The sequence below is a fragment of the Haemorhous mexicanus genome, chromosome 4 (genome assembly GCF_027477595.1).
Source record: "Haemorhous mexicanus isolate bHaeMex1 chromosome 4, bHaeMex1.pri, whole genome shotgun sequence".
In the NCBI taxonomy this organism is placed as follows: domain Eukaryota; kingdom Metazoa; phylum Chordata; class Aves; order Passeriformes; family Fringillidae; genus Haemorhous; species Haemorhous mexicanus.
In genome coordinates, this window is record NC_082344.1 from 59,018,777 (window position 1) to 59,162,955 (window position 144,179).

Sequence of the window (144,179 nt, forward strand, 5' to 3'; positions counted from 1 at the left end):
AGCAAGGATCTCCTCCTGAGTGTGTTTTTTTCTTTTGATTAAGATATAATGACAAAGTTGATTACTCCTTTCTCTTCTCTCTCTTTTTTTTTTTTTTTTAACATGAAGGATTATTCCATTGTTTCATTTCTTTGTTTGATAAATTTTCAAATAGAAGAATTAAAAGTGAAAAATAAACCAAAAGGAACTAGAAGCTCTTGAAAGGTTTTTGTAATGGTTGTGGTTCACCAGCTACTGTAACTGTTCAAAAAAACAATCTAGTTTCGGTCAGGGAGATTTTTACTTCCATTACAAGGATTTTTCACTTATCCTTTTCCTTGATTTCCCCTTCCTTAACTTGATGTCTGCTCTGTTGGAAAGACAGCTGGAAGTGTAGCAAAAAGGAAATGCTGAATGAGCAGAAGATAGCAAGCAAACCATCAGTTTCTCATAGTTTTTTTCTCCAGTGATGATGCTTTCCTTTCCCTGCATGGACAAACAAATGCTGTGTATCATCGACAGGGAGCACCGGGCACTGATTAAATATCATCACCAACTATGGAAAAGAATCTTCTCTGACACATCCCGGGCCATAGTGGGGGCCTAAAGAATCCTATGGTGAAACAGTTGCAGTTGTCCTGTATTAGTTCAAAGGAGATTAAGTCAAAATGTAAAACTGAGCCCTAATTTCTAAATTTCTACTGTTTCTCTGTTTATATGTAGGAATGCATTATTGCAGAAAATTGTCTGCAACATTGATTACTAATACTGCCTGTTACAAGGAATTGTTGTGCATATATGAAGCACAACTAGATGATTAAACTTTTACTGTGGAAATAAGTTCATTATAACAACATGCTCAAAAATTCACCCAAAAAAAATGGAACAGTGGGATGGAAGAGCACACATATGTGAAACACAGCTCTGAAGGCTGGATTCAGAGCCACTGAGTGGCAGACTACCCTGCTTTCATTAACCCAAAACATACAAATTAAAATACGGATCTGCTTAAAGGAAAAATGACACCAAAATATTATACACAGCTCTAGGGAGCACAAACAAACCCCAATGATTTGATTTCAGATGAAGCTCTGCACATTGAAACCAAAAATTTTAAATATAAAAATGCAGTTAGGTTTTCTGTTTTGCATCACTGTTTAGAGGTCTGTAAAGAAATCTTTCAAATGCACAACAAATTTGCTAAATCAAAAAAAGGACAGAGGTAGTACCTAAAAAATTGTATTATTTTGTTAATTACAGGATACAGGCTTGAATCTTACAGTCTATATTGCACCATGTTTCCAGAAAGAGCAGGAAGGAAAATTAGAAAACATTCACAGAAGTGAATGTGATAAAGGGCTCAGGAAGGGTTGAAATAAATTGCATTTATTGCAAAAAAAAAAAAAAAAAAAAAAAAAAAGAGAGAAAAAAGGAGACAAGGTATGAAACTGATAAACAAAAACCTGTACAGCCTATCTGAGACTATCAGTCACTAATATGAGTAAGCAGTCATATAGCAATGCAATTTATCATTGATCACTTTTGTTCTTCATAGGAAGGATCCCTGTACCCAACATTCCTATCCACTGTTAAGCAAAGGACACATTTTCCAGAGTAGATGGGATAAAATGTGCTCTGAGCTTAAATAAATACGCATATTTCCTGGTGTTTGTCTGAAACTGAATTGAGGCTTGCACTCATAGAGAGAGTAGAGCTGAGTGGATTCCTGCTGGACAATGTATAGCATCAACCTAAAATATGGAATTAAAATTCCTTATTGGTGTTGTTCAACAGCAGAAGGGCTTTTCATTTTGGCAAAATTAGGCTAATAACGAAAGCAGTATAATAAAATTTTAGATCAAAGGTGTGATATGTAAGCTCAGCCCCCACATATATATTGGCATACAGGGACATAACAGCATGAGATCATCACAGAAGCATAGAATATCCTGAGTTGGAAAGGACCTCAGGGTCATCAGCTCCAGCTCCACACCCTGCACAGCACAATCCCCAAGAGTCACACCATGTGCCTGGGACTGTTGTCCAAACACTTCCTTGAACTCTGCCAGGCTGGTGCTGTGACCACTTTCCTGGGGACCCTGTTCCAGTGCACAACCTCCCTCTGGGTGAAAAACTGTTTCCTGATATCCAGATTAAAGCTTCTCTGACACAACTTCATGACACTGACTCTTTTAAGGAAGCTACTTCTAAAATATAGGGTTGTTTTTCTGTTTCCAGATATATCTGTGAGGTTTGCAGCAAGAATATGGATGGGACAAATATATAAAATAGATACTACTAGCTTTCATAATCTTATCCAAGAGGCACAAGTCTTTGAGACTTAAGCATTTATTTCCTCCTTAGAACTGGAAATAACACCAGTTGGAGCTACTGAACCCAGCTCAGTTGGGTTGTCTAAGGGATGAAGACTCCAGACTTAAGGTGCCATGTTCAAATTCACAGTTTTGCTTAAGTTGGCCTAAAGCAGAGGAAAACTATGCACAAATAGGATGAGCAATAAGTAAAGAACCACTCATGAGGATGCACTGAAGAAGGAACAGAAGTTATCATGTCACTAACTAAATGAGCCACGATGTCAGGGTGATGGGAAAGGTGTAAGCAAGGAAAAATCCTGGGTTTTTTTTCTCATTCCCCTATACTATTAAGGGGAATGAAATTTATTGCCTTCTTGATAATTAAGCTGGATTTCATCAAAACCTAGCAATTTGTACTGCCAGTTTCTTCTCAAACAGTGTTAAATCTGTAAGACCTTGGCTGTTTAGTAACACTTCAGACTACAGGAATAAAAGTTTCCTATTATTTTAGGTTGGATAATATTGTATGTGACCTACCATCTACTCCTCTTAAAACAGAAGATGAAAACTTATTCACCAATTTATATAATGATCTGAGTTTTTAGAATTTATTTGAATATTTCTCACAGAATCCAATTTTAAATTTTTAGCCTTCTCTTTATAAGGTCTTGTGAAAAAGATATTCTAGTATGAAATGGCTCAGTTTAACAGATAATGAAATAGTGATTTTTTTTTTTTTTTTTTTTTTTTTTTTTTTTTTTTTTTTTTTTTTTTTTTGCCAGAGCATTCCCATTTGAGTCCTAATGACTTTCATGAGTAGTCATTGAGGATTAAGTGAAGACTTTCGGGATGTCTGTCTCTACAAATTATTAAATCCCAGCTGACAATTCTAACTTTCTAACAGAAATGTAAATTAAAATTAGAGAGATAAGATCGCTGTTAGATTATGGTTTGAGCAGGATTATACTTTAAGTGCCACCGTGTTTAAAACCAGAGTGGGTAACAGTGTAAACTGGGATTATTTAACTAGCATGTTGCTTAGAATATTTTAAAAACTTGCTCCAGGAACTTGAGTGAGCAAAGCTTGTAAAAACAAAACACAAAATGTTATTGATCTTTTGTCATTATCTCATCAGAAATACCTTTTTTACTTCAATTTATTCATTTTTCCCACATTGTAGGATTGCAAAATGAATGCATTAGAATGAAAGGAGAACGCTGTGAAGAGGTAAGGTATTCAAGAAGAGACTCAGTGACCGGAATGTGAGTGTGATCTGTGACTGTTTTGCACTGCTTTTTCTGTACAGAGCACACATAGCACCAGTGCAGTTGGCTCTGGAAAGGGCCAAACCAGAATGGCATGAAATTGCAAATATGAGATAATGACTTCAGGCACACACACAAAAGTATTAGGAAAAAAATCACCTGGTTAATTGCAGTCAATATACTGCAAATTTTCAAATGTTTGTTAAAAAAAACCAAGAGTGTGGCACGTAACTTTTCTATATCCAAGGATTACATCCAAGAGATCCAACTTCTGATATGCCTAATTTATAAACCCTGGATATTTGGGCACACTACAGCAGCCTGACTGAATCCGACTGTCAAAAAGTGAGTGTGGAGAATTCAGAGCTGAGTTTGTCCTTGGAGTTTTGTTTCTCCCTTCTTTTGAGAGTTGAGACTTCTTGGCAGATTTAAAACAGTTTTGTAATGTAAGCAAAGTCTAAACAATGAAAATTAATTTAAAACTTACATACTTTCAGTCACATTAACTCCCTGCACTATGTAATACCGTATAAACATGAGCAAATAGTCCAAACTAACTACAGCAATTGTTCCTCAGAGTATATTTTCTTAAGGATTATATAGACAAAAGCCTGGCAAGTAAGGCCAACATTACCATAATTTAACAGCTCATCTGTGCTGAAACTCTGGAAAGTATTATTTTCAGTGTTTCAGTATTTTAATCGTGTTTTGAAATTGCTATCAAATATTCCAGGACTGCTTAGCACAATAATTGAAACAAATTAGAGTATTTTTTGTCACTGTGGACTTGACCTGCCTCCCCCAGTTTCTCAGAAATTTACAACTGACAACTTTCTACATACAGTTATTGGATGGTATTATATCAATCAAAGAAGTCCAAAATGCAAAGAGCATTTGGGTATTTTACAAATAAGGCTTGACATCCCAGAAATTAAGACCTGGAAAAAACTTTAGCTGGGGTAAATTGTCTTTGTTCCTGAAGGTCTCCCTGTACCTCCTCTTATTCTGTTCAATAATTAGTCCAAAGTGCCAGCTAGCAGAGTTCCATTGAACTGAAAAAACTGGCCTGGAGATTATCACAGTAAGAGAACAAGAGTCAAACAATAAAATGCTTAATTGTGTACAACAGAACACAGGCCATGAGCTTAATTTAAAATCTTACTTTCATTATATAAGCCCATAATTTGAAGGGGACAACCTGTCATCTTGCTGTCTGTCGACCCTTCTGTGCAAAATCATGACAATGGGAAACCAGAAAAATTCTAGACATCCTACAGTCTTTTGCTTTTCTATTTATTAGGTCAAAATCCTGCTTTGGTTACATACTTTGAAGGAGTGCTGTTTCCTTGTGGGCTTTGCTGATGGAGTTTTATAGAGTACAGTAGCTGTCTATGTTGTACCAGTAGTAATGTTAGATAGGTCTTCTAGTGGAGAGACATTTTGCAATATCTTCTAAAATTTTTTTTCTTTACCCTCACTTCATGATTTGAATTGTTTCAAATTACTAAAATTCATACTCATCAGTTGTTGAGAAGAGGTTTAGCCAGTTAGTTACTCTTTAAAATCCGAGGCTATGTGCCCCTCTTTGGTACTGAATAACAGAGAATTCATCAAAATATAATAAATTGCACGTTCTCTTTCTTGTGCAGACTTGTGCAAATTTATGTCAAATCAGATGACTGCTCATAGGAAGTTTATGTGTCCTGTAAAAAACTGAAACTTTAAAGAATTATTATTGCTGATTAAATTTATTCATTTTATGTAAGTGTAATTTTCAGTGTTTGTCTAATAGAGACAATGCCTCTCTTTATTCCCATATCTTGGGTTCCCTTAAAACAAGGATTAGATGACTCTTGGGAACTCAGATGTCAGTGAACAAAGCTCAGTAGTTTTACCTTAAGGGAATTTATTATCAACAGACACTGATACTCCTCTAAAAATGTTGATGTTAGATGAAATGCTATGGAACACAAAGTAATTTCTCTCTGTACATAGTAAAACACACAAACTGAAGCCCTGGCTTCAGACATGCTGGTACCAATTCACCCAATAATACATCAGCTGACCTTCTCCATTTCCTTCCTGCTAATTGCACAGCCACTCTCTAAATTACTTAGTTGGTGTTGTGAAACTAACATCTCTTTATCTAATTCTGTGGAAATGTGGAAATCCATTTGATCTTAACGTCATGAGGATAGAGTGGCTTCTTTTGAGAGCAAAGTATCAGACAGCAGCAGTCTGAAAAGACTTCCTTGCTTTTCCCAATTCTTCCACTCTCCCACGGAGTAGCCTGTGCCAAATACTTGCTTTGTTTTTTCATCTTTAAATTGAAACTCATAGCAGCTGCAGTTAACATAACTAATCTCATTAATATACCTCTGTGAGATATGCTAATGAAAATCGCCTGTGGTAAAAGAGTTGTGACTCTTTGTTATGTGCCTAACTGAAATCTTAAAATCAAAGACTACGGTTCTCAGTTGTTACAGGTGGGGCTTTATTTAGCAGCCTGTTACTGTTTTGAGCTTTAGTAGGGAGTTGAGTACTGTCAAGAACAGTTGTACCATTTTGTTGCTGATGTTATAACCCTTTGCGATTGTTTCTGGTGGCAGTCCCTGATCTTTTATCTGTTTTTTAAAAAACCATGTCATGACTGTACCTCAGAAAGGTCTCAGATGAGAGTACCTTAGAACATGTGATGGATTTTGACTTTGACTGAGGTTGGTCTAATATGCAAAAGTTTGCTCAAAGGCAAACATTTGACCAACATTTGATGGTGTTAATATAATCCAGAAAAAGTGATCTCCTGGGCCATGGGTTGATGCAGTTTACTTGGTGTGGAGCTCTAGTACATAATATACCCACAGCATAAGGGTATGCAAGGCTATTTGCTTGCATGTCTAGCTTAAATCCTGAACTGTGTTTTTCTAGCAAATTAATATTCACAGGGAGAAGGGACAAAAAGGATTGTACAACATACCATGTATAGCCTTCAAAAGAAAAAAACACCTTTTAAAAATATCTATGTTCTTCTTTCATGAGTGTGTATTCATTCCTCATAGCACTTATGAATTCATTATGATAAGACATGAAAAGAATTAGCTTCAGTTGTTCAGAGAGTACTGATGTAACTTCTGCCCTCAGTTTTTAATGGTTAGAGGGCCAGATGTGAAGGGAGAGGAGATGCAGCTTAGCTCAGCGATGGTCTGAGAAGTGCCAATATGAGTAGCAGCATGTACAGTGAACCATTTGGGCAGAATAAGTGGACCATGACTCATGCCAGACTTCAGTAATATCACAGGGCATCAGAAGGATTGTTATGAGAACTTATGTTACACTGGACAAATGATTTCCATGTATTTCTATGAAGCAGTTTCCCTAAATTGTATACAGAACTTGCATAGAAATATCCGGAGCAGAAATCCCTTTTGCTCCCTGGAAGCCCATAGAAACTTTACCATGATTATGAACTTGGACCTGAGGATTTACAGAGACAATATGCTTTATTCATCCCCTTCATCTGAGAGCCTTGAACACTGTACAGAACTCACAGCCATCACCTGGGAGTTTTCCTTTCTCTCTTCTGAGGAAGGCAGTAGGACAGAGGTTAATTAAGCAACATGCCATGTAATATGTGACCTTTGCAGAAGCACTGCAGGGGCAGCAGGAGCACCTTCTTTGCCTTTGATCCCATCTATGTAGGTGAATGGTATCTCAGAAATCCCTGATAGTACAACAAGGTGCTCGGAAGTAAATTTCATCCTTATTTAGTTCAAATCAGTATGATCTGAACAGAACTAGACCATGACTTTTCATATATGTTTTTTCTAATTGTTTTATTTAATTCCACTTGTCAGGACAAAAAAGACCTGGTAGGGTCTAACCTAAGATAAATCTAAACCTATTTGTAAATTTGACACCAGATACAGATATGCTTTTTCAAATTCATAATTTTACAAGTGGATTTTCTATTTAAGTTAAGATCTTTGTCAAGTTAATGAAAGAACAGAACAGAGTATTCTTCAGGAAAAAAGAATGAGGTAATTTAAAATTGATGTGGTTTAGTTTTGGATGAGAAAAAATACATCTAGATAGCAGGAAATGGCAGAGTACACCAACTGTTTTGGCTGCAAGGGCAGTGTGTTCAGCATATGACATTACAGGGGAGAAAAGGATTAAGACTAGAATTAGAAGAGGCAGATTCTTTTATTAGCACAGATTAGCAAGCCTCCTTCAAATACAGGTAAAAATATTTTGGTATACTTTTGTCCAAACTATCAACGCAGTCATATTAAGAAACCAAAATTATTTCTAAATTAAAAAACAATTTTATTAATAAATCAGTGTTGCTAACAAAACAGCCAGCTCCAGAGAAGTTCTTGCCTAAAACTTTCAACATCCCAAGTAATGCATGATTAAGAACAAGTGGACAGACACTCAGGTTTTTGTTTCTCCTAAATGATAAAATTACATCTGCAATGAGCAAGCATTTTGCTAAAGCCTGCTTTTTTGTCTCTCCTGAAACTTGCAGGGAGACAGTGAGATGATACTGCATGGAGAGTGATCTATCAAGCAGTTAGCTAAATGTAGTGGAGAGAAATGATATTATAAAGGCAACTCAGAACTGTTCAAACATGAGGAGTAGTGGCTGTACATTTGAGTAAATCTATGCAAAATAAAAGCCTAGAAAAACAAAACTCTTTGATCTCAATATGTTTCATGCAGAAATCCACTCCAAAATGGGAGTCAAGAGTTCATAGCAAATTCTTCCTTTTTTACTCTGGCGATTTAACTAGCAGATGCTGAATCGAGCTCAGCCCAGGACCAGATGGTATTCATCCAGAACTTCTAAAGGAAATAGTAAAATTATTAACTATGATGTGCAATCTATTGTTTAGATCTATGTTGTTGCCAGGGAAAAAAAATTGTGTAAATGTGATGCCAGTGTTTAAAAAGGACTCCAGGGGAACTAAACCCTTGGAATTGTGAGCCGGTCTGTAAGCCTGGCGTTCAGAGAAAGAAAACTGATGAGGACTCTAATAACAGATAAAAATCTCTGGACAAATTTGTAAAAGAAAGCTGCAGCTTATAGATTCAGAGTCCTGAGTATGTGAACAAGGTGATCCAGTTTGTTTTAAACACTAACTCCACAGTTGCTGGGATTTGCACAGAATGTCATTCCCTCACACATTCTGCTCTTGCTTTTGGTTGAAATTAGTACCTTCTGGAGTTAGTCATGGCTCAGTACTTATCCCTCAGCTCTTCAAGCCTGTGCTGCACCTGCTGTCTCCTACCACTGTGATCCAGCCCCTTTGGGTCACACACAAGGCGAGCTGTGACCAGTGCAGCCTGGTCCAGTTTGCCTTTTTGCCAACTCTGTGAAGCCTCCAGCCATGGCTGCTGGCCTTATTGGCTTCATCCATCTTGCATGTGCTTAGCAAGCATGTCTTGACACTGAAGTGGGCCCATGCCTCGGGCTGGGGCTCAGTGAGGGGCTCCTGCTGTCCTGGGGAAGCTGTCCTTCACCCTGTCCCACATATCTTTGAGACTGATACGAGAGACCTGCACTGGCTTCCCAGTGTTAATCACAGCCCTGGCCAGCCTCTCACCCCCTGAGAGCGAGGTGGTAGTGGGACCATGCAGTGGTCTGGGCCACTGATGGCCAGCTGCATCCAGGACTCCCAGAGGTACAAAGGATAATTGAAAATTAGAACTTTCCATCTAACTTTTCAATCTACTTTCCTGCATACCTATTCCTATTATTTGTACTATAAAGCAAAGCTGGCAAGGCTGGAAGAGAAAGCCAGGCTTTCCAGTCTGTGTATATCAGCTTTGAGAGGTCAGGATTTGTTATAAAGAACCTGTTACTGCTCTGCTTTTCAGTAAAAGGGATTTAAAATGTGAAACTAGTTCTTCATTCAGTTATAGTAGAGATTAATTCCTAATATTAATTTGCATTTCTGGCCATAAACAAGCTATATACTGGAAAGTAAAAGCCTATGACTTTGTGAAAACACCAGTGAGGATGATGTTTATTAGAAAAGCAAAATTTCTAAGCCATAAAGGTCTTTGTGTTTTCCACTGGTGTGTAACTAATGTGGCATGATTTATCAGGTTTATTAAGTTTGTCAACTCATATGCAAATTCTTGCACAGAGAACTGTGTAGGCTTCTGCTTGTATTAACTGACAATTCTAATATACTTTCATAAGATTTGATCCACTAAGTGAAATGAGTGAGTTTTTCTATTGACATTCTGAGGTTTGGATCAGGCACATACAGCACTTTCAGATGAAACTAGCACTTTGCCAATTGAGATAAATGTAGCTGCTTTTATTTTTCTGAGTCTACCCTATCTTCAGTTTACTCTGAAAAATATGAAGACAAGAATCATTTCCATGTAAGGAATGCAAAATCTTCACTATTTTTTTTCTCTTCTATGCCCTTTTATTAAGCAACACTTACCATTTTAAATGTTAGTTGAGAGACAGATTTATCACTCTCCTCACTCACTGGGTCTCGTTTATAGGCTGTGACCTAACAGGCTGCCTCTGAGGAATAATGCAGAGACACGAGTAGAAGCAATCTTGCAAGGGGTTAATGCTGTAATCTTTTTCTAGCCTGTTTATAATCCCAACAGTAGTGCAGTAACAGAAGAGGGTGGATCTAAAAAGTGCCCGGGGGGATGTGTGTGAGTGTGTGTGTGCATATGTGTGAGTGTGTGTGTGCACACACGCTTTGCTTTTCTGCACGGCCATGTGTGCCTCTGGAATAAATCGTGTTCAGCCAGAACAGGACTCTGTGTGCTGGGTGCTCCTGCTGGAGAGTCAGAACAGCTTCCTTGCACAGCTGCCTCTCTTGTATTTCTTCTGAAGACTTCATTCAGAAACCACTTGTTTACTGAAAGCATGGGCAGATAGTTACAAACCCACCTTCTTCTTCGTCAAAGCTAACCTGTGGATACTGAAGAATGGAAATAGTTGATGCTAGTATCTTCCTTGGGAATGGTACCAACATTACTGATTTCCTCTGCGATATCATCTTGGAAAATGACACATTTTTCTGTGTGGCTGATGCACCTTATCCTTCTAAAGGTATGTATGGAAAATTGATTTTTTCCAGGCAGTTTTAGTTCTAGCTGGATGCAGAGATACTATAGAAAGAAAGAGCTAAGCAAGGCATTTTCTCTGAGAGAGTGCAAAATCAACTGCTTGCTTTTAAGTTAGTACGAGAAACAGGCAGCAAAAAATGTAGTATATGCTGGTTTTTCAAGTTCAAAATTGAACTAGGAAAAAATTTGTATATAATGGAACACTAAAACAGTAACACTTTGGAGCACAAAATGCAAACATCTCTGCTAAGAACTTGGAGAAGCATGATTTTTACTCAGTTCAGTAACAATGGAGTGATCAGATCTGATACCATGTATGAAAGTGATTTAATATGAAATCATAGCACTCTGAAGCTGAAAAAATCCATATATTAAAATGTCTTTTGATTGCTTGATCTTTTCTTACTTCTGCATAAAATAGGATCTCCCATGGTGAGTAAGTGGTGCACAGTCAGTAGCATGAGAAGCACATACTTTAAGAAGTTGTATTTGACTCTCCAAATGTACATTGTATTGCTTATATTGTAGATTAATGCTATGCAATTTAGGTAGATCAGAATACATTTAAGAATTTCAGCACTTTCACTGATTTTTTGTTGGTGTAAAGACATAAACCTTCATAAAATTGAATACAGAAAGGCCTTTACTTTCTGATTAAAGGCTGAAATATATAATATTAATCTGAGTTGAATACTGTGTAACTGATCTTTTCTTGTGACAATTTTCAGATTTGCATCAGATAATACGGATTCTGCTGTATTGCTTGATATTTCTGCTCAGCATTTTGGGGAACATTCTGGTGATTACGGTGCTGATAAGAAACAAGCGGATGAGAACAGTCACCAACACATTTCTGCTGTCACTAGCAGCCAGTGACCTGATGCTCTGCCTTTTCTGCATGCCTTTCACCCTCATTCCCAACCTGCTAAAAGATTTTATTTTTGGAAGTGCTGTTTGCAAAACTGCCACTTATTTCATGGGTAAGTCTGGGAAGTTTATACTTATTTTGAAGATTGACTAATGAGACAGGTGAGAAGGTATTTAAAGATCTGTAAGAGGCTGATTGTTTCCATCCACCATTGAAGTTACCAGTATTACAAAGAAACAACTTTGTAGTGCAAATCTTCATGGTTCTGGTGTCCTTGCTCTGATCCAACACAGAGGCACACACACTTAACTTTAATGACATACAGAAGTGTTTTGCTGGATGTGAAGATGTTGCATGATCAAACTTTAATGTGGAACCCAGCACATGCACTTGCTTAGCCATCACTGACAGGATTCTTGTCAGTGTTCAGATCACCCACCAGAAATGATGGGCTTGTACAAACTCAGTAAGGGCAGATTTTACCCACAGATTTTTGGCAGCAGTGATACATAAAAAAGAAAAGAGAAATAGGTGTGATTTGCAGAGCTGGAAGTTGGAGCAAGTACTCTTTGCGGACAGAACAGGTGTGATCAGAGCTCACCAGAAGACCATAAAACACAGATCTAGATTTTAGAGGCTGACTTTATTAAGCATCACTTTTTGTGCCTTGCCACACTCCTTTTGGTGTGGAGCTAGGATCTAGGATCTTTCAAAATGTCTGGGTTGTGTATGTGTGTGTAAGTGATTTTTTTGTCTCACTTTCATATTTCCTCTGCATTTGCTTGTTTCTTAACCAAAAAAAACCCCAAACAAACAAAACAAAACAAAACCAATCAAAGAAAAAGAAAAAGAAAAAGAAAAAGAAAAAGAAAAAGAAAAAGAAAAAGAAAAAGAAAAAGAAAAAGAAAAAGGAAAAAAAGAAAAAAAGGAGAACATTATGTAAAGTTTCTGCTGCTTTGGGAGACCCTTAGTTGATTACAGAAACTTCAGGTCCCTTTTCAACCCATGCCCTTGAGAACTTTGATGTAATGTGAAAGTACACATTTAAAGTGTGCGAATGGGAAATCAACATCTTTTTGTAGATAAAACCAATAAAACTAAAGGCCATGTTTAAACAATTACAATGAATTGCTGGCACAAATACCCTAAAACATTACTGAAGCATTGTCATCTTCCTCTTATTGCATGCAGTGTAAATTATTTTATAAAAAATCCAGTGAAATAGACCAACATAAATTTTCTCATTATGAAGCTGTTTATTTTACGAGCCAGAAAGAGAAGATTTCCCACTAAATGTCCAGGTAACAGAGGCATCACCTGACAGATACTGACAACCATTGCATCAACTATATTCAATTTTTCATTTTAAGATATAGAAAGACAAATTTTCAATTACAGATGATTTCTGTAAGGCAAATCATAACAATATTGGCATTTTATAGTCTGACACATGTTCACAAAGACAAATAAAAGCTCATTCACTGAAAGGAAAATTTATGGCAAAGTTAAGATGAAATACTGATAATTTTACAGTGGTGTACTTGGGCACCTCAGTGACAGAAACACAGACAACCACAATATATTTTATAAAATATGAACAGAAGAAATTAAGGGTACTCGAAGGACAGAGATTCTGCTTCATGACTTCGTTTTTTCTCCTTGTTTGTAACTTCATTAGCATCTAATTAAAAATTTGTAATAGATTTAACTCTCTTGAATGAGAAAATCAGATCACAAGTCAAGCAGGACGTCATAAAAATTAAAACAATAAAAAAGGGACTGTGAACATCTGTGTTAAGAGGGTAATTAACTGATTTCAAATGCTTTGTTTGAATTTCAGTGCAATTAGTGAACAAACCGCAGTAGCAAAGAGAATAATTAAGAGTAAAATTGTCTTCTTTCCCTGTTACCAGAATTTTATGATTTGACAGAGTGTGTATTTTTTCTTGGACTTTTGGAGCAAGAGAAGCACAGAGCAGGAATATCAGTCTGGAGCAGGCTGGAGAGCCAGACCCACTGCCCACACATTCTTCACTGACTTCACCAGACTGGCATTTATAAATACTTTTGCTTAGAAATAGTTTGCTATATTTTTAAATTTTTGTATGCATACAGCAAGCTAGCAGGACCATTTGAACATAACATAACCTTTGAAAGAAGAGGATAACCTTTTTCTTTATTTTATATGTATAGGTGTCTCTGTAAGTGTCTCTACCTTCAACCTGGTTGCCATATCTTTGGAGAGATACAGTGCCATTTGCAAACCACTGCAGTCCAGGGTCTGGCAGACAAAATCTCATGCCCTGAAAGTGATTGCTACGACCTGGTGTGTGTCCTTTATTATCATGTCACCATACCCAATCTACAGCAAACTGGTACCTTTCACCAAGTACAACAACACCACAGCAAATATGTGTCGGCTCCTTTGGCCAAGCGATGTCGTTCAACAGTCTTGGTAAGAATATCTGGCTGTCAGCAAATGTGTCATTATCTGCTGGAAAACAGGATTTCATGGTAGCAATAAGCCTATGAAAAATCAAGTATTAACCTTCAGCAAATGTTTATACTCTATTATTCTTATTTAAGATGTAAGAAAACCCCAACATTTTTAAGCTGCTTACATTTTGACATTTGAGTGACTTTCCCCTTGTCATAGGAAAGACTGCCCAAAAGGGCAATGATTCTCACACAGTGGTCTGCCAAGCCCCAGCTATCACTGTTGAAAGTGGGGTTTTCTTTCAGTAAAGAAATCATCTGTCACTTGTAGTAGGAATACTGCTTTCACTCATTTACATGTAAACTTCAACATTCTCCGAGAAATCCTTGATTAATTGTTGAGAAATAGAGACAAACCCCTCTGTGTGCTGCCTTGCCTGTTAATTTGTTTGAAGGTTCTCCGTAGCAGAGAAGTAGAATATGAAGCTGCAAATGTCTCATTTGAGAATCCTTTTGGTTCCTTATGGAGAATAGGGGCAGAGAGAAGTGGGGAGAGACAAGCTCCCAGTCCTGCACATCCAGGCAGGGTAAACAGCAGCACTATCAAACAGCAATAGTACTTAGACGTGATGTCCTTGCACGTTGACTAAACACTGACTGGCACTGAGAAAGCGTAAGATTTTTTTTTGACACTGAAGGTCAGTTGGAACTGGGAAAAAGATTAAAGTCTGCACCATTTTGGTATGGTATATCCACAAAGAGAGTAACTGTTACTCTAATGCTTTCAGTAGTAGTCTCAGGTATTTGGCAGCATGAGGAGGAAGTGTACAGGACAAATTCTCTTCTCTGTGGTCTCCTTACAGATTCCCAGGTGTGTTACTGAGTTTGCACCAAAGCGCAGGAGACACACAGGCTCATGGATGCATTTAAACATCATTATTTCCCCAGCTTGTCACCACATCAGAGAAGCTGACTAGGAGAGCAGCCTGTGTGAAACCACATAAAAGCTGCTTACCTTACCAGAGAGATTGCCAGTCCTGGAATCCCTCCTCAGGAGCTCTTCATGGCTCCAGGGGTGAAGACCCAGGTTGTGGCTGCTCTGGTTTTGCCCACATGTGCCAAGGCCCTTTGGAAGTCAGATCTCTCTGAAGCACAATAATAGAATAATTTGCATTGAAAAAGACTTCTAACATAATTGAGTCCAGCCATTAAAATATGAACCCCTTTAAGAATCAGCAGGTGCTCATTTAGCTTCTGCAAGGCAATTTTTACATTGACCCAAACTACAGGGCATCCGATGCTCATCTGGTTACAGCAGGGAGTCCCACTCATGGGCAGAGAGAACCTCTGCCCCCTTTAACTGCTGTGGGAGTGCCCATCTCCTCTGGGCTGCATAGGTGGGATGAAAGATGGTTTTTGGCCATTATAGCCTTTTTCCTGCTGTGCCTTTCTGAGGGAAGCAGGAGAAGTAGGAAGCTTCAAACTTCTGAGGTGTCAAAATGATATTTTGTATTGGCATGAAAAAAATTAAAAAAATCTTGAAATCCTGTCTTCTCTAATTCTCAGTTTATAAAAAGGACTTTTTCTGTTTTTTTGCCATTCCCTAGTCTCAGTGTGTCTTTTGATTCCTTAGGTACACTTTCCTGCTCCTCACGCTCTTTCTTATTCCTGGGATTATAATGATGGTTGCGTATGGTCTAATTTCTTTGGAACTCTACAGAGGAATAAAATTTGATGCCAGCCAGAGAAAATCTTCACGAGGTAACAGAACAATTTGGTTTGGGGTGGGCTTTTTTAAGTTATAGTTGAAGATGCGAGCAGTCATTTTAAGGCTAGTAAAAGGAAAGCTTTCTACTTGCAAAAGTGATCGTTATGGTCAGTTATGTCCTGAACTTGCCCGCTGCATTTCTTGATTACAGTTACACTGCTATTAGCAAATAAACCTTACTTACGGCTTGTTTGCAAAGATTCTGGGCAGAATACATAAAATTTCTAATTTATTTATTATAGAAATGCCAAGGTTTTTTTCTGGCCATGGATGAGGATCATTTTTTGTCAATAAATGTCACAATGAAAATTGTCAAATTAAAGTAGGAGCGTATAATCTTGAAAACTATCTTCTGTCCATACTGGACTAAGCAACATTCTTACACCTTTTGCATCAGTTTGTACAGAAGTAAGATGTGAGAATATTGGGAGACAGCGGATTCAGAGCAGCTGATAGCATGACTGACTCAGAAGCAGGCCAGTGCTTTCTTTGCAACAGTTGCTCAGCTATGAATTATGTTGTTTATTTAGACTTAGACTGCATTCTTCATTTTGTTATTTGGCCGACTGTTCAGAGCTATTTTGCCAACTATTTAAACAGCACTTTATATGTACAGAAAGAAGAATAAGTACCTGCAGCGCCAAATACGAGGATGGAGATGGATGTTACCTCAACAAAACCAAAAGAAAAAGGAAAATGCCGTTGCAACAGCTCTCTGCTATGAGCCACAACAAAATAGAGAGAGTGAGAAGCAACAGCTCTTCTGCCAACTTAATGGCCAAGAAACTTGTCATCCGTATGCTGATGGTGATAGTGGTTTTGTTTTTCATTTGCTGGACTCCCATCTTCAGTGTCAATGCCTGGCGCGCCTTTGACACGGCTTCCGCCGACCGGCGTCTCTCGGGGGCTCCCATCTCCTTCATCCACCTGCTGTCCTACACTTCTGCCTGCGTGAACCCCATCATTTACTGCTTCATGAACAAGCGTTTCCGCATGGCCTTCCTGGCCACGTTCACCTGCTGTGCCCGGCAAAAGCCCCCCGCCACACGGGGAGAGGCTGCCGATGAAGAGGAGGGGAAAACGACAAGGGCTTCCCTCTCCAAGTGTTCCTACACACACATGTCTGCATCTGCACCCCCCTGAGCTGCACCAGGGGAGGCAATGAGTGGTGAAAGGTCTGGTCTTGGAACGTGACTGTGGCATCAGCTGAACGTCGTTCAGCCCTGAGTTAATGAAACACTTCAGCTGACAGTAAACACAGCAAGAATTTTATGGGAAATTGATGCTATCACTGTATGAGTGTTAAATCACTTTCCCTTCAAAAGTACAAAGGAGGGAGCTCTGAAGATAAAGGACTTTATGAAAAGCCTTAGAAGTTGCTCTATTTGTAACAAATTCCACTGCAAAAATGGGTGTCCTCTACATCAATGGCTTTGCTCAGTTTTCAGATGCAGTTCTGAGTATCTCAAGATATTTCAAAGATGCAAATAGATTCTTCTCAAACATGAATATATGTAATGCAGTCTTCACTTCACTAGCTATGCCTCATAAGCAAAAATCTTTCTGTTATATTTGTAGTATCTTTTCACATTTTTTTAGCTGAGCTAATACATGTTCAGATAATCTTGGTGCCGCTCTCACGGGAATTCTGGAATGGTGAGAATGGGCTTGTCCGTGTGAAATTAATGCTCTTAAGTAGAATAATTTCTTTTTAAAAAATAAAATAAAAATAAATATCATTGGCTTTGTGGGTGGAATGCTTTCTTCACTCAGGCAATAGCATAAATTAACATAATTTAATGTATTTTTCACTGATATAAACCCCACAGAACAAGGACAAAGAAATGGCTTTCTTCTGTGCAGATGAAAGCAGCCACATATGCAAGTGGTGGGGTCTAAGATGAGCCACAAAGGCTCGTGTGGAAATCTCCACAGTGGGAAGCACATGGATGAATGCTTGGGATAAAGCAAAGAGGTGTGTTACAGAAGAGGCAGGACTGAAGACAAAGGCTGGTGCTCATGGCAGTCACATTTCACAAATTGGTTCACAGCCACTTCAGGCATGGCACTGCCAACATGGAAATAAAGGCATTGGGTGCAGAATGGCAGAAAGGGCAGATGCAATGAGCAAAGGCTGAAAGGCTTTGTCAGAAAACAGTTTTTCTAAACTTTGGAGCAGCTATTTTCTCCAACTGCATGTACTTGTAAACAGATTCAACATGGAGTAGAACAGCTTTGAATGATGTAATTATTGGTGCTTTGTTGAGCAAGAATCCAGTCTCTTTCCTGTGCAGCACACAGGTGAGTGTGGGTGTTCAGGTCTTGTCCTTTGCACTGTGGAACTCAGGTGGAGAAGTTACATCACTTATTTTGGTTTGTGAAAATATCCTGTTGGAGATGTTTCTATCTTCTAGCTGAATCAATATCATTATAAACCCTTGTTATTAGACAGAGATTAAATTTCAGCACAGCGTGGAATGTAGATGTGGATATTAAATATAAGCCCTCTCAAGGTTTTTAATCAGGAAAATCTGATCTCTTTACAGAATGACTTTAAATTAGAAATATACTCTGAGTTCCAGGACCCAGATCCATGTTCTACACTCAATTATTGCCTGAAATGGTTTACCCTAACAACTTAGGACACAACTTCAGCTATTATTTTTTTTTTCCATCCAGCTCGTCCACAGACAGGAAATTAAAAAAAAAATTCTAAACACTATTTATGCACAATCCATAGAAACAACGTTTTGCCTGCCTACTTAATAAAGTGGCACTGCTCCTGGAAGAGTGCTGAGACTCCTGACATCGATCTGACCTTTTGCAAATACTCAACAAATTAAATTTTGGGATTTAATTCACAGCAATAAAATGAAAATTTTACTTCATTTACAGGTACATGTTGAGACCCTCTACAAACATGCCCTGTGTGCTGAAACAGAAGGAACAAACTTAGCTGCTTTGGAATTTATGTGGAACAGTGACAGCAGAAAACATACTTGTGAAGTATTTTATACCATTTGAAAGCCTGGATCAATTATAGGCAATAGTTTAAAAATTGTTGTTTAAGTAAAAAAACCCTCCACATGTTAATAATATACTGGATGTGACTATTGCTGTCTATGTGATGTATTGCAGGACAGCCCATACCACAGCTCTGTGTGCTCTTTCAAAAGCAAATTCCTTTTCATAAATGCAGCTTCTCCAGCACCACTTATGTCACCTGAGTGACATAACAGGACATGCACTGCTCACCTGCTCTCACTGATTGGGTCTGAGGATAGTGGTTTCAGATGAAAGCCAAAAGCTATTTTCAACAATGCCTTAATCAGATCTCAGACCCCCATGGCCTCCAGCAGCTGCAGCTGAAAGGAGCAGAGTTTCTGATTGATTCCCTTCTCGTAACTGTCAGGGAGCACAATTTGGAGGTGATGAAATGAGGAAGGCAGGGGAAGATCCTGATGGAGTGGTGGCTGGGAGACAATCAGGGAAGGGTTGAAATGTGCCATTTCTCCAAGGCCCATCTGTGTGTGCGTCACTCGTCCCCTCCATTGCCCCCTCTACACCTATTTTCTTGTTATATCAACACAATATTTCTTTTGATCAGGCTCCCTACGCCACAAGCCTTATGTCAAATTCCAGCAAGAATTAGGAATTAAGCTTTTAAAATGCAATATAGCAATCCAGTCATTTTGTATTTTTCTGCCCTGGTCTCCTAGCACAGGAAATTTCAGCCCTTCTACATCTTAATGCCATTTTTCCTGATCTGTGCATTGCAGAAGTCATTCCTGGGTCCAAATGTTTCCTTTTCATTGTTAAAGAATCATGGCATCTTCCCAGTGGCTTTAATTGAGATGCTGATGTCATTGGAAAGGTATCTTCAGCAATAAATATGGGTGGAATAAACACACCAAAATAAAAACAGCCTAGGAAATTTTCTCATTTTAGCAGTAGTTTACAGGGGTTGTGGAGAAAAATCCTATCTACTACAAGCAGTATCCCGCTTAAAGCAAACTGTTTTCCAGATGTAGCAGACAAATGGCAAACCAATGAATTTCCAGGCGCATAATGTCCATAAATCTCAGAAGTTTTTATCTTCTTTCCCTTTCTCCCAAATCCCAGGGCTTCCCCCCTCCCCTTCTTTCTCTTATCTCTTTCAGCTGCATGACACCAACTGATTTTTCTTCAGCATGCTTCTCAGTCTCTAGGTTACTTTCCCAACACCACCAATTGCTAGATGATTTTTTTTCTCTTTGACAGGTTTATTTTCCTTCCCAGATTTACTTTCCCAGAAAGCACTCTCATCTTCATTTCCCCTATCATCTCTGGCTGACAGACTCCTGGAGCACATTTCTCCAAGCAATACATCCTGCCCACAACACAGCAGCTCTGCAATCCCTCCTACACTCCCACAGCTGAGCTTGCACAGAGGCTCTTGAACGCCGGCTCTCTAACAAGCAGGATGTGCCAGTTCAGGAAACAAAAGTGGAGCATTAATTACACCCTGATCCTCCTTTGATACTTCTGTCACTATTACTTGCAACCTCTATTATTAGGGCATGCTTTAATACTGATGCCTTACAATACTGCTAAATACAGGACTTGGTGAGAGGTCAAAGGAAAGGTATTTCAATATTGCCAGGGCAAAATACCTTAATGCCCTTAATGGAAAGCTGTATGTGGATTTGGAACTCCAGCCACTAAAGGTTTACACCCCTTTTATAAGTCATGGCCTCTTTTCCAATATCACCAAGCCCTTCTTGGCAAAGTGGAGATCTTGTCTGTGATCCCACCTGCTCCTGCAGCCCCTCCTGTTCCTCCTGCCTCTGAGCTCAAGAATGGTGCGACCCCAGAGCACCCACCATGGTTCCTCACAGCGCAGCCCCAGAGCACCCACCATGGTTCATCACAGTGCAGCCCCAGAGCACCCACCATGGTTCCTCACAGTGCAGCCCCAGAGCACCCACCATGGCTCATCACAGTGCAGCCCCAGAGCACCCACCATGGTTCATCACAGTGCTTTTCTGGCCTGGAATAGAGGACTTCAGGATCAATCAATACTGAAATGGCTGTTGAGCTAAAGTGAGGGTTTCTGGTGGTAAAAGATGCCTATTCTCAAAAGGAAAGTATAGAGATAAAATCTAATGGTTTTGAATTTGGTAAAGGTTTCTGTGAGAGCAGAGGCTGTAGCCTTTTTATTACAGCATCAGAGACAGAGCGGTAGAGAGTATAAAATGAAATTTTGGACTTTTGGTTGGGTTTTATTTGCCTGTAAAATGTTTTGCTCTTCACTTCAAATATAACACAGACCAACCAAATACCACTTCACTCAGATCTGCATGTAGGTCAGCAGTTTGTTCACCCTCTGGCCACAGTTTTCCAGTCAATTTTTCTATATGCATTATTAATTTCAGTTAAACAGCTTCAGCCTTTATGCACCATCCATCCAGCATGCACCCAGGTCTTCTCCCAGGGGTTATGTACAGCACAGTAATGTGTGCTTTTAACATGCCAGAATTTCTCTCTCAGTGTGAATAAAAACCTCAACTTCTAGAATTACCTGGTTTTATTTTTTCCTTCTGCAATGCTTGTTGGGCTGCCTTGGGTACCTCCTAAAGAAAAAAATGTAAAGGAAATCTTCATGAATTGTAAAACTCCTGTTTTGCTGCCTAATGGCAATTCATCCCTGCTAGGAGCTATTTGTCTGCATCTTCACAGATAACTATTTCATGAAGAGTTTTCTTGGCTTCCACTCCCAGTTGTGTCCAAAAAGCTGACTTTGAGCTAGCAAGATGTCAGTTGTTCCACTGTAAAGTGAGACAAGAACAAAGCAAATTCATTAGCATCAGCTGGTAGTAAACATCAAGTAGGAATCATCCCCTATGGGGTAAACACGAGTTAATTGATGTCCTGCAATTTTGACAGTTACTAAAATTTTAAAAAATATTTCCTGTTACAATAAAGAAATGCAACTTATATACAAAGTCTGATTTAATACAGTAGACAAAAATCACTGCATAGGTCCTTGAAAGTCATACAAACACCAGAATTATAAAACAGGCATGAAGAAAAGTCACATGCACAGAACCTAAATTCACAAGAAGGGAACTACTCACGTACTTTGCTTGCTGTCAGAGACAATTTTTTTATTATTATTGAATGGACATTGGCTCAGGGCCTTGTTATAAGAATATTTAGCAACTGCTAAGAGGCCTCATCCCTGACCAAGTGAAGAATGACACACAGAGGTGAAACCACAGGGGAAGCTTTGCTAAACAGATAACAATGCCCAAGAGAGAACTTTGCAGCCGGCTGGGAACATTGCATTGACTCCTACAAACCTGCTATGGTCCTTCTAACAACTGAGATGCTCAGGATCTCATAGCTAAACTGAAGGTAGGTGTGGAGCAACCAGAGATGCTCCTTGTTCTGCAACTGGCTCAAATCTCAGCCCATAGCCCTGTGGGGACATCTGGCAGTGTTGCTGTGGCTGGCTTACTGTTATTAAAAAGGAATATGAGGATGGCAATGTCATCTAAGATACTCTGTCTTTGGAGTTGTTTTTCCTGTTGGCATCCCAAAAGATGGTCCTGCCACATGCAAAAAGGAAAAAGAACACTACATGTATGGCACTGAAATTAATTCAGGAGTTGTTCCTCCCCTTCTTGTCCACCAGCCAACACAGAGCTCACCTCTGCTACCATTGCCATGGTGAGAGGCAGCCTCCAGGAGCATGATACTCCATCAGACAGAATAGCAGTGACAAAGGCTTCACAGAACTAAAAAAACAGTTGCAGTAAGAAGAAAAACAACTACCTAATGAAGCAAAGGATTATTTTAAAAGGAAACCAAAAAACCCCACAACCAAACCCCTCCCCAAACTGTGCTGTTTGCATTTAATAGTACCAGTAACTAACATTACACTAGAAAGAAGAGGTGCCTCTCTTGCCTCACCTCCAGCTCACTTTTCTAAAGCTCTTTTTCACCACAGAGCTTCTGTGTCCTCATTTTGAGGATGGCCAACAGCAGTCTGCTGTGCATCTTGGTGCTACCACCTGGCTTTGCTAGATAATAATTTTCAAACCCATGTGTCTGCTTAGGCTACAGTGCCTTGAGGGTTCAATTATTCTCCTAACTCTACCAAAAGTAACATTTCTAAATTAATATAAACTTACCAAAATGCAATTTTATAACTGATTCCTGTTGTGTCTGTGCTTCCTCCAAATGTAGTTTGAATAATGTTTTCTAATCTACTAACACATAAAAAAACTGAAGAACTTTGATATTATTTCCATGTGCTTGTGGGCTCAAATGCAGCCATCTGTGCAACTTCAGGCTCTCCTTGTGTGCCAAGAATTGTTATTTACTTACATTTGTCCTTGGTCCTCTCAGGAGGAACATTATTTGTGCAAGTGCTCTTGAGCACTGTGCTGTGTCTGTGAGAGCCTCCCCACCTGTGTGATCAGCTATCGTAGGTAGCAGGCGGGAGGGCTTTGAAGGAGGGACATTTGGGAACACCTGCTTTTTACTTACACCATCAAGTAAATTTACACCCACTCTTTTTTTTTTTTTTTTCAATTTTTAATACTGCAAAATTTCACATCTGGCTTGAGGTCCTTCTACTTTGCTTCATAGCTTTAACATCAATCTTCCTCTTTCACCTCCTATAACTGATGTCTAATTCCAACAATTCCCCTTTTCCTTGGGGAGTATCTCACACACAGGTCACCAACAAAACCACTGTTTTTTTGTATCCAGGAAACTAAAGCAATTTTTGCTTGCTTCTCCTGATGCATTGCAGTCAGCTTCATCAAATTTAAAAGGTTAATTTTATTAATATTTCAGGATTTCCATGTCTGCCTTGACAAATTACTGTTCACAATTGTTGGACCATCTTGCACTTTTTGGTTTCTTGCATTTGGGCCCTTCAGCTCTTTCTGTGGGGTGAAGTGAGATGTGATGACTAATTACCTGGTAGGAGCAGCCCACTGAAAATAAGGGGAGACAAATATATTTTCCAGATATCACTCTCTGCAATAAATTGCAAGGAAGGAGTGACAGCACATACTTATGCATCATTAAGGAGGGTGAAGGTTTGGGCAGCAAGGCAAGAGGAGATTAAAATTTTTAGCACCTGATGAAGCAGGAGGCCACTGAGTACATAGATGGCATCTGTGTTAGAGAGGAAATTAGCCTAAAATGCAGACATTTAAAGTCTTTTGGTGTGGGTGAGTGGATGAGGTAGTTTACACCTGCAGCAGAAATGTTCAGAAAGGAATAGCTCTATCTTGCAAGAAATGGTATAAATAAAGGTGCACAATACCTGAGGTGCTGATGATGATCTGGAAAACTTTTACACATTTATTAGCTACTTCTACTTCAAACTCAGACTAGGTCAGTGCCATGTAACCTGCTTGTTCCCAAACAGCAGCTCTGCAAACAATCTTGGGCTTACATTTGCAGATTCTATCACAAGTGTAAACTACTATATCCATAAAACACAACTCCCCCTTTACTCTCAGTGTCCAAGAAGAAATTGTGTATTTGTTTGCAAGTGTTTGTCTACACTAGTCACAAATACATCTGCCCAGAATCCTATTCTGGGCGTGTCCATCAGGATTTAATTATAGCCCAAAACACCCATCTGTGCTGAGGGTGGGGCTTGGAAGGCCACAGAAGCAGAGAGTCCATTGGACCAGTCAAGGTTCAGGCTTCGTCCGTTATTATTTTTCATGGCATTTTGAGCAGGCAGAACAGATTTAGTGCTGCAGCAAGGCAGTGGAGCATTTGTATCATTTACAAGGAAACAATTCTTTCACTTTTCTAATGAACTTTTAGCTCTGCCTCCAAGCTGAGACCCCTGCATATCTCCATTCAAAAGCTCAGCTGATGACCAGACCGACTTATTATTTAGGTGCCTTACCAAGTAGAGACCCAGCAGACCACTGGCTAATTCCTCATCCAACAATTGCCAGAGCAGGGGTTTTCCAGGCAGCAGCTGCAGCTTGAAGTTCAGTAGCCCCCATTTTCCCTTATACACAAATACACTTTTAGCCCTTGCATTTTTGCTTAAGGCCTGCCACATCCAGATCCTTACTGAGGACTTGCAAGTGCTAAAGGTAATGGTTCTTCAGCATCCTCAGTTAACATGAGTTTTCATTTGTGCACACAAAATAATTCGTATTTCTCCATCTCAGGAATATAATTCATTCCTTGAACAGTTCAACTCCAGCTGGGAAATTAAGAGAAGTGAGAGTTCTTCAGGAGCTTTCCTATTAAACTACCCAATAGAAAAATTTTTTATAAAGATAAGCCAGTCAGAGTTAATTTTTTTTTTTTTTTGGCAGGAAGAAAGCTCTTATTACCCAAGACAGAAATTCTGATTTAAGGTGAGAGAGAACCAGATTTTAGTCCTTTCTGCTTCAGAAAAGGGATTTGGCTCCATTCCAGGCAAGATGGACTCACTAAATGGTTAAGATGGAAGACAGACTTTACAGCCTCTGGTCTTATGCTTTATCAACATCTATAAACTATTCTTTATTAAAAAAACAAGGAAAGCATCTCTAGAGAAATATTATTTTAGTAAGATGCACCCCAACTTTGCATCTGAAGTCACTATCTTGACCAGAATTTTTTCTTTACCATTTTCCCCCTTTTTTTAAATTTTATTTTTAGACTGGCTCTCTCTGACCCTGGCAAAACACATCAAATTAGTTAAGATTAGATAAACTCAAGACAATTTCAACTTGGATGGGGCACATGCCTGAGTTTTTTTAGTAGGTATCTTGTATATGATTTGATATTTTATATTTGAGCCCTTGACAGTTTATCAAGAACAATGAACTGCTAGAGAATGATAATTTTTAACTCGGTTCTGGTACAGTCCAGCAGTACACTGAATTGTAATTATCATTAGTCTGTTATTTAATTTTTCCCATTTTACATCACCAGGATTTAGAACAAAATGATTCCTAAGTTCTGGTCACCAAGGCTACGTCTGGTACTCAACAGAGGGATTTCATGTGTGGATTTTTAACAGCCCATCCTCTTGTCCTACATGAATCACTCTCTCTCTATACATGTCTATACAATTGGAAGTTTTCAGTCACATATACAGAATAAACTGAAAAACAAGGTAAATATTGTTAGTGCCTATTCTAATACGACCAGCTGCAAAGAATTGGTTTAAACAAGTAAATGCAAGTACAGGTGAGAGAAAGAAGTTAGACTGTAGTATTTGTTAGATTGTAATGTGAATAATGTGCAACTGATTAATAAAGGTTTTTCAGATTCCAGCAGATGAATGGCAAAACTCTACCATATTTCATACCTGTATCCCTCAAGGTGGCTGAAGAGGGATATGCTGCAGAGATCTTTGTATCATTTTTAAAAGCTATGACATATTTCGATTTTCTCCTTGATGTGAAAACAACCCCATGTAGGTAGTAAGCCTAGTTTATTGTTGCACCATACTAAAATCCAGTGAGAGGAGATGAAATTCTTTGTTTTCTAATTTAACACATTTATCTTGGTAGCCAGCATCTATTTTCAACAAGTTTACCTGTAAGCTGACAGTAAAAAGATGTGCAAAAATAGAATTTTATAAAAACTTATTAATTCAAGCACTAGATCTGGAAGACATCCAGGGGATAAAGACACCCAGATCATAAGTTTTAGCATGAAACTCACTTGTTTCATGACAGCCAAGGTATCTGAAGGCAGAAATATAGACCAACAATAAAAATCAGATTAGGGTTTTTTTCTTTGAATAAATAGCACAAAATTATTATTAACCTGAAAAAGGAACCACTTGGTCAAAAGTGGAGCTGTATTTGAAAGTCTAAACACTCACCAATTGCATTTATCCTCCCAAAGTAAGGAATTGTCCTTATCAACATTATTTCTAAATTAAATGAAGAATAAACCATTTTTTTTCAGACCACAGTTTGATTTCCATATCTATTAAATCTCCAAGGTAAAACTGTTTACCAAAAAGTTGATTTAGAAGTGCAAAGCTTTCTGAATGTGTGAAACTGGGAAGATAACTCAACATCAGCCTCACGCCTGAGGTTACCACACCAAGCACAGTCCAAAAGGCAGATGGCTCCTTAAGCCCTGGAATGCTGTAAAAAGCAGTATGGAGCAGCAGCAGGACTCACAAGGAAGGTACAAAAGCCCAAAGAAAGATCAATCCATGTCAGATCCTTCAAGAATAGTTTAATTTTCTCAGATCTCTCTTCTGAAATTTGCAGTAACTGGTGAGTAATCGCCACAGCAGAGCCACAAGACATTTCCACTGGAACAAAATTAAACCAAACTCCTCCTTTGTTGAGAATGTTGTGCTAGCTGTCTATATGGTCAATGCACAAGATTTAACACCTTTTATGGCTTCATAAGGCATCCTGCTGTGCATTCCTGCAGACTGCCAGCCTGTGCCACCTTAGCAACCACACCTCACCACAATGCTGGAAATGACCAGGCTGCACCTCCTCTAAAAGCAGAGCCAGGGTAAAGGAACAACAGGACCACTCACTTCCTCTCCTAACAGCAGCAGGTGCTGTGCTACAAACTGCACTGACACCAAGATGCAACGCTGCAGCAGTTGTTTTGTCTGTACACCACTGAAGTGCTTGTTTTCTCATTCTGGCAAACTAAGAATTACCCAGAACTACACTAAACAGTGCAAAAAATTTAAAATTATTTCTTTCAAAGGCAAAGCATAGAAACACTTTGCCTTAGGACTAAGATGAGGACACTAAAAATCAGACATGCTACTTCCTAACCTAATGATTTCTTCCGTGTTAAAATCTAAGTCGCTCACATTTTTGGAAAAGTTGCAATTACATTTTTAAGGCAGTAAATTCAATCACTATGAATCCTCCACTGCCCTTCCCAATTTCCACAATGAAAAACTGTTGCCAATGAAAGAACTAAAACGGAATCTGAAGCACACCTAAGAGAGAACAAACAGCAACAAAGTAAAATAGGGCAAACAGGATACAAACCAACTATTTGCGTCTGGGTTTTTTGGTATGTGTATCTACACGGTGTTGCACAAGACATGCTTATGCAGATAAAGATGTATTTATAGCTAGCCCTGAACTAAACTCTGCAATTACACTGCACACACAGAACTATCATGCAGATACTTGGACACAGAGCAATGAAGTTGGAAGGCACTGCTGTCACATTTTATATGCATAATGACACTACCAACGTGGATCTCAGGATCACATCCCATTTCACAGCAGATACTTTGGCTGGATTTTAACAGATCATGTACAATTTTATTAAAATTATTAAAATCAAGAAGAAACATTAGAACAAACTGTCTCATAAAAAAAAAAAGAAAGGAAAAAAAACACCAAAACCAAAGTCCCCTAAACTCACTTGGAGATTTTAAGAACTATGTTTCTGTTTGTCACCAGCTAGTTATTAAAACAGGTAATTTTAAGACAGAAAACATAGTATGTATAGATCTGTGCTTCTATCTTTTATGTAACTATTGAGGTTATTCTCCAAACAGAACTATGAAGCTCTTGGAAGGATTCTGATGATATGGTCTGCAAGGCTGCAGCTTCTGTATCAAAATCCTTATTTTGATGGCCAACAGATGGCAATTTACTGAAATGTTGTAATGTACTGGTATAGCAATGAACAGATGAATGCAGTTGCTGTTAGGTGTAAATGCTGAAGGCTTCCAAGTCAAGTCACTCAGGAGAAGCTAAAGCAGAAAGATGAGATGGAGGTTGGGCACAGAAGTAGCTGCAATAGCACAAGGCCCCAGCTTGCCTGTGAACACACCCATTGGGATTCACAGAGGTGGAAATAGACAACTTTCACCAGTGAACAGATCAGCAAATAGAACGAGAAGACTGAAGGTTTAAATGAACATAGGTAAGGGAGCAACATGGCAGAAAATATAATTAAAATATAAATAAAAATCAAAGGGTTTCTAAAGTCAAAGAATTTACAACTTTAGACGGTTCTAAACTGTGCCCCCCTCAGCTAAAAACCTGTAGATCTTTAGGGCCAGGTCTGTAGATCCTTCCACTCCATGTATCTACAAGCAGGTCAAAGAACAAACATTTCTTTCTCCCCACCCCACAGTACAGCAATAGAAACAAAACCAAGAGATGGCAGTGTGTAGCCACAAAAGTTGGAGTTCACCTTACTTAAAACCAACTCCTCTCCTAAATTATGCAGCAAAATTTACACATTCTGAGAAAAACAAACATAATTAAGGATCTGGAAAAGTACACATGAAAAATAAGGGAACTCAAACCAGAACACAAAGGCAATAGCACACAGAACAGACAATATCCAACTTTTAACCATCCCTTTTCATGCTCAAAAGGAGATGCAGAACCTGAAAGATGTCAAGTTCAAAAGATTGATTAAATCTTTCTCAGACAGTAGTTAACTTGCAAGTTTGCTTCTACAAAGAATCAAGACTTTCTCAACTTCTCTCACTTTAGCATATGTCATTAAAGTCTATATTCAAAACAGAAGTATTTTTAAGTAATATGGGCTATAACACCTCATGCTTTTGATCTAACACTGAGCTTGTACTACTGGATATCAGAAATAAATATCCTTTACAGAAACACTCAGTTTTTTCCACCCTGCTCAGGACCATGCAACTCCATCCTAAACAGGGCCCTGTGAAAGGCCAACCGCTTGACTGAGTTCAGTAGATCTGAATGTTCTGAAATGGAACATGTTACATGCAAACACTAAATGAATAATTTCCTCTAGCCCAGGTATTTCATACTACTCTCCTTTTAATCTTCTTCTCTGAATCCGACTAGGATTTATTATTGAGACTACCTATATAGCTAATTGCCAAGGCTTAGCTAAAGAGATTTTTTTCCTATCCACAGTTGTTCATCTAAGACCAGCACCATCCCATGCAGTTTCTCCCAATGACACCAACATTAAAATTTAGCAAGTGACCATTCTCTTTGCAAAAACCTCAGATCTAATTTCTACTCTGTTCCAAAAGAATCAATTTATCATTTCAGAAAAAGACTGAAGGGTCTTGGAAACATTTTTGAGAATAATGTTCATAATATCTGTTTCAAAAAAACAGAAGTTCTGCAACTGTTGAGTTTCTGACTATTTTATACATCTTAATGGCAAACAACTTGCAGACATATCAATAAAAGTATCTGTAATCCTTCTTAAAGCCAGTGATTTTTTTTGTTGTTGTTCTTGGCTTTTCTACTAAAGAACCACTTTTAGCCCCTTCTCACTCTTACAGGTAAACTTGTAGTTCTTCAATCAGTTTAATACAAAACTAGTTAGTACTGGCAGGCTTCTGCTATTCTATATTCTCTCTCTGCCATGTCCACTTCCCATCTAAAAAATTTTCTTGAAGTGACTGTGTCACTCATGCTTGCAACTTGAGAGTGCATAATTTCTAGCTGCGCCTGACAGCCCTAATATTCTGTCAAAACAAGAAATAAGTTAATTTACTGAATTTCTGGCTCTAGCTATCAACAAACTGAATGAAATGTTAGACATTCTGCAACTAAGAATAAGATTAAAAGGAGTCAGGTGCACTAGTTGCAAATATGAAGTTGCTAAAGTTAAACAATTAAACACAGTTCATTTTTTCTTATTTAATAAATTATATAAAAAAGTGAAACTTTTTTTACACATTATTAAAAAACAGTTTCTTATCTAACTTCAGCAATAATACAAGCAAAAATGAAACCGATTTAGACTTTTGGGTGGACATTCCATATCCCATTTAAGTGGAGTCCAGTGCGCACAGCCTCACAAGTACTGATGAGTTCTCACTCCCAGGGTTGGTCTTCTTTTGTGCTGTTCTGGTTCCATAGATGACCTCACTGTTCATTTGGGGGGAAAAAAAACCCAAAACAAATGAAACAAACAAAAATCAAACCCATATTGCTTGGTCAACATTGAAAAAAAACCAACAAAATGTGACAAGTTTCAACACCTGTTCAAACCATAAGTACTTTTGTATCATCATACAGATGTTCAATTACGTCTGTCACAGCAACAGTAACATGGCATTTTATCTTTAGCCTTGTAGAAAAAATGAAACCCGACAGTTTATGCACATACACACACAGAGTACACTTGACAAGAACACTTTTATGTGGTTTACATTTCACTTTTATTTAATCCTCAAAACTGCCCATATTGCAGGGATTCTCTTGATGAAATATGGAACTGAGCAATTAATTCTACAAAATTATGGTAAAAACTTGCTTGTTTTTCTACCTTTATTGCTAAGAAACTTTACAGGTGCACAGTTTGTAAAAATAACCCTTTTAAGACTGAATGTATACACATGCTACAGGATTTTAAAAAATGACATTAGCATAGCACCTCCAGATGGGGCAAATGCAGTGCTGAACACAGACAGAATGTTTACGAAGTTAGAACTGCTTATTTATTTTACAGCTTCTAAAGGGAAGAAATTGTTCAGTCCTAAAAGGGTTAAGTAGAAACCCTAATATACTTCTTTTTCTAACAAAGCTGCCACTCAATCCCACAGTACAGTGCTTGAAAACAAAGTCAAAAGTCTGGCACAGGAAAGTATACACATTTGTTCAGTACTCATAAACACAGCTGCTTTTGAAAGAAAGTAAATAATATGGTTGATAATTGAAGAGCATCTTAGTTTCAAGATGGACATCTCTATGGAGTCATTTAATCCACAAGTGGGTAGCTTACTTCCAATAGATAATTTGATTCACTAGGCATTAATATTTTCTATATGGGGAATTCATCAATTTATGTCTTGAGTCAATGTCTTTTCAGGTAACCATTCTGATTTTTTAAGTCTGTGCAATGAAAACAAGGACAGAATACCATTATTAACATAGTTGTGGGATGCCCTTGGGGCAAATAATTAGGAAAAACATCAGCAGCAGATTATTAAAGACTACGCTAGTGTTGAATTCTGAAACGCAGTTCCAAGCAACAGAAAACAAGAAAAGGCATAGCTAAATTAGAGCACTCACTTTGCTTCTTCTTCCTATAGTTGGAACTATAACAACATTCTGAACACAGACTCAATTTCTATGTATATAGAATTAACAGCAGACTTAACAGCTAGACTTGAACAGTTATAAGAGTTTCATAGTGAAACATTTTATAAGTAGTTTTATCAAAATCTTGAGATATTGTTAATATCATGAAAATTGTTAACAGCTCACAAGGCCAATATATGTAACAATATCACCCCACAGAAAAAAAGTTCAGGAAGATAATATATCTGAACAACTGGACGTATTAACAACAGTAAGGACCTGGAAGACCATTTCTGTACTACAGAATAACTACTGGCAACAAGAGAGCCACAAGCCAAATGAAAAAACGGGGTTTAAAATGGTATTGTAAGCAGAATAGGCTCTTTTTTCACCCACTTGGCTGTAGTGTGTAGAACAGCAGATATTAAGATAAATCTTTACAAGTCAAGGGATATTATATCTATTGGGCAAAATTACCGCACTTAAAGAAACTGAATATAAAAAGTATTGCATTTATATGTAAAAAAATTTAAAATAATGAGTATAAAAGCACGTGTCAAGTTCTGAAAAGCTATTTTAAATAGTCTCTTGAAGGTTAAAAGGCTTGTTATGGTTTGCCTGCTGTGTGTCTATCATGGTTTCTTGAATACCCTCTAAATCTGATATATGTATCTTGCTTATTTTAATTCTCAGTCTAATGAGTGATGAAAATCTGTGGCTCTTGAACTAAGCTGTACTGTAAGATATTTATGTGCTTCTAACAAAAACACTGTGAAACAATTCCTGCCACAACACAATAACCCAAAATTTTACAGCACATACAAAGGTAAACAGATTTGCAAGTAAATGCCAGTAAACAGTTTAAAACAGAGATAAGGCCACAATGAATCCTGCCCTTGGTCACTGAAATGGAGATGAGGTGAGGCAGCATTCACTAGTGCTAGGAACCAGCATTGTGACTACGTCACGGGAACACGTTCTGCAATACAGAGTAACGAGTATGAAGGCCTGTGGTAGAATACAAGCACATTTCAGGAGGACAGTGGCATTGATTTTACTTGTTGCTAAATATGTTTTATAACCAATTTCTTCCTTTAAACACATTGTTTTCACACATACAACGGAGCACTAAAGCACACAGGTAGAATGGAGCGTCAGAGTACACAAATATGGTGCAGAGACGATGCTTTAAAATGGTGGTGGGTGTTGAAACTGGAATCAGTGGTCAGAAATAAAAAATGGTCAACAGCTAAGCTTGTAAGCAATGCACTGTAGGAAACCACAGGTTCACATTTACACAGCAGTTGTGACTTTTGCTTCAGGGTACAGAAAAGGCTGAACACACCATGAAATTTTGGCTTTTAAAGAGGAAGATCACACTGTCAGAACTTGTCCTACAAGTCTATGCCTAGCTCTGTGACTACAAATGAACTACTGGGGTATACGGTCAAATACAAATGAAGCAGGCAGGTCTACAAGGAGGGACAAAACATGGTAAAGTCAAAATGAAAAACAAATGCAACAACCAACAAAGTCAAAGTGCAAATGAGCCTTGAATTTATGCTGGAGAGAAGACTTGAATGTTGCACAAGCTGTTGGCAGGGAAAGGGAAACCCACAGGAAACAAGGATGGGAGGAGTTGACATCTTCATAGTGCTTTTATGATTTTCTATTTGCCCATTTCTAAGTAATAAAATTTACTTCTAGTTATTACTGTATGATCACTTCACAATGAAAGCACGTTCTCAATACAAGTGTTACACAAAAGTCTGGCCTAATTTACTGAACAGTATGAAGAAAAACATGCTTGTTGTGATTCTCAAGTGATGAAGGGCATCACCTACCAATCCCATTTGTAGCACATACTTCTCATGGTACTTTAGTTTCATGCCAACAAGACAGAAGACATGCTGCCAAATGAAGTTATTGGGAACATTCCACTTTTGAAATAAAACATTTAACTTACACTTAATACAAATTATGTACAAGATTAGAAAAACCTGAACAGATCCTGAAACATTTTCAGATGTAATATGACTGAGCAAGGAAGAGGGGGAGTAACCCAGTAACAACCCTTCAAAAACACCAACATATGCCTGTGACATGAACAATCATTAATATGACTGCTTGAGATGCCACTTTTAGGAAAAAAACTCATGTAATGTTAGAACCTCATGAATTATCACTATAAATACATATTTAAAAAGAAAAACAGAAATAACTATTAACAATGACTGAAAACAGAGCACTAAAGTTAACATACATTGCATGTATTGCAGGCAAGGCAGAGGCATTTTTTAAAGCTTTTGCACAGACTTCATATAATCTTAAAAAAAATATGCTGGCCTTTACAAGGTTCTACTTGCTGAAATAAAAACAATTTCAGTTCATAAAAAGTCACAAGACTTCAGTTTAAAAAAAGGAACAGTTCCAGCCACAGACCAAAAATATATATTTTTTTTTTAAACTGGAAGAGTATGGTAATTAGATTATACAAGCATGGTCAGGCTTGGAACCTGAATATACTTCAGAGCAAAAGCTCAGAGGAAAAAAAAATATAAACTATTTGGTAACAAAAGTGTACTATATGTTGTGATACAAAAAAGGTATGGTGAAAATGTACCTTTTATACTAAAGCTTATACAAGTTCCTTGGTCCATAAAAACTATGTTGTGTTCATGTTTTCTAGTTTGCTCAACATGTATCCCAGCCACATTTTTGTTTCTTGCCCACTAAAAAAACCACAGCTGAAAAATAGATTTTCAATAAAGTTCTTATGTTTCGGATGTTGGTTTTTTCTTTTTTTTTATTGTGGCTTCTGTTTTTAAGATCAGCACTTGCAGGTAACAAGGTTGAAATCATATCACCTAAAATGGAAAAGTGTTTTCCCATGAAACCACAAAAATTGTTCAGTTCTCTTGAATGTAGCACAAAAAGTCAATTAAAGTCCAGACAAACAACAGTAGTTAGGAAACTACAGTTGCCGTAGATGATGTGACATTGGTGGGGTTTGTGCTGACGCTTGTGTAACTTCCCTCACTGTTTGTGTTTGTTTCACTGGAGGCCATGAGGCTTGAGTTGGCTCTGAGGATTGCTCCAGCAGCACTGCAGTGTGGCCGTGGCCCTGGCTCCGGTGTGTATGTAAAGGTAAGGCTGGTGGAGTAAATTATGCCATCGTTACGGACCAAAGTTACTGGAACTTGGACTGGCTGTCGGACCCACCTCCAACCCTCTCGAAACGCAGAAATGTCTGGAACAACACAAAGCATGCTCTCTGCACATCTGAAAAACAGGAGAGTCAACTGAGTACAATGTACTTAAGTTTAAAAAAATTCAATAGAACAGCTCTGTCGGAAGGGGACCTACAATATTCAACTAGTGCACACACCAACCACTTCAGGGCTGACCAAAAGTTACAATCATATTGTTAAAGCCCCATTCCCTTTATTTGGTTAAACACAGAGAGGCTTGGGGCATCAACCGCCTTTCTAGGAAGCCTGTTCTAGTGTCTGACTACCCTGTCAGTAAAGAAATGCTGCCCAATGTCCAGTCTAAATCTTCCCTGGGGCAGCTTTAAACCATTCCCATGTCCTGGCACATGACAGAAGGAAGCAGAGCTCAGCAGCTCCCTCTCTATTTCTACCTCCTCAGGAAGCTGCACAGAGCAATGAGGTCACCTCTCAGCCTCCTTTTCTCTAAACCAGACAAGCCCAAAGTCCTCAGCTGCAACTCCCTGGGCTTTCCAGGGACAATCACCATCTTTGCCGCCCTTCTCTGGACATGTTCATGTACCTGAACATCCTTCTTAATGGGGAGCCCAGAACTGCACGCAGTGCTGTGGTGAGGCTGCACCAGTGCTGACTGCAGTGGGACAGACACATCTTTTGACCAGCTGGATGCAGTCTGGCCTCCCTGCTGCCAGAGCACATTGCTAACTCATCCTGAGCCTCTGGCAACCAACACTACCAGACCCCTTTCTGCAGTGCTGAAAAGTGTACACTTGAGTGTGTACACAAGTATACACTCTTCAAAGCACCCAGTAAAACACAAACACCATAGAGGTAATAGAAAATATTGTACCTGTACATGGTTTCAGCTTCCACATCCCCAAACCAGACACGTAAATTTGGAGTGAAGTTCTGTCCTGTAAGTTCCAACATTGCTACATCCCCGCCACCATTCAACTGGAAACGGAGCAAATAGAAAAAGAACAAGAAAATCCCCCCCCAAATATGTATTATTAACAATAAACACTCTCCCCTCAGAAAAAACAAGAAAACCCACCAACCAAAAAAATTCACAAACAAAACCTTCACATGAAGCTAAGAACTTTAACAGTGCTGTTTTTATCAGCTGGACAAAACCAAAACACAAACACAATCTACCCAACTGAAGAAGTAACACATCTAAAAGATACTGCCAATTAATTTGATACTATGAAGGAATTTTCAAGTTTTGATAAGGGTCATTTAGAATAGATGTCAATAAGGCTTTGAAAACAGAGAATAAAATCTTTCAGAGAAGGTGTCAGGGGAGCTTTAAGTTTTTTCTCTGACAAATGCTGGGTTTGTTTTTAGTAAGGTTCTCTTTGATCTATAATTGGCAAGAGCCAAAACCAATTTCTAAATAATCAAACAGAAGACCTAAGGATATCACTACCATGGTAGTTTCAGAAATAAAATTATACAATATTAAATTACAGTAATATAAATATTGTAATTAATTGTATTAATTGTATTAATACAATATTAAAATTCTAAAATACAATATTAGTATTATTTCTGTGATGGATAGGCTCATGTATTCTGAAATGTAAGAAAGAAAACTTATTACAACAAAGTAATTTTATTATTTATAAAGCTATTAAGACTGCTTTCTTACAGTATTTCACAAGGATACCATTAAGGTTAAATGAGCATGACAAAAATAATCTTACAAAAAAAACGGTTTACTAAAACAAACTACTAACTTACTTGAAGACTTTCCACAACAGGCACAGGTGTCACTGGAGCATGGACTGGACCCATCCCCTCATAAAATGTGTATTCTGCTTTGTCTGTGCTAATGATTGTCCAAGAAGCTCCATCATTAATCATTTCTTTATTTGGTTCTTTTGGGCATGGAGTGGCCTTAGAGAGAAAGGAAAGTTTCAAATTTGATCTGTAGAGATGTTTGTCAAGTCACAGACCTAAAAACCAACTCAAGCCAGTAACAATGCCTGTTATTTCAAAAATATGCTTCCTTATGTTTTCCTCTAAAAATGAGGAAACCCTCATTTAGAGGAAACCTGAGGGAAACCCTCTTCACATTTCAGAAAAACTACTAGAGAACACCATAACTCTCACCTAGAACACTGTCACCTCTTCAACCTTATGTTGGAGTTTTATTTTAGTTCAACTTTCAAAGTTGTAATGTTATTCAATAGGCATTAACAAAAATACTACAGCAACTGGAAGTAGCTGCTTTAAAACAGATCTCTTATTAAGGCAAAATGTTTCAAACAGCTACAGAGTGAAGGGGAATACTTTTCATTAGTTATAATTTTTATCTGCTCAAGTTTTTTTTTTCTTTTTAGAGTTCCTCACCCTCCACAAAATGATGGAAAACACAAGCTTGTATTGCAGCATTTGTGCAAAGACATAGGAGAGAAGCTGAAGCAACAGCCTTACAAATTAGAATAATGGAATCACAGAATGGCTTGCACTGGAAGGGACCTCAAAGGTCATCTAGTACCTCCCTCTAAATACTACTACGTTAGTATACACAGATAGGTAGATACGTAAAAAAAACACAGACAATTTTTTTTTTTTTATGGCAACAGAAGCCTCTCTGAACAATTTCACCACCTAGCAACCCATAAGAAAATTGTGTATAGGTTAAATACAGAAAAAATGGGACAAAAATTTCTAATACCTAGATTCTATTTCCCTCCATTAAACTTTAAGGATATATTGGTAGGTAATCATAACCTTCACTCTTCAAAGTGGCAGATAAACTTCAATTAGCATGAATTGTCCATATTAGGTGTTAAAAACCAAAGCTGCATTTTCATGTGGACTCCTCATTCTGGTATGATCATATAAAAAGCACTGAAAACAGCTGGCAAGGGAAGTGTGTGACATGAATAGTCAACTACAGATCTCTCCAAACTCAAGATGCCCAAATGAAACTTGCATCAGTAACATACACAGTAGCTTCTGAATTACTAGCCCAACTTCAAAAGAGGAGCCATTCTATAGGAACTGCTGTATACTATTTTGAAGCATGACACCATTCCTACAGGCTGATTGCAATTCTTGTTGGCATGGAATGATATACTTTGAATCATGACAAATAAATACATGGATGGGAAAGAATGAACAACCACGTAAAAGAACCTTGACTGACTTTTTTCACATTTCTTACATTTCTTAAGTCCATGATGTGGAAGGCAAATGCTACAGAATTTGTTCTCAAAATCCTGTTACATCAAGAATCATTTCAGTAACATGTTACTCTGTCTGTTACAGAAATCTTTAAAAGGTTTCAAAATCCTGTTTTAGAGAAGCATTCTTCCTTGTCACTTCCAAATCAGGCTCCAAGGACATTTCTCACCCTCTCTTTTATTTTTTAACTAACTTTTCTCAACAGGTGGTACTGGAAGATTAAAATGCCTTAACATCATGTTTAGTACTCATGTACAGGTCATGAACATTTGCTGAAATAGTAACAAAGCTTCTCATATTATCATTCCATTGTCCCCGTTCAGGACAGAATTGAAATGACTCTTTACCAAGCCTTCCTGTCCCTTCCCTTAAGTTAAGGGACATCTTCAATGTTAGCTTCTAATTTCCTACCTCTACTTTTCTTACCCAAGAAGGTACAGCTGTTCTAAGGAAGTCCTGAATCTCTGCCAAGCATGGCCATCTTCGTGGAACATAGCATTATCTCTCAACACCCTTTGTTATTTGAGCTGACCCCAAAATATTTATAGAAAATTGCAATACTTAGATAGTCCTGAACTCAGTCAAAGTTTTCAGAGTCACAGAATATTATGAGTTGGAAGTGACCCACAAGGGTCACCAAGTCCAACTCAAGTAAAGACTAAGTATGTTCAGGGACTGAACCCACCACCTTGCTGTTTTCAGCACCATGCTCTGACCAGCTGAGCTACTCTCAGGGTCCTTGGTCTGGCAGGAATTACCATGTGAAAGTGCTACAAGCACGCTAACACACAAGAGCCTAAAACCCAATGTTTTTCTCCACCTGCTGGAGGAAAAGTATTTCTGAGATAGTTCTATTCTTTGCAGGCAAATCAAATTTCTGTGGCTTTTCAAGTTACTGTGGGCAACTGCCACAGCTGTCTGTTTACAGTCTTAGCCAAGAGCAACGCATGGCAGGTCTGCTGAGTTCATCATGTAATAAGACTATTATCAACTGTATCACTTCCTATTTGCCATAACCTAGAAAGGGACACACAAATTAAGTGGCACAGCTCCACTGGCACATGGCAACATGTTAAGTATCATGACTACATGCACAAGTTTCTAATGTATTTCCTTTTTCTCCACTGGACAAATGAGAATTCATTTTCCAGACAGACATAGAAGAAGATTATGAGGAAAGAAAAACAGATTTGGAAAGGCACAGATAACAATTTGTTGTTTTCTGTCCTCTCTTTTCAAAACAAAGTATTAGACTCACATTCAAAACATACTGCAAAAATGGCATTCATTGATATTTTGGGGATACTTGAGAAAACTTTGCAACTACATTTGTCTATTGAAATAGTTTTGAACAACTTACTTGAAATTGGATTATTCTCTCCTGGGAAAGGCACAAATACATTCTCTCAGTGTCTTTAAGGTAAAATGCACATTTATGGAGCTGTGATACTGGATCATCTGCATCCAATAATGCCGTTTGTTTATCTACTTTTCGAATTATCTGTGAATGAAAATTGTACATACATACTTAGAACAATTTCTATACTTTATTACGTATATACAGTCAGTAAAGGAAAAGTAATTTTTGTAACATTTCTATGCCTCTCATTTTGATATCAAAACTAGATTAGTAATTCTTAATGCTTTTGAAACATGAACACAACATTGAAGTGACACTCAGTACTTCAATGTGCAGCAGGTACATATATTTTATCTATTTTTGCTGAAGGAGAGGGGAAAAAAATTGAAGCTTCAGCAAAACCTACTTTTGTTTCATTTGCTGGTGTAAAAGAGCAGTTATTGATTATATAGTTATCTTCAATTATTATTATTATTTTTAGTAATTAATATGTTTCTACAGAAGCTTTCACCACTGATAGGATCAACAACATTCTGTGGCAAACTGGTTGCTGAAGGAGAAGAATTAAAATAAGAATTAACTAAAGGTATTGAGATGTCCTTAAGTAGAGTTTTGGAAACAATAATCATAACATATCTTATCAGTAGTTGGTAATTAAATATTACTTAAAGACAGCTGCAAACAACTGTTCCTTACATTTGGTAGTGCAGTGAAAAAATATCCGCTGACTTAATTCAGATCTCTTTTGTCAATTAATTTCTAAAATCAAGAGCTATTCCCTTAGATAGTGAAAATCTGTAGCTCGTAATTTTAACTCAACTCCTAGAAAGAAGTTCAATGCTTTATGCAACACTACCAGATGCAGCAGCCAAAGTGCCTGAATATTTCTAGGCTGACAATCAGAAACCCAATTGTCCTTTGCAATATCTAATTATAACAGAGAATATTATTAGTAAAATAAATTTAAAGGTTAATTTTTTTCTTCTAAATTCTTTGCATTTGCTGATAAAATATCTGCAAGTTATCTTTTATTTTTATCACCTTCCATCAGTCCTGTAAGCAGGATGACACATGTTCCCCATGGCAAACAAAACAGGAACTTTTAGCCTAATTTGCTTTAATCTGTTTCTACTTACAAATAAGGTTTCTGGAATAATAAATGATGGCATCTCATTTCATCAATAAAAAAGTATTAACATGAAGCCCACAAAAAGGTGACATCCCCTTACTGAATTTCCTGTGCTTGAACCATATCTGTAGTGTAACCAGTGTAACTGCTTTTACTGTCAAACAAAATTTTCATTTTGTACCATTTACACTGAGCAGGCTATTATCCTTTAGCTAAGTATTGGGAGAGAAATTGACATGACAGTCCCAGCAAAATTAGTCTGGAAAGGGGAACAAAAGCCTGATTGCAGGAAGTCTGTTTTTATATTGGTGCATTCTAAAGATTGCTTCTACCTAAACTGGAATTAGCAGAGCCTTGTACAAAACTCGTAATGAGCTCACAAACCACAGTTTCACAGAAGATCCCCTATGAAGCACTATTGATTATTATCCACATGAAATTCCACTTAGGCTGGGATTAAATGCATAAAACAGGGAAAAAAAAAATCTATAATTATACTTAACTTTATTTACAAAACCCAGTACTGTGTATCCAGAAGCAATATTTTATTTGGTTCACAAACCTTAACTGGTTATTCCAAAGGCAATTCCCATGTCTCAGATTTAAAACAGATAGTATTAATAAATATGAAAAAATGGTTTTTGCGAGCTGTTACTGGTATAAAATATCCTCAGGAGTACACAGAGTGCTTTTAGATTCAAATCAGTCAAGCATTTTTAAAGCTGTGCTGGAACTCCACACATGGAAGAGTCCCACTGGCTGAAAATATTTTATTCATCTATTCAATATCAATATTTGAAGCATTTCAGAACAGAGAAAGCTACAATACTGTTTTTAAAATAGACAGATTAACCTATTTTGGCAGTCTTAAATTCTGAAAAATTCCCTATCTTATCTTACAAGTTGTTCTTTGTTTACAGAAATAATCTGCAGATACAAAAATATGCTTTAAATAAAATAAATGTGATTTTCCACAAAAAACATGTATTACCCAAAGGCAACACACAAGACCAAAACCTGTGAACACTGCAAACCCAACTATGGAATTACACTAAACTGCCATCTATAAATTAATTACAGCATTGCAGAAATGAAACTGTACCAGTCTTGGGAGTGCCATGCCAGTAACTGAGCATACAAGTTTGACAGTCTGCCCATAATGAATGTAGCCATCTCTCACTGTGAATTCTTCTCCTTCTGATTCGTCATCATCCACTGCATGAAACAGGAGTTTTCAGAATTACTTGTTTTAATCACGATTTTTCTTGATGCAACAAACATTTAATATCACATTATTACATCAAATATACACTCAGTAACAAAACAAGTAGGCATATGGGCAATTAATATGGAGGAAAAAATGCAGGATGGTTTTTTTTGTGAGGATGAAGGAAAGAAAGTGAAGAAAAATACAGAGATTTGCTTTTACTTACACAGGTGAATGTAAAATGCTCCCCACTGTTGTGAACTGGCATGGAAATTACCACCTTCTACGTGCAAATATCTGGTGCTAACTGTTTGGGATCGAAGTCTATTAAATAGTGCCACTTTTGTCCCTGATGCAATACATACTGCAAGGAACACATACAGACTTGAGATTATAAAATTACTTCATTATTACATAGAAAAATATCAAAAAGCCACAAATAACATAAAATAAACTGAAGAACACTTGAAATCAAGACATAATTATCAAATATTGGGAAATTTAGAAAACATTTCTATTTGTGACAGACCAAAAATAGACATAAAATTACGAGTGCAATAACATACACAGTGGCTGTTCTCCAAAGGCATGTTAGCTCACACAATTCTGTGCTTAGCCAAATGGGCTAGTGCTTGCCAGCTAAAAACTCCTTCTGCTCATGGTTCTCCAGCAACTGATTTAAGCAGAAGCTTTAGCTTGCCCTTGTGAAGTACTTAAGACAACTTTCAGCAATCATTTGAAGAATATTTGAAATATAAAGACACAGTATTCTTAAAAATCACAAGCAATTGAAAGGAAGACAGATGTGACTATGTCAAATTATAACCATGCAACTTGGAACATTCCCAGATCTGAACTTATTTATAATTCAAAAGATAGAAATGTAAAGTTTGCTCCGCTAAAAAAAAAACCCCAGCAACTAAAATTTTGCCATCAGAACTGGCATGTTGTTCTACTTGGTTCATATTGACTATTGAAGAATGCTTGGTTCATATTCACTGTCCATCAAAACTATCTGTCTGAACACAAATTCAACAGTGCATACTCTGAGCCCCCGGGCGTGAACTGCACAGCAACAGATTGCCTTTAGTCATGTGCCAAGCTAGCGGCCCCGAGATCCACATTCCATAGGTGAATGGGTTCCAGCCCAACACAGATGGAAGAGCCTTTTAAAGCACTAGTGAAGAGAGAGAGAAAAACAAACAAAAAAAAAAGGGTATCTCTTGAGGTGCTCCAGTGGTATGCAGACAAAAAAAAGGTGGAGGAAAAGCAAAAACATTCCCAATTATACATTAGCACCAGAGATACCGTTAGTTGAAAAACACAGTAAGCAAATAAATCTGGGTGAAGTATCACCACACAGATTTCTTAAATGACTACTTAAAAGGAACCATGCAAAACAAAAATAAGAACAACATGAAAATGGTATGGGACAGCAAGAAGGTGACTGTGATGTGACAAAGTGCAGCTTGGATAACATGATGCTACTCATCACAATCTGAAAACAATCTCTTTGATACTGATCAAAACATTCTAAGCACCAGATCATGGCAATTAAAGACATCCAAAAGCTTAGAAAGCTGAGGTAGAACACTTGTCTACCCAAATTCATTCCTCAGAAAACATGTGGGTTTGGGTGGGCCTTTTATATTTACTAAATAATTAATCAAGACTGCATAAAACTCAACAGGGTAACCTATCTATATTGGAATATTTTAAAATACACTAAAGTGTACAGTTCTGAAATGCAGCAAAAAACCTGGAGTTGAAAATTTCAATGTATTTCCCTTGTAGTCAGACCTTAGAATATATAACAAAAAAGTAGCATGAAACAAAATTAATTGCTAAATAAAGAAAAAACAGATAAATACTTACAGTCTGCATTTTTCAGTGACTGTTTCTTTTTAGAGGGTTTGGAGATGACTTTGATCCGTTTACTGAGGAACACACCGATGTCATCACTATTGCCATAGAACATTTTTACTGATAACATGAAGTGCTTTCTCTTGTCTGAGTCTGATATGTATAATGTTTTGGCAGTGCAATAATTCTGTAGGTGAAAACATACTGTGGTTTACTCTTTGAAGCCAACCTAGTTTAAGAAATTACGCATACTTAACTATGAATGAAATAGGAAAATTGATGCAATAGTTTCTAAAACAGATGAGAACCTGTTTTTTCCATCTCTTCCCTATGCATTTCTTTTATGACTACTGTTTAGCTTTGTGAAGTGTTGCACCCAACCTCATTAATCTATTATCATTCCAAAGACCCTTACCAGGACTAGAAGAGACGACTGGAGATCATAACTGCGTCAAAGCCACCTGTGAGGGGTCAAGAGCACTACTAAAAATTATTGTTTGATTAGGGCTGTACAGACCCTGCACTGGGCATGCACAAGGGACCATCTGTACAGAAAATGTATTGAGCTAAACTTTTCTTGAAAGGATGGGAAATGATTGGGTTTTGAAACACAAGGAAGTTACTTTTGGCTAAGTGTTTATGTGAGGTAACAACAGAATTGAAAAAAAAAATCTCATAAAGATTTTTTATGAAGAAGAATAATCTCAATTATTCTTTATTCTTTTCCTATTTTGAATATATTAAGCATTTCTGGTAAGACTGTGCTGGACATATCAGGTAGCTATAAAATGCTGCTTAATAAAACAACCAGGTAACAACCAGGAACACTTATGCTGCTAGTTCTACTCCAACTGTTTAAGTCATCACAGATACCTTAAAAAAAAATCTAGTAAGCAATTCACACCACTGTAAAAATAACTTACTAAATTTTTAAGATGCTACTTCAATTGTATTTTTAGGCAAAGGGACTTAAAGTCTACTTTAAGCAGATGTTTTGATATTTCCTTGACGAGATTATCCACTCATAAAAGCCAAGGAGCAGGACAGAGATTTTGGCCAAAAAACATGTTTTAGTTAGTCACTAATGCCTACCAAATAACCTAACAGTTTACTGAGTCTGCATCAACAACCTACAAATTAAATGTTAGTACCCTGCTATGACCCTAGGAGACAAAACCAACTATTCAATTGTCCTGAATACTTTGAGGGATTTTTTTTTTAAACCACTATGCAATACCTAGAAAGAAAACGATCCAAAAATAAGAAAGGGCATTCCTTGAAATATGCACCATATAGTTATAATATCCTTTGCAGTTAGTTATCTTAGTGGTTTATTGCAGTTTTTCTACCTTTCCTTCCAAGTTCAGCTGCTGCATTTCTTGGTCACTGTTTCCTATTCCAATAAAGGCGCAAGGTTGTGACTCCTGCTCAGTGCAACCATCCCGCTCCATTTGCTCTTTTTTTTTCTTCCATCCACTGCCCATGAGATACACACATGGAGGAGGACAAAAGAACCTGAAAACAAAGAACACATTATGGAATTACACACAGTTTTCCAGATAAACTGATGTGTACCCAATGCTTTCACATTCACACTTTGTACTTGAGTTTATACAGTTTATACCTTGTCTTGAAGGTTTTCTAAAATGGAAAAAAAAAAAAAAAAGGCGTAAGGAAAGTCAGCAGTAATGTAGTGATTACACTGAAAATCTTTTCAGTTCAATCAGTTCAATATATTTCACGTAACAGTCTGCATCTCTATAAAATACCTTACAAAGAGATTCTGAAAGAAAGGAAAAAAGGCCTCAGAAGTTATTATAGTCTTTTGCAGGTGCTTAACATGATGGAGCAATTAATACATAAAATACAGTTCCACAAACTAATTTAATGGACAACTGCTGACTACAATTCCTACATGTTGAGAGTTTTGTCATATGCAAGAAGGGAGTTCATTCTGTCCACACATAAATCTCTCCCCAGTTTTTAAATGGAATAGATAATTTTATATCTTCATCAGTAAGTATAAAAAACAAGGCCTAGTTTTCAGCAGCACTGACTCTAATCATATAGCACTATGTTCAAAATTACATTCAGCATTACAATACAATGCACATGTCCTGAAGTTTCTGCAAATTGTTAACGCCCAAATCCTGAAAAGTTTGGTTTTAGTCAGCAAACAAGCTGCTGTGTTTTTATCATCATTTCACTATGATCAAAGATAAAGTGGAATGAGTACATCCAGTTGTGAGGTAGCTAAGGAGGCATGTAAAGGAGGGAAACATGAAAAAGTTTCTAATTATTTTATTTACTTCAGTTCGGAGAGTACTGTTATAACTTGGCACTTCTGCAACCCAGCAATGACTTCTACCTTACAGGTGAGGGTTTTCTGGCCTTTTCTTTTCTTTATTTTTTTTTTCTTTTTTTTTAAATGGGACTTAGGACATCTGAATGCCAGGCAGGGGGAGCAGACTCCATGCTGGGGCAGCAGCCAGTTGTGCTGGTGGGCAGATGTCAGGGCAGGGGAGTAAACTGAACTGTGGGCCCCAAGTCATGGAAAATGACCAGGGGACAAAATTATTCAGTTGCTGAAGCATCTATGGGAGTCCTGGGCAAGAGAGGTCAGTGCCAGGTAACCAGCTGGACTTGATGATCTGAAAGGTCTTTTTAATCCTAAATGATTCTTATTTCTATTAAACACCATTAATGCTAGCTTTAGTATGAAAACCTAGTGTAAAATTCCTATTTATATCACCTATTCAGGATTCTTTTTTTCCAGCATGATCACATATATTTAACAGATATAAATTGGTTTTTTAAGTTACAGAATTCTTAACAGATGAAGCCAAAGCCCTGTTAATAATACCATAAAATTAAATACACATATTAAGAATACATATAAATAAATGCAAGTATTTGTAGTATTTTTGATTAATGGACACAAATAATGTATATTCTCTGTCAGAGAAACAAATCACCATATTTTAAGTCTTACTGCTATTTAAAAAGTCTTAGTGGTTATGAAAATGAATAAAAATTCACTGTCTGCAAAAAACTCCTCAAACTTTCTTTTTTGACTATAAATCTGCAGTCAAAATTTTTCATTTGCAATTGTTCTATTTACAACAGAGCAAAGCAGGTGTTATACCAACAAATATACAGATGAAAGATTTATGAACCTCTTTCAAAAGTATTGTTGTCATCATCTGTAAACTATTCCTGATGAAGAAGTTATGCATGGATTAAAAATTAGTGTCAACCTTTATTAACAGAGCAATGCTTTGGTAAAAAAAACCTCCACCAAACAAAACCAAACCAAAAATCCAACAAATCCCTTCTATTCCAAATAATAGTACACCATAAATAACATGACACATTTACCTTCTTTCCTTATGTACTCTTTTGTATTTATCTTACAGGTTAGAACACAAGAAAGTCCCTACTTTTTTCATACCCTTTCTCATTTCAGCTTTATTCTAAACCAAGTCCTTCGGATAAGTACAGCCACTAGATGGCAATAAAGACCTGTAAGAAACAAGGTGTAACCCACTGATGAAGAGAAAACAAACCACAACAAAAAGCACTCTTAAAATTAGAATGCAGAGGAACATCTTTGAAAACTTACTCAACAAAGAAACTTTTAAAGCTGATAAAATTTTAAGTTTGGTTAAAACTACGAACATGAAGAAAGAGTCTGGACACTCAATTTGAATGGGCTTTCCTATGTATCTACCTCTTACTCAGCTTTCAAGCATAGACAGCTACAGGCTTGGGTCTTTTAACTTCATATTTACTATTCCGCAAACTCATGCACAGAAGAAATTAGCTATGACTATGCTATGAATATCCAATACAGAAAACATGAACCAGGTTTGAACTTCGAAAACATTGCATTAAATCAGATAAACATCAAAAGAGAGAACAGTATTCCTTCAGTCAATTCAAGTCAATCAATACGGAGAAAATGTGGTACTTCAAGTAGAGAAGCCACTCCAACTGAACTTGCTAGGAAGCAAGGGCTTAAAGAGAAATAAGATCTGCTTGTGTAATTTCTACCTAGTTCTGATGCACTCAATGCTCTCCTCAAACCACAGGCTCTGTCACAAAGGTTTGCTTTTTCAAATCATCCAAGTCATCTCTGTGTTCATCTTACAGAAGTCCTTGCCTTCAGGAGAATTCAGATGCTTCTACTAGCTAGTTATTTTATATCCAGAGTGACTTTAGAAGGGAAGTTGCTCCTTTTTGTTGGTAAAGTATTTGTTGGTAAATTCCAAGTGTTTGTCAATTACCCATATTGTTCTACGTATGAAACTGCTCAGCAATCTTTCTTCATAGGAGATTAAAGAACTAACAACATCCAGTAAAGAACTCAATGTGACAACAAACAATGAAAAATCATTAGGTACTACAGTGCTAAGGACATAGTGGAGCTATGGGGTAAGCCTATGAAAAAGCTATGCTCTCAATAACAAATTTTATCCAGAGGATAGGCACACTCAGTTCAGAGAAAGGAAGTACTTGATTAGAAATTACAGGCGCTCCTTCACTAACAGCTGTAAAACAAGATGCAGCTACAGCGTTCTCATGCTAATCAGCAGCGATCATGTTTAACTCCAAACACCACAATCAAAATCCCTATCTGGCTTGCAGCCTTGAACTACGCCTTAGAATCCAAGACACTTCAGTCCTCTAAACTGCTGTATGTTCACACTGCTCAGACTTTGGGGAGACAAGTCTCAGTCAATGGTAAATATGAAACACAACACAAGAAGTGCAAACCAAATACCAAACACTCAGCAGGACTAAACAGCACCTGGGCCTCCATCAGCTGAATGCCTTTGGAAGGTGACAGTCATCCAACTGTAAACATCAGGCACAAAGTCTTAAATTTAACTTAAGCCCAACCTGGGCTTCTTACCTCCTGGCTTCTTTGCTAAGCTAAAAACCATTAACTTTGTGAAGTGCAAGGCTTGTATGAAGGGTCAACTCAAAAAAGTCAACTCCTTTCATTCCTGTTCTTAGAAGTACCAAGAACTCTCAAATTAGCCTAGAAAGTCTGCATCCATGCACCTGGAATAGTGTTATTGTGATGCCTATTTAAAACAGGCCAAGCTACATGAGATCTGCACCATCTACAGTAAGCTTTTAACAGAGTATTTCACCACCTAGTAACCCTCATCAAAACACTGAAAAGTAGTTATTGTGCTAACCCTTTAATTATGATGTCCAAAGTTTGCTAATGGCAAGCATTTTCCATGACTTTGCAACAAGTAAGGCTTAAATAAAGATTGGAACAAGAGGTGGAAGTTTGTCTAGGTTTAAGTTCTATATTTACTTGAAAGAGATGTCAAATATAAGAAATAATTACTTTTGTAACTTGAATTCCTCATTAGAAAAGTAATGCAAAGTAAGTTATTCTTTAGGTCCAAAAATTAACCAGATGATATCTATGCTACAATGAAATCCCAGGGGAAACAGGAAATTTGTCTACAAAAATGAGTATAAAATAAGTTTCTTTCTAAGATATATGCAAACCAACTTACTTCAGGAATGGTGAATGTAAAAATGATGAAAACTTGACTGTCGAGTTGCATAAAGCAGCATTAAAACTTTACTAATTTGTCTACTCCAGAAATATGAAGAAACAAAGGCCACAGTTTACAATAAATAAAGCAGAAACAATTTAAAAACTCATGAGAAAAACAAAAGAAGAAACAGGAATATAATAATTCATCATTCAGTTTTACTATGTACCTTAGGGCACACATGGATCCAAGGATTTAGTAACAGGCACTTTCCTTTATGCTGATAACAATGGGACATCATTACTGATGCTGACAGTCTGGGAACTAGCAGAACAATATTAGAGACAGTCTACATGGTACATTACAGCTTAAGAACAACCAAAATATTTAAACTGAAAAAATGAAACCACAGTATGTATAGGACAAGAGGGAACAGGCAGAAACTGATGCACTGAAGTTCTGCTTGAACACAAGGATGAACTTTTGGTGGCTGCACATGGAACAGGTTGACCAGAGAGGTTGTGGAGTCTTCCTCACTTCATTTCACTCAACACCTTTATTTCATACCCATACCACAACGGCAATCATTTCAGCACCATACTATATGATAACCAACAACCAACTATTTTCATTCCTGATCTTCTTTTATAAAGCTCTCAAGTTTTCTACAGTCATTTGACATGCTTCCATTCTTAAACAGATGAATCAGAGATAATCTGCATGAACAAATGCAACTGTTAGGTCTAGAAAGCCACATATGAAGGAGCATCCTATTTGCTTCTACTAGTCATGCAAAAAAACCATCACACAGTGAAGACTGCAAGAGGAGACTGCAGGAAAAGCACCTTTGCCGAAAAAGCATTCATTCTCACATATTCCTGCAGATTCTGTCCCTTAGAAAAGTACCTGTAATTGTAACATGTACTGTATTGATTTTTGCAAGGAAATGTTTATCGCGTTACCTTTTATCATAAATACAGTCATGATTGACCTATCATTCTTTTTAAACTTACTACAGACGTGATTCAGAAACTTATCTTACTAAGGCCAGCAATTTTCCTTTCATATTAATGTGAAATTATTCAGAGAAAAACTCCTCTACAAGTATTCACTGTTGATCACCTCATTTAGTCCAACATTAAAATGGAAGGTTTAAAATGAGAACAATTTTAAGCAATGGAAGAAAAGCTTAGCCCATAGATAGGGAACCTTTTGGTAGAAACTGGCAGCATTCCATTGAATGCTATAGGTTTGCAGTACTTGTTACATAACTACATTATTTAGGAGGAAGCATTTTATGTTTCTTCAGACTGCAGAGCAATCTGAGGAATTCTGCAAAGGGCTATGCACCCAACTACACAGTGTAGTTTCCTTAGCTCCCAGCTGCAGACAGACTCAGTACAGCATAAAAAGTTACCTTTTTTCATTTCCATATGATTTCTGCGCAACCTTCGCATGGAGTATTAGCACTGTTTGGTCACCTCGCTCCTTCAGGTAATTTCGCATTGCTTCCCTAAAAATCAAAACACAATATAAGCTTTGAAAGTTCTTTTGGTTTTGTTTACAACAAAACAAAGACAACTTTAGGGAAAAAAAACCCAGAACCTGAAATTCCAAAAAGGCCATCATTAACAGGGCCAAGATGTGTTTGCTCACTGTTTAAGACAATTATACAGGAAAAATAAGTAACTGCACAAAACTAGCAATATGGGGTCTGTGATCATCTACAATTACTGCATTTTCCAGAAAAAAAAATTTCTTGTGATGTAAAATCATACCAATGCTAGTAATTACACCATGTTTAGAGTCCTATTTCATTAGGCACCATGCCACAAATTAGGACACATTTCATTAGCTACATATTTTCTTCATGACCTATTTAATATCTCATGATAAGGACAATTTGTCTAAGCTTTTAACCAACTCAGTGCAATATTTCTATACAAGTTTTTTTTTTTGTTTTGAAGATACTAAGAAAAAATTAAATTCTTCAGCATATTGTTTCACCTAGTTTTCTAGAGAAAAGATCTCCTTTCTGCATACAATCAGGTAAAAAAAAAATCTAAAAAAAGTTTTATTGTTCATCACTGCTGTAATTACAGATGTTATATAAATGCTGTAATTACCTCAAACACACCAACAACAATTCCTTGAGAGAAGCGAGAACAATAACAGCCAGTTACTCTTCTGTATAATAATCTAACTGTTCATTAAGCAGCATGCCAAATTCAACACCCTAGGGATCAGCTGTGCCGGAGTGCTGGCAGGAACACCAGTTCCTGAAGGAGCTTTTGTGGGTTCAAAGCCCACCAATGCACTCATCTTCAAAGTCATCTACCAGAGAAATAAATTATGAATTTATCAGGAATTTATATGAAAAGATAAAACCCTACATAAGAAGGATTTTTTGTTCGGTTGTTGGGATTTTTGTCTTTTTTCTGTGAACTGTGCCAACTATTGAGTTCCCTTAGGACAGATCTGGAAAAACAAACATTTCTAGTGAAAAAAATCATGGAAGATAGCAAGCAGTATTTTATTGACCAGACCTTTTCCAAACGAAATCCCCACACAGTTTCATAGAGAAAAGCAAGTAGATTGAGCCAGGGCTGGGTTGGACAATGACAACTCAGCTATGCTAATGATGTTTTGCAAATTCTTGTGTTTGTCATGCCTGCATAAGACATGATTAATGTCTAGCGATTAGTGAGTTGATTTTCTGTGTAAATACCAGGATATAAGAACAGAGAATAGACTTGAATTGCGGTTTTAAATTTGGACTAACTGGATCTTGATTTACACTTGACATTGGTAAAACTGATGTTTATCCATGACAGTACAGCTGGAAGAACTATTTCAAAGCCCACAGACTTACTAATTTACAGCCATTTTTTAAGAGTATATTTTAAACCCCAAAACGTAATTCACTGTGAAATTATTATTATACATTTCATTATGATATATATTAGCTGTATTTCAGTTGTTTAAAAACTTTTATTCTGACAATTTCAATTATTCTATTAAGAGTACTCTCATACTAAATTAAGAACATCTGTCGTATTAAAAACTTTTGACTTGACTACTAGTAAACTTGACTACTTTCAAACCCAGCAACTCACACAGAAAACTGCTTGGTGCTATCTAATCTTTATTTAGCATTGTATGAGGAAGAAAATTTGTGCTTTCAATTGGTCTGTTTCTACGTGGATTTGTACAATCCAAGCTCCTGTGAGAATAAGGCATGTTCCCCCTCCAACCCCTCCCACTGATATACTATGTGACATTTTTCATTATTCAATGCTGAAACTCTTCATGAAGGTAGTATTACTACAGTTTACATCTAAAACTAATGAGCATAGTATGAACAGAATAGTTCGTTCTGATGGAGATTATTAGTCAAACCAGACAGGCTTTAAACAAAAAACCCACAGCAATTTTCCAATAATTGAACTAAATGCTTTTAAGGGTTTACAAACACATTATTGGCATTACATAAACAAGTCAATCTTAAAAATCTGGGTGACAGTTGCTCTGTTTCATCAGTTTACTCTTCAGAGGAAAGTTAGGTTGTTTGTCTCCAACCTCTATCATCCTAGGAAACGTTTTCAAACTGCTGCTTTAAAGGATAGCTGGCCCTTCTCAAACACCCACCCTGGACTCAGGAAAGAGCAACGAGCATACCTAGTAGCTAAAATCCTGCGCATGGTATTTAGAGTAACTATAGTAAATAGAGATATTGCATAGTCTCAATATCTCATTGCATAGTCATTTCTTTTTTTTTGTTGCTCTTTTTGAAACATAGAAGATACATTCTATTTTTGTTCATTTTTTCTTTTTAATTCTATTAATAACTTCAGGGTTGTAGTATAGATGTTACTACTAAAGATGGAAAGCAGTTCATTACTTAAAACAGAATATCTTCAAATATCCCTGAAGACTGCGAGGCCAACAAGAAATCGCCATGTTTGTTCAAATACTTTTAAGTCAGTACAGGTCAATTTTGCATTGAAATGAAGTTTAATGATGACAAGCTAACCTAAAGCTTATCCAGAAATGCAGTGAGACAGATATTCACAACACAAAATGTAAACATTCCCTCTCATCATGTGCTAACATAAGGTATTATTTCATTCAAAACAGAGGCTATCAGGGCGACAAGAGGCTTCCTCTATCACCAAACAAAACTATAAAAACAAATGGCACCTCCTTTTTTGCTTTCAAGCAAACAGTGGATTTTAAAGCCAGAAGCTAATTATAATCGGCACAGTCTGTGGCAGAGAATAATAAATATTTGCACAGACTGTGTTAAAGCAGTTCAAAAATAGAAGGTGACTTCTTAACAGTTTCTGGTGTAAATACATCCAGGCAGGCCAGGAGCAAATCAAACACTGTACTCCAGTCACCCTAAACACTTTCCAGAATGGATTGACTTGACAGTTTCATTTGATACTCTCTCTGATTATTTGGGGTTCACCAAAAATTGGTTCAGATCACTTTTTGACAATACCATGTTCAATTCTGGCAGCAAAACGTGTTTTATGACCTCACTTTTACTCAAGAAACAAATCAGCTCATTCCTGAGTATTGAAAAATAAGCAGATCCACATCCTACAATATAACCTACAGTAACTGATACATGAAGTCAACACCATTTCCAAAAATGCATTTTGAGTTTCATATTAAAAATAAGCCTGTCTGTTAAAAATGGTAATTCTGGCTGCTGATTGCATATATAATTGAAAAGCTTTGATATTTAAAATTCTAGGGTTAGCAACCCACAAATTTTTAACTTAATTTTTCTGAGAATGCAAAGGGTAACTTCAGAAAATTGTTTAATACTGAGTTTCTTTCATGCTTACCTTGTGAGCCGTTTCGGTTGAGGTCGCTCTCCAAATTTCCTGAAAAAAGAAGTAGTTGCTAATTTAAAATAAAAGCATTTAGACATAATTTTACAGTAAGATACTATCCCAATTTCACAATTTTTGAAATTGTATTAGAATTTTAAATATTTTCTTTGTAATTTCCTAGATAAGATCACAATTAAAGAATTAACTGCCTCCTCGGAACAGCTTTCCCACAACAGCAGAGGCTTTTTTTTCTAATTTGAACACTAGGTAACTTTGCTGAAGTCACATTTGCTCTCAGAATCACTTCTGGAAAGTTCAGACATCACAAGAATGTAAAGAAACAGATTTCTGCCATAGAATTGACCAGCAATGCCATCAACAAGCAGTTACTGTAAACATACAGAAATTAACAGACATATCTGTGCTGACAAGTAAGTGAATGCTTTCCACCAGGACAATTTCTCAAAAATCTGTTTTTCCTTCATGACTTCTAACAAAAAGCATGACAACATTTTCATACACGCCAGTACAGAATTACAGGAAAAATCTGTCCTATGGAATGCAGCCAAGCTTGATCCATAAATAGCCTGCAATACACTCAACGTTTTTTCACCATAAAGTGTTTTGAGACAGCTGTACTTCTTTCAGTGCTTCAACACTGTCCTTGAGAGGAAGAATATTCTTTACACTAGGCTAAGACTTTCCACGAAGTCTTTATTTACATAAGACACCAAGCTAACACAATGCAGATAAATTTTCATTACCAAAACCACCCTCAGATTGGAACTAAATGGTCAGGTGAAAGATCTGAAAAAAGGAAGGCTGCACACAGCAATGTACATCTGCTAATCCTGGTGAGGAAGTGCAACCACAAGCTAAAATGATGACAAAGACGGGGGAATAACCCCCAAGAAACCCACAATGCAAAACCAAAACATAGCAAAAAGACAGGCTTAGCTTAACACCTTTTTGCCTAAAAATAAATAGAGATATGAGACTGTGCTTTTACTACCAGTGTTCATAAATATCTCTATGACTTGCCAAGTTCATTTTATAGGTGGGCATAGCTTTCCCTTTATGCTTCCTGGATAGGGAAAAGAATCCTTTCCTACTATTGTCCTACAAAAGTGTTGGAGGCTCCCTAGGACAAGAATTTGATCTTTGAGTGATGTGACAAGAAATTCCCCTGTTCGTGCAACGGATCTGTCCTGGACTCTACAGCTACTGATGGTGGAATGACTTCATACATTCCAATTTAATTTCTGTAATCCTTGAAATGTACAAATATGTAACTATTATCATTTATACAGCTGAGCTAAATAGCACTCTCCTGACAGGGCAGTGACAACACTCAGCCAATTTTCAAGTTATTTTTCAAGACTTGAGAAATACGTCTTCTAAAATACTGGCAGTCCACACAGAGGAACTGAATAAATGACACGAAGCCAGATTTTCTTTTCAGCTTAAACAATGAAATAAAAATTTATTTTTCCAACCAGACATAAATTCCCTTCATGTTTTACTTTGTTGTTGTTAGTATACAGTTCAGTTCTCTGGCTTGCTTTTCATTTTAAATGAAACAATGAAACCAGAATTCTTGCTGCGAGATTTGTTTTTATATATTTTAAATGTTGAGGTCTACTGGACACAAATTAAATTTATAATTTTCTCTGTGGTATGCATCACTGCATAGACATATCTGAAATGCAGAAAAGGTGACTAGAAAATTTAAACAGCTTTGCAATTTGGCAGAAGGCAAGTTACATTCAAAGCCTTTCTGCTTCTAACACTTATCTTTTCAGAATCTGCCTAGCTACCTCCTGAGCACACCCTGTGCATCTGATTTTCCCTAGGTGTCTATCCCAACTCCCCCATACTACCTGTGTAGTTGCTGTTCTCCCCTGAAGATCCAGGATCATCCTATTTGACAGAGGGTCTGTGACTGACTAGAGAACAGATTACACTTTTAAGCAATACTCTACAAACAACATCCCTATAGATTAGCTCCCTGCTTTTGAGCAGAATACTGTCTTTGCTTCAATCCCTCTGCACATTTCAATTCACCACAAAAAAAATTAAGAGGTGCTTATCTTGGAGCAAAGAAGGCATGCACACCACACATACTACTTGTACTATGGTAAATAGATCCAATCCAAGATGAGGACCTTAGTACACCAGAAACTGCATTAACACAAAAAAAAACCCCTTATAGACAAAACCTAACACTGCCCTAAGGTAACACACACCCTTGCAGAACTCGAGTGCAGCAGATACATTCCCCTTGCACATATACTTAATTACTAAAAAGAGTCTTATTAACAAGAGAGCTATACAACACAGTTGCAATTACTGAAAAAAAAAAAAAATTCCATCTTTTCTCTTAGTCAAATCCTGAACATACAACACAGGAGAAAAGTACCAAAATCCCCATTCTTCAGAATCAGAGCTAAAGCACTGAGTCACTTCGGAGATACACAGGGCAAACTGATCTGATGCTCAGAGCAGTACCTCCCTAATTCATATACCAGCTTTCCCCAGCCTCCTCCACAAAAAATGAAGTTATTTATGTCACTGTAATCTTTACTGTAAACTTGTGAACACATATAAATGCTACCCTTAGCAACATGAACCTTTCAAAGAGATGATGTAAATTGGGTAAACTTTTTATTATTCTTTCAATATACACTATAGAGAGGTAGAATAGGAGGAAATTGCATCTTGATATTTACATTTAAGTCTCATGTTAACTGTTTCTAAATTAAATTCAATGACTTTTCCTCAGTAATGTAGTCTTGACAGATGACTGATGGCTATGTACCATACCCACGATGTCAAAGAACAGCCTTTTCCTGCATCATTACAAAATAATTTCAAATACCCCATAAATATTCACCTCCCTAGCTCAACAGCAACAGTTAAAGAAGTTAGAATTCAAAAATGATTAAGAATGAAATAGGAAACGGAAACATCACCATGTCATGGCTTTATTCTGCCACACCCTCACAACTCTGAAAACATGCAGCAGCGGAAAAAAGTTCTCTCAGAGTAATAAAAGTTAGCATGAAAGTCAGTATGAATAATCAATAGTTTTTCTATCCAACTGGCTAAAATTGCAGCCTTCAGTGAGTGTACGAGAGAAAAGTGACAAACAGATGCAAAGATCTAAGAGATTGATAAAAGATATGCAAAATGTGGAAAGGATATAGCTATTCTCTCCCGTCTCACAAATACAGGAATTGGGAAATATATCCAACATCAAAAATTAAATTTTAAAATATTTTTTCCTTGCTCTACAAACAGAAAACTAAGTTGTAAAACATATTGTTAGAGAATATTGTGGAGGCTGAAAGCAGAAGTAAGCTCAAAAGACTAAACAGAAGCCTGATACAGAACTCAATTAGATTCTATTAAGTATAATGACCTGGTTTTTACAATCTTGTCCTCAGGAAAACCTTAAGTATGTTCTACCAGCAAAGCAAATAGCATGAGTTTTAAAAAACCCAAACTAGTCTACACTTATCCTGTCTTTTACATTCTTTCTTTACTCATCCATTACTGATGACTAGCAGGCATGGATCAGTATATATACTCCTATGAACCAAATTTATTCCAAAGCAGCAACTGCATTCAGGATGCCAGATTTTCAGTCACAGTACAAAACTCAAATAAACAAGTCACAATTGTTTTTTTAAAAAACTGTCACATGTATTTTGTTTAATGGTTCATCTGGTTTACTTTTTTCATATGTTGCAAACTGAAGTAGGGATGTGTACTGACAATATAACCTGAAGGTCAGAAACTATCAGCAACTTCTACACAGAAGACTAAGAATCTTTTTAAGTTTTCTGATCTTACAACAGATGAAAATTTAAGAAACACATTCTATCTATGGTTTTGTACTAAATGACATCCACTGTACAAGCTGCGATTGCTGCTATTTCAAACTTTCATATTTGACTGGCATGTTGAAAAATGAGCCAGTTCAGACATTACAAGGTTATCTGTCAGACATGACAGAGACTGCAACATTTTTCTTGTGTACATTTTCACTGGATTTCACTGTTCTGGAATTTCTTTATCTATTCAGTATTTCTATTTCTCCTTTTTTCCATCTTGAAAATATGCAGATTGATGAATAACAAAAATGTACAGGAAAGGAAACAAAAAATTTATCATAATTCTATTCTTGCAGAGGTTATTAGACAAGATAAATATATGTAATTTTAAGTCCTAATTATAGGTTATGTATCATTATATCTGAATGCTCACCAAGTTCCTTTAATCTGCTAGGTTTTTTAAATTTTACTATCCAAGACTATGTGCTCTTTCAGGTGTCCTGTATTGGGATTCTAGACAAAGACACATACAGTCAAGTTGCCATTTCATTCACATCAGTTCAAGCTGTATTCTATTCGTATATCCTAACACACTGTACTGGAAACATGAGTGAGAGCATTAGTCACACCATAATCACTTGCTATTGGAACAAGTTATACTCGTCCTAAAAATTCTTTTCCCAGTTCTGGTTTTTTTTTCAACCACCAGTTAGTGTTCTATTATTTCCTGTATTTTGTTTTCTGATGCTTTGCATAAATTAATTTCACTTCCGTACTTTGCACTGTAGGCATAACTCTTTCTTCAATATCATGTCCTAAACAATTCTTTTCATTTAGCAAGTTCCAGTTTGCCATTTAAAATGCTTTTCCCCATTCACAGAAATATAAGAAAACATAGTCCTCCTTTTATCTCTTTACTGCCCTTCAACTAAGTTTGGAAGTTAAGAAGTAAAGTAACACTAATCTTGTCAGTACAGTAGTTTTACTCAAACTTTTAAAATTCTCAGGTTAGTTAAACACATGGCACAATGTACAGGATAAGTTTCAAATATCTTCAGACAATACAGAATGTGAAATCCTATTTGGAATTCCTAGCTCAGATACAACATGCACTACGATTTTCTATGGCTGAAGGAATATGAATTTTCACTGTTTTCAGCATCTATCAGTGGTTGTATGCCTTTACTAAACTTGCCAAACTTTTTTTTAATATATAGTCTTATTTTCTGGACATAAATGATCTGGCTTTTTTTTTTTTTTAATTCAATGGTTCCATGTGTCAAGTCAACTTTGGATGGAAAAATAAATAAATGAAAATTACCAAAGCAGTTCTGCCATTTGCAAGAAAAAGAATTACAAAAAAAATCTCTACAAAAATCACATGCTATCCTGTCTTCAACTCTGACTGAAGATCTATGGTCACTGAACAGCTCTAGCATCCTCCTGCCTGGAATATGAACTGCAAATTTTTCCGGTACTGGTCTTCAGCCAAGAACATCATTTTAACAGTCCCTGAGAAAGACCATTCACCTTCATGTGCTGAGCACAGAAGCCTTAAAAAAATATTTCCACAACATACAAATAGAGACAAACTTCAGCAATTAGGTATTGTATCTTGACTTGGCCTATGGATTGACACAGCTTTTGGCATCTAGTCAGAATAGCATGGATCTTTCAGTAAATGGTCTCCAGAGAAGCAAAATGCAAAAGGGAGTTGTCAAATTCAACTACAGCAGAAACAACAGCTGAGCAGAAAGCAAGTGTGTTGGAGAGGCCAACACGGGGGGAGCAGCAGAAACAGTGTGGACTAAGAATGGGAAGACATGAGCTGCAAACTAAGACTTGGTAAATGAAAAACATGGACCTGAGACCACTTTGGAAATAGGGCACCAGAAAAACATGTGGCAAGGCAAAACATTCGAGTTTAACTCCAGAATATACAAAGTGTAGAAAAAATACACTACAGTTACTGGGTTTTGTGTAAAATTTTTTTTTTTCTTTTTTTTTTTTTTTTTTTGTGACAGAAGTTTCCCTGGTGTCTTAAAAATTTCAACACTGAAAATAAAAGTAAATACTTTCCTTACCCTGAAGAATCCAAAAGCATAGTATCCAAAAGCAGGCTGTCCAGAAAGCTGGTAGATGTCCTATCCTTGGAAACATTCACTGGACAGGGCTCTGAGGAACCTGATCTGACTGAAGACATCCCTGCTTGTTGCAGGGTATTTGGACTCCATGATCTTTAGAGGTTCCTTTCAAAACAGATATGCATGTGTTGAGATCTCCATTTCCTTTCTGCCTTACCCATGTATGAAGAGATCATGTGGTGCTTTGCTGCCCATAGATCACTAAATGATCCAGGTGTGTATTCCTCCCTCACCATTTCTCTTCAGATGGGTGAAGAGAAAAACATGAATAAAGAGCAAGAAAACGTAGATATTGACATCATAATTGTTTAACATAGAAAGCAGAAGTGGAAGTAGAGAAAAACAAAGTGAAACGGGCCACTCACCACCACCCATGATCAATAACAAGCCACCTCCTAAGCAAAAGCTGGGTAACCTCTCTAAATCCCACTCCCCTACAATTTATTGCTGAACCTGACATTACATGGCACAGATTATCTCTTCAGTTTGTTTGGGTCACCTGCCTGGTTGTATGCCCCCAGTACCCTGTACCCTGCTCAGTCATTGTGGGGGGACAGACAGCAGGCAGAGTGAAAAAAAATAGAAGGCCTTGATGCTGTGCCAACAGTGCTCAGAAAGAGCTGAAATATCAGTGTGCTATCAACACTGTTCTGGTCACCAAGAACATGGCACCGTAACAGCTGCTAGGAAGAAAATTAACTTTGTCCCAGCCAGACCCAGACAATGAGAAAAGAAAAATGCACGCTTTCTCCATGGGAAACAAATGCCAGATTTTAAAAAGGCACAGAGTGCCTGTTCATTGGAGAAGTTTCACCCCCAAATACCTGACTGCAAGATCATTTCCAGCTGGACCTATTCACTTGCTGGTGCTTTTGAATGATGTAGGAAAGGCCTAACATCATTCCTGAACAGTAAACTCAATTATTTATTAGTCCTGTTATATCACAGTACATGTCACAGTATTTGCTGCAGAAGATGTTAGAAGAACTCATTAATGGGCTACAAGAGATGACGGTAATACCTCAGTATGGACTTTGGAAAAAATCCCCAGACAAATGTCACAAAGAAACTGGCCTGGACAGAACTTACCTCACACTTTTCAGTTCAATGGTTTCAGTTCCATCTCCCAGAGCACAAATGTCTCAACATTGTGATAAGTAAGATATGGCAATCACCAATTTAAGGCAGTAAAAGACCCAGAATATTAAACACAGAAAATTAAATACAGAGTAGAGTGATCAAGGAAAGTTTTTACTTCCTTAGAGGAGATCCAAGGGAAATAATACTTGAAACAGGAGGAGTCTGATAAAAAACTCCAGATTTTTATATAGTCTTTGGCAAGGTCTCAGACTACATTATGAATTCAGAAATAAAGAAAGCAAGAAAATCCACCTTCTGCTCTCCAACAATATGAAGTGACAAAGAAGTCTGGTGAGAGGCTCAAGTTAAGTCCCAACAGTTCTAATACCTATCAAACAGCTGGTATCCCACAAACCATTATGTGTGATAGGACTGGGGAAGAAGAAATGTTGCCATTTCAACTACTCTTAAGTGCATTTCAGCCAGGAGTGCAGCAAAAGAAATTCCTGTGCCTCACTTAACTCCAGTTCTAAAAACAGTGTCAACTGTCAGGTGCAACCTTTTCCTAGACCTCTTACAATGTAACTTGGGAACAAACAACAAGAGTTTGTGATTTAACAGTCAGACAAAAGCCTTTTAAGGAAAGAAATTAAAATAAGAAAAGTAATTTACAGGTATTTTTTTATCCTTCTCCCTCAGTTTTAAATTAACTGCTATATATGTGGAAAGCTAAAAAGTCTGTCAAGTGTTTGTTCAGCTCTTAGCACCAGATAACCAGACTCTCACTGTAACAGGCTCTATCACTTTCTACCATGAGAAACGAAAATACTTCTCAAAGAATTAATTTCAAGTTATTTTGCGATCTGTTACTACAAACTCACTACACTACAAGCTCACCCGTATAGGATCTCAAGGGTTTACTTGGCCTACTGAGGTTATCAAAGATCCAGGAAAGTGAAGTCCTTAGATTTGCATTCAAAGTTTGAGGATCAATATAAAAGTATTCCTTTTCAGCCACTAACAGAGCAAAGCTGAAAGATGGATTTAAGTAGCATGCTGGGACTTTATTTTCTCTTTTTCTTTTAATTGTCTATCCTCTGCCTATTTCCAGCTTCAATTTGCTTACCATGGACAAATTACTAAATAACTGAAGAAACACTGAGGAAAGTTCATATTTTCGGACTTTTAAAATGCATGAAATTATCAAAGCTAACATATGCAACAGTGCCCATGTACAGGGCACACTCATTAATTCTCAGGAGCGATCCCTTAATCTGGCATTTGCCAGAAGCACTTCCTTCTGATTGAACAGCATAGTACAACTTAAACGGTAAGACTCAGCCACTCCACATCAGACTCGTTTTGGTTTTGCAGATTTCCACATTTAGGATAAAATGTTATATCAACTGCAAAAGCAGGTGTACATTTTAAAACACAGGATATTCTGTTAATATAGACATACTTTTCTGTGCACAGATTTCAGAGAAGACAAAATGTAAATACTGAAAATATTTTTGTGCATTCACCTTCACATAGCCATAGTCTATTACAAACATTTTAGTACACAACTCAAGAGGGAAATGATCATGTGTAACTAGAAAACATTTTCTCATTTGGTGGTTTCACAGACCCAGAGAGGAATTCCTATGTATTGAAAAAAAGGGCCATTTATGATCCAGCATGAGCTGGCATACGAAGACCACCAAATTTCACATAGTGGTTGGATCCACAGCACTTTAACATGTTTCCTCTTAGAGATAACTGCTGGACTTTATTTCTCTAAGTGCATCTTATTCCACACTGATATCCTTTATTTTTAAATGAATCTGAAAATAGCACACTGTTATGATGTGCCAGTGCTAAAAATGCAGAGGTCAAAAAAGTGATAATCTACAGGTTTTACACATGATTAAAAAGCCAAAACACCTCAAGGACACAATTTCTAAGAGATTAATGCAAAACACATATAATTGTATATAAGAATTCAGTTAACATGGAAGAAAACACAAGCAATTACCTATGCTTAAACAGAATATTTCACACTAATCTTCTCCATGGATGAAGATATTAAATAAATGAACCGTACCAATGGCTAAAAAAAAGCCATCAGAAGGAAGATTTTATCTTCTCCAAAATAAAATGGGTTCAATATACACAAGTCTGATTATGGGAAACAGAAACAGTTGTTTTACCAGCAACATCCAGCACTAAAAAACTTCCACACTGGAAACAAACTAAAGAACTAAAATAAACTAACTAATATTGTCAAAAGAAAGGACAGATGATGACAAAGTAATTCTTATCCACTCTATACTCCACAGCCTACAGTTCCACACAACCTTCATTCTTCACAACACTTCTCAGACAACTCCCTCTCCATGTCCCACAAGCTTTTTGGGGTTTTGCCCTACACTGATTTTTGTCGGTTGTTGTAACTTAATGCCACACAGTCTAATGTGACCCAGCATACCCTGTATTCCTAACTATCTGCACAACGTCACAGGGTAAGGAATCTTTAAATCCTTAGACTACTCAAACCCTAAATATTCTGTTGTCTTGCTCATCTAAAATATCACACAGCTGAGGTACAGAAACTGCTGAAGAAATGACACCTATTTCCCCCTGTTGCTCCCTCTAGACACAACTACATCCATATGTGTGATCCTCCCAAGGCCAATGAAGTCAACGTACTGACTGACAGCTTCCAGCTCACCCATCCCAGGCTGGTTCATCCTTCAGGATGAACACACACACATTAACAGAGTCACACGCAGTCATCAACTCACTCTCACTTTTGCCTGCCAGCAGCACTTTGGCCCTGATTCTCATTAGGGTGTCTACTGTAATAAATATTGCTATAAAGACTTTGTCCTGAAGGTTAGAGTTGAATTAAAAGCTAACCCATTTTTAAAAATAATTCCAGTTTTCATATTCACATACAAAGAATGAATCTCAGCCAACTAGCTTCGAAACACTATTGACACAAGATACCCTCTTTCTTATCCATCCTACAAAAGGAGAAAAAATTAATTAAAACCACACCAATCAAGAACGTCTAACAGACATGAACAATGGATTTCTACTACTCCTGAAGTCCCTTTCTCCTCTGTAAAGAGTCAATGATGGGTGGTCCAACTGCACTGTGACTCTTTGGAAGCAGGAGGCACAGCAGCCCCTGAAATCACAAACACAGGTTTTTTATCAATACACAAAACATTCCCCCCCTCTTCAACAACAAAAAAGACCCACCTGCTCCAGGGTGAATGCCACCAACCAAGCACTATCACGTCTTTGTACTGCATGATTCTGTCCTGCCCTCGACTATACCTAAAGAATTTAAGTCCCCCAACACAGGGAGCATGTAATGTGTTTAAAACAAGTCTTCCACTCTACAGCACTGTACACACTTTTGGCACTGTATCAAATAATACTGACAAAAATACAACAGAAAAAGCTCTGCTTCACTTAGTCACGCCCTCTCACGGTAAGTCACTGGTTCAATTAGAAACTCCCTCTCCCTTTTCTGACCTGCTTTCATCCTCCCACACTGCTCTCATTATTGTCCTCTCTTTTCCAATCCCCATAAAATCACAGAACCACAGCTGCAATTTAAATAAAAGCTTGCACTGTATCAGCAAGCAGGCTCACTTTTAAACAACCTAGAGAAAGTAAACAAATTCACTTCTTTATAGAAACCTACCTAGATATGGAAAAAACCTCTATGCAGTAATCACTAGACTTGTATATGACTGTAAAAGTCAAAGGTCTTGTCCAAAGAGGACATAATTTTAATCAAGACTGCATTCACACAACTTTGCCACACTAAATGAGGTAAGGAAGTCAGTAATGATAGCTTGTTTAATGAGGAAGTGCCAAAATATACACCTGGAAATGTGATTTCCCTGTTTTTACTTTTAGCTGTAGGTATCTACAGCAAGAAGCTAGTAATCCAAAGATCTCAGGTATACTAAAGAACTTAGATACTATCAACTTAAAGGATAAAGCCACTAAAATGTTGGAGTGGTGTAGAATGTAAGAAACATAGTAAAACATTAGTCAATTTATTATGAGTCCTTTATTCACATGCTATTATTTCTTTTTTTTATTAACTGCCTAATAATATTGGCTCAAATATTTAGTGGAAACTGTAGACTTGGACACACATACCTTAGCAACTGACCGAGTTATTACCCTGAAAAAACAGCATGCCAACAGAATACTAGTCCCTAAAACAGTATAATCTGGCTCAGCTATTGTAACTGCATAGGAAATGTGCTCATTAGTTTTGTCTTCATCCATTCAAACCAAAAGAGAGTGGATACTTGGAAAACACCTGCACATTTAGTTCACAAAACTGACTATTAAAGTAATGGCAATACATAAAATCAGTCTGGAGCATGATTCTACACAAAACATCCCACAGTCACAGCTTTCATTGACAATGACTTTGCCCAGCTGATGATTACTAGAACTCTTCTTGATCATCTGACACAGCAAATTTTCCTTGGGATCTCATTTTGCACATCACCTTTGAATACATACTTCACAAGCAATCTTGACTCTTATTTCCTAAGAAAGTGATTTAGTATATCCCCTACTAAACCATAATATAAGTATCAGCAAGTCCTTAAAAATAGTTACCTATTAAAAAATTAAATTTCTAAATATGGCAAGAACAGAGCTCTTGAGTACCAAACCAGTGCTTTTTAGAGTTGCTACTGGCCCATAACTGCAAGTAAGATTTAGTCTGAAGAATTTTTTTTTAAGAAGCATGAGGGAAAAACTACTAAGTGTACTGAGTATTATCTCTGTTGCCTGATTACTTGGAAAAAAGTCACAAATTAGAAATAAGAGGAGACTTCTTCAACCACTTTCCTGACAATATAGGAACCCAGCACTATAGTATAGTACCTAAGGATTTGTTCAACCTTCATTTCAGTGACTGAATATCTGCTGTGTTCAAAGAACAGATTCTCCTCTGTAAATATAATTTTCATCCTTAACTGGAAGATAAGCAGATATTCTGTGCAGAAGATAACTTTAAAGAAGCGAATAAAAAGAAGGGAAAAAGTTAAGGTTCATTGTTTTCTATGAACCACCACCATTCACTGTAATACCAAAAATATGTAACAGGAGAAATTGTGAATGATTTTATAAGGAAGTGGTAAGGAACTGTATTAAATTTGCAAAGGTGGAAGATTCTCAAAAAGCCAGACTAACCTCACTAACCATAAAGGCAAATAGGTATTTCTTTGGAACACCTCTTTAAGAGATAACATGTTCTTGATGGGTACAGTCATTGGTCAGGTTCAAAATCCCTAACCACCACTCTAATAAAGCAATAGGATAATCATTCTTCCATGTCCTTTTCCTTACCCTATACCCTCATAAACAAAGGGGCTTTATTGCTACAGCAACTGCTTCCTATGAGCAGAAAAACAAGGAGAATGGCCTAATCTGTCTCTAAGGGGCTTACTGTCCCGGCTTCAAGCTCCTCAACTCACTTGCCCTGCACCACCTGCAGTGCTCAGACCTTCAAAAGGAGCTAACTCAGTCCGTCAATCTGGCACAACACTAATACATGGGAAAGCAGGAGACAGGGAAACCAGTCACGTTGGTTGCAGAAAGCTGTTTGGTCACCTCAGCAAAGTCAACTTCAACAGAAGCCAAAAAAAGATTACAGGAGCAGCTAAGCAAGCCTGTAACTCTCATGGGAAAGAACTATAATGCAAGAAAACACGCAGAGGAATCCATTACGGAAAATGGCTTGCGAAATGCAAGTCTTAAGCAAAATTAAAAGCTCTCACCAAGAGACTAACATCCTTAGTCAAAGTTTAGCTTAGGATACCTATAAGACTCTCAGCCCAAGTGCAGTCAGAACAAAATGCAAAATGACAGCTAAGTAAACTGACATCTCTAAGGTTTAAGCAGAGTAACTATGACAAGTCTTGCTGTGACAGTTTAAGTCACCACTGTCTCAAATGCCTTTCCCACCTCACTGCTAGGTCAGGGCAAGCAAACATGCCTGTATCCCAGCTGCTCCCAGTTCACAGTTGGACTGTGGCTTCAGAGGCAGCTGAGCTGATTTGTCACTGCCAAACAGGTCTTGCCTGCCAGCTTCCCCCAGCTGCACAGACCTACCCTCAAACACCAAATTCCAGCACTTGTCAGACTTTTCCAAAGATAATTCAAATCAGTAATCCAGAAAAAAACCTATCTTTTTGGGGAGGCCAGAGATGGAAAGGGGAAAGGAGAAAGGCTTCATTGATTCAATCACAAACCCAGTGAATGCCAGCATCACCTCACAGCAATCAACCGGCACACTCAGGAGAATGTGACCACCTACTTTGGTAGCAGGGCACTGTTAGAAACCTGGTACACCCCCACCTTCAATTTAGACCCATTTAATATTATTGTAAATAATGTTAATAACAATAACAATAACGGCAAAAAGCCAACAAAAACCAGTTCATACACTCCTTCAACTGGTCTTGTTTTGGGAACTGTAAGCTCTGGCAGCAGTGCCTAGCCCTCCAAGGCAAGTTTCAAGAGCCATTTTTAAATATCTTTACTGTATTCTCACACTTCTAAAACACACCTCTAAGAAATGGGGACAATTCCCTCCTCTGGCAACTCAGCCACTTTCAGTCAACTTTTTTTATGCAATATAATTTTTTTCTTTTTTTTAAACACAGTGTCATTACAGTATGTACCCTCTCCTTTCATTCCCTTTCTTCCTCCAACTCCTATACTGTGAGCCTTCAAAATGCAATATGGAAGCAGCTCCTTATAGTCAAAAAAAGTAAACTGCTAGAGCTCTATAAGCTTATTTCTCTGGACCGTGTCTCACACATTGATCCTAGACTTGTAAAACAATTCAAAAACTGCATCAGTATGCAAGCAGAGAATAGATTATCAGCACCTAAGCAGGCTGCCATGCCAACAGTAATTTCCAAATTGGTACATAAAATTTATTTCCTCAGTAGATTAAAATGACACAAAACCTGTGCATACATACACCTTTTAACAAAGCTGTGTTTGGCACCAACCTGTGTTACAAAATTATAGGGTTTCCTAGATATTAGATGTTTTCTTGCATCACCCAGGAATTACATGGTTGCACTAACATTAACTGGGCGCAGCTGTAAAATGAGCTGTCAGTATCCTAGAATTAATCAATCTCAAGTGTATTGTTTCGTAATTAAGCTTATGAATACATCATCCCATGAATATAAAAACAGCAGCAATAAACACATCCCAGAAAAGAATGAAAATTAGAAGGCTCTTTTCTAACTTTCTAGGACAACTAAATCAGTTGGAGGCCTTCTCCACTGTTGGGCTTTTTCCCTGTGATTGTGCTGAAGGTCTCTAACTGTGAAGCATTTAATATAAGCAAATTATTCTTAAACCTTTAAAGTCACAGAACTTGCACAGACAGCAAAATTAGATAATACTCCATCTATGGCTTACAAACTTGCACTTTAAGAAAAACAGTTGTTTTAAAAGATTCAAAAGCTTTGGACTTTTTGTCACTGCTGTTGAATTAATTTACAGTCAAATTCTAAGTTTCTAAGATATTAAATTATACTGCAGCTACAGCACCAGCAATAATTAATAGAGCATTCCAACACAGGAAAGACAGAAATTCATATCGCCATTTAAAAAATGCTTGAAGGAGAGGCAAAAATAGGTAAGTACAACAAAAACTATATTTCTGTTTAAATGTTATAAGCTAGAAGCTCCTTCTAATCATTGCTAGTTCTAACTGTAAAACTAAAGTATTTGGAAACAAATTGCTAGAGAAATATAATCTCCACAATGCCTACCATCAAACATGATAATACTTTTAACAACTGTTATGGTAACTGGGTCAATGATCCCTGTACAAGATAATTAAACAGACACTCCAATAATAAACTTTTACTCCTCCTTATCACAGTACATTTACAATAACCATATGAAAAGATTAGATTACATGGCTGGAATGTCAGCAAGCTAACACCTTATCATCCTTTTTTCTGGTAGTACAGTATTACAGGTCCCTTACATAGTCACACATGCTCCTATTGTGCCCTAACATTTTTTATGCAGCATTTTTCATAAGAAAAAAAACCTGAAGAGCACAAATGTAAAGCAGTTATTATTGTCCATTTTTTAAAATGGAAATTGTGTGAATCATACTTAATTCAAGGAGGCTTGCTTTTCGGGTTTGTCAAGTTTAAACTCCACACAGATGCAAATTACTCGTAAAACTTCTCCCTGCATCTTAATGAGGTACACTATAAACCATGAAGCCAATTTGAAAACAAGAATGTTTTTTTGAGACAAACTTTACTTAATGTAGGTATTCTAAACATTAAAGGAACCTGTAATTTAAAAAAAAAAATGTACCCAACAGCACTTCTGCATGATCTTGAACCTGTGACTGCTACAACACAAGTTTCCCAGAATAACGCCTGTGCTGGCACAATTTTTTTGCAAGGATTTTACAGCATCAAAAGCGTGCCTAAGCACTCTTGTGAAGGCTCCCAACTGCTGAGCTCTGAACCCAACCTCTTTTCAAAACATTGTCTCATCCTTCCAAGAACATTCAGGCCAGAAGGGAATGTATATTGTCAGAAGTGTCTCGAAGCACTAAACAACCAAATCTGTCACTTCAGTTAGCAGCTACCAACCCTGTCAAGTGTACCTTGACCAGCTAAAAATGATTACCAACACAGGACTACTAAGTATGTAGTATGTGGAACAGGTCAGTCTATAGAGAGACCTCCTTCTTGAAATTTCTGCCTTAACAGGGCAGTCTGAACTTTCCCAAGCAGAACCAAAAAAACTGACAAATGCAATCATTAAAGTTCAACAATCAGATAGATAACCTGAACTATAGAATGAAAATATGCAGATGGCCACACAGCCAAGATAAATGAAGAAAAAAATCTCATCCAAAAAAAGAAAAAATCAAGGGATAACCTATATTGAAGCTACCACTTAGAATTCACCATTTTAGAGAAATGGTATCTTTTCTTCAAGGCATTAATGCATTCTGAAAAATATGGCACACTCTGTCCACAGAGCAGGCTTAGTACTGTATTAGTACAATTACTAAATTGATTAGCCACACCACCCTTGTAATAACTTAGGAGCCCATAAATCTGTTTTAACTAAGTTTAAAAAGAAGAAATGAGCTTTTAAAGAAAATTAAGTTGCTATGAGTTTTATGAAAACTGGAAGCTGAATAGACATTGCAAATGTCACCAAAAAAGACAAAGCAGAGTTTGGAAATTACTGTTTCACGGCTGATCACTCTGCATATGCCATTTGGCTAGACAGCAAGCTTATGCCTTAGATCTATTAGCTTTGTCCATTAGGGATGTAGGAGTTCATGGTATTGTTCCGTAAACCTTCCTCACCATAGAAGGCACAAATGTACAGGATACAGAAGTTCTTTAGTCCTACCATTTATAGAACAACTTAAGAGGCTAAAAACCCACAAACCTGTCACATGACAAGACAACATACACAAAATGCAGTCTAAACAAATGAAGGAAATTTAGAATACAAGTTTTTAATTTAAGTGCTGAAATTATCTTATATACTTGTGGGCAAGATTAAATACTGTGAAGACAGCATTCATATTGAACGCAGTATGTTATCTACATACTGCTCACCTAGACATAAGAAATAGAGAAACCATCTGCTCTGTAGTCAGATTATAAACACAGCATCTTCAGAACTTCTAGTGACAGTAACACATTTATGAAATGCAACTTAACTGCAGAGTCACAAACAATTTTAGGGCCCCTGCCTTAAGTGGACTTTTAAACAAAAAAAGCCCATGACTTGCATACCGAATTTATATATAACTAGAAACGTCTTGGAACAGGTATCAAAGTTATGTTGTATTTACTAGCCTGAAAAAAGCCTAATAAAACGTTCTGGCAAGTTAAATACCAGAGCAGTGCAGCACCACGTAAATTTTTTTATTTCCTTAGTGGTTCACAGGTTGTTGTCATAATTTGGTGTGCCAAGTTAGCTATCACATTTGCTATGACAGTGTCTAGATCTCCAGATAGATGGCATTGCTGTGGGTAGGGGAAGGACTGCTGGACTACTTGTGTGAAAGAAAGGTAGTGGGAGAAGTGAAACGTGAGCCACAGGTTTGGAAGCCTGAGGTATTTTTCACTTCTGTTTTTTATTTTTCCATACACACAGGAAACTCCCTTGGGGGAGAGAAAGAACAACTTCCCTACAGCTAAATAAAAGGACATGTGTTAAACAGAGAAGCCACCCAATGTTTCTGTACCCCAATAAATAAAAACATAGAGAATCAGATGAAAACTTTAACACTGAGATAGCAAAATCTGCTTTTCCCACCTCCAAAATTTCTTCAATGTCTTTGCAACAGTAGAAAATTCAAGAAATTATTGCCTCCACACACATATACATACATCATTATCTAGCCAGACCAGCAACCATCCATTCCTCTCCATTCCCTTTTGCTATTACAAAGTGAGGCAAAGATGAGGAAGAAGGACAGAGTTAAGACAATCCACTGAGGTGTGGAAGGCCTTCTGCTCCCACTGCTAGTGGATGCACAGGTTATTCTTATTAGGCCAAGACTCCAGCAATCCATTTCTCCATCTCCAGCAGCAGGATTAATGGACAACTGAAGAAGAGTAAGAACCATACAAGCCTAAATGCTACCTCCCCTCAACCTTCTCCTATCTGTGACTATTTTCAGTTCAGCGCAAGGAAATCCCAAGGCAACTTCACATCATCAATATGATCAGCTTCAAAGAGTTGTCCGCCCCCAGAATCAAAATTTAGTTTTAAAAGATCAGTAAATCCAGGTTCATACCAGAGTGACACTGGAAAAGCCTGCAAATCACCCAGCTCAGCAGCCACAGACGCTCACCACTGACCAAAGTGCTGTGACAGAATACCACTGCTATCTGAAGGTACACACAGAAACCAGCTGTCAAGTGTGGCATGATAATACAAATTCTTATTAATAAAATTAGCCACAAACTTTAAGGGAAAGCATAATAAATATCTACTGGTAATTTTTCTGGGGGGAGGGCAGCAAAGGAATGGTACTGCGGAGTTTTCTGGATCAAGTTAGTTTTTTGGGTTTTTTTAAAAATGAAAGGATTTTCCAGTTTTCCCCAAGAGACTGGCAACTGCAAAGCACAACGCCCTTCAGGAAATAAATCTTCATTAACTACACAAACAGTGCCATGACAGGCACTGTTTTTCAACCCAACAGCTTTTCAACTATGATCCTTTTTCTAGTTATAAGATCTGGTTGGCCATGCCACCACACCCTGGGACAAACCTGAAGTATACTCAATATTCAGTACACCATTCCCAAAACACAAGGAGTACAGAGAGCTCCATGGCTGGTTTAATAAAGAAAACCAGAGTTCACCCTTTAGGGTATACTAGAGCCCTGTTAAAAGGGCTCCCTGGACCTGCATGCCACCCAACAGCTTGCAAGCAGCTTGAGTGACAGGTGAATACAGGTTTACTTACAGGACACTGTGCCAAGACCTAGGGCACTTTGAACTTAAGAGTCCTCAAGATGTTTCTAACAGCCACAATTAACTACAACACTGCAGAAAACAGACAGAATAAGCAATCAAAAGGACTGAGACAGCAAGTCAAAAGCAAGTGGACAATGTAATAAACAGCCTCAGGCAGAAAAATGTAGTGGATTCCATTACAGATTATTTGGCAAAGGAGAAGCTGATAAATGACTCAACTCTTAGGAAAACTGCATGAAGCTACTTTTGGCTTCCAAGAAAGAAATTAAGAAAGCAGCTGAAAAAAAGGAAGACACCACAGACTGAAAGAGGAATGGTGATCTGGGACAATGCTTAAGTGTCTGCTTCCTGTTTCTCAAACTATGGACCAGTACTGCAAGTCTGAGTTTGAAGACTTCTTTTACCAAATGAAAAAACTTTTAACCAAAGGAGCAAGGTTGCACACATTAGCCTTGCTGGCTGGAACAATTATTCAATTCTGATATCCAAAGGGTATGCCTCTTTGACTTCCTAAATTTTGTTCCAAAATGAAGTGGGGGAAATGCTTTAGACAAAGGCCTACACGAGCTGCTTAATCAGCAAAAGTAAACTGAGGCTCACTGTTGGGAGAAAAAAGTGCATCATTGTAACATATCTACTTCCAGAATATCTGTATAGTAATCTTTCAAATAGTTTTTTTTTTTTTAAAGCAAGAACAGACAAAAATCAGGATGTGTATCACTAATAAAAATGCCTTCCATAATGAGAACAGCAAGTGTAAGAAAACTATCCTGATCAAACTGGTAATTTTTAACCTATATTAAGACACCCTGGTATGATATAATTTCTGTAGGGTTCTGAAAAGGTATTAAGAAAAGCAAATCAAATGCTTGCATTCAACCACTGAACCAGGCAAAAAGAAAAGTTACTCTTTTATGCAGAATGTCACACATGCTCTTTTAACCCATCTTATGTTAGAAGAAACTGTCTGTATAGTAAATATAAATCCAAGTTGTATATTAAAGTTGTATAACAAACACTTTTAAGTGTATCTATATACACAGACACACACCCACCACTTTTTGGGCAATGCTTACTCAGCGAATTTAACCTGATTCACTTTGTTTGCTTTCATCACTGCAAAAACAATCCTTTCTCCCTGTTCTGTTACTTTAGAAACATACCATGTTAATAAGAACAAAGTGTCCTGCTTCTTCACAGCTTTCAATATAGACCCTACAAAGTCACTAGCAACACACTGCAGTCTGTATTCATTCAAAGTTCTATTTTATCCATTCTCTTTGGAGTAGCAAAAGGATAAAAAAATAGCAGTAGCTTCCCATACATGAAGAGGATTGAAACATTTCAAAAAAAAAAGGCAGCGTGATAGAAGCAAAAAACAAAACTCCTCCGAAACCTTCGCTATGCCTTCTTCCCCCTCCCGAAATACATTTCCTGCCTTCACAATAGCAACACTGGATCCTTCTCTTGCTTTACCACTATAACTTAAATTTTATGCTTCTCCCTCTGTATCAATGTTTTGTCTTTTGTTACATGAGATATCTCAGGTTCTTGAATTCTTTAGATTTTATTTTCTCTCCTATCCTCATCAGTTCTTAAGGGGAGAGACAAGTTGCATACAAGTGCGTATTAGACATCCCCTCTCATGATCCAAGACACTGACAAAGTGAAGTTTCAAGTTCCCAAAAGTAAGGAACAGGGTTTGGATTTGATTTAAAACATACAGCTGTTAGATTCTCACACTAGCTGAGTAGCAACAGTGCCTTCTCTGCTCTGTAGATAATGGCTGTGGTGATGCTCTAAGTACACCACAAACCTTAGGGCTAGTAACAGCAAAATTTAGGGGAAAAAAGGAACAACACTGTTGGGAAGCAGTTTGAAAGTACTGCTCTGGACAAACCTAAGTGAACATGGATTGCCCAGGAACAAAGACAATGGGGCTTACACAGAAATGTCACAGAAAAAAAAAACAACCAACCAACCAAAAACAGAGAAAGTATTCTGGTGTGCTACTCCATTAAAATAATTAAAGAGAGGGAAAAAAAAAATGAAATCCAGAAGCAAAACCAATTGAAGGCTGCTCACAAAATTCAGGAGAGGACACAACCAAAAATGACTAAGCAAAATATAATACCCTCTGTTATTTCAGTATGCTTTTATATATGTAATAAGAGGAAGCAGAATTTACCAGATATAAACCTGAATCAGAGAAAAGGCATGTCAAGCTGTGGCTATACATGCTTTTCAACTAACGTCAAACCAAAAAAATACAATATTAGCTAGGAATGCAATTTGTGCAATGGCAGAATAGTATTTTTCTTCCTAAAAATCTAATTTCATTACTGAAAAAAATATTCTACAATCAGGGCCATTAAGTAGGATAATACTGAACACAACAAAGAAAATACCTGAAGTGTCACCAGCAAAATCTGCTGAGTACTTCCAACAACAATATCCACAATTTGAATCCTAGCGACAGAGGAAAACTTTCAGTAAGTGAAGAAGCCTCTTATCTCTACAGATATAATATTCATCACTGCCTAATACCTTCTGGCAAACATAGGTCTGTTGCTTATGGTTAGTTTTTTTTTTTGAGAACTAGTCAAACTGAAAAAGATAAACTTTTAAATTTAACCTGATGCAATAGTACTTTAATGACTATGCAAACTGACAAGTCTAACCAGTATACTGCTAACTCTAAGTGCCATCCAGCAATATAGTGAGACATTAAGGCAGGAAGGTCAGTTCAGTTTTTCTGATTATTTACTAAGTATTTAACAATCAAAGAAAAAGTTAAGATTTTTTCCAGAAAGAACACGGAACTCAGAAACATTAGAAAAACAAGGGATATGCCTAGAGGTTTTCTTCTTCTATATTTTATTTCCATATGGAAATTCAGGCTACATTCAAGGAACACTCCCATAAGGACTGGCTTCATACTCTGTCTTGAGAGGTACCTTGAACATATCTTGAGGTCACCATCTGTTTACGGCAGTCTCAAAAGCCACACGCAGATGCAGCAAGTCAAAAAGAATGACCACTACCCTTATAGCACAAGGGATAGAGTAACAAGAGTTGCCCTATACTTTCTAGGAGTCTTTAGCAATCAGAATTGACTGCCAAGGCCTGGTCTACTTTTCCTTTGCTACCATCTGAAGTACTATTTATTACTTCAACAAGCTGACTGGGAGTAAAACTCAGTATAACCTTTTTCAAACGTTGCTTCATAACAACTCTTTTGTTTTGCTTGCTAACTGTTGTGAAATACAGGTATTTTACCCATTGGAAAAAAAAAAAAGGAGAAAGTTCTGACGTTTGTTTTGGCATAGTTCTCACGTTTATTTTAACACAGTTCTTGGTATTTTGAGAATGCTGCTATCTAAACGTAAGCACTGGAAACACTAATCTTATTTACTGTATTATCAAAACTGAACATGAGCCTAGCCAACATCTATATTATTAATTAAAACAGATTATCAGAATAGGTTTTCATGCCTTTCCTGCTTTAGGTGACTCTTGGAGCTAGAAATCTGCTTTAGCTCTAGAGAACTGCCTGGTTTTTTCTCTCTACTTAACACATTCTTCTACCACTCTTACAGAAAAACTAGGAGACACGCTACCTCCATAATCAACAGCAAAACAATTAACAGAGGAAGGCACTCTTGTTACTTTAATACTTACATAAAGATCCCTTGAGCTTTTATATTGTGATCAGAATTCCATCTCAGTATCATCTGTGCTGACTAAAACAATTTGTCACTATACATCAAGAGTGCTACAAGCCACTTTCAAAGAGGAAGCCTTATCCCAAATACTTATTTTGATTAACTGCTCTCCATGACTCATTAGTGAGAAAATTGTAATGCACACATAAACAAACCAAAAGCAACATCAACCACGTAATAATAAATGAAAAAAAAATTGAATGCAGAAGTAAAATTTAAAAAACAAACAAACAAAAACCCCACAAACAAACAAAAAAAACCACAAACAAAACCCTAACCAAACCAATCACCAAACCAAATCAAACAAACCCCCAACAAACTGCACCAAACCAACAACACCCCAGGACTCAATGCTGACAAAGAAGTACTGAATAGTAGAAGAAAAGAATTTGGCCAAAAAAATACTTGGACAAAAAGACCTATCCAAAATAGTTTTGATATATCCCCATAACTTCTGGAAGATATTACGTTATTGAGGATTTTACTAGTCGTCATGTATATCTACTACAAAACAAAGCAGGAAAAGAAGCACACACATGCAGAATAACTGCAGCGTCTCACCAAAGCCTTTTCCGAATTCTGACACTCACCACTGAAACCAGAGCTGGGTAGCAGATTTGGAAAGTAGTGAAATATTTTCAATTTCGAAAATAAGTACCTATACAGAATAATTTCTCCCACAGTATAAAGACATGGCAACAGCACACTGCAACACTACCTCATTTTATTACATGGCACATTTATCTACTGGTCGTGCCCTAACCACGGCATCTGTCTCAATTATGGAAGAGCAGCATCTCTCTAGTGCCCACTATAACCAGAACACATTAATGATGAATACAGTCACTCAAGTCTTATTTACCATACCTTTCTGTTATGCAGATGAAAAACCTAAGGAAGTCTGATTTCTCCTGACCAGCTTTCACGGCCGCAGTTGGGAGAGACAACATGATGTCACCTGTCAAAACCCAGCAAACAGCCCATAACTACACCAAATACAAGAACAGAGGCAGGAGATAGTAATTCTAGTTCCACGTCTCCACAGAATCTGTTTGACCTTGGCAAGTCACTGGGGTTTCGTGCTTGTTTTTTCACATTCAGGACATGAGGAGCTTTTATGAAGACGGCTGGAACAACAATAACTGAGTAAGGCTAATTATTATTTATTCTGCCCGGCCTTAGAACTCTTCCACAATGGCACTAACTCAGAGTGTGTACAAGCACCTCCAAGACTCTAGACCTTCATACTGAAGGTCCCTTTACGTAAGATCACCACTGAAAGCAGTAACACCCCTTACCAAGACAACCTCCCTTGTAATCCATAACTGATAAAAGCTTAGTTTCACAAATTCTTCTGCTAAACAAACAACTTTAACCTTATTTCTACACTGGTAGTTCCTAATCCACAATTTTCAACTTGCAAACACTGCCTGCAAGATCCTTTGCCGCCGCTCCCAGACAAAATTACATTACAGTGTAAAAAAATAAGAGCTGCCAGGAAAAGGAAGCAGGATATTTTCTGAAGAGTATCTTTTATTCCGTGCAGTTTCTATGGTTCAGCAAAAATTAGGAACTAGTATTTTACACAATTCAATTCCCTCTTTAGGCTTGGAAAATTCTGAATTTCATGGCAGCCTGATCAAGTTTCATTTTGATACCCACTTTTCCTGGTAATCTCCCAAAACACCACACACTAAAAATATACCACAAGTATGGCTTTGAAAAAAACAAAGTGCAGATGAAACATCCTACAGACCAAGCAATGTTACCAAGAATAAAAGCAGAAAGACATTTTTTCTGGCACATTCTAAAAAATGTCTATATTTGTCTGTACTCATAAAGGAAAAAATTAAGGTATTCATTCCTCTATCAAATAACTATAAGAAATTTTATTAATAACCAAAATACCAACTAGGATCCATTGTAGTATATACCCTTAATCTAACGTACGAGAAGTAGAAAAATTTAATTAAGAACAAGGTATGATCTCATGCCGAGCTGTTAAAAATTATTAGTTGCCAATAGAGCTTGCTGCCTATTTGAGAAAGTGTTCTGGATTTTCAATGCACTGATGAAATACCACTGCATACAAGCTAGTCATGCAGTACAACAACATGGAGATAAACTCTTCCTCCTGAACAAGAAACAAATGAAGAAAAGTTATAACCACAACCACTGTAAGGTCTTCATGTTTTCCAAGTGAAGCATGTAAACAACTTAAGAGTCATAGACTCATAGAACACCCTGAGCTGGAAGGGATCCACCAGGATCATCAAGCCCAATTCCCGGCCCAGGGCAGGACACCTCCAGATACACACCATGTGCCTTGAAAGCATTGTCCAGATGCTTCTTGAACTCTGTCAGGCTTGGTGCTGTGACCACTTCCCTGGGGAACCTTTTCCTAATACCCAACCTAAACCTCTCCTGACATAAATACAGGCAATTTCCTTGTGTCCTGTCACTGGTCACCAGAGAAGAGATCAGTGCCTGCCCCTCTGCTTCCCCCTGTGAGAAAGCTCTAGGCTGTGATGAGGTCTCCTCCAGACTGAATAAGACAACTGATCTCAGTCATTCCTCATATGACTTCCCCTCTAGACCTTTCACGATCTTCACGGTGCTCCTCTAGATGTTCTCTAAGAGCTCTACATCTCTCTTACACTGTGGTACCCAGAACTGCCCCCAGCACTCGAGGTGAGGCTGCCCCAGCTCAGAGCAGAGCGGGACAAGCCCCTGCCCTGCCTTGCTGGAGATGCTGTGCCTGATGCACCCCAGGACACACTGGGCCCTCCTGCTGCCAGGGCACTGCAGGCTGACATTCAACTTTCTGCCAAAAAGGATCCCCAGGGCTTGTTCCAGCCATCATTTCCCAGCCTATGCACATCTACTGCTGCCCCATCCCTGGCACTCGCCCTTGTTAAATTTCACATCTGGTAATTGCCCAGCCCTCTAACCAGCCAAGATCACTCCACAGGGCCTCTCTCAGTTTAAATAACGATGGAAATACATATTTCAATTCAACACGAATGTCTCAAGGCTTATCTACACAAAAAGACATCCTCGAAAAAGAGCCTTGCAAGCTTCCTGAAGACACGTGCTGTTGACTGAAGTGTACAGGCTGCTTTAGAGAGAACAAATCATATAACAGCAGCATGCCATTCATTAAAAAATCTTATTAATCAAATAGTAAAACACGATAACAATTATATATTAAAATAAAATTTTACAGATCCATCAAGCTTTTAAAAATACAAAAAAAAATCTGTGTTTATCTTAATCTCTCTTTATTTTATATTTATATACAATTTTAATAAATACTTAATTTTAGAATATATTATATATATAATAATCATCTGTCTATTGTAAGGAGTGAAATCTGTGAGCTCAATCAAGAGACTTCTCACACTTTACATACTGAAACTCATACGTTCTTTTCTTTCTTGGTAAAAAATTCACCACCACAAATATGTAGTTTATACATTTGCAAGCATAAGACCACGAAGATAGAGGGCCATATGCCACCATCTGGATAACTAAAGTGCAGTTGAAGAGCATGAACTATTTTTTAGAAAATGAAATTATTTTTAACAGTATAAATGGGCTCTGAAAAAATGGCTGTGATGTGACATAGCAAAGGTGACAAAAGAATTTCCTCAGGTTGTAAAGGTTACTTCATTTTTTTTTTGTAAAAGGCAGCAACCACAAAATAGATATGCAAAATATGAGTAAAGAACACCACATAAGTAGAACCCCTGGAAATGAGAAACTCTAAGTTTAGCCCTTACTTTTCCAAGACTGCTTCAATTAATAATTTCTTCTTCAATGAAATGTATTGGTTGTTTCCTTTTCTGAATTTTTACATTACAAAAGATAACCATAATTCTCTATTATTTCCTTATTACATATAATCTTAATTGATAATTAATGCAATTATGTCAAAGGTAAGGATGAAGTGTATGACATTACAATGCTATAAGCATTTCCACATAAAAATAATGGAAATTCACTAAGATCAAGAATCAATTTATAACTATAAAACTGCCTTGAAATACTATACCCTTTAAAGGCATATTGACTTTTGTCAACAGAATTAAGATTTCACCTGACAATACAGCTAGTGACATTTACTTTTTTCTCTTTTTCACCTAAATATAAAGAAGAAAATAAGCAATACTATAAAAGCCAGCATACACAATTGCTCAATTTTTAGAAACATTGAAATAACAAATTAAAAAAAAAACAAAACCAATTAAAACACACCTTCCTTGTGAAATGCTCTTGGAAGGCAGTATTTCAGCACATTAGTGCCACATAGTTCAGTTAATAATGTGCTTGCAATTAACATCCAAAGAATTTAGGGTTGCAAGTACTATGAACACAGAAAACTGATGTCCTGAAACTGTGCATAAACTACATTCTTCATCCCAAGAGAGATTCTAATGAACTGTGTAAGAGAATACTTGTTTGTATTAAATACGTATTTAAAAAATTCAAATGACAACCTATCTTTCCAAGTTTATCTAAAACCAAACAGCACAGAACAGGTATGCATTGCACCATAACTGTAATCTTCACCAACAATGAACTAGCAACTATAACTCCTTTCCTCAAAATCTTTACCTGTGAAGGCATCACAAGTCTTTTAGAGAGACTTTATACACACCTACAGGCTTTTCACAGTTTTTTTAAACACAGAAATTGAAGTTCAAAATAATGAAAAATAGTGCTAAAATAAATTGCTACTACAAAATAGAAATTAGCAAGTCAAAGGAAAAAAAAACCTCTCTCTCATTCACAAGCCCATGATCATTATGCAATTCATAGTACGGAACAATACTTAAAAGAGAACTATTTTTGCAAAGAGATATCAGCAAAGGATATTGCCTTTTAATTGGCTGTAGCAAGCACACACATACTATGCCAAATACAATAGTCTACAGATTATTTCTGGAGAAATCAAGCTATAGAAAGATTATTTTCAAACTTTCTTTGTGCTCTGTATCAACCAGAATAAGTCAAACAACAAAGAGCTACTTAACACAGTGAATAAACAAAAAGCTACTTAACACAGTGAATAAGCAAGAGCAAGTAAAATCCAAATTAGGACCTTAACTCCATAAAATTGCTTCTACTGAAAGCAGAAGGTTAAAAGGTTAAAAAGAGTATTTGCCAGCATTTCAGAAGACTCCTTCAAGAATATATTGTTCACGAGGATTTCCCAATAGTCTGACAGCTCTTGCTCCTTGATAACAATTTAAATGTTAGTCATACAAAACCATCTACTCATTTGATTGTCAACAAGTTTTTCCCAATCTTTAATACTCATCAGGTGCATATACACAACACAATAGCTGTAGTTAAACTACTACTCAAGTCTTAATAAGCACTGTTTAAACCTTCAGTGACAGTAAAAACTGTAGCCTGAAGAACCCATCCATGAATTCTAGTCCTATAGTCTACATCATCCTGTTTCCACTCCCTAAACGTCACCGAAAGCATTCTAACTTCTCTTGCAGCCTAACCTTATGATGAGGCTCAGAATCAATAGGGATTTGTTATCTTCCTTGACCTGTCAACTACCCAAGACTACCAGCAATGCTTCTTTTGCAGAAATAACTCTCCCTCATTCTCTTGGTGTCATGAGTCATCCCTTACCACTCTGTTCTTTCAGTGTATCCTCCTGAAGGAGCCTCCTCATTCACCTTTACTATTTTATGAATCACTTCCTAGGCTTTGGTCTTGCATCCCTTTCCATTTGTCTTCATTCTATCCAGGGCCAGGATTCAGATTCAACCATGAATTCCCTGCCATCAATCAGAAATATTCTTTGTACTCCTGATCTCCTGTGCTTGCCCAGGTCAACACCCCAGCTTGAGTCTCTCTTTCCCCACACTAAAGCCCCACTATCAGCTCAGCCCCAGAACAGACAACACACAGGTCTTATTCATTCCACCACTGCTTCAGTCTCCTTTCCACTACTGCAAGTCCTGAACTTAACTAAGCATTAGCTCTCAAATCTAGCTTATTCTCTGTAGGTCCTAGAAATAACCTGCTGTTGAAATCCTAGCAATGCCCATCACATCACTAAAATATCCCTGTAGTAGCTGAAATTTTATCATGAGACCACAGAAGTTCACACCTGAGATAGTGAAGCAATCTTCATCTTTCAAGATCCAGAACTGATCCTTATTGAACATTTGTCTCTGAATACTTTTAGCCTACAGCCAGATCACACAAGTCCTTCCCCATCTCACTTCTTGAGTAGCATCCACTTCACTCTCTACTTCAGGTCCCTCATTGGTCAAGATCCTCATTCTAAAATTACTAATCAGGATGTAGATGAGGTTAAAGTTCTGGTGAACTGTTATATTTTCACCTCTGAACTTCTTTTCTCTTGCCCTTGGGGTTGGGAGAGCTCCATGAAGCAGCACCCTCTTTCAAAGACCTCCTACAAGGTTTTTTTTCATATTTCTCATTAAAAACAGAGAAACACAATGACCAGATGGCTGTCACATCCACGCTACTACACTAAAATTCATGGCACTGATGCCAAACATTCTCCTGTGCCATCACAGATTTCATGAGTCTTCTCTCACCCTTAAATCATTGAGCATTCTGGGTCAGGAAACCCCTCATAACCACTGAACTCCAGGATGACTAATTCAGACATGGAACTTGAACAGCTTGTTACTTAGAAATGTGACTAAAACATTTTTCTACTGTGCAATGCCTATGGAAAACCAGCATCATACAGCAATAAGCCTACTCAAAGTATTTTTGTCTTTTCCAAGGCTTCTCAACCAGTTTGAAAAATAATCCATATTATATACTGCTATTACAGAGGTTTTAACTGGTAATCGAGTACTTAAGACAATGCCTACTATTTATGATTTCCATCTGTTATTCTGTTAGGATCTGTGGATTCTAGTATTTTAAAGATCAGGTTCTCCCAGGCTCCTAAGAAGACACCATTGCATACCTTATGTCACTTTATGTCACTGTAAAAATACAAAATTAAGTTCACGGCACTACAGATTTTCTCTGTCATATGGCTTTATTAGACCTAGCAGAGCAATTTTCAAGCTAATGGATGCCCACAGGTATTTTCCAGTATAACAATTATTTAAAAACAAGTGGTTTGCACTCAAAATATAATTAAAGAAGCATTTTCATTAATTTTGTAATCTTAAAATGATATTTCCCTAAATTGTTCACAACCAAAACCAAAAATACTCCACAAAACCCCAAAAATACTATCCTATAATCCCAGCCATAAATTATCCAGTTCTTTTAAACAGTAGTTGTGAATAGTAATTCCTTTTAAGCTACTTGTCTGATGTTTCTGTTTACTTTCTCACTGTATCTGGTTCTGACACTGTGCAGTTTAGCTTGTCACACTGTACATATGCACGAGTTTAATCAAACTGCTCCATGTGAGGCAGTAGCACAGTGTGCCACATGCTGCCAATAACAAAGCAGGAACATACTCTGACTGCCCCCCGAAACTGCTGCAGAAAAATCCTACTATTCCATTCCAACACTGCATAAACTTATGTACCATAACTTAAGCTTACGGATATAGTTTTCACAAGGAAAAAAAAAATAACCACCTTTTTCATTCTGGCAACACTGACTGCCAAAGAGCCATAAGTTTTACCTCGAAGTTTGAGGTCCCATGTGATGCCCGTTCAAACACAATGCAGGATTTGCATATTACATTCTTCAGCTATTGCTTTTTAATTTCAAACACTTTTTTCCCCCCGTCCAATAAGTTTTTAAAGAACAGCCCAGAAAGAAAACTCTGTATACTAACCATTTGGGGGGAAAAAAAAAAAAATCAGCTACTGGAAAATCATCAATTTTTAATCCTAATACACAAAGACAACTCAGCATCAGAGTGACACTCCAAAAACAGGTCATTTAATTTAAAAAAAAAAAATCAGGCTCCTTCATGCAATAAAACTACAACATTAACAAAAGTTAGCATATTTCATTTTACCTACACTGGAAGTATTTAACAATAAGAAAACAAAATTATCTTTCCAGAGAATTATTTGACTTATATAGGTTTAAACAATAAATGTAGCATAAAATCCTAAACTACAAACAGCTATTTCACTCTCGTTAAAATGGTATTTTTTTCTACTGCTCTGATTATTTGATCACTGTTTTTAAAATAATCCACAGTTGTTTTGTCAACATTTTAACAGACATCTGAAAAGGATAAAACTAATGTTGCAAACATGACAACACTTCTGACAATCCTGTAATAATCAATAAACAAAAGGAAATGGAACCCAAATATTCAGATGAGTAAACTCATAGAAACGTGGAAAAACTTACTAACTGGAGCACAGGCTAATAGTTATAGCAAACTTTAAAAGCATTTGTTCCCTTCTTTCAAGTCCAACCTCTAAACTAGTACACTCCAGGAATCATAACAAACAAGATTAGCTTCCCTAAAGAACATTTAATTGTAAAATTGTATATCAGCCACAAGATACCTTCATCAGGACTGAAATCAAGCAAAAGCTTCAATTTATTTTTTCCACAAACAAGAGTGAGGAATTGGAAACACTATTGCAGCTAATCAAAACAACAAAATACCATAATGCTACCTTCTCTACGAGAACAAAAGCATCAACCACCAACTCCACCCCACCCCCAAGCAGGCTGTTGCTCTCTAACCACAGAGCCAATGCTGTAGACAATGTAATCCCACAGGGAAGACAGAAGGTCACAGACACACTGTGAAATCTTAAAATAAGGTCCACGTTTTAGAAAGACCTAGAAGTACAAGACAAAATGTCATTTGGGACAAACAGGTGGAGTACATTAACAGCCTGTTCTTCTCCCGACTGTCTCTTCCCTCAACACATACAGGGAGGTCACACTTGCTCCGCGTAGTCCAGAATTAAGGATACGGCACTTGAAATAAGCAGCAGCAATCAAGATGTGGCAAGGATGGCAACGTGCAATGTGACACTGCAGGTGTGATTGCGTACTGTATACCAGCAGTGGGTCTGTTATTATTCATCAGCTGTAGGTGGCAAAGAGGGTGTCACTTATTACAGTGACACATGCTGCAGCTGGCTAGCCATGATTAAGTATTACCCAGTGTGGTTGAAAGGGATGGAGACTCCCATTCATTATGATCCAGCTTGGCTTAGTGGCGTAGAGAAGCTGCTACCCTTCCCTTCACCGCAGCATTTGAAGGAAGGCAGCTAAAACTCAACAAAGCCCTGGGAATGGTGTGCAGAGAGAAGAGAAAGGGAACATCGGTCGCCCAACCTGACGGAACGGGTGTCCTGCTAGTAGGGGCGGAGAGCCCGCCCGCGTTCGGCGCGACCGGGAGCGCTCCGCCGCCAAGTGACAGCGCCGGGCCGAGCCCCGGCCGGCCCGCCGTGCGAGGGGCGCTGGGGCCCCGCGCTCAACTTCCAACCACAGCAGCAAAAGCCTTTGTCCGAGCGCTCCCCGTCCGTAGCCGGGGGAGCCTGGAGGACCCCCGCCTACGGCGGGACGAGCCAGGGCGACCGAGAAGGGAGAACAGCCCGTGCCAGCCCCAGGTCCCCTCCTAGCTGGGCTCCGCCGCTCCCCTGGGAGCCCTCAGAGCGGGACCCGCTCCGAAGCAGCCGGGATGAGCACTGACCCTGCACGGAGTCCCGACCGGCGTGTCCGTGCCGGAGAGAAGGAAAGCAAAGTGAGCGCCCAGACCCGCCGGGACTCCCGCGCCGCGGGGCGGCCGGAGAGTGCGGCCGCTGCCGGGCCGGCACCCGGGGCGCCTCCTCCGTGCGCCCACCCGGCGGGACCCCAGCCCCACGAGGTTTGCGCCGCAGGGCCCGCCCGCGGGCCGTCCGGACGGCAGTCCCCCGTGCCCTCGAGCGGCGGCCGAGGAGCGAGCGGGCGGGCGCGGCGCGGCCTCGCCCAGGCAGCCCCGGGCGGCGGCGGCTCCGGCGGGCGCCGCGAACGCCCCGCACTCACCCTGTCACAACAGGCGCCATCTTCCACAAACTCTCGCTAAAACTCCTACTCTCGCGAGAGTGCCCCCCTCCCCGCGGCCCAGAGCGCGCGTGCGCGGGCCCGCGAGACACGCGCGGGGCGGGAGGGGGAGGCGGTGCGCACCGCCCACTCAGCGCCCGGGCTTCTCCCTTCAGACACAACAGCCCGGGCGTGGGAACCGCGCCGCTCTCGCGAGAGCCCGGCCCCAGCCGGCATGCGGAGAGCGGTGCAAGTCTCGCGAGAGCAGAGCGCGCTCTGGGGAAACCGAGGGATTCCCTCTGCCCGCTCGCGCGTCCCGCCCCCGCCGGCGCGAGGAGGGGCCGAGGGGGAGGAACCATTCGGGAAGCGGAGGGAGGGGCGGGGCGGGGCGGGGCGGGGCCGCCGGTAGCGCTCGGGGATCGCCCCCCGGCCGCCACCGCCTCCTCCCCGCACCCCCGCGGGAAGCGCGCGTGGGGTCGCGCGCCTCGTGCTGCCCGCGGGCCCGGCACGTGTGCGGCCCGGAGACACCTCGGCGGTGCCGGGGCTGAGGGGACATTGGGGCTGGCGACCGGGACAGGCCGGAGAGAACTCTTTGTCAAACGGTGAATAAAAAGAACAGGGGGCTGCGATTTGGAGGCACAGCCCTTAGGAGGACCTCTTACGTTCCTTACGTGGAATTGTTACCATTATTTTTTTTTAGAAGTCGGTTTTACATTAAAAGCCCTGTTTCATAATTTTGTTTTCATGTGCAGCTGAAGTGCGTAAGATGCGTTTGTTTAGCAAACAGAAACAGTGGGGTCTGGCGGAGTCCCAGCCAGCTGAGCGAGCCACAGGCGGCTGCGTGTGGGCGCGGGGACAGCAGGTATTTCTACACGGGGCTGCCGGCGTGTGCTCCGGCGTTTTGGTACGACAAAAAAAGAAGACCCCAATTTTGGATAATTTAACTACATTATCCCTTCAGGGTGCGGGTCTGATTGTCCATTAGGAGACCAAATTTGAAAACTAGTCCTTTTACATCAAGACTTCTGTCTGTTTCGACTTCCTCTATGTTTGGTATAACATGTCAGTCTAACTTCGGGACAAATGCTACATTGATTTAAAGATTGCTGAGATTCCAAAGCCCACATCTTTTTTATTAAGTTAGCTTTGTACCTCTGCTGTCTTCTAAATTACGGGAAAAAATAACTTTTCAGTAATCCCATGAATAAGATTTCAGATTTTTCGCCCACATGTGAGCTTCACTGCTTATGCCAATTCAATGAATGATGTCTCACATAAGTAAAATCACGTTTCAAGAGATTCCTTAGTGACAAAGTTTTCTGTACGTGTCACTGTACAAACAGCTATTGTCTCTTGTCATTAAGGGACTTTCCCCGTCATGATTTCCCCCTCCTCATTAGATACAGGAGGACTTTGATTGGCTCCCTTGTACGCACGGTTCTCGGCAAAAGCACAATGCATACTGGAAATCCTCTGTATTGTTTGCAAAGAGCAACTCATAATCCCTTTGGAAATCTCTTCCTAAAAACAACTCTCTCTTTTTCCTTTTTTTTTTTCCTCCCAAGGCTAAAGAATCATCTCAGCTCATGCTAACTCCACTCCATTAAGAATAGCTTCTGGATGTTTGCCATGGACTGTCTCTAGATGGTTATTTTATGGGGCCCCTCTTTTAGTGTGTTTTGAATCAAACTGGAAAATCTAAAAATATAGCACACAATAATCTGCCGTGTCTAGTCTCTTTTAATAATTTACAATGAAGGCACTTTGATTAATAACAAGATTAATTGGATACTGGTGCAGGTATATTATTTTTAAGAATTAATAATCACAGAACCCATTGTAGTCCTTTCCATCACTGACAGCAGTACATTATAAAACAAATAACCATTGATTTTGTTTTCTTAAATTATAAATAATCTGCAGTTCAAAAGGCCAGGAATACTATTCAAATCAAAAACAATAGCTTGAACTTCATGTGAGTAGCTGGTGGAAGAAAAGATAGTAAGCCTAAAGGTTTTTTTAATGTTGTTTATGCATTGAATTTTCTTCTTGCTGGTAAAAGTTTGTACTTCACATAGAGTGTGAACAATTCCTATTGACTTTATTGGAAACTGAAGGCATTCACCACCTCAGGGAACTAGACCTCACTGTCTGACCTCACTGTAACAAATATAAGCACTTCCAGAGCTGAGGTAGAAAAATTTAAATACCAGGTTTGCGCCATTTAAATGTTTGTGTTTGCTATGCAAATCAGTAGTATGACTTTTTGATTTAAACTCAGCTGAGGTTGTCAAAAGGGTTCACAATCAGGCCTGTCACTTCAGAGACAATTTGGAGAGTCACAGCTGGAGGCATCTTTGAAGGATGTGATTTCCACAGGTGTTGGGCCTCACCCATGTTCCAAGTGGATGCCCTGCCAGGTGACTCCAGCTGGGTGCTCAGAATCATTAGTGACCTTTGAAAATGGAAGGCTGATCATGCAGGAAATCTAGTTTACTCTCACTTGTTAACTGGGGGACAGGACCACCTGGAACTTGGATTCACCAACATGCGTGTATGTGGACAGAGCCACTTGGCAGTGCTTAGTGGATCTCGGCAGCTTCATCTTGGGAATTCATAGGGCTCCCCTGTCCTCTCAGTCTTGCATTGTGTGGAAAGAGGAGGAAAGACAAGGAGCCTAGCACCAGTCCATGGAATCTTTAAGGCTCAGGCCCTGTGTGTGGGTGGGGAGGAGGTCTTTTGGCCTGGAGAGTTGTCCCACCAATGGTACTGCAGGACAGGAGCTGCTGGCCAGCAGTGTTCCAGCAGCCCAGCTTTGGAGGAGGAGGGCAGGCATGAGCAGGGAGCATGAGATGCAAGCTGTGATAACCAGGCCAAAGATTTCAACAGCTTGTTTGACCAGTCCAGACCAAACTTTCTCCAGCTTAGCCTTGGCTCTGGGTTTCCCCTAAGCTCATTCCTTTGGGCACAGCACTAGCTAATTAATATGCTTCTCATTTGGCAACTGCTCCCCACCTCACTGGTTTGGAGAAAGATGAGAAAACAAAAGACCTGCACACTTTAATGTAGAAGCAATCCTGAGTTTCTTATGTGCTTAGCACAAGCATATGAGAGAGGGGCAAGGGGACAAGAGACTCCCTCTCAGATCAGCCTGTCTTACAAAAAACCATCTCACAGTGTGTCCTTTAAAATCCCAGCTATTTTAAAACTCAGTGACCTTAAAAAGCATTGTAGGTAGTGAGAACCGCAGTTATCTGGATCTTCATTATAAGGAGCAGGTTTATCTTGAGATGTTGCAGTTTGTAGGTGGTGTAAATCACACATTCTAGTGGTAGGTACTGTGATACAACCCTGCTGGGATTTCATAAGCACAGGATGTACAGTGTGGCTCAATCGCATGTCTAGAAAAGCAAATAAACAGGCAGTTGCCCACAGAACATCTCTTAGATCTGAGCTGCAGTGCATGTGCCCACAAAAGTTATCGCTTAAGCTGTTCACCAGCCAGCTCAATGTCAGAAGTGTCTGCTCCTAGAAATGGATGCTGATGTTCAACACAGCTCAGAGAATTTGCAACATTGTCTTAAGGATGACAAGGAGAAAGAATAGCCTAGCTAGCAGTCTGCGGCAGGAGCATTGTTAAATAGTTTTTGCTTGTGTGTCATAGTCTCAAAGAGGATGGTAGAGCAAAGAAAAAATCTGAATCTGTGTCTTAATGCAGGTTCAGGTATAAGTATTCCTTGGTGTGGGAGTCCCCAGAGGCTACAGTCAAGCTTGGGTCTCGCTATGGAGTTGCCTTGAAAGCAAGTACAGTCCCTTCCCAGAGTGTTCTTTTAGTGTAAAGGCAAGAAGCAAGGAGTATAGGTAACATTAGAAAGGAAGAGGGGGCGGGAAGATGAGGTTAACAGTAATAACATCATATGGTTATATAGGTTAACAGTGTGAACAGCTTGATGACTGACTTCTATAACCTCTTATTTTCAAATAGTTTTCTAGAGCAGCCTGCTAAGACACTTTGCATTGTATTAAATTTTGATCCTCACCCTACCCCAGAATAGTATCTTCACTTATTTTCCACTGGGTGAAATGTTTTGTCAGCTTGCATGCAACTACCCTGTATCCCTCCTTAGTTTTACTGGGCTCTTCAAAGAGTGCACCTCTGAACCTCTCTCACACAGCATCTCTCCACTCGTGCACGATGCCTGTCCACCAGGTAGGTGTGGCACCATTATTCCCTTAGCCCTGCCTCCCATACACAGCCCTCTGCAGTGATAGCTGGTGCCATCGTCTCATCCTCAGGGTGCCCCTGCAGGTACCACCAGACGTCAGTGAATCATCCGGAGGCTAGGACGCCCTGGGGGCTGGCCAGGGAGCCTGCCCGACACACACCGGCTAGTGCCAGCCCCTGCACCGCAGCATTGACAGGCAGGGTAGTACCAGCCCCTGCACCGCAGCATTGACAGACCGGCTAGTGCCAGCCCCTGCACCGCAGCATTGACAGGCAGGGTGGTGCCAGCCCCTGCACCCCAGCATTGACAGGCAGGGTGGTGCCAGCCCCTGCACCCCAGCATTGACAGGCAGGGTAGTGCCAGCCCCTGCACCCCAGCATTCACAGGCAGGGTGGTGCCAGCCCCTGTACCGCAGCATTGACAGGCAGGGTGGTGCCAGCCCCTGCACCCCAGCATTGACAGGCAGGGTAGTACCAGCCCCTGCACCCCAGCATTGACAGGCAGGCTAGTGCCAGCCCCTGCACCGCAGCATTGACAGGCAGGGTGGTGCCAGCCCCTGCACCCCAGCATTGACAGGCAGGGTGGTGCCAGCCCCTGCACCCCAGCATTGACAGGCAGGGTGGTGCCAGCCCCTGCACCCCAGCATTGACAGGCAGGGTGGTGCCAGCCCCTGCACCCCAGCATTGACAGGCAGGGTGGTGCCAGCCCCTGCACCCCAGCATTGACAGGCAGGGTGGTGCCAGCCCCTGCACCCCAGCATTCACAGGCAGCGGCAGAGCAGGAGTTCCCCGGGCCCCGCCTTGCTGCAGTGTGGCTGCTGCTCTGCCCTGACCTTCTGCCGTGGCTAATGTGTGCACGCACCAAAGCAGTTCTATGATTAAACCACAGGATGCAGGATTACAAAGTCATTCATTACAAGGAGTAGAGCAGGATAAACTAAAAATTTCCATGTTTCCAAAACGTGCAGGAGAAGATACAGCTTTTTTTTCAGTCTGTCTCATCTCTGTAGGACTGACTGTGAGCTGAAGACACCTAAGAAAGTTATTTGCATCCTCTTGAAATCAAGAAAATGGGGAAGACTGAACAAATTTTTTAGACTGTGAATTATCACAAATAATTAACAAAACAAAAGGAAGATTTAAAGATTGTATTTATCCAGATGTTTTATTGATTTTAATGATATATATAAACACAAATCGATTTTGCCATGTTCTGAATTGGTGTGAATACATATTTGTTGCAGGAAAATATTTTGACCATAGGTGCTGTTGCAGTTCTGTTGTTTTCCTGATGTGTATCAATTCACATCTACACTCAACCCCAAGCCTGTAATTTAGTGACTGAGTTAGAGCTGATTTTTTCAGCTAGTCTGGTCTCTCATTCATTAGGCTCTTTGAGAAAATATATGCTGACTTCACTTCTACCAGTAAGTAAAATGTGTTTTTTGAAAACAAAGAATGAAAACTAATTTGATTCTACAAAACACAAGAGAAATACACACTCTTAATTATACACATTTTTCTTACTTACAGGGAATATGTAACAGAACAATGCTTAAGGAAATTTCAGACTAACTATAACAAGGTACAAAAAAAGAATACATCAGCCTGTTATAAAAGAAAACCACAAACTGCACATGACCCCTTGATAAAACTAGCACTAAAACCCCATTTGCCATTGTAAACCATCCGATTTTACTATGTATTAGGAAAATCCTTGTCCCAGTGGTAACCACACACTATGTCAAAGGAGGAAATATGGACAGAAATCCTTAACCTGTAATTCTATGTGCAAATATGTGCGCACAGGAATTCTTTCTATAGAGAGAGGAGTTACGAAATTAATTGATTCACAGGTGTAAAGCTGGATACCATATAAATGCTCTCTGGAGAATTTAGGTAAACTTCGTTCTTGTCCTATATAGAGAAGTTAAGACTGTTCATGTCCATTGTCTATAAAGATAATACTTGTTTTGGGGCTGTTTATTTAAATCATTTAGGAAGTTATACAATCTTGAAACAGAAGATAGTCTAAAGGCATCACCAAAGAACATGTAATCCTAAAAAATATTTAACTTGTTATGCTGCCATGTTGATATCTATTTGGGGTACAAAAGTTCTAGTTGTTGTGGACTTAGTCTAGTTTCACACTCCTATAATTTTGCTGTTCCACAGACCAACCATTTTCCATAATCCTCCTGAAAACAGATGGACTATTTTTGGCCAGAACTATTGAAAATAAATTCCATAAAAATTGCCTGAGAATATTGCTCAGATCCAGAGTGGCTGACACCTTTTGAATTTTTTTCTCTTAGGGAATTACACATGACCTTTTAATGCTAAAGTTTATTAGTGCTTGGATGTCATATTGAACTTTGTATAAATGAAAGGATGAACAGATAAGCCACAACTAAGGTAATGCTCTTACAGCTGTAATGGAGATGACTGAAGACATGTCATGGATGATAATTACGTAAAAAAATTCTCTATAATTTTATTTACTGTCATTCTTGGTTCAGGATTCACTCTCTCTTCTTTAATCTTAACAAGTGGTGTTTCATTTTTATGTTCCAGACAGCCATATCTTTTTTAGAAATGCAGATATCCAGACATTCTTATTACTCATGGTTTCATTATCAGTTTGTTTTTCTCCTCATTACTGGCACTGACCTTGCCAAGAACTAAGCACATGCATAATTTTACTAGTGCGATTAGACTCATTAAAGCTAATGGGATTAGTCAAGAAAGTAAACCTACTTCTGTTTAAGGTAGTGCTTCTAGAATCAAGATGAGGAAAGTCTGGAAGGAATTCAGACTGAACATAATTTTCATTAAATGTCATACAAAGAAAAATTCAAAAATTTTTCTCTTGACCCAACCCTAATGTGTGATCAACCCAAGGTGGTTTTACACTGGGGGCAGGGATTTCCTAACAATGCTTTTTCTTCAAAAGACGGGGGCTTGTCAAGAATTGAGCTGGTCTCAGCAAACTTTACAAGGTTGTTTCTCAAGTGTAGGATGAAATATTGAAATTAAAGATAATGAGACATCTCAGCCACCAGCCCAGCAACAGAAGCTGAGTGTAACCTGATAGCAGTGTTGTGATGCTGTGCACTGGGAGACTCTGGTTCCCCCCAGGAATATTTCATTAATGTGGGGATTTTGAGAGAGGCAAACATAGAAAAGGTTTCCTCTTTCTGCACAGAAATAGGGAGATAGCACTGAGTTAAACAACATTTCCTCTTGCAGAGGAATTGTCTCAGAACATGGGCTTATAACTTGGAGGTCTTGTGTATAAAATCCTCAAGAGGTGTTTATGCCAGTATAAAGTGGGGAAAAAGTTTAAAAGATTTCCTTGCTATTACTCCTACCCTACCTTTGTTCCTCTTTTTGAGTGCTGCAAGTCTGCTGGTTTTTGACCTGCCCGCTGAAAGCCTCCCAGAAGCATTATAGCCAGAAATACAATGTTTAGAGTGCACCTGGCTTTCAGCCCCTTTCTTTGAGAGCCGTCTCTGCTATGGCTGAGAGGGGAGGAGCATGGAGCAGTTGCTCCATCCATCCCAGGGAACTTCCCTTCTGGACCATCAGGACAATTATATGGAGACTGGTAACACAGGCCAGACATAAAGTGGGTGATTATTAACTCCATCATGCTATAATTTGTCATTTCTGGCCTCTGATGAGCTGCCTCATATACAGCGAGTTAAAAAAAATCTGGCCTCTTACAGAATCAAATGCAAACTGTTCTGGTATCATTTCAAAGCAGCAAATCTCCCATGGCCTTGGAGAAAACATCTCTTGTGGGCTTTCACCTATTTTATACCTTCTTTTCAAAGCAAACACTTATTTTGGTCTCTGATAAATACAAATGAGAAGTAAAATTTATTTAAGCTGCAGACAGGCTATTTGTCGTCTAAAAGTGAAAATTCTTAGTTAATACTGACTCCTGTGCCCTGTCTTTTTCTGTGCAGAGGTCAAAAACCAGCAAGTCCATCACTGCAACATCTTATATCAGGGGTGGTAGATATATTTAATATTACTCACTTTTCTCTAAGAAAGCAATTGATCTATGCCTCAATGCTTACAATTTTATTAACATTGGAAAGAGCCATGTGGTGTTCATACAGTGTTTAAGCTCCATGGAGTGTCAGAGCCCAAGATTTTCTGATCACTGGCGGAGGAGGAGGGCTGGAGTGACAGTTAGGGGTGCGCCGGTCCCTACTGTATATACAGCTGTTGCTGCGCAGGGGAGGGAAATGCAGGGTCTGGCTGTCTGTTCCAAACAAAAAGAAATGGCACATGCTATTACTTCCAGATCATTGCAGTCCCTGCACCACCATCTGCTGGGGGTCAGAGCAGTTGTCCGGGTCGGCGTCAGTCATGCACAAACTCAATGCCTTCCACGGAGCTGCGCCCAGCAGTACATATTTACAAGAACAATAAAGCAAACCTGCTCCCTGGACACAGGCACCACAATGCTCCAGCACATTGGGAACAAAGGGGCACAACGAAAGTTGATATGCATTACAAAGGAGGTTCTCGGGGATCACAGCTTTGTGATTTCAGGCCGTAACACAAATTGAAGGGAAGAAAAACTGTCACCAATAAGCCCAGACCTAGTGATCATTGTATTTGTAATTGACACAGCATTGCTGAAAGGGTGCCTGGGTCTCTGTGTTTCCCCTTTTCCTATTCTTAAAGTCTTCTGTAGAAAACAGTTAAATGGGACAAGCTTTGATGGTAAATATTGAAAACTTGGTTATGTTATTCTGTAACAGCAGCAAGATAATCTCTGCCACTTACCCCAGCTTGTCCATGCAGATCTCTTTTTCTGGGGCTTATGCCATGTGCTGGAGGGAGAATGTGGAGAGCCCTGACTGACGTAAACTGAACAGTTCCTGGAAACCGAATGAGTACAACTGTGTCACTGTGATGTTGAAACCAAATGAGCAGTTTTAGCATCTCTTCGGCCTCACAACAGTGAGTAATTAATTTCTCCTGCTAAAAACGGCTGCTTCACCACCACTGGAGTGACACATCAGGCGTTACTGTTGGGCACTGCAAACCTTTCACTTAGCACTGTCCTGCACCCTTGGCTGAGCCTACGCATGCAGGCGTGACACCTTTGGGGCCTAGAGCTCGAGGTGCCTAAGCTGGCAGTACATTAAGGCATAGAGATAAAAAGTACAGGCTTTCTTTTAGGTCTGGGCTAACTTCCTGCAGAGCTACATCCAGTGTTTTGGTACTGCGTCAAAACGGAATGCGTGGTGCAGAGGCGTCTGCATTTAGTGAGTTTATTAGTTTGGTCTCAGCATCAGCACTGTTAAAACAGGCAGCAGTGCCAACATGGGGTGAGAGAAATAGGCAACAGTTCTGGAAAGCTATGAAAAGGGCAGGTGGAGCTGCACCCAGAACATTTTTCAAGTGAGGCTCATTGCCAAATAACTAGAAACTATGCTGTGCTAGCAAAAACACATGAAGGACTGCTGTAGTTCCTGCCTCACATAGCTACAGTGTCTGTCACAGCACTACCACATGCATAATCTTTGACATTTCATCTGATAATTAGTGGTTTTGGCACAAGTAAACACACTCTTGTTAGGTTCTACCCTCAGTTAATTTTTTACTAAGCATCACTCGTCATTTTTGCATAAAACCTCTCCAGTCCATGTAATGTTTGACAGCCTTCTTGGATGTTTTGCCTGAAGCATGATATGGAAGAGGAGACCTCCAGGTAGCTGCACACATATGTCTTCCAGACTCCACCTTCCTGGCCTCACTGGCACCAGGACACCCCAGCTGCCAGAGCCGCAGAGCTGGTTCTGGAGCCTGCGAGGGCATGCAGAGCAGCCTTTGCTTGTTTCCTTGGAGAACCTCACCAGCTCAGTTACATATCTGTACTTGGAGGACACTTTCCCTGAGCCATTCCATGCAGAGCTGAACTCCACAAGTTTGTACTGCAGCTAGGCAGACTTTCAGCAATGGGTCAGAACTGAAAGAAATAATTTTTTTTACCATCTGGTCCTGTGGAACTGCATTTGAAGTAAAAGTTGCCAAAGAATAGTCAATATATAGCTTAGATGCATTTGCATAGTAAAATGTATGCAAAGTGTAAATAATTTTGTATCTCTACTTTTGGGGAGGAAAAGGCAGGGGATGGGAAGCTGGCAGAGTGGCTCTTTCAGGATATTAGTAATAAAATGAAGGGACAGAAAGTCTTCTACCTGTAGGTAATTGATGTAATTAATGTGTGGGGATTGAAAGTCATTTCCATTAGTAGTCCAATAGAAGTGATTTGACTTTTATTGTCCTGTATGTTTAGTCCACCATAGAGAGGTGCTACATTGTGGAAATCATCTTGTTTCAGTGCCTGCTTGTACCCCTGCTGGAGGCTTTATTCTACCAGCCAATGACTAGATTAGTGTAGGGAATAGTCCGGGTTTCCCAGTCATCCTTCTGGACACAGTCCAGACATTGAGGAACTTGTAGTAGAAGGTGCCCCTGGCCATAACAACTATATGGTCTTTAAAGTCCCTTCTAACCCAAAACTTTCTAGGATACTGTGATATTCTTCACATGATGCTAGGGAAATTTAGAACTGGTCTCATGTGTTCTGCAGATAAATAAGGGACTTCAGTATCCAGAAGGAACTTTTCAGGTCTTGTGGTCACTAGCAAATGTAAACCACAAGAATAGATACATTCTGACTAATAAAATAAGTTTTCTGATAAAAACAAAGCTTTTACAGAATGAACAATCAACTCATTGGTACTCAAGAGTACCAATCAACAGTACAACTGTGTTGGTACTCTTGCTCTATGACATGTTACCAGTAAACCATGCTCTTGTTGATGGAATATTCCACCCTCTTCAATCATATGTGTCATACTTAAATGCTGCCCTGGATAAACCATAGTTCTAACTTTTATGTTGTAAGTCTATCATTGCAGGAAAAATAGATTTCAGTTTATTTTTCTTAATTGCCTAGATAAAATGAATCTACACTGTGTCCAGGCCAGTGGGCATCCAGTTGTGCATAAACCTTAGGAGTCTAATGTTGAAACCCTGCAGCATCCAGGGGCTGAGTGGAAGCTTTTATGTTTGGGTACTTAAGTGGGAGATGAGCTGTTGGGAAAATCTAGACCAGAATAATAGCTTAACTTTTTATATTTACTCCTTTATTTCATTAATATTACCCTTTATCTCTGAGATTGTAGATATGTTTTTGTAAAGAGTAATTCTGCAAGTTACTACATCTCTGGGCAACATAAATTCAGCCCACATCAGGCACAGCATGTTGAGTCACACAGCACACAGAATATGTACACATCATGGCTGTTCTTTCCAGCTTTATTCTTTATGCTGCATCAATGACAACTATTGGAGAAGAAGTGATATTTGATCAAACTCAAATTGCACAGAGGGAAGGTTTGGCCTTTTGGAACAAATTTAATCTTTCACCTTCAGCTGTGCCAATTGAATACATTGCATCAAGAGACAGTGGTGTTTTTGATCTGGGATTAACTGTTGTAACTTTGGATTTACTGCCTGTTGGAGCCTTGGCCTGATTTTTACCCCCAGACCACTTATATGCTGTTTCTTAACATATCTTCCTTGAACTCATTTTCAGATCTACTAACCTCTCTTCTTCCTACCTGTTCTCTGAATTCTGTCTGCAGTAATGTCTGCCAGCTTCTAATGCCTGATAGCCAGATATGTGACCATTAGGAAATAATGGATTAATAATACAATTATGTATTTTTATGAAAGCAATGTTTTAGTGATTTACAGCTGGACTAGGGCATATATATGGTTAACATGGACTTTTGTTGCTTTTGTACTTCATCCCTTCTCACTGCTTACTCTGCCTACTTACAGATTGTATTTTAGCCCCTTGAATTTGCCTAATTGAAGAAGTCTTTGCAGTTATATTTCCTAGGCATCATGTAGGAGGTTCCTCAGACATATTGGAGAGGCTTAAAACTTTATGAGGGAGAAAAAGCTTTTAATATTTAAATATGTCCCCATTGTTTGTGGTGTTTTGTTTTGGGCTTTTTTTGTTATAGAAATAATCTAAAATAAATATTCAAAGGGTTGTCTTGCCTTAATAAACTTAGGAAACTTTAGACTTGTCCCTTATGTTGATTACATATGCAGCTGTAATTACTCTGTTTTACTTGCACGTTTTAGGCCGTTGCATTGTGTTAGTGATTGAGTAGCACTTCACCGAGCAATAGAACTGTGTTCGCTCAGCTTAAATACTGCTGCAAAAGTAGCACAAGAGAAAAATGTCTTTAAGGTTCTACAGAAACTCTGGCTAAGCTGCAGTAGTGGACTGGAAAGAGAAGTGGCAGAGAGAGAGAAATCACAAAAGTTATGGAAAAATTGGTGCAAAGGCAAAGGGAGAGACTGTTGCTTCGGGAAATAGAGAGGGGGTGGCTGAGCAGACAGCGTCAAATTGCTCCCCCTCTCTGTTCTGGCACTTGCAGATCTATTGAAAACAGGCCAGAAGGACATGCTGAATTTGTTACTCCCGTGTGCCAGCCTTTTCTGCAGCAGCAAGAGAAACCAATCAGTGCTGCTTCAAAAGCAGCTGGAAACTGAGAAATCCCTGGTCCCCTGCTGCCTGGCAAGCAGCAGTACAGGGTCTTCTCAGTTTCCAGCCACTACAGAGGCTCCATTGACAAAATGTGTGCGGCATTTGAAGGAGCACAATGTGACAATGAAAGAACCTGAGGGAAACAAAACGAGGAAGGGGGAGAAAGGAAGAAAGGGGGGAGAATTAAATGGGAATGAGGGAGCAACTGAAGACAGGAGGACAAAAATCAAAAGAAAAGTATGCTAATCACTGCAAAAGGGGCAATAAAAATAAACCATCCTTGTCATATTTGACACATCTGCACTACTTTATCAAAGAGTATAGTTGTGATAGGAAGACTAGAGAAAAAGAGGTAAACTTTACTAATGTTTGCTTTCATTGCCTCTGAGATACAGGCATGCTTAATTTAGTTCCCTACTTTCACAAATACTGTTGTGAAGTACAGAGTGACTGGAAGATGCCAGATACCACACAGGGGTCCACATGGCACTGTGAATGGGACAGCTCCTACCCTCATCCTCTGTTTCTGAAAGAAGAAGAAAGATTTAAAGAGCCCTGTAAGTCAGGAGAATGGTGCCTTACCGTTGCTCAGAACAACCTGGGGAGAAAACAAAATGCTGCCCAAAATAAAGCAAGGCAGCTGGCTTGTTTTCTCCTCTCCCTTGTACTTCATTGCACTGGCTATGAGAATGTGTAGCAGAGTGGAAACCAGAGTATCACCCAAGAGCTCAGAGCAAAGCAGCATGGCTGGCTTTTATTTCTTTTACCTCTGTCTGCCTGGTCATAAGGTAGGACATCCAAGAGGGGTAGCAAGAGTTCAGGGGATATACCTGTGGTACATTACTCTCCCAGCTGTTCCTACTTATGCTGCTTGTTCAGGATGAAGGGAGATTTGGGAGTGCCAGAACCAAAGTTAGTTACAAGGCAATTATACTGGAAGGGACTTCCCAAAACTCCTCACATGACTCATGGAGTTTTTAGTTCATGGGTCCAGCTCAAGCTCCTTCAAATTAAAATCCCCTGAAACATGGGTGAACACAATGTCTTCAGCACCAATTTTTTCACTCCAGATAGCTGCTCTTACTTGGAATAACTTGGTACGGTAACATGCAAAAATGAATAGTACTTGGGAGAGAGCACTGGCATCTACAGATTTTCTGGGAATTCTTCGTACTTTCTGAAAGGTCAGAGAAGTGCACCATAAAAACTGAGACAGAAGAAAAAAACTGTTGCTGTTAGTTTTAAAAGGGAAGATCAGCCAGGAACCGAGAAGAGGGTAGATTTTGTATTGCCCAAGTTGAAAGTGAGTAAACTCAATTTATGTGCATTTGCCTTTGAGCACTGCACTGTCATCATCTTAAATGAGCTTATCTTTTTAAGCAAAGGAAGGCTTCTGTCTTGGTGACTGGAGTTTTGCAATTAATAAAGCCTTCTTTTAAAATTCTCATTTACCATTCAGGTTTAAAATAAAATGCTTCCATTTGCTCTCTTAACTCTTATTTTCAGTCATGAGTAGTAATTCCTGTAAAGTAGTTACTGCTTAGGTTAAAAAAAAATCTGTTTCTCCAAAGCAAATTAATTTGAGCATGAACCATGGCCTCTACACAGTTCCCAGTATTTAGATCAGTGATCAATTTGTCTTTCTCTGTAGGAGTAGTAGACAGTGTTGAACTGATTTTTTGTGATATTTTTATTAATGAGTTTCTGGGTATTTTAATTTTGAAAGAACCTACAGATGCTTTAGAAGTCGTAAAATGAGACCAGCATCATGTCTGTCTGATCAGGAATCACCTATTGTGTAGTAGGCTAAGAATGAGATGTTTTGTTTTTTTATTTCATTTGTTCTGTTCATGTATAGTAGATCAAAATTGGTACCATATTTTCAAATTTAGCATTTCAGATTTTTTTCATCTATGTTAATTTAAAGCAAAGGTATCTTGCTTCATCTCTAAAATCTTAGCTGTATTTTTTATGTCATAGGAGGATATAGTAGTTAGGGCTTTAGAGGAACTACCAGCATGATAAATAAACACATAGAGATACCTCTCAAAATACTGGGCAAAAACCTATCTAATAATTTTTGAAATTTTTCCCTTTTATATTTGTCTCATGGACTGGCTCTGATTACATTAATGAGTTACTCATCATAACAGAAACAGATCACCATATTGAAGTAGTTAGTGCTGAGAATCAGTATGTTTGTTATAAACATTACAAGGATTTGAACTTCAGGCTACCTTTAACTTGATCCCTTGGGTTGGCCCTTCTCACCATGCAAGCTGCCCAAAGGCTGCCCAAAGGCCCACTGCTTGGTTTGGACTCACAACATCCTTGCTGGAGTGCATTTCATATGCACTGAGCAGAGCTTCTGGGTTAGTTCCCTGCAAAGGGAATTCAGTGCTTCCGTGCACCAAAACTGCTCTGGGAGCTGAGCCAGTGTGCAGTAAATGGGAACAGTCAGGGGGTGGGATTTGTTGCAAAACTGCATTGCTGCTCTGAACCAAAATGGTAAATATATAGGCAGTCATTTGTATTTTTGTGCCTTTGAGAAGGCACTGCATATTTTTCTCTAGTGTGCAAACCAAGCAATTTTGCATGATAAAACTCAAATATGTATTTTTATACTTTTCTGACCAGCAACCTCTGGTAAGTTCTTTTGTGTGTTTGATGATGCAGAGAAAGCAAGCTGCACTGAATCATTATGTAAGCAGAGAAATCCTTACATGCATGCTTTACATGCAACTCAGAATAGTAGATTTTATTTTATCAAGTGATAAAAATTGTGGCTTTCTCATAAAAATTATGAAAAACTGGTCTCCTAGCTTCAAGTCTCCAAAAAAGAGAAAGTGATGGGTTTGCCAAATCAGGAAAACAGACTAATTTTATATGATCAAAGAAGACCCTGCACTACATAGGGTTTCATGAGAATGCATAAAGAGTGAAGAAAAAATGTCAAAAATCATGTAGTCTTCATTTAAAGCAATGTGCTTGATATCATATAGTACATTGAGGTATTGATCATGAGATCACAAGTCAGAACTTCTGCATGCTAATTTTGACTTTGTCAGTGAATTCAGCTTTTGTCAATTCATTACTGTGCAGTTTCCCACCTGAGTAAAGAAATGCTAATGTGTCAAAGAGCAGAAGAAAAATTCAATACTTAACAGTTTACCTTTCTGATTTCACGTTTATTTATTTGAGTGAATAATTATTTTGCTCTTAAAAGGCTGCTGAATTTCATTTATTGCTGGCTAAAGTTTTGCACTAAATGTTTTAATTTTGGTTACTCACATTCATCTGTGTAATTTCAGTTCCTTGGCTGGATTGCTAGAGCTCAGACAAGGTTCTTGTGCAGCTGCTGGTATAAGTACAAAATCTAATTTCAGTTAATTCTTGCGTATATGTTTTTTGCATTTGTTCTCAACAAGTGATCAGGCACGTTTTGAGTGAATGCAGATTTCCAGAATCCAATAGAAAGGAATGTAAATTGAGTGGTAAAAGGCATTTGATTGTGAAAAAGGAGAATTCCTACAGTAGTGTACTCCAGTGGCTTTGTGCTAATGCTCTTGAATTTCTTCCACTGGGGTCTGATCCATAAAGGGATTTGGTTACTTAAAATAGCAGTTATGTCCTAAAGTTCTTAGTATGTGCTATTAGAACTTCATCTCAGCTTCTGTTTAAGCTTAATAGAGTACAGCCATGTTCCCACCACAGGTTATACCCTCAATCTGCCTTTGAGGCTCCTTTGCTAACTGCCCAAGGGAATGGTGGCACCTGAAATGATAGATGCTGCAGCAAATTCAAGCAAATGTGCTGTGCTGCCACCAATATGCCTGAGCTCACCAGGAGCCTCTTTATTCTGACCTGGGGGCTCTTTTGCCACCTGTGATTGTGCATTTGCACATATGCAGAGGTGTGTCTGTCAATTTGCAGGTTACTGCTGTAAAGATTTGACAGACAGACCAGCTCTGATGCAGCAATGCTGGGGCTCTCCAAAGGACTTTGTTTGGTATGAGCTCACGAGCAGGAAAGATTTCTCCTTGTAAGAGGCTACCATCCACTTTTGTGCAATATGCAGTTTGAGCCATATTCTTGATCCATATTTTGAGGATAGTGTCCCAAACTGTACCTTCCCTGCCCCCAGATGAGAGGCTAAGTTTGCCCAGAGAGCTGGAAGATGCTGCTTCCCGGGGAGCTGTCAGTCAGCTGTGACTCCAAACTCCTGGTACGTCACTCCCTAATTAAAACCAGCTTCTAGAATGTCTTTTTCACTCATGCCTTGAAATATCATTCTAGTTTAGGAAACTTTCAGACACAGCCATGCTCAGCTTCTTTCTGAGTCTGGGAGAACGCAAACCTAAATTCACCCTCTGGACATCCTCTGTCTCTGGGCACATTGTCTCCCTTTGTAGTCCTGGTCCTAGAAGAACACAAGTGTATTTGTCTTCTCATAAGGAGATACTTTTGTAAAGTTTACTACTTCAGTTTTGCAAAACCAAAAGTTTCCTGATCGTCTACAGATAGCTTGAGATCTAGTTTTTAACCTGAACTGGAGGCTCTCCACAAGAATGTTTAGAGATTAGGTCTCAGTTCACTTCAGTGATGAAACACCAGGAGTTTCATCTTCAAGGTGTTTCTGATTTTCTCCTTTTAATGAAACACAAAAATGTAAAGTACCTCCCCTTCCACTCCAGGTTTACAGCAAGAGCTGTAGGAATTAACACAACTGCATTTCTCAAACAGAGGTTTTTAAAAAGTTTAGCATATTTTTAAAATTTCAGTTTGGTTATCCTTTTAAAATTTGATCCCCTTGCAGAAATCCCTAGTAATTATTATTGGGTCATGTGGTGTATCATGTGACAATATTTCTTACCCTCAACCATTAACCATTACATCCCTATTACAAGTGACAACACAGAAACAGACAGCTCAGGCTTTTGCTTTGGCACAGTCTCTACATATTAATTAAAAAACAGGCCCAGTACAAATTATACCAAATAAAAAAAGTCCAAAGCATGAAAATAAGCCAAAAAAAGAATTACATAACTTCCTTGTATCTTCCCTAAGGATAAGGAATTGGAGAGGATGAGTCAGTCTCAAGAAATGAAATGAAAACAGCCCAGCTTTTAGTGACTTTTTTTTATTCTTACCTTCTGGACCAGAGCAGGCCATCAAGTACAAGCAGCAGAAGTCTGACTGCCTGACAGGTTTTAAAATAGGAGTGAAGGTGCACTTGTGAGTAGCTTGGCTTTCTGGTTTGTGACAAGATACAGTGACCAAGAAAAGTGGACTTGAATATGGAGCAGCACAGCGTTATGGATATCCCATCTCCTGCTGCTTACAGTCAACCACAAAGTCGGTGTGCTCTGCAGCTGTTGTGGGTGAAGTATTTTCAAGGCTCTCTTTAGTGAGGAGAACACACATTACATGTCCTTTTGGATGGTCAAGCCTCTTTTTTGTACCTCTGCGTTCCAGTCTGCAATACAGAGGTGCTGTGAGGAGGAAGCAATGGATTACTTATAACTACTTTCTTGGTACAGGGACAGCACATTTTGTCAGTGAATTATCACTTTGGCATGTCATTTTGCCATGTACTTGCCTTGCTCCCTATCCAACTTCACAGTTTCAAATATTCTGGCAAATTACATTTAATTATGAAACATATTTTCCTGCTTAATAGTTCAGTGCGAATTATCTGGAATATTAATAAGCTTTCTGCTGTGCCTAAATGGTGTTGTTCATTTCTACTTAAATAAAGCTCAGGATAACAAAGGATCAGCTGTTTGAGCCGGGGCTTCATTTAACATCATCATTAGCATTTCCTTTAAAATCAAGGGTATTCACAAGGTCAGAGTCTCTAAGGATACTTGACAGACATAATTCTGTGCTGTTTACATTGGTGAAGAAAGCAAAAGAGGGCAACATAACATATTTTTTGGTTACACTCTCCAGTGCCTGTGAAGTATTTCAGTGATCAAGCCTGGTAAGTTTCAGAGCTACCCTGGAGCATCCCAGGTCTGAGTTACAAGGCAGAAAGTTTAGTTACTCAGCTCAAGTTTCATTATACCCCTGTTCCTGAAATTTTATTTCAGAAGAAGATTTGGGGTGCACTTTTGCCCATATTTAAAATTTTTTTTTGTTTGTTTTTGTTTTCACCAGTAATTTCTGATCTCTTCTGTCTTTTTAGGTCATGTTCTGTCCCTGCTCCAAATAGGTAGTTTGGTGAACACAAAGACATTTAAAGGGCTTCAACCAAGTTAAAAATGTGTGTAGAACTGATGGAAGACTTAAGATGAGAAAGTGGGAAAGGCTTACCTGGAAGTATACAAATCTCTTTTTTAAAATATTTTTGATCTTCCCCATTCTGAGATTCATTTGACTGTATCAAAATCCCAGTTTTCATGTAAAAATAACTCCCTCTGAAAAGATACTGATGCCCCTACTGGTGCCTGCAGTTTCAATATGAAGCAATACCTGTGAGCATTGCTGATGTGCATCATGAAGTCCAACAGTGTTCAGTAGCTTCAGGGCTCCCTGACAACTTTATCAAATGACCCCATGTACTAGGATGAGAAAAATATAAAGACCTTATTAAATCCCTGAAAACCTTGGCTTTTGCAGTAATGATCTCTTTGCCTCTGTCAGCCTAGGAGGGGCAAATGGGAATGAACCATGGGATGGGCGTGAGAAGCCAGGACCACGCAATTTTCATGTCACGCTGTGCCTTGGGCAGAAGCTTCCAGTCATCTGACCCTGTCCTCAGCATCTGTTTCCCCGAATTGCAAATAGTTCCATTACCATCATGCTGTTTTATGTCCTGCAAATGCAAATTTGCCCTATGACAGAATGAGTCCTATGCCTGATGGAGATTTCGCCATCCCATACTGTGTGTGTGCAGGTCCTACGTAAGCCTAAGAGAAACCTTCTGATGTGTACTGATGTGTTCTGATTGTTTACATATGTTATCAGAGGGGAAAAAAAACAGGAAAGAAAAGCTGGCAGCTTACACTGCCAAAAGACCTGGCAGTGGCTATAATCACATTTAGATCATTTCCAGTCAATAGATTTTGTTTTCATTTTTAAAAAAACCCTTCCTAGAAAGTTGCTGCACTGTTCTTTTTATTCTGTTACAGTCAGTCCAGAGGAAACCTGCAATGGCTCCTGTCCTTACAACCAAAGTAGGTAACATCAGGAGATGTTTCCAGAGAGAAGGTGGAAGGTGTGGTAAGAGAATGTGCTTTATACCAGTTCAAAATATGTAACATTGCTTGGAGCTGTGATTATGGTTCAGTATGACAAAAGTCTTTTAATGATAGGGAAGTCAGGGACTTGTAATGCAAACAGAAATGCATGCCAAACGAAGATAAAGTTTGGAACCTGGGCATATTTCTCATCTTCAGGTCAAGCTCCATAATGGGACTAAAAAATATGAGCACTGGAGGACTGGGACTCCAGTGTCTAGGAATTGCCTGTAGCAGAGAGAATGGTTCCTTTAGCCCGCTAAGCCAGAAGAGCTCACTGCTTCTCTGAAACAAAATACTAGAGGTAATAGACACCAAAGCAAGTTTAATTAATGTCTAACTAAGTTAGTGTGTTTAAATCTGTCTTCTTTCAACTATTCTGCACCCTTTCACATGAACATGTGATAATGGAGACTTTTAGGGTAAAATAGAAGTCAGAAACTTACATCAGCATCTCAAGTACTACAGTTCCAGCTAGTCCAGACCCAAGCCTTGGGAATCCTATACTATTAATGCAAAACTGTTCTCATAGGGTTAAGCATTTGGGGACTGAAGACTACAGTTTTTGAAAATGCTGACTCATTTTACAATAACAGTCCTAATATTGTCCCTGCTCGAAGACATACAACATGAGCAAAAATAAAATGTAAAATTTAATATCGGCATAAATATTAGCCATTCATATTAGCATTAACCAGAGAGAAAAAAAGGACATTCAAATGCAAGCAGTCACAGAGATAAGGAGCTCTAGTATGAAGTCCATGTGAGAAGATGCAGTGTTATTGGCATCAGCATTTCTTCTGACATCTTAGTCATCAGAGGCACAAAGCTGGCAATGAGTGCTCCAGAGGAAGCAGGGCAGTGATACAATCACTTCACATCCAACATCCGATTCCAGGTGTGAAACCAAACCAGAAGGATTATTGTTGTATGCATGTAGAAAAGTGACAAAAGCTATCTGCTTTTGACACACTGAAGACTAAAAGTTAGCACCCTAGTTTCACTAGATGTTACTCTCCCTTCCCTAGAGAAGGGAAGACCAAATAGCACCTATCAGATGCTGATGTAGCTTACAGGTTACAGCATACACTCCTTCCCTCTGCCCTTCACTCGGAAATCGTATGTCATAGGATCATGTCAGAGGTTCTGGCTGTTGGGTCACGAATTCCAATACAAAAATGCAAGGCCTAAGAAGTTGTCAATGATACAAAGAAAAAGAAAGTAATACTTGTCAGCTGAGATATCAAAGTAAAACCACAGCTGAAAAGGAAAACCAAAGATGCTGTGCAGTCAGAACTTGGTGGAAGCTATCATCTTCTGCTGTGTTTTCCTTGTGAGAGGGAGAAAGATGCTGTCTCCTAAAGTCTGGCACTGGTAGGGCATTGGTGTGCAAAACTTTTTTATGCCAGACCAACAGAAGTGGAAAAGAAAACAAGCTTGAAAAAAATGGACTTTCATGTCCAAACCTCCATCCAAAAGACCTAATCCTGGTCTGAGCTACTTCAGATAGCAGCAGTCATTGGTACCAGACTCCCAAACATGTCCCTGTCTGTGAACTTTTTACAGGTTTGGGAGTAGGGTAAAAGCTGGATGAGTTAATCCTGTTTGAGGTTACCCTGGTTCCCCAAGGCACTCCGACTTGGAACATTTTTGAGTTTAGCTCTTTTGAAAGAGCTGTCTGACTTTAAAGGAGAGGAGTGAAAGTGGACCAATGCTGTTTCTACAGAAAAACCTTCATCCACCTTGATTTCACACTTATGACTCCTGCAAATGTCAGATAGACTGTGGCTCAGAGCCAGCACATGGTAGTGGCAGCAACAACTTCTTTCCACTGGTTTCTTTAATTGACCATTTCCGTTACAGATCTGAAAAGAGATGAATCAAAACTAATTTCTTGCTTAAGAAGTAATACTGACTTATTCGTTGTGGCACTGGGCACAGGCACTTGAATGGTCTGGAAAATATGAAAAGAATTAATTGGCTGGGGAACAAAACCAGAGCTGATACGTGGTAATGGCAGAAACAGAAGTAGAAGCTCTATAATAAAGGCAAATTCCTATTGAATGCCTCTCTGTCTTGCTTTAAAGAAATACAGAGAAGCACTCAAGATGTGCAGATAACTAGGCAGTGTTTCTCACTGCAGAGTTTAAGAAAGAAGGAAGTGCTTCAAGGGTTAGTTCCTGACTGTATGGAATATTGCTGGACTGAAGGCAGTCAGTTAGAGTTCATCCTGATAGTCCCCCAAACCACTTTATCACAAAAATGTACTGTAATCAGTAAGAAGCAGTCACGGTATTTTCCCACCACTTTCCGGCCTTATAGGCAGATGGGGAAAGCATGAGAGTGTGGGGTTCATGATGCATATGAATTATGAGCTTAGTCCATATTTTAAAGAAAGTATCTCATGGAAAGAGAGAAAAAACAAACTATGGTTGCATGTGAATTGCAGCTTTCCTCCTGCCTATAGATTATTTGTTCTATTTGTTAGGGCAAGGTTGCTTGCATAGTTGTTCATATATTGCATCAAAGGAATAGATGAGTCACTAAACAGAGGGTGCTACATTCTGTAATGTCTTTGCATCTGCTTCCACTGCTACATAACCAGCTGGAGAGAGACTTTAGAAGCATCAGTCCCTCTCCACAGGCTCCCTCTCACTAGATTGATGAAGACAGAATTTACAGAGGTAGGAAATTAGAAGTGGTGGAGTGTTATACCTTCAGAGAAACGTACACTGGCTACTTTCAGAGATAAGGGTATTATTGCCTTGGCCTTCAAGCAATGTCCACAAGAATGCAGTTTTAACATCTGCTCTTTTTTTCTGCCAATCTGGGTCTTTAATTGAATCACTGTGTTTCAGTGTGATGTTTTGTAATGTTTTTGATACACATATTTTATTATGTCAGTGTACAGATACAACTGTATCATCTTAAAAAACTAGACACTTTGTACTTCAACTTACTTTGCAGTTTAGTTTCAGGAGTACAAGCATTCTCAGTTTGTGTTCAGTTCCCACGATGGACTGCTTTATTGAGTCCTTTGAACAGTGACATGGAAAAAGAATTAAATACAGTTGTAGTAAAGTCAAAGGCAAAATGACCCATTAAGGTTTCTGGTTAAGGCAAGTTCTTGCATGGTTGTCCTTCTATTAGTGCACTTCCAGCTGATGCGTGATACATAAATAGCTGTTAATGTGTGATTTGAAAGAAAATCTCAGTCTTGGCCATAGCAAGATAATTAAGATGAGTAGGAAGAGTATCTTATTTTGTAGCATTAAAAGTTGTAGGATTTATGGCATTACAACAAATTACTTTTCTGGAATTTTAGAGACATTTACTAACTCTGTGAAATTATGATACAGTCTGAAGCATTTATATTTTCCTCTTCCATAATGCATCCCTATGCACAGAATGGAAGAATTCATTCAGAGGTCAGCAAGTCAGTTTTTTTAAACACGAAAGTTAGAAAAAATTTCTAGACATTTTTGTACTCTGCTCTTGTGAAACCCGGTCTGGAGTACTGCATCCAGCTCTGGGACCCTAACACAAGGACATGGTCCTGTTGGAGCAAGCCCAGAGGAGGCCATGAAGATGATTGGAGGTGTGGAACACCTCTCCTAGGAAGACAGACTGAGAGAGCTGGGGTTGTTCAGCCTGGAGAAGAGAAGGCTCTGGAGACACCACATCACACTTTCCAGTAACTGAAGAGGACTTATAAAAAATTTGGAGAGGGACTCCCTGTGAGGGCATGTAGTGGTAGGTCAAGGGGTAGTGCCTTTACACTGAAAGAGGTAGGTTTGGATTAGATAGCAGGAAGAAATTTGATACCATGAGAGTGGTGAGTGAGCACTTCACCAGGTTGCCCAGAGAAGCTGTGGATGCCCCATTCCTGGAAGTCTTCAAGGCCAGGCTGGATGGGGCTTGTAGCAACCCTGGTGTAGGGGAAGGTGTCCATGCCAATGGCAGAGGGGTTGGAATTTGATGATCTTTAAAGTCCCTCACAACTCAAACCATTCTGTGATTCTGTGAAATCTGTCAGACCTGAAGTGCTCTTTCCTGGTTTTGGTGGGCTGCAGAGGCATGGCTCTGAGGTTTCTGTCTAGGAGCCTGTGGTCTTAGAGCCCACAGTTCCAAAACAGCCCACTGCCCAAGCTGTCCCTGGGGCCAGGGGGTATTTGGGATCCTAATCCAGCCAAGAGCCTTGAAAGCTCTGACTTTTAACTTTATTTTAACCTCCATCTTTATAGCAGTCAGCTTTCAACCCCAGCTGAAGCCAAAATTTGCCTGCCTGCCAGGCATCCTACCAAAGAAGGGGCTGCACTGCTAATTCAGATTGACCTGGGCTAAGGGTGCCAGGGTTTCCAGGCTCCCAGTCCATGGAGCTTTAAGGATTACACCACCATTTAAAGATACACCTCAATCCAGTTTTAGAAGGCTCCAAAGCTGACATTTGCCTGAATCTAGCATCACCTTGGTTTCAGTGCTGGTTTATCTACCTTCAGCAGTTAGCAGTGTATAGGTTTGGATGTTTCTGTGGTGCTATGGTTACCAAACAAGGAAGTCCCTGCAGCCATTGGGCTGGTCATATGAACAGGAAAGATAAAGCACAGCATCACTGCTACCATATCTCTCTGCAGGGCTTCTGAAAAGAATTAAAAATAGCTTTCTGCTTTACCAGGAAACTTCCTGTTATTTATATAGTCCTCTCTGTCACCTAAGGCAAGGTGTGAAATGAAATGTATTTAAATGAAAAAAATGTGTCAAGTATTATACCTCCAAGTTGAACCAATTCTCATTTCTATTGCTTTGTTCTCATGGGTACTAAGAGTGGCATGAGCAGAAAAGCGAAATGAGGAAGTTTTTGGATTACTGTTCTCTGCTAGAAATTCTTGTTCTTATATTAAAATGAATTTTGGAGTGGAGGAAGAGGGAGAGTCTCTTATGTAGCGTACCTTCCTCACACTGCATGTTCTTTCAGCTGTCTATTTTGCCTCCAGCCAAATACCTAGGAATAGGGCCTTTAACCTTGCAGTTATTTGAAGCTTCAAGGCTTTAAACAAGATGTGGTTGAGTATTATTATATTATTGCTTCTGATTGTTAAGGTAGAAAGGGCAGTGTGGTATGGAAGAATGGTATTTGGCACTGTGAGACAGTGGGGCTGAAAGTTAGGAGACTGTGTTATTCTTTACTGTTTTAGTTTTCTTGGCAAATGTGTCCATGCCTGTATGGTTAGTAGGATAAAGGCTATTAGAGAGTGTTTGTAGTAGCAGGACAGAAAGTTTGGTGTAGGTTCTATTGCTGCAAATAATTTTTCCTGGTACCAACTGCATCTGAATGTGCAAAGGTACAAGCATGGGAATAGGAAATCTGGCTCCACAGTCAAACTGTTATTTTACTGGTGCAGATCCAAGGAATCCAGAACTCTAGAAAACAGCAATTAGCAGGTATCTGTGCTGTGGTTTTTATTTGGGGAGTAAAGATATAAACACAAACCGAGATATTTTTCTTGGTCTGTATTACCACCATAAGAGATTTGTTCATTGGAAGCAGCTCTGTACAAGTTCTTATCAATTTAAGTGATAAACAAGAAGAGTACTAAAGTCTTGCACAAGTGTGTGTTTCCTGCTAAACTGTGTCTTTTCTTCTCTTCCTTGGCAGCAATTGATGGAACAATCTTTCCAACTTACCAAGGTGCAGTTGGTTCTTCTGCTGAACGTTTTTGTTGCCCCTCCCCAACTGCTTTGGCTTTTGAGGTAAAAGTGGTTTAATTTTTCAGATCTGCTAGGATTTGGCCTGCATGTTTTGTTTTCCTTTTCCTGTGTTTTTCCAGAGTGTTCCCTTCTTGCTTACTTATTGATTGGCAGCCAGATAATGACACTCAGTAAGACTTTTTTGACATGTTTTTTTTAGGAATGTTTTTTCCATGGTAGAAAAACCAAAGGCAGTGAAATTGAGTTTAAAAGTTTAGCATTCACAAGCACTGGTTTTGTTCAAAATAACTTTCAATTTTCTCCTTTCAAAATACAAACAGCCAGAACTGTTTTAACAACAATGGTGTCATAACCAGTCACAGATTTTTTTTCACTGATGTCCAGCCTGCTTTTAATTGTCTGAGTATTATAAAAGTAAATTCAAAAGTTTTGAATTAGCAGTGTTTAAAAATCTGTGCAAATCTGGAACTCATAAGGCTTGTACTGAATGTTTGTTCTAGAAAGTTAAGGCCATGTCAAAATACATTCATTTGTGGCCATTGCAGCCTTGATTTTGGCCTGAACTGATTTTGTACAGAACTGAAGAAATCATGTATGATGGTAAGAGAGAAACAAAGCCCACAACTCAAGAGGATGGATAATGCTAGATATGATGAGGGAAATAGAGATGCCTGATAATGTAAGAGCAGTGAGGAAACTGTAACCATATTGCTATAAAACAGCACATAAACAAAGACACCAAATGGATGGGGTTGGTGTACTTTTGAGAATTGTGCATGAAGAAAGTATTGCTCATTTGGCTTGCACAAGGGCTGGAAAAATACTCATATGAATTTTGCAGCCACCTGCCTAAAGTCAAGCAAAGTTATTGTGCAGCTAGGCAGACAGCAAGGAAGATTACTTTAGGCATTAAAATGAAGAAATTCAGCTTTCCTATTACAGCTACTGATATAAGGCATAAAGTGAAAGAATAATCAGGGAGAATTTGAACCTAGTAATCATTAGATCAATAAAAAGGAATTTGTTTAGGACAACTGGGAACTTAAGAATGTTAAAGCAAGCACAAAAGTAATGTTTTGGCCAGGAATGTCTGGAAAGGGAAAATAATTTTTTTTTCTAATGTCAGCAGAAAACTTTGTCTAAATGTCAGCAGCAAGAAGAAAATGTGAAATCATCAGCAAAAAGAAACATTTATCATTCCTGAACTTCCATGTCACCTATGGCAACTTCTGGGAACAAGTTTTTCTGCAAGGAATAGTATGAATATTTAATGGCAATTCATTAATTTTAAATATTTTTTAACATCTCCCTAAAAACAAAATATATCCTTGGATGTCCACTCTAGAATGGTCTTCTGTATCTGAGAGAACAAGAAGTGTGAACAAAGCACCTACTTTTAAGCAAGATCCAGAAAGATTTTCAAAAAAAGCAGTGACGGAAGAGGGTGGGGTTTTCTGGTTTTGCTGTATGGACATAGCTGAACCTAAAATGCTGAAAAAAAGAACCCAATGTAGTCTTGTAAGTCACAGTGACAATCCTCACAGTGAAACATTTATGTAGGGTTCAGTTAAAAAAGTGAATCAAGAGCAGGTAGACAAACTCATAGCAGATAAACATGAACTTCCTCCCCTGTGAGTGTAGCAATGCTCTGGTATGTACCCAGTGCAGCGCTGCTTCCCAGCTCCCACAGCTCCCAGTGGCTCATAGCACCTTGCCTCTGTGAGAGCTGGAAAATGACAGCAGCAGCTCATCTCCTTCAAGCATCCAAAACTTTCAGATGAGGCCCACACAGTGCAAGCCACTCAGTGTACAAGGCAGCTCAAGCAGCCACAGCAGAAGGCTGATTGCCCCCTAGCAGCCCATCTGGCTGTAGGAGCCCCTCCTGCTGTGGAATGCCCCTTCTGACCAGTCCAGAGTGGGAGCTTGTGCTCCACTCTGTCCCTTCCCCTCTGAAAGCTTGGTGATGCTCTGTATCCAAGGTGCTGCTGAGGGCCCTTCATGGTACTACATTCTCCTCCTTATTTGTAGGATCAGATGGAGCTCTGGGCTGAGGTTGATGGAAAGCTTCTATGATGTTGGGCAGAGGTTTGGCCTTGCTGGCAGGATGGAGGAGAGGATCTTACCTTTACTTGCTCTAAACCCAAAACAAGTTACTCCTAATAAAGAAAAGATGACTGGCCTGCAGGTAAAGACTAGGGGCAAGTAGGTATTTTTCTGCTTACCAGGTCTGAGTGGAATGCTTGTTTTGGAGACAACAAAAATAGGTTGACAAAGGTGTTTTTTTGAGAAGGTGTTTGAGATATTTTGTAAATCGTGATGCTAGCTGCCTAAAATGTATGTCCTGCCACAGAGTCTATGCTGGTTTTATTGTGATAAAACCTAAACCCATGACCACAAGCAGGCACAACATCTGGAAGAACTAGACCTATCTTTCTCAGAGTGTTCATCAATAAATAGCGTGAATTCATAACTTTTTCTGCATAGAAGAAGACCCGAAGGACTCTCAGAATACCTAAAAAAGACAATAGCCTGTGGTATTCACATGCTCTCTGACCAGAGAGAGATATAGCTTTCTCAAATTTCTCCTGAGAGAAGATGGGAGAGAAGCAGAGAAAAGAATGATCAAAACAGTTCTTATCTCATTTGCTGCTCCTGTGTTTGTGCCCATGTGGAATGTGTTCTGGAGATTGTTTACCCAAGGTGATTGCTTGATTGGGTTCTGGTGATGGTGTTTTGGATTCACTGACCAATTGGATGCACGTGTGTGTATTGGGACTCTTGGGCAGAGAGTCACGGGTTTTTTAGTTAGTGAGTTAGTGATAGTTCTTGTTAGTGTAATATAGATATAGTATAATATAGTATAATAAAGTAATTAATTAGCCTTCTGATATCATGGAGTTCTGCACATTATTCTTTCCAGATGTCCCAGGCATCTTAGCATCCAATAATAGGCTTTTTGTTCTTTTGTACCAAATTCATATTCTCTAATAAGCTGAGTTTTTAATCTTACAACCTGATTACCAGATACTGGATTACATCCCCCATGATCTTTTTTTAGGGAGACTACTCAAAAAAACCCCTAAGTGAAACTAATGCAATTTGCATCAGTTTTGTCATGACCAGAGCCATGACTGTTTACAAAACCAGGAGTTTTAAGTTTTAAGAAGAAATTTAAGTAAGAAAATGGCACAAAAGGGGATTTAAGCCCCAGCTCTCAGTTGTGCCACAAGATAAAGTATGTGGAAGCACAGAGAGGAGCTGCTAAAGTGCTTTAGAGACTGTTTTGGGCCACTGAAATGGTAAAAGTGGGGACATAGCAGCACTAGCTCCACCCAGTGCAATGAACAGCCATAATTCTTAGCAAATAACCACATGTGGTGTTTTTTGGGAGTTAACACTGGAAAATATAATCAGCTCCAACCACTTCACCCTCAAGCTAGGAAACCAAAATTCCTAAAGGAAAAAGCAAAGCAGCACCCTCAGAATATCATATAAGCCTGTTAAAAATCAGTCTACACTATGTCTTCAAGAATTTGAAACTTTGAAAATCAACAAATTCTACTATTCAATATCTGAGCAAGAGGCTTCACCATTACCTAATGGCCAGCCAAAGCTAGATAGTAGAATGCAGTAAAATTTAAATAACACCTTGACAGTGCTATTAGAACACAGATTATTACTGAAAACTTTGAAATATGAAGGCCTCATTTGCTGAGGTTACTGAAGTCTAGTTGAAAACTTGGCTTTTTGCCCTATGGCCTACCTGTTTATTATCTAAAGATCTTATAGGGTGTCTCACAAAATGAAGCCCAGGTTCTGGAATATAACCCTTTACTGAAATTTTTAAAATCTTTTCTTAAGAGAAATAAACATTTGCATTTCCTGTTCTGGGTTTATGTAGTTCCATGGACATATTATTACCATGGAAAATTCTGGAATATTTGATAGGTTTTGTTAAAGAAACATCTTAAAGAAAAAGTTAAATAAATCCCATGCCTATGCAATATTTCAATGTATTTATAATTATAAAACCCACATTCATGGAATTCTGAACCCAGCACAATTTTTATTTTTATTTTGATGGACTGGAGGACCAGACATTTTACCAACAAATGGGAGAACTTCCAAAATTATTTTAATTATACTGCATAATTATTTTTCCTTAGTCCCAAACTAAATTTCAGTGATGCAGAAAAATTCAAAGTACCATTTTTTAGTATAATATTTGTAAAATTCATTTTTGTGTATATATATCACACACATATGCACATGTGCATACACTCACGTTCTCTTTGCTGTCATTTCACCATTAGGTTCTATATAAAAACTGCAGAGGTTCTTTGGATAGTTTCTGGTGGCTCAGAATACCCACTGAGATGGAAAGCAAGCCAGAGTTTCTGGAAACCTAAATCCTCTCTTTTTAATAGTTTTGCAAATCCTTGGCATTTTGCTTTGAACTTTAACCAAGAAAAGTTATATCTTATAAACAAAGGCATTTGTTGATTGGATGAAGGACTAGATCAATATTGATTTTGGCAACTTGTTTTGGCTGGGTTTGCATGAAGAAATATGCTGGATATGGTGTTAAAAAGTTATGTCAGTTCCTCAACATGTGCCTCTTTTTCTTGGAGCATTGCCTGAAAAATAGTTTCCAAAGTTACTTCCAGAAGTTAACCTAGAGGCTATCTATTATTGTGAGCTAACAACAGCCTTCTGCTGAGCTATCAGCATGTATGAAATAAAACTATTCAAGAAGGCAGATTAAAGACAGTTTAAAAAATTGTATTTCTGTTTCACAGAAGTGCTAAAGCATAGAACCCCATTTTTATTTCCAATGAATCTGATCTACATTATTCTTCCAATTTAAAAGGAGCTCTAAAGTAAAAACCTAGAGTAATAGCAACAAGATTTTAGGCACTCTGAGAATTACCTAGTTGACACACAGCAAAAGAAGAGCCATAGGATGCACATGAATCTGTTCTGATTCGAGGGTAGCACCAGGAATGAACAAAAATCTATCTGTTAGAGAAAATGTGCCATTTTCATTTAAAAGTTTCCACTGAGACAGAATCCACTGCTAACTCATCAATTATCATCACAGCTAAAACTTTCATCTGGTTTTGAACTCAGTTTTTCTAGTTTCAGCTTCCAACTCTTTGAGCCTCTGATACAAGTGCTACAGGAAAGAGTCACCTTGAAAGTGACTATCTATTTATACATCTATCCATCTACCTACCCATCTTCCATTTCCTGTAGATGCTGTTAGTTCGCATATCTTTCTTCTCTCGTGGTGCTCAGCCCTCTGATGTATTTCCAAAAAGCAATCACATCACATCCCAGGCTTTTTTTTTTTTCTTATGATAAACAAGACAAGCTCCTTCATGCCTGCTCTACCAGAGCAATTTTCTTTCATCCAGGTGACTGCTTTACTCATGAACAAGTTTGAATTCTCAAACATGAGTGAACAAATTTTCCAGATAGTATCTTACTAATACTCTTGACAAATAGCACTAATATTTTCCCAATTTTAAGAAAAAACTTTCCTCACCTGATTCATCCTGAGATAACTTGTCCCTTTTTGCATTCAGGTTGCCTTGTTCCTCTGACTGCATCCTGTGGCTGGCTAGCCTTTTCATTTGTGGGGTTTTTTACTGTGCCCTCATGGGAAATGCCACTTTACAACAGAAATTTATGTTCTTTGACCCAGAGGATGGAGTTTAGCTCCTCTGTCTTTAGGGACTTTTGGAAAATGATTTAGTCTGTCCTGAGCGGAATCCAAGACAGGTGGGATAAACGAGCAGTAAAAAGCTCCTATTTCTATGTGTTGAATACATGTGCCTTAAGAACTGCTATACTGTGTAGATTTCATCAACAGATTATGTGAATACAGTGTTGCATTCCCCATCCCCTAGAAAAGAGCAAAACCACTTACTAGACATTTCTAGATTTTCTGAATTATTTCCTTCTCATTTTCATTTAATAAAGACTAAATACATTGTCTGTGGTTCTCTCTGGTCATTACTTTTGGCCCTTGATTTTATATATATTTAAAATTATAATTAATGTATCTGTATTGTCTGGGAATCATCACTCACTCCTGCCTCCTCAGAACCAAGGATTTTTTCTTAATTTTTAACATCCAGATTAATTATTTCTTAAGGTAATACAGAAGACTCAAAACTTCACTCTGCATTGACATACATTAGGATAGGCAGAGTAAAATGATGCACCACTAGAGCTGCTGTTATCAAGTTCCTTTAAGGATTTTGTGATAGAATTTTCCTGTAAGTTCCTTCATTATTCCAGAAATCATTTATAGTGTACACTCAGTTAAATGTATCTTATACATTGCCAAATCAAATTTCAGGAAAAGGACAGAAAATATTCTACAAGTGGCTGTTTTTTTCACTTTACTAGAAAAATGTCAGTCATTTCAGACTTTTATAAGTCCGGCTGTTGCTGAAGTAGTTCAGAGTCTGCTGTCTGAAGTTTGATCAATGCTAGTTTTGATGGCAGGATCTGTTTTCAGTTTGAAGTGGCATGTGATAGAAAGTTCTTTAGCATTTTAATCTGTTTAGCCAGAGGGATGAAATTCTCTAACCATTTTTGCCTGAAACAGTGCTTCTAAATTATGATGAGAACAGAAATAATCCCCTTATTGCTCCAGAATTTGTCAGACACCTGCAGGAACAAGCTGTACCATGGGATTTCTGTGTCTCTGACTCTAGGTTGCCAAATTCAACTATCAGAGCACCCAAAAGTGGAAAGTAAAAACAAGTTCTTTTTCCAAGGGCAAAAATTAAATGTTTCCCTTTTTAGACCTTACTTCTTTAGCCCATGTTTGCTCAATCCTGATGCATGTTAAAAAACCCCCTATTTTCCAGGCCTAGTCCATGATACTAAAATCAATCCAGACTTCTTAAGAATCCCCCAGGAATTCACAGGTGACTTGTCAGCTATGTGGAATCTTGTCTGGCTTCTTCTCTAATGCACAGTGCATTTGATGCAGTCCTTGCCACCAAGGCCTGAGCAGGGCTTTGGCCAGAGCCCATCTTGCTGGAGGCAGTGCCTGAATTGCATTCAGCAGAAGCAACACCTCCTTCCACAGTCTCAGTTGGACCAAAGTGGTGGGAAAAGCTTTCTTTTCTGTTGGACTTTTAGGGGAGGCCTCAGATCACAGTGTCTATTGTGTTAGAAAGCCTTTTATCATCAAATTCTTTCTTCTTCAATGAGCACAACTTGCAGACTCTCTCCTAACTTTATTACATGCCTAATACATAGGTTGAGCTCCTTTGAATCTTTGTATATCCTCCAGATCTTCAACCATTGCTTTGGATCCTCTTTGAGTTCCCTCCAATTTTTTTGAGATCAGTCTTGGAAGGTAAAAACAAGAACTGCCCTGTTGTAGAAGCTGTTGAAGCAATGACAGCTACAGAAACTCCCAGCCAAGTCAATTACTTGTCTTCTCAGGTTGGTGTTTTACATACTGAATTCCACCACTTAGCTCCATCCTCCTGCTAAAAGGCCAAAATAATCAATGAGATTATCATTCAACCTCAAGATCTTCATCAAAGGCTCACAAATATGAGACATTGTTTACCCAGCCATGCTAAGGACATGTCAACCAGCACACACACATGCCAGGTCACAGTTCAGAGACGTTCAGGTGCTCACTGTCTCCACACTCAGCTCCTTGGGGAGACTCATGGGCAGGTGGGAGCCAACACACACTTCAGCCACATGCTTGAAGTGAAGAAGTAGAAAGCAGCTATCTTGAGGTACTTCACAGCATGTACCTTCAGTACAATGTAAACATATCCACAGAGACATTCAGACTTTCTTTAGAGGCCCAAAACTGTAGCCATAGGTCTCCCAGAGCAAACAAAAGCTAGAAATAGAGAGTAAATACATTGTATTTTCACCTTCTGAGATGAGATTTCTCAAAATTAGGCATGAAGGGCAGGGAAAAGGTAAAATTACATAGTTTTGCTTTTTTAGAGCATCGGGCTGGGGTTGTTAAATGAACAATTCTTCTATAAAGGCCTCTTCTTTAGAAAATGTATTGCTAAAAGAGCTATTGCAAAGTGGGTCAGAAGCAGAGAAAGTGCAAAGCTGGTAAAGAGTATGTTTAAATAGTATGATAAGCACTTGCAAGACTTTTGTTGGATCTGGTTTACAGTATCAGCTTGCAATGATCTTGCAGTGCTTTGACCTCCCGAGACCAGAATTGACAGTCTCCTACTTGATTCCCATTCCTCTGTACCCCTCTGGCTTTTGGGCTGAACTTTGTTTTTTTATCTTGAAGTTGAAAAAGGAACTTATTCAGCTCTTTCATCTGAAATTCACCAGCTACCTAAAGAGCAGACTTCCTGGTTCATGTATGGAGCAGGTCATATTCCTCTTTCAAGATGACTGTCAGGGCTGTCATATAACCTCCACAAACCCACTGCAGGAGAAATTCAGACATATTTTAGAGAAGTAGTTTTCTTTAACTAAATATAAAAGGGCAGCGACTTGCTTTCAAAGACTGAAATTTTGCTTTAAAAGTGATCTTACTAAGAGAAGGAAAATGAGTCAGTAGCATGTGGAACATATGTGTGAGACATCTTACCCAAGCAAGGGGAGAGACAATACAGAGAGAAGTTTCGCCTGCCCTTCAACAATCTTCAGAAGCTTTTCCCCCCCTTGTTTTTGCAGGACTGCATATTGCTTTGTTCATATACAGAAGCAGTCATTATGTGTATCCAACCCCCTAAATTAGCAAGCAACTAAATTACATTTTCCTGTCTGGTGTCACTACTTTGAATGGTACTGACAATACAATTTAGCAGTAGAAACATATTAAATGGTCCAGTTCTGAGTTTCAAGATAAGTCTTAACATATCCCACCTCACACCATGCTGTGGTAGCAGCAGAAAAAGGAAGTGGCTGGAAAGCTTCTGACCCAATCAGCTTTCCACTGCATTTGAGGCGTTCTGTAACTCCCAGAGCTCCAGCACCAGCTCTGTGATACCCTGTCTCTCCCATTTCTCATCATCCGTCAGAACTGTTGTGCTTTCCAAGCAAGGATGTGACTAATAGGAGGGAAAGAGGATAAAAGAGGGACTGGGGATAAAATTATATCACATGGCCATTTGGCACTGATCAGATTCAAAAATCACGAAGTTGTCAGAAAGAGAGATCTGAGATACTAGACAGGTCTAGTAACCTTTACAAGAAACACCCACATGCTCTTCCATCTTCTAACATTTTCCTCTTTATGTGTGTGCATGGCAGGAAGAAGCTATTACTGCTTTCATTTTACACATGAAGAACTGGGATTCAGTGCTTATAACTAAACAGCCCAGTGCAGGGACTCCTAAATCAACCCAGTTCAATCATGTAGCAGCAAAACAGGCCCTGGGAAAAGAAGAGCCATGCTTGCTTAGCTAGTCAGCCCTGCTTGGAAAGCAACATATGCCTTGCTAATGAGATTATTCTGCTTCCAGAAACCAGGATTTCTCATTAAGAGACTCTCAGTATCTGAAATCTTACTTTAGAAATTGTCTTGGTACAAAAAGGTTTAGAGCTGGCTTGGTCATCGCTTCATGGAAAGGTACCCAAAGGAGCTGAAAGGATCATCCAAAAAAGCAGTGAAGACTCTCAGAGGAAGCTGGGGCAGAGAAAGCAAGTGTAGCCACAAGTGTTTGCCAAACTAACCCCCAAACCAATGAAATGTCTGCTGATCTGCCAGTGGCTATGGAGACTCTCACTCACTTGAAAAAGCTTTGACTTGGGCTCCTGGGTATGTCAATGGCTCCACTGAAATTATACTACTGTTTTCATAAGCTATTTATTTCCTGTTAATACCTTGGAAAAATTTTTAGAAGAGACTTAAATGAAGACAGTATTGCAACTTGGCAAATTCACTTCAAAATTCATTAGTGCTCTTTTTCTATTTTCCTTTGCAGAACTCTGGTGCCTGTCATCAATATTCAAGGGGAGAGTTGGGGGCTCTTTTGTTTGATTCTGATTCTACAGAGGAAAATCCTACTGGCTTCAGTGCTTTGACCTTCGAAAATTATTGAATTTCCCCTAGGAAGCTACAACTTTAAAATATTCTGTACTGATACATTTTTAAGTCTATCCAGATGTAAAATGTTTACATGGATTAACTTGACTTTTTGAGTACCTGATACAGAAAAATTTCCTAATTAAAGAAGATATATTCTGTATTAGTCTTTACTATCTATTGTGATTCAACCCATATGATCAATCTATTTTCCTTCTGTCATGGATTGCAGAGATCATTAGGCTGTGGTGATTTAACATAATGCCGTGCTGTGTTTGTACAGAAACACTGCACAAGGGAGATTCCAAAGGGATTTTAGCAACCCTCTTCTAACACAGGATTTTTGAATAACACTACTTGGCCCTAGGCAAAAGAATTTCCTTTTGGCATTTTCTTTTCTCCAATGAAAACACAAAAAGTGGAAGTTAGATAGTACTGCTATTAGAGCTTTGTTGCAATGAGAGAAAATGCTGTGCTCACAACAGCATGGATACAGCAGCTGAGAGACAGCTCCTCTACTAGACCTTCATTTGATCAGCTTCTTTCCTAGGTTTAGGTCTTCATGGAGCTGATCCATCTCTTGGACCATATCTAGCACATTCCACTTCCTTTTCTTAGAATCCCCTGCATCATTGGGAGTTTGGGAGGGCAGAGAGCAAGTAATGAGTTTGGTGTTGAGATTTTTGTGTTTTAAATGTCAGTTACTCAAAAAATGCTTGGAAATTTTAAGGTTTGCTCTGTGTGGATTTCTTATGGAAATAAAAAGATGAAGACAGAACCTGTCAAAAAATCCATAAGCAGAAAAAGCCACCTATACTTGTCCTTGGCTGCAAGCTGAATGGAGTAGGAAGCACCAGAACACAGAAGTTCTGTTTCGTGCACTCACTAGAGCCAGTGAAAGTGTTAATATTTTCATAGAAAACATTTCAAAATAATCTCCCTTCTGCAACAGCTTTTGGATTCTCAAGTTTTTTTCTGGTTTGTGTTCTTTTCCCTCGCTGTCTTTCCATTTCACCTTTACTGGTGCAAGAGAAGAGAGTAGAAAGGTGGCAAGCAATCTAGCTAACTAGATACATAGGTAGGTATCTTGCAGTGACAGGGCTGTAAATATGACTTAAGTTAGTCAGGCCTGTTGTATTGAAATGTAGTTTTCAGGTTTCCTCCCATAACCTCAGCACATGCCAGACTCGTGCATCGGTCCCTGTGGCTGACACACCGTGCCGAAGGCGCGCATCTGTGCACAGCCAGCTGAGGGTACAGTGTGCCACTGTTTGCTGCCCAGCCAAAAGAATGTGTTCCTGCTCCACTGCAGACACAGAATAGACTTGTATCTAAACAGGCTGTTAATTCTTTTGACTTGCATTTGTCACCTGTATATGTTGAATTGTAATTTAGTCTTGTTTCCATTGACTTCTGCTTTATGCTGTGCATAGACAAAGCAGCAGTAGGTCCTTGAACAGTTCCCAATTTTCATTAACAGTTCTCTAGTTTCTGTTCCTAAGAAACTACTTACTTAGGGTTTAGAGAATGTCTGCTTACTTAGGGTTTAGGGAATTGGCTCACTCTTTTCCTTTAATCATTTCATGCAGTATTCTGATTGCATAAGGTAAGAAAGTCATAGAGCCTTTCTCTTCCTCTGTAAGATTTAAAATAGAGCTACTATTTCAAGTCACCCCTCCTCAGGGCAAGGCTTTCTGTTTTAAAAGCTGGCTCTTACTTTTAGATTTTCTTTAGAGTTCAGCATTAGATAACTCACAAATCCAAACTGAAGTCACACAAGACTTTTTTCTTTTTCTTCTATATACTGCCAAATAGATCTTTTCTTGCATCAGGGTTGTCTTTTGCACCTGGAAGGAGTAATATGCACTAGAGGGTGGCTATTTTAATTTCAGAATTTTGTTACTGAGGCAAATAGTGTAATAAAACCAGCATTAAACTTTGATAAACTTGAGACAACTCTGAAAAAAATAGTTTCTTAACAGAAGACTTCCTAGTGTATGTTTGGACTACCATTTAAATAGCCAATAAAATTTTGGCCATAAGCCCACTTCCCTCCTTCTCCCTCCCCTCCTTCTCCTGCTGCTGCAATTTACAGAAGCAGAAAGAGGAAATCTGCTGATGACGTTTTTCCAACTGAAGAACAATTTTTGCTTAGTGTTCCCCGTAGTGTTCTTTGCATAACGTTCTCATTTCTACTCCTTTTTTTACATGATGGCAGAAAGAACTGGTTCCTGCAAGCCTTGGTGCGCCCATGTTTGCTTTCCCGCAGAGAGAAGAGCAACGTGAAGGCTGAGGACACAATTGCAGAGTTTTTAGCCAGGGTTCCAGGTAGTTCTTAGTGCCCAGGATGAGCCCTGTTGAACTGCAGACACACCTTTGTGAGCGCTGGATACACTGCGGAGGGCAGAGTCAGAAAACTGCCTCTGTTGAGGCTGCTGTCTGAATATATCCTTAAGTTATTTCTGCTTCTCACAAATCTTTAAGGAGACAGGCACATAGCGCAGGGACACTTCCACACTGACACCGCTTCCATCAGAAGACCTCAAGATATTTTGCAAGGCATATTTGAGAGAGGAATAGGCCTTTAAAAACTGACGGACCACTATCCCAGAAACTGTAGGGTTGCTGGCATATCAGCATTCAGTGGCCCTTCCTGATAGCTGAATATATTAGATGTTTTAGAAGACAGTGAAAAACACTTTGTAAAATAATAATTTATTTCTTTCTCCGAGAAGCTAATAGTGACTAAGTCATTGGGCAAAACCCACTAATCCAAAACTGACAAAGTATAATGCATGGACATGTCAATGTCAAAATAACAAAAGTCTCCCTCTCCCCGTTAAATAAAAGACTTTCTAAAATCAGGAAAGAGTATAGACAAAAGGACTTTAAAAGTTCAGAGAAAAATGCTTGCTGAGTGAAATGCTGGTGAGATTACATATTTTTTAATGGAGAAATATTCCAAAACTGGTGAGCAGAAAATTTGGCTTATTTGGCAAAGAATAAAAGAATAATCCTATTTTGGTTATTGCACTTCTGTGTCCATAATTTGATTCCAAGAAGGCTGAAAGGAGTGAGATGTACCTTTGTAGCACAAAATGCCCACTATATGCAGGTTATTGAGGGTTCTTTGTGGCATTATTGAGCCTTAATCCTCATAATGTTAAGACGTGATGTGGGCAGACAGAGTTGATGGGAAGGATCCAAAAGATACCCCCATTTCTACTAGTTTCTGTACACTTCTGAATGATATCCAGCATGTCAGGCTCAGGTTACTGTTCCCAGGCTCTCCCTGCTATCTCTTTTTCCTTCTTTAATTCAGTTAATCTTTCTCCATTCTTGCCATCTGTTTAGTTAGTCTGTCCTAAACTGTTTCTTTTGCAACACTGCTACAATCCTGCAACCAGCAAGATAACCAAGAGCTGCCTTTGGCAGCTCAACACTAATGTAAATTTGCCAGGTCTCAGAGTGGCTGATAAAGCTTTCTGATATATTTTTTTCTTTGTCTAGCAGCAAGCTTGGATGAAGCAGAATAAGAAAAACACTCTGTGGCTGTTTTGCTGTCCTATTCTCCCTCTCTTCATAGGATTTCTTTTTTTGATCTTGTCTTGCCCTCAAGAAACTAGGAGTCAGTTTTAAGAGTCAAAAAATTAATCTCTTTTCTGTTCCACCAAAGGGACAGTTAACACCATAAAAATTCAGGAAAAGGGAGTAAAGGAATGTTCACCAGAACTTGCTGCAGCTAAATGGAAAGGAAAAAAGAGGGAGGGTTAATTCCATTTCCTTCTTTGCTGAGGTCTCCAAAAATGTCCAAGTGATTATTAGTGGTACTGTTTGGCACCACGTCATAAAAGAGAAGATCATGTTAACACCTGTGAATCTCTATGCCCAAGTGCTTCATTAAAAAGAGCTCAGAGCAAATGTCCCTCCTCTACTGCTGCCTTCTTAATCGACTGCCTGTTATTGCTGCAACCAGTGCTTATGGCAGAATGAATGCTTCTGCCTCAATATGATATTTAAAAAGGCAGTTAAATGCTCTGGCATCTTCATAAGAAAATTTCTCACCCTCAGATTGTCCATGATGAAGCGGACAGAACTTCTCAGCCACTAAGTGGCATTTTACGGCAATGGAAATTTGGCATTTGTACCTGTTTCAAATATGTTCCCTTGAGTCTGTTTCCTTTTAGCGAACACTTCATTTTACTTACTTTTTCATCGAGTTCAGCTGATGACAAAACGAAGCAAGGAAGGCTGACTGGAAAATTGGAATTCCGTTTCATTAAACTGCTTCTAGTTTCAAAATTTAGTTCTGTGTTCATGCGAATGCAATCTGCGACCTTTCCACTGAAAACAAAGCTCTACTCTGTGACAAAGCCCCCAGAGAAGGTTCACTGTGGTTGCACTCCCCAGGAAAGGACGAGACTCCTCTGGAGAACTTTCACTAACCAGACTGGGGTTGGAAACTTGGTTTTCCATAGCTGGGAGAAAGCCAAGGCCTTTCTCTTAGCTTGTCTCTCCTTCCCTCTATATATCATCTGGAGAAACTATTTTGCCAAATTTTGGTGAACTGACATTTCAATGTTTGACTGCTGCAACAAAATTACATTTTTGGACAAAAAAAGAACTGTCAAAAGATTCTTAATGTTTTATAGCTGAGTGCCCAAAAAACATTCTCTCTACAATTAATTACTGTATAATCTTTTGAGAAAAGAAGCAGCCCTCTAAACTTTTCTCTCATCAGTTGCACTGAAAACAGCACTCCAGTCTTGGTGCTTAAGAATCAAGGCTTTTATGCCACAACTTTGATGACAACATAAATGAAGAAAAATAAATTGTCAGCATAACATTTAAGAAAACTGAACTCTACAATAAGCCCTACTCATAAACAAAATTTAGATTCACTTTTTTTCTGAATCCTTTTTTATTTATTTTATTTATTTTATCTGCAAGTATTACTGCAGAATACTTGAGTTTCATATGCATAATTTAGCACGGAAAAAAAGTGAACAACTGAGCTGTAGGTGATGCTTGGAGCAGAGACAGTAAAATGAGATCTTATTGTTGAACTGGCAATATGGCCTGTCCACCTCTGAAAGCAGAAAATGTATCCTCAAGTATACTGTGACAATGCTTTAATCAGCATGAAATGGAACTGCCACTGAAAACATGGATCTCACACTCGATGCACTGTATCCTTCTCTTTCCTACCATCTCTTTTCTATACGACTCCTTCCCACACAAAGGACAGGACAGCTTTAGCTCTTCTTCTCCCTTGATATTTTTCATCACACGTGATAGGAAAAATGGACGGATCAGAACTGAGAATGAATAAGCTGCTCGAGATGGACAGAACAATATTTTTTATTGTAATGGTGATGTCATTTTAAGCAGAATTACAGCATTTGCTGCTATGTGGTAGTTTCAGGTAAGGTCACAGGAGCCATGAATTTTGCTGTAATATTTGGGTTGTGGGGAGATCTGTTTTTATGACAATTGCCTCTCTGTTTGCAGTACAATGAAAAGAAAGCATATTTGGACCATCCTGACAACACCCATCTTCCTGAAATGGAGCAGATGGCCCTGAACTCTTTAATAGATGCTTGGCACACCCCAGGCTGGGCTGTATTATATCAAAGGTAACCTCTGGCACACACACTGCAGAATGGGATGTGCAGCACAACACTGGATTTCACTCTCCCATCAGAATTCAGACAATCCACATACCTATTTTTTCTTCAGCTCTTGGGAGTGGGATTTACATGCTTAAATTTCTCAGATAAAAATAATTTACTATTTTATTGTCTAAACAGTATTGTTCTTCTAAAAAACATGCAGGACATAAATAAAGACATAAATGCAGATGAACTGTTAAGTAATTTGCAATATTTTGAAATACTTATATTCATACCATGCTTGTAGATTTTTTTCACTGGAATATATTTTGCCCTCGTTAACAAAGATGCTATTCCATTTAAGTCAATTGGGGCTTCTCTGGTGTATCCTAGAAAAGAACTGGAGCCAAGATATGTATCTTACTCAGTTCATTAGACTCTCCAAAGCCGTAGATTAAATAAGCAAGTATGTCACTAAATCTGTTCAGCATTAAAATGATACAAAATGTATTTTTCTTCTTCCAACTAAATAGTTTTCTTCAAATTTGAACCAGATGGAAACACAGTGAGTTATCTGAGATGAGCTCATCTGGACTTCTGAGTGGAATGTCCGACATTTGGTCACACATCTTGAGATGTTAGCTAAGGTCTGAATGGGGAAATTTTGATCATCTTGTGTTTACTCTTGTGGATAGGCTCATTAGCTTCAATGGGCAACAAGAAAAACACATGACACATGCACAGGCAGAGTAAGACCATGCAGGACATGGTTCTGTATAAAATCTCTCAAATGTAGTTCACATTCCAAAGAAAATTGTCCCTGAAAAGTCCAGCAAGCACAATAAATAAAAGCTCAGCATCAAAATCAGTTAAGAAATGTGGAGCAGTTCTTATTTTTCTATGTCTTCCATTAAACCCGCTTTCCTTTTGCTATATTTGTCTGGAGGGTTAATATTTCAGGGGCACACTGACTTGTAAGTTTTCTATGGAACCAGGCGTACTGTTACCATTTGACTAATTTAAAAAAGCAGGCATGTACATTATTTCTTGTAATAGTAATTTTAAAAAACCCCAAACTATGAGGGAGTTTATAAAAGCAGAGCAGCAGATATTAAATCCCCTTGCTTTCAGGATTAAAACCAAACATTTCCAATGAGAGCTCACTCCCACATGGCAAGGCTACCAGGAAACTGTGTGTTTCAGCCGTAGAGTCACTTTCTGTTGTCAGGTACACCAAGTGCTGCACTCAAACAGCTCCTGTGTTGAAGAAGTACCTGTCCTTTATTAGCTCAGTCAGCCTAATCTTGCCTCACTGAACTCAGGGGAGTTCTGCTGTTGCCTTCACTGAGACAGGAATTTTACATTTAGTCAAGAGCCTGAATATTAAATGCATTGAGCTCCCACATTTTCAGCAAAGAAAATAATACCCAAAAGTACCTCCTCTATATTATTATACACATTCAATTTTTAGACAGTGTGTGATGGCTGCTTTGGGCTAATTTACCAGGCCTCCTGGTAAGATGAATTAGCATAGGTGGAATTCATCTCTGTGAGAATTAAGCTGCTTCTAATATTTAGACTGAACAGGTTTGGTTTTTTACACTGCATTGAACTGGGGCCAGCATGCTTTTAATGTGCAACTCTCCTGACTCCCATGAGCAAGCTGGAAGAGTCTGTTCTGTGGCAATGAAGAAAATCTGTATACCTTAGAGAGATTTAGCAGCCATCTGCCTGAAAGTTTTTCCAAACTATACAATAGACTTTTGGGTTTGTTTTTTATTTTTTAAACACTTTGTATCATAGTCCTAATCAGAATGGCCTGAATTTATTCTTCCTATGACTCCACTGCAGTTCAATAATTATTTTGTATTTATTCTTTCCCTCTTTTGGAAGGAAGACAGTGAAAAGATCTGCATTTAAACAAACTTCATGCTTATAAGATAGCTTTCTATCCTGAAGAATTCAGAGTTTTTATGGTTTGAGGGTTTTTTAAATCAAAATCAGATACACAAAATCTGATTTGTATTGGCTAAATTCCAATGTATTTCTCTTGCCTGATGTTTCCCTCTGGCTAGCCCTGCATCTTCAGCTTTGTGTAGTCAAGAGGAATCACCAGCCATGGGGTTGTTAGTTGAATTTAACTGAATAAATCTGGGCCCTGATGCCTTCATTTTGTTACTTTCTTTTTTGATATCCCCAAAGTGTTTGACAGAGACCTAAAAGTTTGTGGGCCAAGATTTAGATTATTATTTGAACAGCAAAAAGATGAAACAGACAATTCTGAAATATAAACAAATTTGCACACAAGCTGAAAACTGAATTTATCCAGCAGAAATGTCTTGGTAGGACTTTACGGACACCAGGAAGAATGAAAAATAGCAGGATGAAAAAAAATAAAATCATACTTACTGGAGCTGTGGACATTCTCAGGATAATTAGTTACATATGTTTTGGTTGTGCCCTAGGGTAAAATAAGTTCTGGGATGAGGTAATAAATAAATTAAATGTGGTTTTGGAAATAGTTATCCCTCACTACCCAAAATGTCCACTGCTAAAAGAATTTGGAGGCAGCCAACTTTGGAAATCTGAAAGGACCACAGACACAATTTTTATAAGGGCAACAATACTGTAAAGAAGACACCACAAAAACTGAAGTCAGCACAATTTTGAATGCTGCTGATTATGTGCTGAGCTAATCTAACTGATAGATTTTGGAAAGATTTGTTTGAATAAGCAAGGTCATTTAGAAATAAGCTATATAATGTAGCCTCACTTAAAGTCATCAATTATTACAGCAGCAGCTGAAATACTAGCTACATGTTTTGATCACATGGATGAATTTTATAAACACTGAATTGCTTTCTCCAGCCACCGCCCTTCCTTTTTTTCCTCCATTTTTTAGAGTGGAAAATGTAAATACAGCTTAGTATCGCTTATCATGTTGTATGTTCATTTACTACTGTTATTCAGTCTTGCTTGCAGTATTTCAAGAGCAACCTTTTTTTAAATGTGTCCTGTCCCTATGATGAAATAGAGAACCTGCTTGACCCAGCCAATCTGAGAAGACATATTTTAAGTCCTTGACTAATCACTAGGCTTTTACTTAGGGCTAATATCCATTTTCAGTGGGAAAGACAGATTTCAAGGACTTGACAACATACTTTAGTTTTATTTGGTCTTGTAGAAGCAAGAAACAAGTGAATGTGCTAGAGTCTCCTGAGGTTTTGGTAAACTGCAGAATTTCCTTCTCACAACATGTATGATTTGCCTCAGAATTTTTTCATCAACTTTCCAGAGGACTTCATAGGACTCTCACAATTTAAAATGCATTATTTTGTTGGATTAAAAATATTAATACTTAGTTTACTTAGTATCAAACTAATTTCTACATATCTTTGCTTCAGTTATCCATTTTAGTTCTTCTCATTCCTCTTCCATTAGATGCAGGATGATTCTGGGGTGGCAGCTCCAAAGGAAGGACTCTTCCAGTGGAAAATAAGAATCAGCAAGTCCTGGATCTGGTGTATCCTTGCAATGTCCATTTAGCATTTTTTTGAACAAATGGACAAATCAAGGCCTGTAAATTTACCACTCCTGCCCCTTTGTGCCAGATTAAGCCTCAACCTCAGTTTACCACAGTCCAGTTCAGGTAATGAAAAATTCAAATTACTCCAACATCCAAATTATTTTAGTTAGGGACTAGACTTAGGTCTCTTTCTTCTCAGTCAAGAGGTCACTAGGTTCTTCCATCAGTAAATTTTAAGAACTTAGCAAAAAGATAAAAAGACAAATTAAATTCCTATTCTGTCTTTGCTGTTCTGCTTTTTCCACTTAGAATGCAGGTGTAGGTTTTCTGAGGTGCACAGTATCCCCATCAGGCATCCCCTCCTGAGGCAGAGACAGAGCACTGAAACATAGCAGAGGAAACCAATGGCAAGGTGTCCTAAAACTTAATTGATCTTGGGTTGAGGCATGTAAATAAAAAGACAAGAAGAAAACTGAACCCAAAACCTAAGATTAGGATGTTTTGAAGGAGCTTTAGGAGGGACTGCCACCTGGAGAACTTAATATGTTTGAACATTGTGGTCTTCCACCTGCCACAGAAAGGATGTTTCAGGGGACCCACACAAATTCCAAAGTGGCCTTTGTCATTAGAGAAGCATTTTCATATAATATCAGAGATACATGGTAAATCTAAAAAATCTCTATGAGCAACTGTATTTTCTCAACTGAATTTAGCAACAGTCTGTCTAAAGCCACTGAAAATTATCTGTTAAAAGCAATAATTTTCTGTTCTATCAGCATATTTCTGAAACACATTTAAGGGTTTTAGAGAAATATGAGGTCTTGTGGGTAGAGGTAATCTGGACCCTGCACTAGTGGGTGCTCACAAACATACGTTAACCACTGTTGGGGACTGGAATTAAGTTAGAGTTAAGCAATTTTCTATAGGATTGCATTTTACAATGGTAGGAAGGAAATAATTTTAATCACATAAGTTAAACAGGTATCATTCATTCACTTCTTTCCATAATAATGTGTCAGTGTTCATAGACCTTGTTGTGAAATCCTGTGTTCTGAGCAGCAGCAATTTTTGTAATAACTGGTAGAATTTAAGGATCGAGATACATAGATAAATCAGGCTTCATAGATACTAGATAAAGAGCTGTGCATTGTATCATTAATAATATATTAAAAGCTAATAATAATTTTGATCTTATACAATAAAAAATGTAGGTCTGTAGTACAACTCATACTGATTTTTTTGTAATTTATTCCTAACTTCAGGCCCCTCCACATTTTCTGCAGACTGCTGCTAATACCCCACAGGTAAACTTATTCATTTTCTGCTTAATTCCCAAGAGAACATCACAAAAACACTTTGTTTGTCTAGATAGTCTTTCATCAGAATAATTTTTTTATTCTTTCTTTCAACATGTTGTGGACACAAATGAAATGAAAAAATATATCAAAGTACAGGATCATCAAGGACTATTTGTCTAAGAAATTAAGTATCATATAAGGAAATAATCCCACAAAACTTTGTACCCTTCAACAATCTTTGCCAGTGATAAATGTATTGCTGAAAATTTGATTTGTCCAATGTGAAATTCAGATATGTTACAGGTTAAATTGTCAGTCACTTAATAGGAAGGAAACCTGTAAATTAATTATAGCAATTCCTGCTGTAGGACTTTCCATTAAAAATGCTCTGATTAAGCCCTGAGTGTATTAAGGCAACACTTTGCATGATAGATAAGGAAAATGGAGAGGCGAAGAGTGAGGAATGATGTAAGATTGCACAATTGCTCCACGTGGAGCAAATCTGCCCTCGCACTGAGGAACCATTTGAGGAAGCTAGGAAATAGAGAAGGGTGTGGCTGGTGAAACCCTGTCTCTCGGAGCCATAACCACATGTTTAAAATAGCATTGGAAAAATACACTCTGGCCCATCTTTGCTGGTTTTGAGGGCAGTAAACTTTCTACACGAGTCCTTTAAAACAAGCATGCTCGCACAAGGAAGACTAGCAGCCATCAGTGGCATAAATCATGTCCTTAATTTCCACACTCCTCTCAATTCTAGGTAAGAAGGAGTTCCCAAAGGCAAGACTCCATATAGTTATTGTCTAGCTGAAGTATCCCTGATGCACAGTGACAGAAAATATTTATTGTTAATTCCACAGAAAACAAAAGAACAGAGAACAAGGAAAAATCATTATTCACAATAAAAAAAAATATGTGTGGGCTTATGCATTGTGAGTATTAACAGGTCATAGTCAGGAGTAATATAGTATTCTGGCACAATAAGCTTTCCCTTAAGAAAATATTTAATTTAGGCAGGGCAAGAGATTTTTCAATGATAAAGAAATAACAAAGAAAGCCATGCAGCTAAAGGCAGTAACTTTACTAAACATCTCTTTCTAACCACTTACATAAATAGAGAGGAAGTAGACATGCAGCTACCACAATCACAACTACCATATGATTTTGATAAAATGCTTCAGGAGACTGTAAAATGACAGAATGAAAACAAAAGAGATACTCATTTGTGATCTATCTCAAATGAAGTCTAAAGGTCTTTATGTCACTTCATGCCAGCCCCTATTTCAAAATGGTTCAAAAGGCTCTTTCCAGAGGATGGTAGACACATATGTAGGATGTTGAGTGAGTTCTCAGTAGCCATGCAAGAAACTTCTTTCCTACTTATGTAGCAGCTTTTTTTTTTTTAATTTTGATTTAAACTGAGATGGGATACCAAGGCTTATACCCTGGCATGACACTGGGATTTGAGATTTTCATTGTAAGGAGTCAGTGCAGTTGTTTGATCAGTTACTAAGACAAATGGAGTCCTGAATATACAGGTACAAGACAGAATGTCAAACAACAAAAAATACTGTCATGCTTCATCTCAGTGTTGCAGATTCTTCTGTATCAAATACAGACTTTATGTATTTGTCAAGGTCACATGATCACAGAATGTTTGAGGTTGGAAGGAATCTCCAGAGGTCATCTGGTCCAACCCACCTGCTCAAGGCTGGGCCAGTTGTCCAGGACCATGTCCAGATGGATATCTCCAAGGATCGAGACTCCACAACCTTAGGACAAGCTGTGCCAGTGAAACAGTATTTCCTGACATTCAGAGGGTTTGTGCCAGCTGTGTCTAGTCCTGCCAGTAGGCAGCATTGAAAAGAGCCTGGTGTCCTACTCTTAGCACCCTCCCATCACAGATTTATATACAGTGATGAAAACCCTATGTGCCTTGTCTTTAGGCTGAACAGTCCCAGCTCTCTCAGCTTTTCCTCACAGGGTACATGCTCCAGTTCCTACATCAAATCCATAGTCTTTCACTGGACTCTCCAGCAGCAGTTTTACAATAAGCCTCCTCATAACTGGTCAAGCTGAGGAAGAACTGTGTGTCGAGTTCCTTGAAAAAATGTAAAATCTCCTTCAGATGAGGTCCATAATAAGTTAAAAATTAACTGTCAGGAATGTGTATGGATACCTGATACTGCATCAGTGCTGGGCAGTTTGAGGTCCAAGTTGTTTCCACCCAATACCTTGGTAAGAGCTTCCTTTCCCCACTGGAAATCCGTTGTTAGGTTGACTTACTCCTGATACATCTTCCTTATTGCACATACATAGGCCAGTTGAAGGTGGATGAAACCAGTTCCAGCACTAGTGCTTCTAGTTACTTCTGACTTCCCAGTGAGCTGCATCATGTCCCCAGGCTCACAGAATCTCAGCCCACTAACCCCACCTCCCTGAGGCTGCTTGAGCCTACACTCTCCTTCTGATACAGAGAATCACCATAGAGAGACCATTTCACCTCCCTTGCACCTCTTTTACTTCTGCCTTGATTTATTGATTACATATCAGAGTTCAGGAAGGAAATATTTCATATTACTTTGCAGTCTTCTCATGTCATCTTCTAAGTTTCAATGCATATTGATCTCTCATTACAGAAAACACAGTTTGTTTTGGGGAGCTCTCAACTAATTCTAGCCTCATAATCAGATATGAATATTTCAGAAGGGAGAGTCTACCAGATAATCCAGAATACTTCAAAGACTGATTGCAAATAATTTTTTTGTTTTGATTGACCTGACTTTAGATTAATTAGAATTGTTGTTAATAAACAGTGAATGACTTAATGCTGAGTGTTGCTGCCAGTTACTTCATTTAACTGTGCCCACAGTGAGATTTTTTTTAAAAAAGATCTCACAGGAATAATTACATTCTCTCACTGTAAAAGGATTTCTTCTTGTTTCTTCTTCTTGTTATGTACACCTACTCCCAGTTCAGGCATTCAGCTTTGAAACCCTTCTTGGTCTGACACTGCCAATTCTCAACCACTGTCACCCAAACTGTGTGACAACAAAGGCTGCCATTCAGATCTCCAGAATTGCTGCCTTTTTTATTAATTGAATGTAATATAACAGTTACTACTACAGTACTATTGCAGTAGTCCCAGTGTGTATTATGATAGTAACCTTTCTGATATGCAAATAGAAATAAATTAATATCACAGTCTAAAGTGGTTACAGCATCTCCCTATGATCCTCTGGTTAGGACCCAAGCCCTGTGGCAATTACATCTGTATTCTCACACTCATTCCTGCTGTGCTGACTTGGACCAATCTTCAAACATTTGCATCCTTCAGTCTGACAATTTGTGAAGTGACCCTTTTGTAGACCTTTGTAATGTTTGTAAAAAGCTTTGAAATAATGGGTTTAGAAGACACTACCAAACCCCACAGTTAAGACCTTCATTTGTTTGACTGTGTTTTACCTAGGATCTATGTGAACAGAGATCTGAAGACTCATGCCCAGGGTAGCTGAACTCAAGGAAACCTGAGCCCATCCTGCTCATATTCCAGCCTGGCCAGCTGTGGGGCAGCTGTGGTCTGCAAGCTAAGCAATCATGTCCAAGCTGGGACACCCTGTGTTAGCACGGGCCAGGGCTTTCAAGTTGGAGCCTGGACATTTCAGTTAGATCAGAGGACTCTTAGGCTGTCTAAACCAGCACAAAGACAGCTGGAAATATTCATGGAATCATAGAATAATGGCATATTCTGAGTAGGAAGGGATGCAACAAGGATCATTGAGTCCAACTCTCAGCCCTGCACAGGACAGCCCCAAGAATTACACCATATGCCTGAGGGCATTGTCCAAATGCTTCTTGGAGTCTGGCTGGTTCTGTGACCACTTCTCTGGGGAGCCTGTTCCAGTGCCCAACCACCCTCTGGGGGAAGAATCTTTTCCTTATACACAACATAAACCTCTCCTGACACAGCTTCAGCCCATTCCCTTGGGTTCTGTCGCTGGTCACCAGAGAGAAGAGATCAGTGTCTGCCCCTCCACTTCCCCTTGTGAGGAAGTTGTTGACTGCTATGTCTCCCCTCAGGCTCCTCCAGGCTGAACAGACCAAGTGACCTCAGCCACTCCTCCTATATTCAGTATATTCCCCATCTGCAGGCAGGAATGGTTATTGTTAAACCACTCAGTGTAACAATTTTGCATCTCACATATAGAAGGTCCCTATTTTTCCTTAGTCACAAATTCACTTCCCTACAGCCCTAGTTGGGTAGGTCACTGCATCAGAATGGATTCATGGATTCTCAACAGAGAAGACAAAAATGCATTTTGCCTCCCTTTGGATGAGAGATCAGACTCTTTGTTGCTGGAGAGCAGAGCAAAAGGCAGAGGTGTGGCAAAGACTGAGGGTAGAGCCCTCATTGCTCGTCCTGACATTAAAAGGCCCAAAGCTCAACAGCTCTGCCCTCCTGCTCATCTCTGCCAGAGACCACAGTGACAGGCCAAGGAGCAAGACCTCCAAGAGACTGAGGAAGCTGCAGAGCCTTTTTTGCTGCCACCAGACATCTGCCACCCTTGAGAAGGCTCTGCTTTGCCTGTGCTGGCACCAAGCCCTGGCTGAAGCCCTCTGCAAACAAAGGCGTCCTCAGTGCCCCCAGCAGTCACTGGAGTGTGGGCCCTGGAGCACTGGCTGCCATGGCTGTGGGAGTGAGGAGCTGCTGCTCTCCTTGTGGCGTGGGCCCTGGAGCACTGGCTGCCATGGCTGTGGGAGTGAGGAGCTGCTGCTCTCCTTGTGGGGTGGGCCCTGGAGCACTGGCTGCCATGGCTGTGGGAGTGAGGAGCTGCTGCTCTCCTTGTGGGGTGGGCCCTGGAGCACTGGCTGCCATGGCTGTGGGAGTGAGGAGCTGCTGCTCTCCTTGTGGGCTGAACCTTCGGCCCTGACAGGCCTCAGTGCCAGCTCCATCTGAGAAGGGCTTTAGCAAATCTGTGCAAGCAGTTAGGGCACGAACCGCCTCCAAGGAAACTTTCTCCCTAACCCTTATTAGTAGTTAGAGGTTGGCCACAAAGCAAGTAGCTTTACATTCTCAGACTTACAGACACCATGCTGATGGACGTCCTGACAGGAGCCAGTTCAAAGCAGACCCACGGCTTTGTTGGGCAGTGTGGGTGCGCTGGTTTGCGGGAGGTACCAGCGCCACAGCTCTGTGCGGGATTGACACGGCTTTATCTTTCCTAAGCACTGCTCCTTAGGAGATTAAAAAAATTTTTTTTTTAATCTGAAGCAAAAATTTTGACAAGACTTCAAATTGCCCTGAAACCAAATCCAGACAATCTACAAACATTTGAAAATGAAATCTGTTATGAAAAGTAATTTATTTTTAGGGGTTTAAACATACTGTTATTGACATTTCATGCAGTAGTGTAGAAATGCTGTATAAAAGGATATGTAATGTACAATGCTGTCAATATTCTATGAGCTGATTCTCCTGTTTTATTTTGTAAGTGGACAGCTGTGTCTAAATCAAGGAAGAAACCCTTTACAGATTGGGAAGCCTTCTGTTTGTACTGTGACACATTTTTTAGAGAGTACTTCAACAGAATTTCCATTCCACAGGAAGTTTCAAACTGTTTTCATTCTGAAGGAGAGCAATTTGCAAAGTGACAATATTTTCCATGACAGGGAAATCCCAGCTTTTAACTCATTTCTGTCCCAAAGCAAGGAACTGTGTGGGTTCCCTCTCACTCCTAGCCCCAATGTCACTTCTTGCATTACTTACTGTTGCTTTTCAGCACAGGATTTGTGTCTCCAAGGTTAGCAGGTATGATTCTGAGTACAGGATTAGGAAGATTTCATAAAATGAGCACACCATATTTTTGGAGGTGTTTCTCTTAAGATCAGAATCACAATCTACAGCTGAAGTCACAGCCCTAGATTTTATACTCTGTGTAACCAAGCCCTGGATTTTCCAAGTCATAAGAGTTATTACGAGCTGGTCTGAAAGGGAGTTGGGTCCTGAGCTGTGCAACTAATTCTCAGATCTTTTTATTTGCATGAACAGCTTCATCTGTAATCATACTTGCACCACATGCAAACTCTTGTTTGCAATTCACATAAATTATTAATTCACAGCTTAAGCTGCACATTTCCTCTATTAGTCACATTTCGTGGAGGCTTCTCATTACTACAGCATATGGAAGTCTTCTTTCCCTATGGTGTTGTGCAGTGATTAATTGTGGGAATCAAAAGATATGTAAAAGATATCATTTAGGACCAAACTCAACATAGAAATTTCCCTAGCGCAAACCTTGTCAAGCAAGCAGTAGAGTTGCTGAAAGTTTGCTTTGCTACAAGCTTTTTCAGTGTTTGCAGACAATGTATTTTCATCTGGTCCAATGCTGAATGGACAACAGGAGTTTGAGAACTGTGTGTAGGGACTAATGACTAACTGAGAGGAGCTAATGGCTCAAACACAGTTGAGGGCCATTAATTGTGGGCAGTCATTAATTCTCAGACAACACCCAGTGTCAGAGCTGCTACTCTTATGAATAGTTGTTTAAAATCCTGTCTATGAATGTTTTTAGGGTTAGGTAGTTATAGTCAGCACATATGGGGCATTTCCAGAAAATTAATGCTTTGTATGTTGGGCAGATTGCTTATGTCAGCTCTCCCCATGGCTCTCCCCATTTGCTAATACATTTTGAATGATGAATTGTGGTTTATGTTTTTATACACTCCCAGTATTTAAGTTACATCTATTGATTTTCAGCAGCTTCTCTCTCTGTGTGTGCGTGTGTGTGTGTGTGCGCGCTTGCCTTTTGCAGAAGAGAAACTCCATGTTGATATGTCTGACGTGACTTGTAACAAGCAAAGGAAAGAATTTTAGGTAAATCACAAATGAAACCGAAAACCACCCAGCGTGTCTCAGGTTATGTGAATATACAAGAAAAGGACAAAGGAAGTAGAGCAAGCTGCTGCCAACAGCCATATCAGCAAGGTATTTTAAAGTCAGTTGCAAACATGCAAACACATTCCTGTTGGACACACTGCAGATTGCTCCAAGATGGGTACAGGACTGGTAAGAAAGTGCAAGTTCAAAGAACTACAAGGAGCTCGGGAAAATTATGTTGGCCTCCAATTAAAACCTTGACAATGATGACCTAAATAATGTTTTTATGGGCTGTATGGAATGAAGATGCAGTTTCAATTCCATTCTCAGTAAAGGGCTATTTGCATCACCTAAGTCATCATCAGAGAAGATGTTAACATGACTTCCTTATTGGGGAAGCCAAGACCTAAGGGACTATGGAAAATGAAGCTCCCTTTTCCTATTAGAGCTGTTTGCTCCAGGTTGAGTTGGAAAGATATTGGTAGTGCCACACAAAAGGTATTCCTGTCCTATATATGTCTCCCACGTGTCTCAGCACACTTACTTAACAGTTTTCATGACTGCAATATCAATTTTTAATGGGCATTTTAAGAAAAGAAAAATCTATTGGTTTTTTGAATATGACTACTAAAGCCAGCAAGCAGACATATGAAAAAGAGAGCACATGAACAGCTGCGGATGTAATCCAGGCAGCCAAAAGACTAGTGTGAGCTTACTCTTCCAGAACTCAAAGCGTGACAGAGGACACCCTCTCTTCTCCTCCTCCTCCTCCTCCTCCTCCTCCTTCTCCTTCTCCTTCTCCTTCTCCTTCTCCTTCTCCTTCTCCTTCTCCTTCTCCTTCTCCTTCTCCTTCTCCTTCTCCTTCTCCTTCTCATCTGTTTATTTTCCCTACAATTCCATAGATTCTGATGGTTTTCCTCACATAAGAAAATAAAACTCAAGTTAGTGGTAGGAAGACTTTGAAGGCTTACTGAGATCAAGTTACTGTAAGAACAAGCCAGTCTCCAATATAACCTTATGAGTAATTTTCCTTCATATAGTGTTTTCTCTGAGGGCAGTACATTTTAGAAGCTTTAGATTGTTCTGTAGGGGAAGTTTTTCTCTTCTGCACATGGAAAACAGAAGGGTCAAGGAAAGAGGTAAGCAAAGAATTTAATTGTCAGACAAAATTAGGTACTTAATTCACCCTTATAAAACATAGAGACAGCCATGCAAATCTGAGAGTTGTGTGTTTCCATGACAGGGAAACTGCTTCATCTGCAGATGCAGTTGTGTATCTTATGCACACCTGTTTGACTGCACAACAGCTCAGATTCTTGATTTGACCACTTCAATGAACTTTTCACTAGCAGGTCCCTGTGCGTTGGTGCATTTTTTGATAATGTGGCCTCTAAGTCTTTCTTCAGAATAGTTTTACGGTTTCCATGAACTTTGCTCAAAAATGTGCCAGAAGACTTCCAAGTAACAAACATGCTTTTGCAATTTACTGAAACTTTCCCCTTGTGTTCCAGAGAAGCAACCTCCCCATTAGTCACCAGAGAGACACATGAGCCAAGGAGGAAGGAAAGGGAATCAGCTCGTAAAAACAGTCAATTCCCTTCTTTAGTGTCTACACTTGGTCATTCAATAAAAAAAAGAAGTGAAATCCAAACTTTTTTTTTTCCTAATGGGTCATTACTTCAGTGCAGCTTGAATAGATGAAGACTATTTGCATCTAGATTTTGATCAGGAATTTTTGTAATCAGTTGCTTTCTTCTGCACTTCATACCCAAGTGAGGGCTATTGTGCATTTGAGGTACTCTGCATCCTTTCAAAGGAATGCAGTCTCCCAGGTATATCTTTTTACACTCCTTTAAATGACCAGTGAACTATATTACCCAATAAGCAAGGGGGTTAGAGTATGTTTGCCAGATATTAATTTTACTTAGAAAAAACCTGAGTCAAGGCCAAGGCACAAAGTTCATATCTAAATCAAATTCATTTTCCTCTAAAGATAGAATGTGTTGCAGTTTGAGGTTTCCAGCTGAGTCCTTTTAAAAATGGACGTTTAAATACTTGCAGTGTTGAGCCTGCTTGGGCTCTAGGCTTGGTTCAGTTGGGAACTGTTAATGTAGATTTTGCAAGCTGTGTCACATGGAAGGACAAGCAAAGGAGATTATAATGTCTCTTCCAGCCTTAAGAATATGGCAGTCAAGTAGAAGTTGAATTTTCAAAGCAAACTGTCAGTTGATGTGTGATGAAATGGTAATTCCTGTTCATTTCCCACTACAATGCATTCAAAGCCCAAGAGTGACATTCAAACCTTACTTCCTGCAAGACAGTGCTGTACTTAGTAACACACTGTGTAGTATGAGTTGTACACTTGTAACCCACAAATCCCCCTGCAATTTTTCAAGAATAGTCAATGATAGGTAGCAAAACCCAAGCCCATGGCTCCTTTTTCTTGAGTTTTTCTCTGAAACCTTTCTCCACAAAATCACTTGAAAGATTTTGGCAGGGGCAGGGAGAGGGGGTTAGCTCCTGGATGCTCACAATATTGAACTGTAGAAATCCATAAAATAATCAGTGTTACATTGTCAGAGCACGTACTTTCCACACATCCTGGCCAGAGCAAATTCTGAAAGGTTTTCTGGTGCCAAAGTAGTTGAATTAAATTTAAAAATAGCTAAATTTATCCATCCCTCCAGATCTCAGTTTCTGAGTATCATCTGGCTGCAAATGGAGGTGCAGAAGGACTCTCAGTCATGGGTCAAGTTATTGCAAATCAGCTGAGGCCCTGGAAATACCTGGCTGCACACTTTTAGTTTGGCCAAATGCAGGGTAGTACAGCTTAGTTTAGCCATCTTTCCCTGCAGGCAAAGCTACACCAAATTGCCTTACATTTTCTGTGGGCTCGAAGCATTCACACTGGATTTACCACATTTCAGCTGACAGATGGCAACTTATTAAACATCAGTATGCTGATGAATATTTTGAGCCCACAAGATTTCTGAGACTTTGAAAAGAGGTAATTCCTACAGTATGCTACACAGCTTCCACCTACACTGCTGACTATATGTTTGCAAATGCTTTGTGGGTATGAGGTACCATATTTGCAAAACCAAGCAGACGTGGCACTTCAGTGCTTCTCTCCTCCCTCCTGCTTTAACAAATTATCATCCTATTGAAACAAGCAAGCTGTTTGGCACAGTTGTAAGTGTGGTTACATAACAAGGCCAAAAAAAGCAGCTCCCACAAATCCAAACCACAGATTAAGTCCAGTTTTAGAAGATAATATGTACAGTAGTGACAATGAGAATTAATGCCATAAGAAGGAACAACTCTCTGGCTCCATTACTCACAATAATTATGTTTAAAGGCTCCTATGCAAACATTTCAAAATACAATAAAAATAGATGGCATTTTCCATTTATATCTTTTCCCCACATCTATAAGCTCACACTGGAGGTAAGCAAACTAGTTTGTACTGGGCATTCTTTCATTCACCTAAAAGCTGTCTCTGGAAGCAGTACTTAACAGCATTTTGTGTTTACATACACACAAAAAAAAGATGGAATAAGGAAAAGGAAGAAAGGCTGTAGGCTTCAGAACCAGTGTGTCTTGAACTTTTTCTGGAATGGTCCAAAAAGTGCACCTATAGAGTCTTAAGTAGCCTTTGCTGGCCCAGAATACCACTGGGTTCCTTTCTCAAGCACACATATTTTAGAGACAGATGCACAGCCATCTTCCTCTACATGTGGGTTCTGACTAACAAGTGTTTGGAGATTTTTGGTAGGTAAAACAATATTTTTCTCACTTCATTTGAGAAATGCTTCTCATTACCTTTTCCAGCAGTTTGAAATGAATCTTGAAAGAACTGGTTGGCTGTCAGATAAGCTGAATACACAGGGCACCTGAAATGTGTATCCTCAAGTGGAAATTGATAATCACCTAGAGGTTCTTAGCTGTTTACATTTGCTTTGTAATTTTGCATTATCATTAATAATCAGGCCAAGAATGAAAACTAAAAGATGTTTGCTTTGTTCATAGGAATTAGAACAAGAACGACATGTCTTTGGCTACACTTGAATGGAACAGTAGTTGAGAATATAATCAGAGAAAAGAACAAGAACTTTCTGAGGCTGTAAACTATGATATACACAGGCTTAATAAAGTGTCATCTGTGTCTTGAGATTCTGGCCCTATTATGTGTCTATATTTCTTAGTCCAAGTGGTTGATGTAGGAAAAAATCTGCAGCTACCATTTTATGAAATACTTGGTGGCTCTGGAATTGATTATGAATGACAACAAAGAGAAATTAGTTTCAGATATTCCAGAAATAGAGTCAGAGTTCTCATTTAAAACGTAAAAACAACAAAAAACCCACTCAACAAATAAAGCAACCATTTGCCCCAACCCTAAAGCTAAATTGCAGTATATGAAGAACAAGAACTAATTCCTTATTATTACACTAACAGTTGTCTTAAATATGTAGGGAGCTTGAGTGGTGAGTAAGGACTAGACATCTTTGTCCAGGACAATTTCTAATAATTTTTGGGTCTACACAACTCTTTGTCTCTGAAAACAAATCACAAAATGAACCAATAGAGGGTGACTGCATAGCTATTTTAAACCAGAATCTTCTAATGGACCAGAGACCAA

General features: G+C 38.8%; 2 protein-coding genes across 4 annotated transcripts; one reads left to right on the top strand and one right to left on the bottom strand.

Moving 5' to 3' along the window:
• The first annotated feature begins 10,233 nt into the window (after nt 1-10,233).
• Nucleotides 10,234-17,456, top strand: CCKAR (cholecystokinin A receptor). Its single transcript, XM_059845643.1, has 5 exons — nt 10,234-10,650; nt 11,396-11,647; nt 13,729-13,990; nt 15,605-15,732; nt 16,356-17,456. The coding sequence occupies exons 1-5, from the start codon at nt 10,527-10,529 to the stop codon at nt 16,880-16,882; spliced, it is 1,293 nt and encodes a 430-aa protein (XP_059701626.1). The 5' UTR covers nt 10,234-10,526; the 3' UTR covers nt 16,883-17,456.
• Nucleotides 17,457-30,863: 13,407 nt separating this feature from the next.
• Nucleotides 30,864-86,499, bottom strand: RBPJ (recombination signal binding protein for immunoglobulin kappa J region). 3 transcript variants are annotated; one of them, XM_059845051.1, is made up of 11 exons: nt 86,403-86,499; nt 54,112-54,150; nt 50,673-50,768; nt 45,083-45,248; nt 43,746-43,920; nt 42,097-42,234; nt 41,766-41,878; nt 39,535-39,675; nt 36,723-36,878; nt 35,830-35,933; nt 30,864-35,031 (listed from the first exon to the last, which is right to left on the bottom strand). In XM_059845051.1, exons 1-11 carry the CDS (start codon nt 86,420-86,422, stop codon nt 34,716-34,718), a joined length of 1,464 nt encoding a protein of 487 aa, XP_059701034.1. In that variant the 5' UTR covers nt 86,423-86,499; the 3' UTR covers nt 30,864-34,715. The 3 variants fall into 3 exon arrangements, with proteins under 3 accessions (XP_059701034.1, XP_059701035.1, XP_059701033.1); XM_059845052.1 differs by lacking the exon at nt 86,403-86,499 and adding an exon at nt 86,071-86,148; XM_059845050.1 differs by lacking the exon at nt 86,403-86,499 and adding an exon at nt 77,292-77,382.
• Between the last annotated feature and the right edge of the window lie 57,680 nt (nt 86,500-144,179).

Coding starts and splice junctions, on each gene's coding strand:
- CCKAR (XM_059845643.1), top strand. CDS start 10,527: ATGGAAATAGTTGATGCTAGTATCTTCCTTGGGAATGGTACCAACATT. Junction 10,651..11,395: donor TGCACCTTATCCTTCTAAAG/GTATGTATGGAA, acceptor GACAATTTTCAG/ATTTGCATCAGATAATACGG. Junction 11,648..13,728: donor AACTGCCACTTATTTCATGG/GTAAGTCTGGGA, acceptor TTATATGTATAG/GTGTCTCTGTAAGTGTCTCT.
- RBPJ (XM_059845050.1), bottom strand. CDS start 77,374: ATGTTGTCTCTCCCAACTGCGGCCGTGAAAGCTGGTCAGGAGAAATCA. Junction 50,769..54,111: donor CAACCGAAACGGCTCACAAG/GTAAGCATGAAA, acceptor TTTGATTTTTAG/GGAAGCAATGCGAAATTACC. Junction 41,879..42,096: donor AGCATTTTACATTCACCTGT/GTAAGTAAAAGC, acceptor TGTTTCATGCAG/TGGATGATGACGAATCAGAA.